This window comes from Somniosus microcephalus, unplaced genomic scaffold (assembly GCF_052327205.1).
Source record: "Somniosus microcephalus isolate GS21.2 unplaced genomic scaffold, FLI_Smic_1.0 unresolved_chr1, whole genome shotgun sequence".
Lineage (NCBI taxonomy): Eukaryota > Metazoa > Chordata > Chondrichthyes > Squaliformes > Somniosidae > Somniosus > Somniosus microcephalus.
Genome location: NW_028225179.1, coordinates 136,813,456 through 136,928,884, shown reverse-complemented (window position 1 = coordinate 136,928,884; position 115,429 = coordinate 136,813,456). Strand labels below are relative to the sequence as shown.

The 115,429-nt window shown below is 51.0% G+C and overlaps 1 protein-coding gene across 2 annotated transcripts; it reads right to left on the bottom strand.

Annotated features, from left to right (window-relative positions):
* Positions 1-20,682: 20,682 nt before the first annotated feature.
* Positions 20,683-93,945, bottom strand: LOC147095978 (flotillin-1-like). Of its 2 annotated transcripts, none has more exons than XM_085974937.1 (13): positions 93,782-93,945; positions 79,042-79,111; positions 68,505-68,580; positions 66,352-66,442; positions 50,505-50,648; positions 50,103-50,222; positions 33,983-34,078; positions 32,317-32,469; positions 29,863-30,044; positions 27,780-27,825; positions 25,289-25,426; positions 23,454-23,618; positions 20,683-22,389 (listed from the first exon to the last, which is right to left on the bottom strand). In XM_085974937.1, exons 2-13 carry the CDS (start codon positions 79,085-79,087, stop codon positions 22,360-22,362), a joined length of 1,287 nt encoding a protein of 428 aa, XP_085831063.1. In that variant the 5' UTR covers positions 79,088-79,111; positions 93,782-93,945; the 3' UTR covers positions 20,683-22,359. The 2 variants fall into 2 exon arrangements, with proteins under 2 accessions (XP_085831063.1, XP_085831064.1); XM_085974938.1 differs by lacking the exon at positions 93,782-93,945 and adding an exon at positions 93,581-93,757.
* Positions 93,946-115,429: the final 21,484 nt, after the last annotated feature.

The following is a 115,429-nucleotide window of genomic DNA, read 5'->3' as shown; positions in this document are numbered from 1 at the left end:
CTGGGCAACGTGACATGGTGGGGGGGTGGGTGAGGAGCTTAGCAGAAGCGCAATCACCTAGCTCGGGCCTGGCTGGGCAAGAAAGGCGCAGGCTTTGAGGCCTAAGAAAAAAACGGGGAAAGGTAGGAAAAAGAATGTTCAGGTTAGGTTTACAAATGAGTGATTTTTTTAAAACAATTTAATAAATTCAATTTTATTTTGGTGGAAATGTATATTTGAAAAGAAAAGACGCAGAAAAGCAGGAAAAAGAATGGAAGCAAGATGGCGGCGACTCACCTCGGTTCAGATGTTAAGGCCCGCCCACACATGCACCGATTGGCCCAGCGGCACACGCCAGCAACCCCGGCGTACGATTGGTCGAGCTCGAGGTCACTCTGTCGCTAATGAGCGGATAATGAGATGCTAATGAGCGGAATGTTGAAGATTTTTGGGAAACCGCAGGCGCGATTTTAGCCCGGCTGAAACGTAGATACGCTTAAAAACCGTCTCGGATGCGTAAGCTTTCTTTGGAGGTAACGCGCGCGTAGGTACGCCCTGTAACTTTCGAGCGCATAACCCGACAGACCGCACACGCGATGACAGACAGAATGACAGACAGAATGACAGAAGAATGACAGAATGACAGACAGATGTACCGATTTATATATATAGATAGATAACTAGCAGAAGTGCCCGGCGGTGGCGAGGGTCTTTTGAGGGCATGTTGTTTTTGGAAGAGAGAGAGAGAGCGACTGGGGGGAAGAAGAGAGAGCAACTGGGGGGAAGAGAGAGAGCGACTGGGGGGGAGGGAGAGGGGGAAAGAGGGGGGAGAGGGAGGAGAAGGGGGGAGGGAGGGGAAGGGGGGGAGAGGGGGTGGGGAGAGTGGGGGGGAGGGGGGAAGGGAGGGGGTGAGGGAGGGGAAGGGGGGAGGGAAGGGGAGGGGGGGAGGAATGGGAGAGGGGGGAGGGGGAGAGGGGGAGTCCCCGAGCCCCACCCCCGATCTCCCGATGTCCCGCCCCCCCCGATCTCCCGCCCCCCCGATGCCCCGTCCCCCAATCTCCCGATGTCCCGCCCCGCGATCTCCCGATGTCCCGCCACCCGATCTCCCGATGTCCCGCCACCCGATGTCACGAGCCCCGCCCCCCCGATGTCACGAGGTCCCGCCCCCGATGTCCCGAGCCCCGCCCCCCGCCCTCCCAAGCACCGGCCTCCCACTCTCCGGAGCCCCGCCCCTCCCGCTCTCCGGAGCCCCGCCCTCCCGCTGTCCGGAGCCCCGCCCTCCCGCTCTCCGGAGCCCCGCCCTCCCAAGCTGGCTTCAAGACCACCGATTGCGGCTGTGAGAGGACGGCCGGCGGGCCCGGTTGCTGGGGTAACCCTTCCCGCTCTCCAAGCCCCGCCCGAGATCCGTACTCCGAGAGCCCCCACCCCCCCGCCCGCGCCTAGCGGGGAACAGAGAGAGACGCCGCGTCTCAGCTGCTCCTACTGCGCGCGCACCCCTGTGTATGTCCCATCACCCTCGTGGCTGATGCCATTGCCCCGGGTAACGTGATACCGGCGGGGGCGGGAGCTTAGCAGAAGCCGTGGGACAATTACCTAGCTCGGGCGTGGCTGGGCAGGAGAGGCCCAGGCTTTGAGGCCTAGGTTCTGAGGCCTTACAAAAACGGGGAAAGGTAGGAAAAAGAATCTTCAGGTTAAGAGAAAATATTTACAAATGAATGAAGTTTTTCTAAAACAATTTAATAAAAGCAATTTTTTTTTGCTGGAAATGTATATTTGAAAAGAAAGACACAGAAAGCGGGAAAAAGGATGGAAGCAAGATGGCGGCTAATCACCTCAGTTCAGAACAATAAGGCCCACCCACACACGCACCGATTGGTCGCCATCAGGTCACCAAAGCGTAGGAATTGGTCAATCGTCCCGTCACTCGACTGTAGGAGGGGCCCGCCCGCACGCGCCAGGAACCCGGCGTACGATTGGTCGACCTCGAGGTCACTCTATCGCTAATGAGCGGATAATGAGATGCTAATGAGCGGAATGTTGAACGTTTTTTAGGATACCGCGGGCGCAATTTTTGCCCGGCCGAAACGTAAATACGCTTACGACTGTTTTGGAATGGTAAGCTTTCTTTTGACGTAACGCACGCGTAGGTACGCTCTATAACTTTCGAGTGCATAGCCGGACAGACGCACACCGAAGGACAGACAGACAGACAGATAGACAGAACGTATCCGTTTATATAGATAGATAGATAGATAGATAGATAGATAGATAGATAGATAGATAGCTGGAGTGCCCGGCGGTGCTGAGGCTTTTTCGAGGGCATGTTGTTGTTGGAAGAGAGAGAGAGAGCAACTGGAGGGGAAGAAGAGAGAGCGAGCGACTGGGGGGGAAGAGAGAGAGAGAGCGACTGGGGGGGAAGAGAGAGAGAGAGCGACTGGGGGGGAAGAGAGAGAGAGAGCGACTGGGGGGGAAGAGAGAGAGAGAGCGACTGGGGGGGAAGAGAGAGAGAGCGACTGGGGGGAAGAGAGAGAGAGAGCGACTGGGGGGGAAGAGAGAGAGAGCGACTGGGGGGGAAGAGAGAGAGAGAGCGAACTGGGGGGGAAGAGAGAGAGAGCGACTGGGCGGAAGAGAGAGAGCGGACTGGGGGGAAGAGAGAGAGTGACTGGGGGGGAAGAGGGAGAGCAACGGGGGGGGGAAGAGGGAGCGCGACTGGGGGGGAAGAGAGAGCGGGACTGGGGGGGAAGAGAGAGAGCGACTGGGGGGGAAGAGAGAGAGCGACTGGGGGGAAGAGAGAGAGCGACTGGGGGGGAGAGAGAGAGCGCGACTGGGGGGAAGAGAGAGAGCGACTGGGGGGAAGAGAGAGAGCGACTGGGGGGGAGGAAAGAGAGCGACTGGGGGGAAGAGAGTGAGTGACGGGGGAAGAGAGAGAGCGACTGGCGGGAAGAGAGAGAGAGCGACTGGGGGGAAGAGAGAGAGCGACTGGGGGGAAGAGAGAGAGCGACTGGGGGGAAGAGAGAGAGCGACTGGGGGGAAGAGAGAGCGACGGGGGAAGAGAGAGAGCGACGGGGAAGAGAGAGTGCGACTGGGGGGAAGGGGGAGAAAGGGGAGGGGGGAAAGAGGGGGGAATGGGGGAAGGGGAGGGGGGAAGGGAGGGAAGGGGTGAGGGGGGAATGGGGGGAGAAGGGAGGGGGGAGGAGGGGGGGTGGAGGGGGGAGGAAGGAAGGGGAGGAGGGGGGGAGGGGATGGGGATAGGGGGGAGGTCCCCGAGCCCCGCCCCCCCGATCTCCCAATGTACCACCCCCCAATCTCCCGATGTCCCCACCCCCCGATCTCCCGTCCCCGATCTTCCCGCCCCCGATCTCCTGATGTCCCCGCCCCCCAATCTCCCGATGTCCAGCCCCCCGATCTCCCGTCCCCCGATCTCCCGATGTCGCGAGCCCCGCCCCCCGATGTCCTGAGCCCCGCCCCCCGCCCTCCCGAGCACCAACCTCCCGCTCTCTGGAGCCCTGCCCTCCCGCTCTCCGGAGCCCCGCCCTTCTGAGCTGGCTTCAAGACCGCCGATTGCAGCTGTGAGAGACGGCTGGCGGGCCCGGTTGCCGGGGTAAACCCTTCCCGCTTCTCCAATCCCCGCCCGAGATCCGCACTCCCGAGAGCCCCGCACCCCTGCCCGAGCTGAGCGGGGAACAGAGAGAGACGCCGCGTCTCAGCTGCTCCTGCTGCGCGCAGTTTGGAATCAAGATGGCAGCGACTCACCTCGGTTCAGAACGATAAGGCCCCGCCACACACGCACCGATTGGTCGACCGTCAGGTCACCGAAGCATAGGATTGGTCAATTGTCCCGTCACCTCGACTGTAGGAGGGCCTGCCCGCACGCGCCAGGAACCCGGCGTACGATTGGTCGACCTCGACGTCACTCTATTGCTGATGAGCGGATAATGAGATGCTAATGAGCGGAATTTTGAACGTTTTTTTGGATACCACGGGCGCAATTTTTGTCCGGCCGAAACGTAAATATGCTTACGACCGTTTTGGAATTGTAAGCTTTCTTTTGATGTAACGCACGTGTAGGTACGCTCTATAACTTTCGAGTGCATAGCGGACAGACACACACCGAAGGACAGACAGACAGACAGATAGACAGACAGACAGATAGACAGACAGATAGACAGACAGACAGACAGATCCATCCCTTTTTTATATATATAGATATAGATGTTAATCTAGTGAGTCGGTCATATCTCAAAGTGTTACATGTGTCACAGTCGAAAGGGTCAAATCTCAAAATGTCCATCATACTCCTACCTGATTGGCTGAAATAACTGCTCTCTGTTTTTAACCATGTTGATTTTTGCACAGGTATTGACAGGTAGGAGATTCGCCCAATCAGGAACTACCAATCCACCTAGAACCAAACCAATGAGGTTGATCTGTTTTTTTCTCAATCCTATCAATCAGGACCCAGAAATTGCAACACAATGAACCAATAAAAGTTACTCAAATCTTTCTTTACTGATGTATTTTCACTGCCAGGTTGTTTCCTCAGCTACCCCAATTGGTACAGGTTAAAATACGTGTTACTAGTAAATTCCCCGTAGCATTGCCGAGAGCTGGTTGATGATATCGGTGTTTTCCATTCGGAAGCTGGTGATGGAATTGGGAGAAAGAATTCAGAAACTCACCCCACAGAGCCTCCTAGTGTGCAGAGTCTGCAACTACATCACAGCAATGCTGACAGGGCACTTTACAATGGGAAATGTTGACACAAAAATATAACCAAAAATGGTGATAATAGGAAGTAGGTTTGAGGACAGCCACTATGTGCCCTCCACACGATTTTTAGTAATATATGGATACCTTGCATTGACTGGTGAAGGGGACCTATCCAAAACATTATAACCTGCCTTTGCTCTTTACAGATATTGACTGACTTGCTATTTATTTCTAGCATTTTCTGTTTTTATTATCAGTTCCATCATTCTATGTTGAAGTATTTTCTGTTGTTGATGGAGAGGGGGAGGTGCAGTTACTCTGTACAAGCCAAATGCGTGATGTGGCGCACATGGAATTCACGAAAATATCGTTAGCAAACAATAGTTAAATTTACCCACAAATTGGCCCAACTCCTGTTGGGTGTCGATCCAGTAAGTTTTCTCCACGTAACCTCTCTCAGGGGCCTGGGTTTGAGTTTTGCTTTACTCATCTCTACTCTTGGTGCAGTTGTAGCTCAGTTTCCCCTCTGGTGTGGCTTCTGCTAGTATTGGTGCTCCTTTTGCAGCCATGACTATGTGCCCTGATGTGCCGTTCTCTGGTTATCTGGTGTGACCACATCTACAATTGATGCCCCTGTTGTGGCCGTGGCAGTTTCTGCCCTTTGTCCTCACCTGTTGCACCAACATTGTTTTCAGCTGCTGGACTCCTGGGCCTATACTGTATTCCCCATGAATGGCTCTCTAAACCCAGCACTGTCAAACCGCAAATCCTTCGCCCAGCATTGCCACGTCTTGTGATCCCACTCTCTCAGCGTACAATATATCCTGTTACTCCCTGTGAACAACCTACACCAGGATCTTTACAGCACTACAGAGTGTGCCGTGCATTGAAAGGGCCGATCAACTTGTACTGATCTGTAAACTGGTTTTTAGAATAACGTGAAACTCTCACTTTCTTCTGCAACAGCACTACAATCGCAAGCCTGTGTTAAGGGAAAAGCATTTCAAAAATCCAAGCACTTTATCTAAATTACCCAGACTGTTGAACAATCCAAATCTACTGATGTAAAATGTTTATGGTCACTTTGTCTCTCGATTTGAAGAGCAACAAAGCACAAATTACAAGATAATTACAATAAGGGGATGATTCCACTAGGGAGAGCTCAAGGCTGGAGCTGATATATGTAAGATGGTCACTAGTAAATCCAATGGGGAGGGTTCAGGAGCGACTTCTTTACCCAGAGAGGGGTTGGGGTGTGGACCTCGCTACCACAGAGAGTGGTTGCGGCGACAGGGTGAGAGGAGGCCCGTGTGGAGCATAAACCGGCATGAACCAGTTTTTTTATTATTTGTTTTGTGGGATGTGGGCGTTGCTGGCAAGGCCAGCATTTATTGCCCATCCCTAGTTGCCCTTGAGAAGGAGGTGGTGAGCCGCCTTCTTGAACTGCTGCAGTCCGTGTGGTGAAGGTACTCCCACAGTGCTGTTAGGGAGGGAGTTCCAGGATTTTGACCCAGGGTCGATGAAGGATCAGCGATATACTTCTAAGTCAGGATGGTGTGTGACTTGGAGGGGAACTTGGAGGTCGTGGTGTTCCCAGGTGCCTGCTGCCCCTTGTCCTTCTAGGTGGAAGAGTTCGCGGGTTTGGGAGGTGCTGCCGAAGAAGCCTTGGCGAGTTGATGCCATGCATCTTGTAGATGGTACACACAGCAGCCACGGTACGCCGGTGGTGGAGGAAGTGAATGTTTAAGGTGGTGGATAGGGTGCCAATCAAGCGGGCTGCTTTGTCCTGGATGGTGTCGAGCTTCTTGAGTGTTGTTGGAGCTGCACTCATCCAGGCAAGTGGAGAGTATTCCATCACATTCCTGACTTGTGCCTTGTAGATGGTGGAAAGGTTTTGGGGAGTCAGGAGGTGAGACACTCGCCGCAGAATACCCAGCCTCTGACCTGCTCTTGTTGCCACAGTATTTATGTGGCTGGTCCAGTTAAGTTTCTGGTCAATGGTGACCCCCAGGATGTTGATGGTGGGGGATTCGGCGGTGGTAGTGCCGTTGAATGTCAAGGGGCGGTAGTTAGACTCTCGTTTGTTGAGCCCGATGGCCTGTTTCTGTGCTGTAAATTCTATGTAATTCTATGCACTGCTCTCGTTCCAGGTTGGCAGCTCACCATCCTGCAGGTATTGTCCTGAAGACATGAATGGCCAGCCACCTTCTTAGTGAACAATCACCTACGACTACAATCTCACTGTGACCTGGAAACTGCATCTTTGTTTGGTTGTCTCTGGTTTTCTATCTGCCTTTCCTTCTACGATCTTATGACCTTCTACCTACAGTGGCCTAGTGGTTATGTTACTGGACTAATACTCCAGGGAAATTGAGCTCATATCTCACTATGGCAGTTTGAGAATTTGAATTCAGTTTAAAAAGCTGGTACCAGTAAAAGTGGCCATGAAGTTGTCGGATTGTGGTAAAAATCTAATTGCTGTCCTTACTCAGTCTGGCCTGTATGTGGCTCCAATCCCACACCAATGTGGTTCACTCTTAACTGTCCTTTGAAGAGGCCGAGCCACTCAGTTGTATAAAAACTGCGACAAAGAATAAGACTACAGAAGCTCACAAGGTCCACCACCACCTTCTCATGTCAATTAATGCTACCTTGCCAGCAATGCACACATCCTGAGGATTATTTTAAAACTGGGCAGTGCCTGGTATCTGCTCACTAATTATAATCTTGAGTAGCTTCACAGGGTTTCTGACCTTTCTTGCTTCTTTCAATAACTTCAATCCATCCAGCATTCCCCTATTACGATAGCAAAATACTGCAGATGTTGGAAATCCGAAATAACAACAGAAAATGCTGGAAAAACTCAGCAGGTCAGGCAACATCTGTGGAGAGAAATTTGAGTTGACGTTTCGGGTTGGACCCTTCTTCAAAACTGGAAAGAAAAGAAACTAAATCGAAGGCAGGGCTGCGATCGGACAAAAGAATAAAAGAAACAAAAGAAGTAAAAGAGATTAGAAGCTAGACGAGATGGTAATAGGCTGGGATTAGGTGTAAAGTGTACTGGCAGGGCAAAAGATAGCTGCCAGGTGTGAGAGAGAAACAAAAGGAAAGGGGGGGGGGAGGAAAGGAGTGGAACAATTACAAGAGAAAATGAAATGGGGGCCGAGCTTATGATCTGAAATTGTTGAACTCGATATTGAGTCCGGAAGGCTGCAGAGTGCCTAATCGGAAGATGAGGTGCTGTTCCTCGAGTTTACGTTGAGCTTCCGTGGAACAATACAAGAGGCCAAGGACGGTGAGGTCCGAGTGGGAATGGAGCGGTGAATTAAAATGACAGGCGACCGGAAGCTCGGGGTCACCCTTACGGACTGAACGGAGGCGTTCCGCAAAGTGGTCACCCAATCTGCGTTTGGTCTCCCCAATGTAGAGGAGACCGCATCGTGAGCAGCGAATACAGTATACTAGATTGCGAGAAGTACAAGTAAATCGCTGTTTCACCTGGAAGGGGTGTTTGGGGCCCTGGACAGTGGGAAGTGGGGAGGTATAGGGGCAGGTGTTACATCTCCTCCGCTTGCACGGGAAGGTGCCAGGCGAAGAGGAAGGGCTGTTTGGGGTGATAGAGGAGTGGACTAGGGTGTCTCGGAGGGAGCGGTCCCTGCGGAATGCTGAAAGGGGAGGGGAGGGGAAGATACGTTTGGTGGTGGGATCACTTTGGAGGTAGCGGAAATGCCGGAGGATGATCCGTTGAATGTGGAGGCTGGTGGGGTGAAAGGTGAGGACAAGGGGAACCCTATCGTGGTTCCGGGAGGGAGGGGCAGGGGTGAGGGCAGAAGTGCGGGAGATAGAACTGACATGGTCGAGGGCAGTGTCAACCACAGTAGAGGGGAATCCTCGGTTGCGGAAAAAGGAAGACATGTCTGAAGCACTGGTGTGGAAGGTGGCGTCGTCGGAGCAGATACGGCGGAGGCGGAGAAACTGGGAGAATGGAATAGAGTCCTTACAGGAAGCGGGGTGGGAGGAAGTGTAGTCCAGGTAGCTGTGGGAGTCAGTGGGCTTGTAGTGAATACTGGTCGATAACCTATCCCCAGAGATGGAGACGGAGAATTCGAGGAAGGGAAGGGAAGAGTCCGAGATGGACCATGTGAAGGTGAGGGAAGGGTGGAAATTGGAGGCAAAGTGAATGAAATTGTCAAGTTCGGGGCGAGAGCAGGAAACGGCACCGATACAGTCATCAATGTATCGGAAAAAGAGGTGAGGGAGGGGACCTGAGTAGGACTGGAACAAAGATTGTTCCACATAGCCCACAAAAAGGCAGGCATAGCTAGGGCCCATGCGGGTACCCATGGCAACACCTTTGATTTGGAGGAAATGAGTGGAGTTAAAGGAGAAGTTGTTCAATGTGAGAACAAGTTCAGCCAGGCGGAGGAGGGTCGTGGTGGATGGGGACTGGTCGGGCCTCTGTTCAAGGAAGAAGCGGAGTGCCCTCAGGCCATCCTGGTGGGGGATGGAGGTGTAGAGGGATTGTACGTCCATGGTGAAAAGGAAGCGGTTGGGGCCAGGAAACTGGAAACTGTTAAAGTGGCGGAGGGCATCCGAAGAGTCGCGGATGTAGGTGGGAAGAGACTGGACAAGGGGAGAAAAGATAGAGTCAAGATAGGAAGAGATAAGTTCCGTAGGGCAAGAACAGGCTGAAATGATGGGTCTACCTGGGCAGTCCTGTTTGTGGATCTTGGGAAGGAGGTAGAAGCGGGCTGTGCGGGGTTGGGGAACTATGAGGTTGGTGGCAGCAGGGGGAAGATCTCCAGAGGAGATGAGGTCAGTGACAGTCTTGGAAACGGTGGTTTGATGTTCGGTAGTGGGGTCATGGTCCAGGTGGAGGTAGGAGGAGGTGTCGGAGAGTTGGCGTTCAGCTTCCGCTAGGTAGAGGTCAGTGCGCCAAACAACAACGGCACCACCCTTGTCAGCGGGTTTAATGACAATGTCAGGGTTGGATCTAAGAGAATGGAGTGCTGCAAGTTCAGAGGGAGGTAGGTTGGAGTGAGTGAGGGGAGCAGAGAAATGGAGACGGCCGATGTCACGGCGGCAGTTAGCGATGAAAAGATCTAGAGAGGGTAAGAGGCCAGGGGGAGGGGTCCAGGTAGAACGGGAATTCTACAAGCGGGAGAAAGGGTCAGTCGTGCGGGGGGAAGACACCTGGCCAGTGAAGTGGGCACGGAGACGAAGGCGGCGGAAAAAGAGCTCAACATCGTGCCGAGCTCGAAATTCATTGAGGTGGGGGCGTAAGGGGGTGAAGCTCAGGCCTTTGCTGAGGACTGATCGTTCGGCGTCAGAGAGGGGAAGGTCAGAGGGGATAGTGAAAACACGGCAGGGGGTGGGATTGGGAGAAGGGGGGTCAGAGGAAAGTGAAGGGGAAGAAGGTTCCGGAGGGGCGTTGGTGTCCAAGAGTTGATGAAGCTTGCGATCCTTGACATCGGAAAGGAAGAAGAAAAGTTTTTTGTTGAAGCGTCGGATGAGTCGAAGGATGAAATGGAACTGTGGACCCGGACAGCTTTGAGATAGAGTGCGCCGGTGTTGCTGAAGAGAGAAGTCGAGTGTGTTCATGTGGCGCCGCATGGCGTTGAGCGTGGATCTCAGGATGCGGCGAGAGCAGTAGTTCGAGGAACGATGAATATCTTGGAGATATTTGTAATCCTGGGTGGATCCGAAGCACGAAGGGTGGAAGTTTAGTTGGAATCCACGTGGAGTAAGTCGGAACCGGAGACAGTTGCTGAGGAAAATGATGTGGCTGTGAAACCGAGTCTTGGCAGATACCTTTTGTCCGATCGCAGCCCTGCCTTCGATCTAGTTTCTTTTCTTTCCAGTTTTGAAGAAGGGTCCAACCCGAAACATCAACTCAAATTTCTCTCCACGGATGTTGCCTGACCTGCTGAGTTTTTCCAGCATTTTCTGTTGTTATTTCAGCATTCCCCTATCATTGGCTCCCTTCAGCACGTGTCCCTCTATGATGAGAATCTGCTGCTGACTCTACTGGTCTCCAGCTACAGTCCCTGAAGGTTCCCTCTCCAGGTCTGATCCTATCCTGGCCTTATCACTTACTGAATCGAATTCTATCCACTCAGCCTCAGAAAATCTCTTGCCTTCTCTCCCTGTAAGTTCCTGCACCTCGAAGGTCAGAAATCCTTTTTAAGCTGCTGATTAACAGACACTTTTCATATTTCTTCACCTTTGTATTTATCCCTCTTTCTCCTTTATGAATATTGCACAATAACCACACCTCATGGACTCCACCTTAGTTATAATTTTCTCAGCTATTTCCCTTTCTTGTTCTATTTCTCCTGTTGTCCCTTTAGGTTTTACTTTTTTTAAATTCCAAACACTCCCTTTTCATTTTCCTTCTGTCCGCTATCCCTATTTTTACCTTTTACTTCTCTGGGGTTTTCTTTCCTGTTTCTGGTCCCTGGTGGTGTGCTGTGTCACCTAATTCACACAGGGGTTTTATTTCATCTTACTTCTCCTCCACTCTGTCCCTTTCCCCTTAACTTCTCAAGTGCTTTCCCGTTAAATCTGCCTCTGTTCTTTAAGAAAATACCGAGAGTAATTGGTCTGCTTCTGTTTCCTGGTCCCTGTTGTTTTACCCAATTGCTGAAACTTTGCGCTGTTCGAGAGGCTTTGGAGGAAGTTTAACAAGTTCATGTCGACATTAAACGCTTCACATCTGGAATATAAATAGGAGACACGTTCCACAGATCATCACTTGTCACGGAGACAGGATCGGTATCGATCTGATAACATACTGTACAAGAGACTTCACTCTGCATTCCAAGGGCTGATCAATTTACACTGATCTATTAAAATGGTGTTTAGAATAAAGTAAACTCTCACTTCCTGTCCCTGGTTCCTTCAGCAGCGATACTAATGGCAGTCCGTGTAAGGACTGAGAAATTAAATAAATACAAATCCATTATCTAAAGAGCTTTAAGTATTGAGAGACGATCAAACCCGAATCTGTGAACGCTCCCTGTTCAGGATTCTGTTACCTGTGTCTGTATTTTATTTTACACGGTGTCTCACCTTAAACTCTTCAGTAGCTTTCTTCCAGTGGCAGCACCTCGTGCTTTTGATGACTTTTTGAAACCTGACAAACGACACAGATGGGCTGTTTGTCAGTTTTACAAAATAATTTCACCTTCTCCTTGTGGCGGCTGCATTCCTGCTGACTTTTTGCACTTTGATCACTTTTTACAAATGTCTCCACGATGTTGGCGAGGGTGCGGTTGGGTCTCAGGTTCCTGGAGGAAGTCTCCGTTCTACAGACGGGACAGGCGGCGATGACAGCGCTCTCCCAGTACCGGGTTATACAGGATCGGCAGAAGCTGTGATCACAGTCGATTAAGACAGGGTCTTTATACAGATCATGGCACACAGTACAGGAGAGATCACCTTCCATCTCGAAGGACTGGTCACCTTGCACTGTGCTCCAAGTAAAATGGTGATCAGTGTAAAGTGAAACACTTTCAGTTTCAGTTCTTGATTCCAGCTCAAAGGTTACATATCACAGTCCAGAAAAGGGCAGGGAAAAGTGATAAACACAAACAGATTAGTGAGCAGGGCAGACGCTCTGTCTCTCTCTCTCTGTCTCTCTCGCTCTTTCTGTTTCTCTCTGTCACTCTCTCTGTGTGTCTCTCTCTCTGTCTGTCTCTCTCTGTGTCTCTCTCTGTCTCTCTCTCTCTGTCTCTCTCTCTCTCTGTCTCACTCTCTCTCTGTCTCTCTCTGTCTCACTCTCTCTGTCTCTCTCTGTCACTCTCTCTGTCTCTCTCTCTCTCCGTCTCCCTCTCTCCATCTCTCTCTTTGACTCTCTGTCTGTCTCTCTCTCTGTCAGTCTCTCTGTCACTCTCTCTCTGTCACGGTCTGTCACTCTCTGTGTGTGTCTCTCTCTCTCTCTGTGTCTCTCTCTCTCTCCGTGTCTCTCTCTGTCTCTTTCTCTCTCTCTCTGTGTCTCTCTCTGTCTCTTTCTCTCTGTCTCACTCTCTCTCTGTCTCTCTCTGTGTCTCTCTGTCTGTCTCTCTCTCTGTCTCTCTCCCTCTCTGTCCCTCTCCCGTTGATGCCCCCCGTCCCTCGTTGATTCCCATTGACTTCAGTTTTAACAGGGCTCCTTGATGCCACACTTGGTCAAATGCTGCTTTGATGTCAAGGGCAATCACTTTCACCTCACCTCTGGAATTCAGCTCCTTTGTCCATGTTTGGACCAAGGCTGTAATGAGGTCAGGAGCCGAGTGGTCTTGGCATCAGTGAGCAGGTTATTGGTGAGCAAGTGGCGCTTGATAGCAATGTCGATGACACCTTCCATCACTTTGCTGATGATTGAGAGTAGACTGATGGGGCGGTAATTGGCCAGATTGGATTTGTCCTGCTTTATGTGAACAGGACATACCTGGGCAATTTTCCATATTGTCGGATAGATGCCAGTGTTGTAACTGTACTGGAACAGCTTGGCTAGAGGCGCGGCTAGTTCTGGAGCACAAGTCTTCAGCACGATAGTCAAATGTTGTCAGGGCCCCTAACCTTTGCTGTATCGAGTGCGCTCAGCCATTTCTTAATATCACGTGGAGTGAATCAAATTGGCTGAAGACTGGCTTCTGTGATGGTGGGGACCTCAGGAGTAGGCCGATATGGATCATCCACTCGGCCCTTCTGGCTCAAGCTGGTCGCAAACGCTTCAGCCTTGTCTTTTCCACTCACGTGCTGGGCTCCACCATCATTGAGGATGGGGATATTCATGAAGCCTCCTCCTCCCGTTAGTTGTTTAATGGTCCACCACCATTCACGACTGGATCTCTTGAAAAAAGGCTGAGGGGTGAACTAATAGAGGTGTTTAAAAATATGAAAGGTTTTGATAGAGTGGATACAGAGAGAATGTTTCCACTTGTGGGGAAGAGCAAAACTAGAGGCCATCAATATAAGATAGTCACCAAGAAATCCAATGGGGAATTCAGAAGAAACTTCTTTACCCAGAGAGTGGTGAGAATGTGGAACTCGCTACCACAGGGAGTGGTTGAAGCATTTAAGGGGAGGCTGGACAAGCAGTTGAGGGATAAGGGAATAGAGGGCTATGCTGATAGATTTAGATGAGGAAAGATGGGAGGAGGCTCGAGTGGAGCATGGACTGGTTGGGCCGAATGGCCTGTTTCTTTGTATATCCTATGTAATGTAATGAAACCTCACCCATTTCCCGTGGCTGATGTCACTTAACGGGGGGCGTAGAACAGGAATGGAACCTGAACTGTCCTGGGATGAATGGCTCCGCTGTTTACCGAATAAGATAACTCCCCCAATCCCAGTTTCCATTCACAAAAAAGAAATGTTCAATTACTTGGACCTGCTTTTTCCTACAAGTCATCTTGAAATGAGTTCGAAGTCAAGTGCCTGTTCAAACTCCAGTGCAAATGGTGGCGGTGCATCAATGTTGTTTTCTGCTGATTAAATTCAAAGCACAGGCACGAGACTTGCATTTATTGAGCGGCCCGTCACATCTCGAGCTGCTCTTCCAACACACTAGGGGTTGGATTTCCTCGGGCCTTCTCCCCCTTGACTGCCCTGACGTAAGACAGTCCCCTGTCCAGTGTTTCACCATATAATTAGACCATGACCTTGGGGTTGTGGGACTGGAGTCATTTCCCTGAAGAACATTTGTGAACCAGCTGGGCTTTTTTTTTACAACAATGCAGCAGATTTTATGGGTTTTTGTTTCTGATGCTCGCTCGCATATTACCAGGTTAATTAAATGCGGTTTCACAATTGGCCGTGGTGGGATTTGAACCTGTGGAGTTTCCACTTTGGGCACAATGGGGAAATAGGGCCCAAAATGCACTTGTTGGATCACAGTTCAAGTTTCTGCTAAAATTAATTTGCCTAAATCACAAGTTTAAACTCCATGAACCTGCGCAATTGGACAGCGTAATATTACATCTCCCTCTGCTGGTGTCTCTCTGTATCACAGCTCTCACTCTCACATTCAGCAATCTCCCTCTGCTGGTGTCTCTCTGTATACAGCTCTCTCTCTCACATTCAGCAATCTCCCTCTGCTGGTGTCTCTCTGTATACAGCTCTCTCTCTCACATTCAGCAATCTCCCTCTGCTGGTGTCTCTCTGTATACAGCACTCTCTCTCTATCTGTCTGTCTCTCTCTTTATGTCTCTCTCTGTATCTGTCTCGCAATTTGCACGTGGCTCGGGCAATCATCCAAAGATTATTACCCTCGAGGTCCTACTTTTGAATTTCACTCCTAACTCCTGATACTCCCTCAGCAGGACCTCCTCCCTGTTCCTACCTATGACGCTTGTTCCGACGTAGACCACGACAATTGGATTTACCCCCTCCCTTTCCAAATTCCTCTCCAGCCGCCTCGAAATATCCCTTACCCTGGCACCCCGTAGGCAACAGACCCTTCGGGATTCTCGTTCGTGACTGCAGAGGGCGTTATCTATAGGGTCTACGGGGCAGCAGTGATACCTGCCCTGCTGTATGCCTCAGAGACATGGACCATGTACAGCAGGCACCTGAAAGCACTGGAGAGGTACCACCAACGCTGCCTCCGCAAGATCCTGCAAATCCATTGGCAGGATAGGCGCACCAACGTCAGTGTTCTTGCTCAGGCCAACATCCCCAGCATCGAAGCTTTGACCACTCTCAATCAGCTCCGATGGACGGGTCACATTGTCCGCATGCCCAATACGAGACTCCCAAAACAAGCATTCTACTCGGAGCTCCGGCACGGCAAGAGAGCCCCAGGTGGGCAGAGAGAAACATTTCAAGGACACCCTCAAAGCCTCCTTGAAAAAGTGTAACATCCCCACCAACACCTGGGAATCCCTGAACCAAGACCGCACAAAGTGGAGGAGAAGCATCCGGGAAGGCGCCGAACACCTCAAGTCTCTTCGCCAGGAGCAAGCGGAAGCCAAGCGCAGGCAGCGCAAGGAGCGCATGTCAACCCAAGCACTCCACCCACCCGCCCCTTCAACCACTGTCTGCCCCACCTGTGACAGAGACTGTAGGTCCCGCATTGGACTCATCAGTCACCTGCGAACTCATTTTTAATGTGGAAACGAGTCATCCTCGGTTCTGAGGGATTGCCTAAGAAGAAGATCTATCCCCCTAATTCCTGGACTAGTTTTGATCACCAAAGGAAGTCGGAGAGGAATTTTCCAGAGTTGCCAGTTTTTTTGAGTCTGGTTGTTCACATATCCCAGGAGATCACATGGTCTCTGGTCGGGTGGGGAGTCTGTATATTGTGATGGACAAGGCATCGCAGTTATGTGGGACAGGCTGGATGGAGCAGAGGGAATGTTTCTGTCTGTCATTTTTCGTATGTTTTAAGAGTCACGTTATTTCAACAACTTAAATATGAGAATTATAACATCTGGAAGGAAATCTAACTAAATGTGTGTTTTCTGATTGGTGCATGGATCATAGTAAGGAAGAGAAAGGGGAAGAGATGAGTTCTCCGATGGAGGATCGCAGACTGGGGATTGCCTCTGGGCTCAGCTACTGACTGGGTGAACTCAGCCACACACCAGGCAAGACCCAGATCCAGAGACAATCTCCAGTTTGCACATATAAACACACAAAAAGGGCAAGGAAAGCCTATCAGGCCCATCAAGCTCGCCCCGTCCAGTAGACAGTATAACCTCGCACGTTGCCATGTCACCTTCCAGTAGCGCTGGCTCTTGGTCAATTCAGGAATTAGGGGGATGGATCGCGTCCTCTGCAGTTACGAATGAGAATCCCAAAGGGTGCGTGGCTTACTTGGTGCCAGGGTAAGGGATAGCTCGAGGCGGCTGGAGAGGAATTTGGAAAGGGAGGGGGTAAATCCAGTTGTCATGGTCTCTTCTTCTTAGGCAGTCCCTCGGAATCGAGGATGACTTACTTCCACACTAAAAAGGAGTTGTCAGGTGACTGATGAGTCCAATGTCGGAAAAAACGTCATAGGTCGCAACAGGAAGGAGGTCCTGCTGAGGGAGTATCAGGAGTTAGGAGTGAAATTCAAAAGCAGGACCTCGAGGGTAATAAGCCACGTGCAAATTGAGAGACAGATACAGAGGGACAGACAGATCGAGCAACATAGAGTTCGGTGATACAGAGAGACACCAGCAGAGGGAGATTGCTGAAAGTGAGACCGAGTGCTGTGATACAGAGAGACACCAGCAGAGGGAGATTGCTGAAAGTGAGACCGAGTGCTGTGATACAGAGAGACACCAGCAGAGGGAGATTGCTGAAAGTGAGACCGAGTGCTGTGATAGAGAGAGACTACCTGAACTTAATTTTAAGGTTATGTACTCTTGTTCTAAGACTACCCCACCAGCGGAAAAAAGGTTTTGCTCTATCTACCCCATCAATTCCTTTCAAAGTCCTTAAATCCTCAGTCAAATCGCCCGCTAACCTTCTATATTCCAGGGAGTACAAGCTTAGTTTACGTAATCTCTCAGGCCAGTGTGATTCAAGGGCTCTGGGAGAGGAAGGGGAGAAGTTGAGAACTGGAGGGAGAGCGACTTTTTCCCCTCCCCCCAAGTAAATATAGGTGAGTTTTAAATGAATATTTTGCATGTGTGTTCACTATGGAGAAGGACGATGTAGGCATAGAAATCAGGCAGGGGGATTGTGATATACTTGAACAAATTAGTATCGAGAGGGAGGAGGTACTAACGGTTTGGGGAACAAAGAAATGGCAGACCAATTAAATACATACTTTGGTTCTGTCTTCACAAAGGAGGACACAAATAACCTCCCAGAGATGTCGGGGAACATAGGGTCTAATGAAATGGAGCAACTGAAAGAAATCAGAATTTGTAAGGAAATGGTGTTAGGGAAATTGAAGGGATTGAAGTCTGATAAATCCCCAGGGCCTGATAATCTACATCCTAGGGTAGTTAAGGAAGTGGCCCTAGAAATAGTAGATGCATTGCTGGTCATCTGCCAAAATTCGATAGACTCTGGAACAGTTCCCATGGATTGGAGGGTAGCTAATGTTACCCCACTATTCAAAAAAGGTGGTAGAGAGAAAACGGGGAATTACAGACTGGTAAGCCTGACATCGGTAGTGGGGAAAATGCTAGAGTCCATTATAAAAGATGTAATAGCAGAGCACTTGGAAAACAGTGACAGGATCGGACAAAGTCAACATGGATTTACAAAAGGTAAATCGTGCTTGACTAATGTACTGGAATTTTTTGAGGATGTAACTGGTAGAATAGATAAGGGAGAACCAGTGGATGTGGTGTATTTGGACTTTCAGAAGGCTTTTGATAAGGTCCCGCATAAGAGATTGGCATGCAAAGTTAAAGCACATGGGATTGGGGGTAAGGTACTGACTTGGATAGAGAACTGGTTGGCAGATAGAAAGTAAAGAGTTGGAATAAACGGGTCTTTTTCCAAGTGGCAGGCAGTGACTAGTGGGGTACTGCAGAGATCTGTGCTAGGACCCCAGCTATTCACAATATATATTAATGATCTAGACGAGGGAGCCAGATGTAATATCTCCACGATTGCAGATGACACAAAGCTGGGTGGGCGTGTGTGCTGTGAGTTGGATGCTGAGAAACTCCAGGATGATTTGTACAGGTTGGGTGATTGGGCAGAAGCATGCCAGATGCAGTATAATGTGGATAAATGCAAGGTTATCCACTTTGGTGGCAAAAACAGGAAGACAGATTATTATCTGAACAGCAATAGATTGAAAAAAGGGGAAGTTCAACGAGACCTGGGTGTCCTTGTGCACCTGTCACTGAAGGTAAGCATGCAGGTGCAGCAAGCGGTTAAGGTGGCAAATGGTATGCTGGCCTTCATAGCGAGAGGATTCGAGTACAGGAGCAAGGATGTCTTGCTGCAGTTGTACAGGGCCTTGGTGAGACCACACCTTGAGTATTGTGTGCGGTTTTGGTCACCTTATCTGAGGATGTTCTTGCCATGGAGGGAGTGCAGCGAAGATTCACCAGACTGATACCTGGGATGGTAGGAATGATGTATGAAGAGAGATTGGGTCGATTAGGCTTATATTCACAAAAGTTTAGAAGAATGAGAGGGGATCTCATTGAAACTTATAAAATTCAAACAGGACTAGATGCAGGAAGGATGTTCCTGATGGCAGGGGAGTCCAGAACCAGGGGTCACAGTCTAAGGATAAGGGGTAAACCATTTAGGACAGAGATGAGGAGGAATTTCTTCACCCAGAGAGTGGTGAACCAGTGGAATTCTCTACCACAGAAGGCAGTTGAGGCCAGCTTATTAAATATATTTAAGGAGTTAGATATATTTCTTAAGGCTAAAGGGATCAAGGGATATGGGGAGAAGGCAGGGACAGGGCACTGAATTTGGATGATCAGCCATGATCTCACTGAATGGCGGAACAGGCTCGAGGGGCCGAATTGCCTACTCCTGCTCCTATCTTCTATGTTTCGTGGGCTTAAAAGTGGACAAATCTCCAGGCCCAGATGAGATGTATCCCAAGCTGCTGTGTGAGGCAAGGGAGGAGATTGCAGGGGCTCTTTTCAGAACCTCTCTGGCCACAGGGGAAGTGCCAGAGGCCTGGAGGACAGCTAACATAGGACCATTATTCAAGAAGGGTAGTAGGGATAAACCACTGAGCCTAACATCAGTGGTAGGGAAATTATTGGAAAAAATTCTGAGGGACAGAATTAGTCTCCACTTGGAGAGGCAAGGATTAATCAAGGATAGTCAGCATGGCTTTGTCAGGGGGCGATCATGTCTAACCAATTTGATTGAATTTTTTGAGGGGGTGACTAGGTGTGTGGATGAGGGTGCAGTTGATGTAGTCTACATGGACTTCAGTAAGGATTTTGACAAAGTCTCACATGGGAGACTGGTCAAGAAGGTAAGAGCCCATGGGATCCAGGGCAATTTGGCACATTGGATCCAAAATTGGCTTAGTGGCAGGAGGCAGAGGGTGATGGTCAAAGGTTGTTTTTGTGACTGGAAGCCTGTGTCCAGTGGTGTACCCGCAGGGATCGGTGCTGGGTTCCTTGCTGTTTGTGGTGTACATTAATGATTTAGATAGGAGTGTAGGAGGTATGATCAGTAAGTTCGCAGATGACATGAAAATTGGTGGAGTGGTAAATAGCGAAAAGGGAAGCCTCAGGCTACAGGACGATATAGACGGGTTGCTCAGATGGGCGGAACAGTGGCAAATGGAATTTAACCCTGAAAAGTGTGAGGTGATGCATTTTGGGAGGACTAACAAGGCAAGGGAATACACAATGAATGGTAGGACCCTAGGAAGGGCAGAGGATCCTTAGTGTGCATGTACATAGATCCCTGAAGGCAGCAGGACAGTTAGATAAGGTGGTTAAGAAGGCATATGGGATACTTGCCTTCATTAGCCGGGGCATAGAATATAAGAGCAGGGAGGTTATGATGGAGCTGTACAAAACGCTAGTTAGACCACAGCTGGAGTACTGTGTGCAGTTCTGGTCGCCACACTATAGGAGGGATGTGATTGCATTAGAGAGAGTGCAGAGGAGATTCACCTGGGCTGGAGCGCTTCAGCTATGAAGAGAGACTGGACAGGCTGGGGTTGTTTTTCTTAGAGCAGAGAAAGCTGAGGGGGGACCTGATTGAGGTGTACAAAATTATGAGGGGCATAGATAGGGTAGATAGAAGGGGTCAATAACCAGAGGGCATAGTTTCAAGGTAAGGGGCAGGAGGTTTAGAGGGGATTTGAGGAAGAACTTTTTCACCCAGAGGGTGGTTGGAATCTGGAACTTACTGCCTGAAAGGGTGGTAGAGGCAGGAACCCTCACAACATTCAAGACGCATTTAGATGAGCACTTGAAACGCCATAGCATACAAGGCTACGGACCAAGTGCTGGAAAATGGGATTAGAATAGATAGGGCTTGAAGGCCGGCGCAGACACGATGGGCCGAAGGGCCTTGTTTTGTGCTGTATGACTCTATGGCTCTATGAATACAGACTGGAAACAGACGCCAGGCAGCCAAGTTATTTTATTTCACTTTGTAAGAGCATCTGGACAGTTCTCAAATTTTGTCAGTAACCTCAAGTGTCTCGAGATGCTCCACCAGAAAGGATTAGGCAACAAGGTGATTCTATATAATATATACACATCTTTCAAAAGATACGCGGGCTGAATGTCCTCTATTAGTGTAGTGAGTGATGTGTTGACACAAAATCCTTTGGAGCTATTTTAACACAGTCATTAATCAGTCGTAAATATATATATTTTAAACGAGATTAATGACTGCGTTTAAAACAACTCACAAAAATGTTTTAATGAACAGTGTTAACATATCCTGACAAACGGATATTAAATCCCAAAATGAAGGACACACCTGTTCAAAGTTTTGGTCTTGACCGATTTAAAATGTCCATATTTCGGTTGTGGATTTAAACAGGGAGCAGCTCAGACGCTGCAGGGAAATATAAACTGGCTAGACAGAGAGACACTTGGAAACAAGTCTGGGATTGTTTCAATCTTCGAGAGAGGTTTGTAGTTAGTTCACACCAAGAGGTTTGGGTGTGCTGAAGAGAATGATGGAGGGATGGAGGAAGTGGAGGGAAAGGAGGGGGGAGGGGAGGAAGAGAGGGAGGGGAGGAAGGGGATGGAGGAAGGAAGGGAGGGGCGGGGAGGAAGGGGAGGGGATGGAGGAAGGGAAGGAGGGGGGAAGGGAAGGAGGGGGGAAGGGAAGGAGGGGGGGAAGGGAAGGAGGGGGGAAGGGAAGGAGGGGGGAAGGGAAGGAGGGGGGGAAGGGAGGGAGGAAAGGGAGGGAGGGAGGAAGGAAGGAATGGAGGGAGGAAAGGATGGGGATGGAGGGAGGGGAGTGAAGGAAGGCCAATTAATCTGCCGCTTTTACTTTGTGGTGAAGCGGTTTCACTAACACTCTGACAGAAAGGTAGTGCCAGACCTTGGGGGAGGGGCACCTGGGCGCTCCCACCTGCAGTGATGTCAGGTGATGCAGGATCACCTCCAGTTGGGAATCTCAGGCTACCTGAACAGCGGCAGCATCTCAGGTCTGGCAGATGTCTGGCGTTCTGTACAGGTATCTTACCCGAGCATGCTCATTGTGGTAATAACAACGCCATTTAAAAAAAAAGAACTGCTGAGAACAGAGTTTAACAAACGTGTTTTCAACAAGGCACTGCCCCTTTCAAAAAATCTTAAAACATAATTTGTTTTGCACCCCCTGCCCCGAGTATTCACTAGAATGTAACTACCCTGGCAGGTAGCTGTGAATGAAACCATGACTTACTGTCAGAATCGATATGGATAGGATCCAGTTCTAAAATGTAGGAACGCGTGATGTCATTGCAGCTCAAACAGCTTTACAAAACACAGTGCACAAGTTAGAAGAGATTTGACCTTTCAAAATAGGCTCAAGATTCAGGAAAATAAAACTGGATTACAATGACCTACCGGATTACTGCCCAAATGTGTATCTTTTCCATCTATTGAGACTAACCAACATGACAACAGTGATCAGGCGTATAAGGTTACATGAGAAAGACATGCAGACTAAAGAGTGGCACAACGCCAATACACATGCAAAGGTGGATCTCCCCCCACCCCCCCCAGCCTCCCAGGCCTCGCTCGCTTTGGACGCTGTCCAGTAGCGCACCTTCTATCCATCCTCGCGCTCTCCGACAATCTACGACATCCGGCCAGGTTTCATGGAACCCTGCACACAGAATGGGAGGTGGGGGAGAAGGAAGGAGAGAGAATTATGAGTTTAATCATCGTGACTCTCTTCCGCGAAATGGGCGATCAAAAGCCGTTGGCGTGAGAGAGTTGAACCGTGAGGCCAGACTCAGGCAGGTGAATGAACGCAGTTGGCGCGAGTGTTGAACACAGGTTTTCGAAGACGGTTTTCCTTCCCCGGCCTCAGTGGATTCTTTCATGCTTTTCAGATCAGGAGGACGCTTCATGGTGACATGAGCTGACCACCCAGTCCCAGAGGGAGAAAGGACAGTGTCTGACCCACTGCAACATCCAATCCCAGAGGGAGAAAGGACAGTGCCTGACCCACTGCAACATCCAATCCCAGAGGGAGAAAGGACAGTGTCTGACCCACTGCACCACCCAGTCCCAGAGGGGGAAAGGACAGTGTCTGACCCACCGCACGACCCAGTCCCAGAGGGGGAAAGGACCGTGTCTGACCCACTGCATCACCCAGTCCCAGAGGGGGAAAGGACAGTGTCTGACCCACCGCACGACCCAGTCCCAGAGGGGGAAAGGACAGTGTCTGACCCACTGCACCGCCCAGTCCCAGAGGGGGAAAGGACAGTGTCTGACCCACTGCACCACCCAGTCCCAGAGGGGGAAAGGACAGTGTCTGACCCACTGCACCGCCCAGTCCCTGATGGGGAAAGGACAGTGTCTGACCCACTGCACCACCCAGTCCCAGGGGGGGAAAGGACAGTGTCTGACCCACTGCACCACCCAGTCCCAGAGGGGGAAAGGACAGTGTCTGACCCACTGCACCGCCCAGTCCCTGATGGGGAAAGGACAGTGTCTGACCCACTGCACCACCCAGTCCCAGAGGGGGAAAGGACAGTGTCTGACCCACTGCACCACCCAGTCCCAGAGGGGGAAAGGACAGTGTCTGACCCACTGCACCACCCAGTCCCAGAGGGGGAAAGGACAGTATCTGATCCACTGCACCACCCAGTCCCAGAGGGTGAAAGTACAGTGTCTGACCCTGGGCATGTGTGATCAAGTTCCCGATCTTCCCACCCTGCTCACCTGGATGATGCTGACTCCGGTGAGTCTCTCCATAGTCTCGGGGAGCCTGGTCATGATTTCCAGCACCTCGCTGCTCAGCTTGGCTGCACCCACCTCCCCATTGCCGCTGCTGACCATGGTGATCTTCTTGACCTTGGTGAATGGCTGGCTGATCTCAGCCACTACCTGACAAAATAATAGCAGGTGAAGAGAGTGCGCTTCGGTAAAGGTGCGACATCATCCAAAGATAAAGGGCTCGCAACGCTCGCTGCGCAGATCACATTCGCGACACAAATAGGTTCTTCAGTCGCTGAGGGGTCAGCCGTGGCTCAGTGAATAGCATTCCCGCCTCGGAGTCAGACGGCCGTGGGTTCGAGACCCCACTTCAGAGATCTGAGCACGGGATCCAGGCCCACACTCCTAGCGCAGTACCGAGGGAGTGCTGCACTGTCGGAGGTGCCGTCTTTCAGATGAGACCTTAAACCCAGGCCCCACCTGCCTGCTCAGGCGGGGGAAAAAAGTCAACAGCAACATCGACCGTCCCGTTCACGGAGACTCAGAAAACCCGCCACCAAAGCGCTTCAAATGGCGCCGGCCGTTCTGGGAAACAGCGGCCAATATTCACGCAGCCGGTGTCGACCCAGTGTCCAGACGGACGGAATGGTGGGACGGCCTGCAACATAAAGAGCCGACACCTCGTCACTGAGCCGACAGCAGAGGTCCCCCCCCGGCTCCGACCTCCCTCGCACACAGCGGACGGCGCTCAACCCAATCCGCACAGGGCCTGGGCGAGGCGGCCACCTGCTCCCCCCAGTGGGCGGTGAGGGAACCAACCCCAAATGCGACTGTGGCCGTGAGTCCCAGACCGTGGAACACGTCACATCGACCTGCCCGCTGAGATCCGGCGCAGGAGGCACCTCGTTTCTCCAGTCGGCATCTCAGGAGACCATCGAACGGACGGCCAAACTAGACATCCCGTAACAACAGAAAACACTGGAAAAACTCAGCAGGCCAGGGCTGCATCCGTGGAGAGAGAAACAGAGTTAACGTTTCAGGTCGATGTCAGCTGTCCATCATTCTGCCAGCGCCATTCACACTTCATCTTGAGCCATCCTTTGTTCCCTAACCTGCCCCATCACCACCTCCTCTTGCCTTTAATGTCTCAATCTCTCTATCTCTCCTGCTTTCTATCCTATCACTGACCTTCCCTTTTGTTCTTTCATCCCCTCCCCCTTTTCCCAGCCCCCAACATGCTTTAAAATCTATTCCCTTTCCTGCTTTTTTCCAGTTCTGACGAAGGTTCATCGACCTGAAACATTAACTCTGTTTCGCTCTCCACGGATGTTGCCTGGCCTGCTGAGTTTTTCCAGCGTTTTCTGTTGTTATTTCGGATTTCCAGCATCCGCAGTATTTTGCTATCGTAGACATCCCGTAATAAGCCTTTCCCCTCATACTAAAGTAGTGGTGGTATATATACAGGAAACACTTTTTTTACCAGCACCTAAATAACCGGAAATCTCTCTTACCGGCAAAATTCAGGAGTAAGTTCAGGTAAGTTTTACTTCATATTAGTGGCCGTGTAACCGGGGTTCCTGGATCTGTGGCCGTGTAACCGGGGTTCCTGCACCTGTTGCCATGCAACAGGGACACCTGGATCTGTGGCCGTGTACGGGGCTCTCATACCTTAGTAAGTACACCTCTCTGTAATCCGGACTTTTTGATCAACCGGCACCATGCCGGTCCCGTCGGATAAAAAAGAGTTTCCTGTATGCCCAAGTTTCCCCGGACCAGGGTCTGGGGCTCGGCGCTGGCCCCACACCCACAGTCCGGGATAGCTTGGTGTCGGGAGCACTCACTTCAGGCAGCTTGGCCAGCAGCATGTCCACCATGGCGGCATCCTTGTACTCGTTGAAAGCCTCGGCTTTCTTGACCATTTGCTCGGCCTCGGCCTCGGCCTTGGCGTGAATGGCGAAGGCCTCTGCCTCTCCCTTCACCTACAGAGGAAACAAGAGTGCGGGACACGGATTCAGGAAGCACAAATATCCGCCGTTGCATCACTGACAGACACAGCAGCCGCTCCACCCGCGGGCTTCCCAGAGGGATCGCGGGACCAGCAGGCACGTCGCTCCCGACTTCCTGGCCTGTCGCTCCCGACTTCCTGGCCTGTCTCTGGCTGCGCTCACCATTGCTCGCTTCTCCCGTCTCAAGTTTCTCCCCAAACCCGAACAGTTTCCCGTTCCTCCACAGTTAGGGCCTCACCTCCTCCCAGTCTCCGTCACCTCCTCATAGAGTCAGAGTTATACAGCACAGAAAGAGGCCCTTCGGCCCATCCTGTCCGCGCTAGCCATCAAGCCCTGTCTAATCTAATCCCATTTTCCAGCACTTGGCCCGTAGCCTTGTATGCTATGACATTTCAAGTGCTCATCTAAATGCTTCTTGAATGTTGTGAGGGTTCCTGCCTCTACCACCCTTTCAGGCAGTGAGTTCCAGATTCCAACCATCCTCTCGGTGAAAAAGTTTTTCCTCAAATCCCCTCTAAACCTCCTGCCCCTTACCTTGAAACTATGCCCCCTGGTTATTGACCTCTCTACTAAGGGGAAAAGTTCCTTTCTATCTACCCTATCTATGCCCCTCATAATTTTGTACACCTCAATCAGGTCCCCCCTCAGCCTTCTCTGCTCGAAGGAAAACAACCCCAGCCTGTCCAGTCTCTCTTCATAGCTGAAGCGCTCCAGCCCAGGTAACATCCTGGTGAATCTCCTCTGCACCCTCTCCAATGCAATCACATCCCTCCTATAGTGTGGCGACCAGAACTGCACACAGTATTCCAGCTGTGGCCTAACTAGCGTTTTGTACAGCTCCATCATAACCTCCCTGCTCTTATATTCTATGCCTCGGCTAATGAAGGCAAGTGTCCCATATGCCTTTTTAACCACCTTATCTACCTGTTCTGCTGCCTTCAGGGATCTATGTACATGCACACCAAGGTCCCTCTGATCCTCTGTCCTTCCTAGGGTCCTACCATTCATTGTGTATTCCCTTGCCTTGTTTGTCCTCTCAAAATGCATCACCTCACACTTTTCAGGGTTAAATTCCATTTGCCACTGTTCTGCCCATCTGACCAACCCATCTATATCATCCTGTAGCCTGAGGCTTCCCTCCTCGCTGTTTACCACTCCACCAATTTTTGTGTTATCTGCGAACTTATTGATCATACCTCCTACATTCATATCTAAATCATTAATGTACACTACAAACAGCAAAGGACCCAGCACCGATCCCTGCGGTACACCACTGGACACAGGCTTCCAGTCACAAAAACAACCTTCGACCATCACCCTCTGCTTCCTGCCACTAAGTCAATTTTGGATCCAATGTGCCAAATTGCCCTGGATCCCATGGGCTCTTACCTTCTTGACCAGTCTCCCATGTGGGACTTTATCAAAAGCCTTACTGAAATCCATGTATACCACATCCACTGCACTACCCTCATCCACACATCTAGTCACCCCCTCGAAAAATTCAATCAAATTGGTCAGACATGATCTCCCCCTGACAAAGTCATGCTGACTATCCCAGATTAATCCTTGCCTCTCCAAGTGGAGACTAATTCTGTCCCTCAGAATTTTTTCCAATAATTTCCCTACCACTGATGTTAGGCTCACTGGCCTGTAATTCCCTGGTTTATCCCTACTACCCTTCTTGAACAATGGTACTACATTAGCCTTCCAGCCCTTCCGCTCTTCGCGATCGCTATGCTCCTCCAATTCTGGCCTCTTGCGCATCCCCGATTTCCTTCGACCCACCATTGGCGGCCGTGCCTTCAGCCGCCTGTTTTAGATTTCCACTACCCTGTGTGTGAAAAGGCACTTCCTGATTTCACCTCCAAATGGCCTGGCTTTAATTTTAAGGCTGTGTCCCCTTAATCCTTCTGGATTCTCGCAGCAGAGGACGGAGTTTTCTTTTATACCTACCCTATCAAATCAATATTATTTTAAACACCTCAATTAGAATCAATCATAACCAGCACTCAGGGAATCCATTCGGCCCATCGTGCCTGTGCTGGCTCCTTGAAAGACCGATCCAATTAGTCCCACTCCCCACTGCTCTTTCCCCACATCCTCCGATACTCAAGGGAATACAAGCCTAGTCTATGCAACCTGTCCTCAACAATTTAACCCTTTAAGCCCCGGTATCAGACTGGTGAATCTGTGCAGCACCCCCATCAAGGCCGATATATCCTGCCTGAGGTGCATTGCCCAGAACTGAACACAGTGCTTCAGACAGGGGTCTGACCGGGGGGGTCTGACCAAGGCTCTGCTCGACGCAAGGGCGGACAGTACTCACTCGTATGGACTCGGCCTCTGCCTCTGCCTCCATGATGAGCTTCAACCTAGGAAAAAAAAGAGACAAAACAGAAGGAAGATGAAAGAGGGCCCTTCGAGAGAGACAGACGCGGCAGGTAAAACAGGGCCGAGCACTCTCATTCCACACCCGCAAGTCCCCACTCCAAGGACTCGAGTACAAAAATCCAGGCCGACACGCCCAGTGCAGTACTGAGGGGGTGCTGCACTGTCGGAGGTGCCGTCTTTCGGATGAGACGTTAAACCCAGGCCCCGTCTGCTCTCAGGTGGATGTAAAAGATCCCACGGCCACCATTCTGAAGAGGAGCAGGGGGAGTTATCCCCTGGTGTCCTGGCCTATATTTATCCCACAATCAACATCACTAAAAAAAGAGATTATCTGGTCATTACCATGTTCCTGTTTGGCTGCCGTGTTGCCTACATTACCAGTGACTACACTTCAAAAAGTACTTCACTGGCTGTGAGGCGCTTTGGGAAGTCCTGAGGTGGTGAAAGGCGCTATAGAAAAGCAAGTCTTACTTTTCTTTGTGACTTTCCTCACCTGTGCGGACCAGAGACAGACGTATCATCTTTGACCCTGCGGGTGGGGGAGGAAGTCCCTGACTCACTCACTCATCCACGATCATTCCTGGGCGTCCCTGCATTATGCACCATCCGTGGTCACGGGATTGCTGGGGCTGGGAGGGAGTGGGGGGGAAATAAAAGGGCTCTCTTACTCCAAGTATTCCCTCCGCTTTGGAACTGGCTTCCCCGCCCCCTAGTGACACAGCCATGCACCGTCAGCAGCATCAGGTTAGTCAGGAGGTCCCAGCCACCCACTCCATGACTTCCGCCAGGTACCTGGCCACCCAAATCTTCCCGCTCCCACCATCGCTGCATCTCAAGACTCCCCAACCCCGTTACCGAGGGCAACCGGGCCTCCAGTCTGTGCCAGTCTCCGAGGCCCTTTGATCCCTGTCTGACCTTCCCCACCCACCCTGTGAAGGAATATACTATAGCCTTTTTAGAAAAATACACTCTCTTATGAAAGAATTCTGGCCTTGTTGAAACAGGACAAGTTGTTGACCCTGAATAAATAACCTTATTGAAACAGAAGAGTGGGATGGCTCCGAGGGGCTGACCTTTTGGGAACAAAAACAATAGTCAACCCTGGATAAGTGATATAAATTAAACTTCGTAAAAATGGCACATAAGATAAGGGACACCTGCCTTTCACACAGTGAACCCAGAACACGTGGAAATGCGGCAGATTCTGGAATATTACAAGCTGATGTGGCAGTAAAGAATTGCAGAGGTCAGCAGAAAGATGAATAGTGATAATTAACTTGCATCAGCAGAAACCTTAAAGGAAATACAACTGAAAAAGGGTATAAGTATTGAAGTCTCAAATGAGATAGCGGAGTCACTTTAATCGGGCAAGGCGATTCTCGACTACAGAGGCGGCTCTGTGTTCTTCCACTCTTTGTACTTCGGGGATCAAAGGTATTTTGATATTGATGGATATCCTGTATAGAAAACTTTAAGAACTGTAATACTGTAGCGAAGTTAAGGTTTAAAAGTAAGATCCTCTGTTAAAAATAAGATGGTATTTTTTCTCTTTTTAGAACTGTTAACGTTGCGATTGACTGATTCACCAACTGTAAATTGCATGTCGGTACTTTTAATAAATCTATATATATTTTTTTAATTGCCTCACATAAGTCTTCTGAATCAATAACTCACGAACTCAATCTCTGTACACTCTTTGGTGAAGAGTTACATTTCTGAAGGAGATCTCCGGACCCTCATAATATTCGGGACGTTCCAGTCTAGCTAAACTTATTAAAAGCGCTATCTGGAGGTCGGTAACATTCTTGGGTTGTTCCTTTCCTTTACGGAGAGATAGTCCGGACCTTTAGACCCAGTTAAGCATCTTTAGGATTCGGCTACCTCAAACCTTCGTTGAAAGTGAACATCTGAGAAATACGCCTGATCCGGGATAGCCCCAAAGGGGCTCGGACAAGTAAATATCCTTTCAACCCCTCTTCCCCCGTTCACCACCCCACTCCCCGGCCGCTCGCCTTTACCTGTCAGCTTCGGCCAGCTTCTCCAGCCGGTAGCGTTCGGCCTCGGCGGGCTTCTTGACCTTGGCCTCCAGCTCCTTCTCGCGACGGAGGATCTCCTGCTCCTGGAGCTGGATCTGCTGGGTGCGCTCCACCACCTGCACCTGCATCTTCTCCTCCTCGATCTTCTGCTTGGTCTTGGCAACCTGCGGCACACGGTGTGGGGGAGAAAGTGTTTGCCTCTACCTCCTGTGTCAGCGCTGCCGTCGTCCGTCTCCGCCCAGTGCCTCAGCTCATCTGCTGCTGAAACCCTCATCTGTGCCTTTGTTACCTCCGGACTCGACTATTCCAATGCTCTCCTGGCCGACCCCCCACCTTCTGTAAACTTGAGCTCATCCAAAACTCTGCTGTCCGTGTCCTAACTCGCACCAAGTCCCGTGCACCCAGCACCAACGCTCCCTCTAAACGGCACGGTCCCGCGCAGCCCGAGACCGGCTCTTCCTATGTTAAATTTCACACATGCACAAAACTGTGAATAGGCCACGCACCCAGAAGAGAATAACGGGGAACAGTGTCCATCACCCACCTCCCATGCTCACTGACCTAATTGGCTCCCAGTCCGGCAACGCCTCGATTTAAAAATTCTCATCCTCATGTTCAAATACCTCCGTGGCCTCGCCCCTCCCTATCTCTGTAACCACCTCCAGCCCTACAACCCTCCGAGACCGCTGCGCTCCTCCAATTCTGGCCTCTTGCCCATTCCCCACTTCCTTCACTCCACCATCGCGACCGTGCCTTCAACTGTCTGGGTCCCAAGCCCTGGAATTCCCTCCCAAAGGCTGTTGAACTGCGGAGGGCATCACATCCGAGTCCAAGTCTGTTCTCGCCTGACATTCACCCGCATGTATTTCAGCAGGGATCACTGGATAGTGAACAGGAGCTGGAACCCAAGCCAGTGTCCCACATTCCTCGGGCGCAGGGGTCGCCTTGTAGCCTCACTCAATTGTAGCACCCCCTGCCTGATGGCCTGGCTTAGACCAGCTGACCAAACAGAGACAGGGGATCAAAACTTGGGTCCTTGCTAGTCTGTGCTGTTCAGTGCTACACCTGGCGGTCCCTTTCACTCATCTGGCTGGAGAAGAGGGAGGAACCTGCGTTTCACACCACAGCCTGCAGAGTGCCTGCGTTTCATGCTGTGCAGGAGAATGGCCCTGTCCAGCCGCTCGATTTCAGACCTGCGTCAGGTCTTTCACTCGTCCCTGGACTCTCTGACCTGCAGCTGTTAGGCCAGGCCAGATCAGGTCCGCCCTGACCTCCGACCCCGAACCCCACAAACCTGCAGTTGGTAGGCCAGGTCCGCCCCCGACCCCTGACTCCACTAACCTGCAGCTGGTAGGCCAGTTCCCCCCACGACCCCTGACCCCACAAACCTGCAGTTGGTAGGCCAGGTCGAACCCGACCCCATAAACCTGCAGTTGGTAGGCCAAGTCGAACTCGACCCGACCCCACTAACCTGCAGTTGGTAGGCCAGGCCCACACCGACCCCTGACCCCACTAACCTGCAGTTGGTAGGCCAGTTCCCCCCCGGGACCCCTGGCCCCACTAACCTGCAGTTGGTAGGCCAGGTCCACACCGACCCCTGACCCCACTAACCTGAAGCTGGTAGGCCAGTTCCCCCCCGGGACCCCTGGCCCCACTAACCTGCAGTTGGTAGGCCAGGTCCACACCGACCCCTGACCCCACTAACCTGAAGCTGGTAGGCCAGTTCCCCCCGTGACCCCTGACCCCACTAACCTGCAGTTGGTAGGCCAGGTCCACACCGACCCGACCCCACTAACCTGCAGTTGGTAGGCCAGGTCCGCACCGACCCCTGACCCCACTAACCTGAAGCTGGTAGGCCAGTTCCCCCCGTGACCCCTGACCCCACTAACCTGCAGTTGGTAGGCCAGGTCCGCACCGACCCGACCCCACTAACCTGCAGTTGGTAGGCCAGGTCCGCACCGACCCCTGACCCCACTAACCTGCAGTTGGTAGGCCAGTTCCCCCCACGACCCTGGACCCCACTAACCTGCATTTGGTAGGCCAGGTCTGCACCGACCCCTGACCCCACTAACCTGCAGCTGGTAGGCCAGTTCCCCCCACGACCCCGGACCCCACTAACCTGCAGTTGGTAGGCCAGGTCCGCACCGACCCCTGACCCCACTAACCTGCAGTTGGTAGGCCAGTTCCCCCCGGGACCCCTGACCCCACTAACCTGCGGTTGGTAGGCCAGGTCCGCACCGACCCCTGACCCCACTAACCTGCAGCCGGTAGGCCAGTTCCCCCCACGACCGCTGACCCCATTAACCTGCAGCTGGTCGGGCAGGTCGAACCCGACCCGACTAACCTGCAGTTGGTAGGCCAGGTCCGCACCGACCCCTGACCCCACTAACCTGCAGTTGGTAGGCCAGTTCCCCCGCGACCCCTGAACCCACTAACCTGCAGTTGGTAGGCAAGGTCCGACTGAGCCTTCTTCGTGTTCACCTCCATGTCGTAGACGGCTTTCTTCAGCTCGTAATCGCGCTGCGCTTTGGCAACCTCGATCTCGTTCACGTATTGCGCCGAGACCTTCATCTGCTGGGCCCTGGCTTCCTGTCGGGGGGGGGGGGGGGGGGGGAGGGGGAAAGAGGTGAGTTCGACCCCCGAAAGTTCAAGCAGCGATGACACACAGGGCTCGATACTGGCAAAGTGCGTTACATCCCATGGGTGGCCTTGCAGGGTACTTGCCCAACGGGGCAGCTCCCTCTCCACTGCCTGTAATTCCCCAGCTGCCACCTCACGTCAGATTGGCCGCTTCAGAACAATTGTGGGATCTTGCTGTGTAGAAATTGGCTGCTGCGTTTCCTTGCATTTCAGCCGTGACCACACTTCAAAATGTGGTGTGCTTTGGAACTGCCTGAGGTGGTGAAAGACGTTATATAACATGTAAACCATTTCTTTATTGCAGTTCTAGGGAGGGTCACCGAGGAGCAGGGTTATCCCTCGTCTGTCCTGCTCACTGAAACTGTTACACAATTAGCACACGGCTGGGGTTGGAAATGGGAAATATCACGTGAGGGCAAAAAGGACACCCTAGAGTTTGGGATTAAAGTGCATGGCTAGAGAACAATGAATGAAGCTTTACTCTGCATCTAACCCGTACTGTGCCTGCTCTGGAGTGTTTGACAGGACAGGGTAGAAGTTGTTTTGCTTGGCTTGAGAAGCGTGATTGGAGAGTAGAGAGTGTTTAACTCCACATCTGGCCCATTCTGCATCTGCCTCCATTAGACAGTGTAGATGGTTCCCAGTTCCTTTTCTAACCCGTGCTGTACCTGCCCTGGGCGTGTTGTATGGGACAGTGTAGAGGGAGCTTTACTCTGTATCTGACCCGTGCTGTACCTGCCCTGGGCGTGTTGGATGGGACAGTGAAGAGGGAGCCTTACTTTGTATCTAACCCGTGCTGGACCTGCCCTGGGAGTGTTTGATGGGACAGTGTAGAGGGAGCTTTACTCTGTATCTAACCCGTGCTGTACCTGCCCTGTGAGCGTTTGATGGGACAGTGTAGAGGGAGCTTTACTCTGTATCTAACCCGTGCTGTACCTGCCCTGGGCGTGTTTGATGGGACAGTGTAGAGGGAGCTTTACTTTGTATCTAACCCGTGCTGTACCTGGCCTGGGAGTGTTTGATGGGACAGTGTAGAGGGAGCTTTACTCTGTATCTAATCCGTGCTGTACCTGCCCTGGGAGTGTTTGATGGGACAGTGTAGAGGGAGCTTTACTCTGTATCTAACCCGTGCTGTACCTGCCCTGGGAGTGTATGATGGGGCAGTGTAGAGGGAGCTTTACTCTGTATCTAACCCGTGTTGTACCTGCCCTGGGAGTGTTTGATGGGACAGTGTAGCTTTACTCTGTATTTCACCCGTGCTGTAGTTGTCGTGGGAGGGCTCAGCTCCGACACTAAATTCTCAGCTTCAAAGGGCACAAAACGTACCAAAATAGTTGAACAGAAATACTGCTGATAACGGGCATCGTTGAATCGCATCCGACCAACAACTGTACAGGGCAAACCCACAGTCAAGACCCCGCCCTCACCCCACTCCCCTTCCAAAGTCAGCCAAACCAGATACCTTGATGCCAGAGTCCCGTTTGGCCTCGGCCTCTCCGATCCGGGCATCCCGCTGCACCTGCGATGTGCGGGATTTCCCCAGCGAGTGCAGGTAACCCTGTGGAGACAAGGAACGTCATCAGAACTGCAAACCCGTCACCGTGGGAACAAAAAGACAATGGGGGCAGGGTGGGGGGTGCAGCGTGCTCGAGGTGTAATACACAACGTCAGGCGAAGGTCAGCGACACGGGGAGGGGGGTGCAATCCCAGCGCACAACTAAAACAAGCTGTCAGTGTTGCTACAGGGTGTCACAGTGAATATACACTGGAGTGTGTTAATGGCGAGGGGCGTCAGTGAATATACACTGGAGAGTGTGTTAATGGCGAGGGGTGTCACAGTGAATATACACTGGAGGGCGTGTTAATGGCGAGGGGTATCACAGTGAATATACACTGGAGATTGTGTTAATGGCGAAGGGTGTCACAGTGAATATACACTGGAGTGTAAATGGCAAGGGGTGTCACAGTGAATATACGCAGGAGAGTGTGTTAATGGCGAGGGGTGTCACACTGAATATACACTGGAGAATGTGTAAATGGCGAGGGGTGTCACAGTGAATATACACTGGAGAATGTGTTAATGGCAAGGGGTGTAACAGTGAATATAAACTGGAGAGTGTGTTTATGGCGAGGGGTGTCACAGTGAATATACCCTGGAGTGTGTTAATGGCGAGGGGTGTCACAATGAATATACACTGGAGAGTGTGTTAATGGCGAGGGGTGTCACAGTGAATATACGCTGGAGAGTGTGTTAATGGCGAGGGGTGTCACCTTGAATATACACTGGAGGGTGTGTTAGTGGCGAGGGGTGTCACAGTGAATATACACTGGAGAGTGTGTAAATGGCGAGGGGTGTCACAATGAATATACCGTACACTGGATGGTGTGTTAATGGCGAGTGGTGTCACAGTGAATACACACTGGAGTGTGTTAATGGCGAGGGGTGTCACACTGAATATACACTGGAGAGTGTGTTAATGGCGAGGGGTGTCACAGTGAATATACACTGCAGAGTGTGTTAATGGCGAGGGGTTTCAGTGAATATACACTGGAGGGTGTGTTACTGGCGAGGCGTGTGACAGTGAATATACATTGGAGAGGGTGTTAATGGCGAGGGGTGCCACACTGAATATACACTGGAGAGCGTGTTAATGGCGAGGGGTGTCAGTGAATATACACTGGAGGCTGTGTTGATGGCAAGGGGTGTCACAGTGAATATACCCTGGAGTGTGTTAATGGCGAGGGGTGTCACAGTGAATATACACTGGCGAGTGTGTTAATGGCGAGGGGTGTCACAGTGAATATACACTGGAGAGTGTGTTAATGGCGAGGGGTGTCAGTGAATATACACTGGAGAGTGTGTTAATGGCGAGGGGTGTCACAGTGAATATACACTGGAGTGTAAATGGGAAGGGATGTCACCGTGAATATACGTTGGAGAGTGTGTTAATGGCGAGGGGTGTCACAGTGAATATACACTGGAGGGTGCGTTAATGGCGAGGGGTGTCACAGTGAAGAATGTGTTAATGGCAAGGGGTGTCAGTGAATATACACTGGAGAGTGTGTTAATGGCGAGGGGTGTCACACTGAATATACACTGGAGAATGTGTTAATGGCGAGGGGTGTCACAGTGAATATACACTGGAGAATGTGTTAATGGCAAGAGGTGTAACAGTGAATATAAACTGGAGAGTGTGTTTATGGCGAGGGGTGTCACAGTGAATATACATTGGAGAGTGTTAATGGCGAGGGGTGTCACAGTGAATATACACTGGAGGGTGCGTTAATGGCGAGGGGTGTCACAGTGAATATACATTGGAGAGTGTGGTAATGGCGAGGGGTGTCACAGTGAATATACACTGGAGATTGTGTTAATGGCGAGGGGCGTCAGTGAATATACACTGGAGAGTGTGTTAATGGCTAGGGGTGTCACAGTGAATATACACTGGAGAGTGTGTTAATGGCAAGGGGCGTCAGTGAATATACACTGGAGAGTGTGTTAATGGCGAGGGGCGTCAGTGAATATACACTGGAGAGTGTGTTAATGGCGAGGGGTGTCACAGTGAATATACACTGGAGGGCGTGTTAATGGCGAGGGGTATCACAGTGAATATACACTGGAGATTGTGTTAATGGCGAAGGGTGTCACAGTGAATATACGCTGGAGTGTAAATGGCAAGGGGTGTCACAGTGAATATACGCGAGTGTAAATGGCAAGGGGTGTCACAGTGAATATACGCTGGAGAGTGTGTTAATGGCGAGTGGTGTCACAGTGAATATACACTGGAGTGTAAATGGCGAGGAGTGTCACAGTGAAGAATGTGTTAATGGCAAGGGGTGTCAGTGAATATACACTGGAGAGTGTGTTAATGGCGAGGGGTGTCACAATGAATATACACTGGAGAGTGTGTTAATGGCGAGGGGTGTCACAGTGAATATACGCTGGAGAGTGTGTTAATGGCGAGGGGTGTCACCTTGAATATACACTGGAGGGTGTGTTAGTGGCGAGGGGTGTCACAGTGAATATACACTGGAGAGTGTGTAAATGGCGAGGGGTGTCACAATGAATATACCGTACACTGGATGGTGTGTTAATGGCGAGTGGTGTCACAGTGAATACACACTGGAGTGTGTTAATGGCGAGGGGTGTCACACTGAATATACACTGGAGAGTGTGTTAATGGCGAGGGGTGTCACCGTGAATATACACTGGAGAGTGTGTTAATGGCGAGGGGTGTCACAGTGAATATACACTGGAGAGTGTGTTAATGGAGAGGGGTGTCACAGTGAATATACACTGGAGAGTGTGTTAATGGCGAGTGGTGTCACAATGAATATACCGTACACTGGAGGGTGCGTTAATGGCGAGGGGTGCCACGGTGAATATACACTGGAGTGTTAATGGCAAGGGGTGTCACACTGAATATACACTGGAGAGTGTGTTAATGGCGAGGGGTGTCACAGTGACGAAACCCTGGAGGGTGTGTTAATGGGGAGGGGTGTCACAGTGAATATACACTGGAGAGTGTGTTAATGGTGAGGGGTGCCACAGTGAATATACACTGGAGAGTGTGTTAATAGCGAGGGGTGTGTAACAGTGAATATACATTGGAGAGGGTGTTAATGGCGAGGGGTGCCACACTGAATATACACTGGCGAGTGTGTTAATGGCGAGGGGTGTCACAGTGAATATACACTGGAGTGTTAATGGCGAGGGGTGTCACAGTGAATATACACTGGAGAGCGTGTTAATGGCGAGGGGTGTCAGTGAATATACACTGGAGAGTGTGTTAATGGCGAGGGGTGTCACAGTGAATATACACTGGAGTGTTAATGGCGAGGGGTGTCACAGTGAATATACACTGGAGGGTGCGTTAATGGCGAGGGGTGTCACAGTGAAGAATGTGTTAATGGCAAGGGGTGTCAGTGAATATACACTGGAGAGTGTGTTAATGGCGAGGGGTGTCACACTGAATATACACTGGAGAATGTGTTAATGGCGAGGGGTGTCACAGTGAATATACACTGGAGAATGTGTTAATGGCAAGGGGTGTAACAGTGAATATAAACTGGAGAGTGTGTTTATGGCGAGGGGTGTCACAGTGAATATACCCTGGAGTGTGTTAATGGCGAGGGGTGTCACAATGAATATACACTGGAGAGTGTGTTAATGGCGAGGGGTGTCACAGTGAATATACGCTGGAGAGTGTGTTAATGGCGAGGGGTGTCACCTTGAATATACACTGGAGGGTGTGTTAGTGGCGAGGGGTGTCACAGTGAATATACACTGGAGAGTGTGTAAATGGCGAGGGGTGTCACAATGAATATACCGTACACTGGATGGTGTGTTAATGGCGAGTGGTGTCACAGTGAATACACACTGGAGTGTGTTAATGGCGAGGGGTGTCACACTGAATATACACTGGAGAGTGTGTTAATGGCGAGGGGTGTCACCGTGAATATACACTGGAGAGTGTGTTAATGGCGAGGGGTGTCACAGTGAATATACACTGGAGAGTGTGTTAATGGCGAGGGGTGTCACAGTGAATATACACTGGAGAGTGTGTTAATGGCGAGTGGTGTCACAATGAATATACCGTACACTGGAGGGTGCGTTAATGGCGAGGGGTGTCACAGTAAATATACGCTGGAGAGTGTGTTAATGGCGAGGGGTGTCACAGTGAATATACACTGGAGAGTGTGTTAATGGCGAGGGGTGTCACCTTGAATATACACTGGAGGGTGTGTTAATGGCGAGGGGTGTCACAGTGAATATACACTGGAGAGTGTGTAAATGGCGAGGGGTGTCACAATGAATATACCGTACACTGGAGGGTGTGTTAATGGCGAGTGGTGTCACAGTGAATACACACTGGAGTGTGTTAATGGCGAGGGGTGTCACAGTGAACATACACTGCAGAGTGTGTAAATGGCGAGGGGTGTCACAGTGAATATACACTGGAGAGTGTGTTAAAGGCGAGTGGTGTCACAATGAATATACCGTACACTGGAGGGTGCGTTAATGGCGAGGGGTGTCACACTGAATATACACTGGAGGGTGTGTTAATGGCGAGGCGTGTGACAGTGAATATACATTGGAGAGTGTGTTAATGGTGAGGGGTGTCACAGTGAATATACCCTGGAGTGTGTTAATGGCGAGGGGTGTCACACTGAATATACACTGGAGAGTGTGTTAATGGCGAGGGGTGTCACACTGAATATACACTGGAGAGTGTGTTAATGGCGAGGGGTGTCACACTGAATATGCACTGGAGAGTGTGTTAATGGCGAGGGGTGTCACCGTGAATATACACTGGAGAGTGTGTTAATGGCGAGGGGTGTCACAGTGAATATACACTGGAGAGTGTGTTAATGGCGAGGGGTGTCACAGTGAATATACACTGGAGAGTGTGTTAATGGCGAGGGGTGTCACAGTGAATATACACTGGAGAGTGTGTTAATGGCGAGGGGTGTCACAGTGAATATACACCGGAGGGTGTGTTAATGGCGAGGGGTGTCACAGTGACGAAACCCTGGAGGGTGTGTTAATGGGGAGGGGTGTCACAGTGAATATACACTGGAGAGTGTGTTAATGGTGAGGGGTGTCACAGTGAATATACACTGGAGAGTGTGTTAATAGCGAGGGGTGTGTAACAGTGAATATACACTGGAGAGTGTGTTAATGGCGAGGGGTGCCACGGTGAATATACACTGGAGACTGGAGAGTGTGTTCATGACGAGGGGTGTCACAGTGAATATACACTGGAGAGTGTGTTAATGGCGAGGGGTGCCACGGTGAATATACACTGGAGACTGGAGAGTGTGTTCATGACGAGGGGTGTCACAGTGAATATACACTGGAGAGTGTGGTAATGGCGATGGAAGTCACAGTGAATATACACTGGAGAATGTGTTAATGGCGAGGGGTGTCACAGTGAATATACACTGGAGGGTGTGTTAATGGCGAGGGGTGTCACAGTGAATATACACTGGAGGGTGTGTTAATGGCGAGGGGTTTCAGTGAAGATACACTGGAGGGTGTGTTAATGGCGAGTGGTGCCACAATGAATATACCGTACACTGGAGGGTACGTTAATGCGAGGGGTGTCACACTGAATATACACTGGAGAGTGTGGTAATGGTGAGGGGTTTCAGTGAATATACACTGGAGGGTGTGTTAATGGCGAGGCGTGTGACAGTGAATATACATTGGAGAGTGTGTTAATGGTGAGGGGCGTCACAGTGAATATACCCTGGAGTGTGTTAATGGCGAGGGGTGTCACACTGAATATACACTGGAGAGTGTGTTAATGGCGAGGGGTGTCACACTGAATATACACTGGAGAGTGTGTTAATGGCGAGGGGTGTCACACTGAATATACACTGGAGAGTGTGTTAATGGCGAGGGGTGTCACCGTGAATATACACTGGAGAGTGTGTTAATGGCGAGGGGTGTCACAGTGAATATACACTGGAGAGTGTGTTAATGGCGAGGGGTGTCACAGTGAATATACACTGGAAAGTGAGTTAATGGCAAGGGGTGTCAGAGTGAATATACACCGGAGGGTGTGTTAATGGCGAGTGGTGTCACAGTGACGAAACCCTGGAGGGTGTGTTAATGGGGAGGGGTGTCACAGTGAATATACACTGGAGAGTGTGTTAATGGTGAGGGGTGTCACAGTGAATATACACTGGAGAGTGTGTTAATAGCGAGGGGTGTGTAACAGTGAATATACACTGGAGAGTGTGTTAATGGCGAGGGGTGCCACGGTGAATATACACTGGAGACTGGAGAGTGTGTTCATGACGAGGGGTGTCACAGTGAATATACACTGGAGAGTGTGGTAATGGCGATGGGAGTCACAGTGAATATACACTGGAGAATGTGTTAATGGCGAGGGGTGTCACAGTGAATATACACTGGAGGGTGTGTTAATGGCGAGGGGTGTCACAGTGAATATACACTGGAGGGTGTGTTAATGGCGAGGGGTTTCAGTGAAGATACACTGGAGGGTGTGTTAATGGCGAGGCGTGTGACAGTGAATATACATTAGAGAGTGTGTTAATGGCGAGGGGTGTCACAGTGAATTTACCCTGGAGTGTGTTAATGGCGAGGGGTGTCACACTGAATCTGCACTGGAGGGTGTGTTAATGGCGAGGGGTGTCACCGTGAATATACACTGGAGAGTGTGTTAATGGCGAGGGTTGTCACAGTGAATATACACTGGAGAGTGTGTGTTAATGGCGAGGGGTGTCAGTGAATATACACTGGAGAGTGTGTTAATGGCGAGGGGTGTCACAGTGAATATACACTGGAGAGTGTGTTAATGGCGAGGGGTGTCACAGTGAATATACACTGGAGAGTGTGTTAATGGCGAGGGCTGTCACAGTGAATATACACTGGAGAGTGTGTTAATGGCGAGGGGTGGCACAGTGAATATAGTCTGGAGGGTGTGTTAATGGCGAGTGGTGTCACAGTGAATATACACTGGAGGGTGTGTTAATGGCGAGGGGTGTCACAGTGAATATAGACTGGAGGGTATGTTAATGGCGAGTGGTGTCACAGTGAATATACACTGGAGAGTGTGTTAATGGCGAGGGGTGTCAGTGAATATACACTGGAGAGTGTGTTAATGGCGAGGAGTGTCTCAGTGAATATAGACTGGAGGGTGTGTTAATGGCGAGTGGTGTCAGTGAATATACACTGGAGGGTGTATTAATGGCGAGGGGCGTCAGTGAATATACACTGGAAGGTGTGTTAATGGCGAGGGGTGTCACAGTGAATATACACTGGAGTGAGTGTTAATGGCGAGGGGTGTCACAGTGAATATACACTGGAGAGTGTGTTAATGTCGAGGGGTGTCACAGTGAATATACACTGGAGAGTGTGTTAATGGCGAGGGGTGTCACAGTGAATATACACTGGAGTGTGTGTTAATGGCGAGGGGTGTCACAGTGAATATACACTGGAGAGTGTGTTAATGTCGAGGGGTGTCACAGTGAATATACACTGGAGAGTGTGTTAATGGCGAGGGGTGTCACAGTGAATATACACTGGAGTGTGTGTTAATGGCGAGGGGTGTCACAGTGAATATACACTGGAGAGTGTGTTAATGGCGAGGGGTGTCACAGTGAATATACACTGGAGGGTGTGTTAATGTCGAGGGGTGTCACAGTGAATATACACTGGAGTGTGTGTTAATGGCGAGGGGTGTCACAGTGAATATACACTGGAGAGTGTGTTAATGGGGAGGGGTGTCAATGAATATACACTGGAGAGTGTGTTAATGGCGAGGGCTGTCACAGTGAAAATACACTGGAGAGTGTGTTAATGGTGACAGGCGTCACAGTGAATATACACTGGAGTGTGTGTTAATAGCGAGGGGTGTGTAACAGTGAATATACACTGGAGAGCGTGTGTTAATGGCGATGGGAGTCACAGTGAATATACACTGGAGAGTGTGTTAATGGCGAGGGGTGTCACACTGAATATACACTGGAGAATGTGTTAATGGCGAGGGGTGTCACACTGAATATACACTGGAGAATGTGTTAATGGCGAGGGGTGTCACACTGAATATACACTGGAGAGTGTGTTAATGGCGAGGGGTGTCAGTGAATATACACTGGAGAGTGTGTTAATGGCGAGGGGTGTCACAGTGAATATGCAATGGAGAGTGTGTTGATGGCGAGGGGTGTCACAGTGAATATACACTGGAGAGTGTGTTAATGGCGAGGGGCGTCAGTGAATATACACTGGAGAGTGTGTTAATGGCGAGGGGTGTCACAGTGAATATACACTGGAGGGCGTGTTAATGGCGAGGGGTATCACAGTGAATATACACTGGAGATTGTGTTAATGGCGAAGGGTGTCACAGTGAATATACGCTGGAGTGTAAATGGCAAGGGGTGTCACAGTGAATATACGCGAGTGTAAATGGCAAGGGGTGTCACAGTGAATATACACTGGAGAGTGTGTTAATGGCGAGGAGTGTCACAGTGAAGAATGTGTTAATGGCAAGGGGTGTCAGTGAATATACACTGGAGAGTGTGTTAATGGCGAGGGGTGTCACACTGAATATACACTGGAGAATGTGTTAATGGCGAGGGGTGTCACAGTGAATATACACTGGAGAATGTGTTAATGGCAAGGGGTGTAACAGTGAATATAAACTGGAGAGTGTGTTTATGGCGAGGGGTGTCACAGTGAATATACCCTGGAGTGTGTTAATGGCGAGGGGTGTCACAATGAATATACACTGGAGAGTGTGTTAATGGCGAGGGGTGTCACAGTGAATATACGCTGGAGAGTGTGTTAATGGCGAGGGGTGTCACCTTGAATATACACTGGAGGGTGTGTTAGTGGCGAGGGGTGTCACAGTGAATATACACTGGAGAGTGTGTAAATGGCGAGGGGTGTCACAATGAATATACCGTACACTGGATGGTGTGTTAATGGCGAGTGGTGTCACAGTGAATACACACTGGAGTGTGTTAATGGCGAGGGGTGTCACACTGAATATACACTGGAGAGTGTGTTAATGGCGAGGGGTGTCACCGTGAATATACACTGGAGAGTGTGTTAATGGCGAGGGGTGTCACAGTGAATATACACTGGAGAGTGTGTTAATGGCGAGGGGTGTCACAGTGAATATACACTGGAGAGTGTGTTAATGGCGAGTGGTGTCACAATGAATATACCGTACACTGGAGGGTGCGTTAATGGCGAGGGGTGTCACAGTAAATATACGCTGGAGAGTGTGTTAATGGCGAGGGGTGTCACAGTGAATATACACTGGAGAGTGTGTTAATGGCGAGGGGTGTCACCTTGAATATACACTGGAGGGTGTGTTAATGGCGAGGGGTGTCACAGTGAATATACACTGGAGAGTGTGTAAATGGCGAGGGGTGTCACAATGAATATACCGTACACTGGAGGGTGTGTTAATGGCGAGTGGTGTCACAGTGAATACACACTGGAGTGTGTTAATGGCGAGGGGTGTCACAGTGAACATACACTGCAGAGTGTGTAAATGGCGAGGGGTGTCACAGTGAATATACACTGGAGAGTGTGTTAAAGGCGAGTGGTGTCACAATGAATATACCGTACACTGGAGGGTGCGTTAATGGCGAGGGGTGTCACACTGAATATACACTGGAGGGTGTGTTAATGGCGAGGCGTGTGACAGTGAATATACACTGGAGAGTGTGTTAATGGCGAGGGGTGTCACACTGAATATACACTGGAGAGTGTGTTAATGGCGAGGGGTGTCACACTGAATATGCACTGGAGAGTGTTAATGGCGAGGGGTGTCACACTGAATATACACTGGAGAGTGTGTTAATGGCGAGGGGTGTCACACTGAATATACACTGGAGAGTGTGTTAATGGCGAGGGGTGTCACACTGAATATGCACTGGAGAGTGTGTTAATGGCGAGGGGTGTCACCGTGAATATACACTGGAGAGTGTGTTAATGGCGAGGGGTGTCACAGTGAATATACACTGGAGAGTGTGTTAATGGCGAGGGGTGTCACAGTGAATATACACTGGAGAGTGTGTTAATGGCGAGGGGTGTCACAGTGAATATACACTGGAGAGTGTGTTAATGGCGAGGGGTGTCACAGTGAATATACACCGGAGGGTGTGTTAATGGCGAGGGGTGTCACAGTGACGAAACCCTGGAGGGTGTGTTAATGGGGAGGGGTGTCACAGTGAATATACACTGGAGAGTGTGTTAATGGTGAGGGGTGTCACAGTGAATATACACTGGAGAGTGTGTTAATAGCGAGGGGTGTGTAACAGTGAATATACACTGGAGAGTGTGTTAATGGCGAGGGGTGCCACGGTGAATATACACTGGAGACTGGAGAGTGTGTTCATGACGAGGGGTGTCACAGTGAATATACACTGGAGAGTGTGTTAATGGCGAGGGGTGCCACGGTGAATATACACTGGAGACTGGAGAGTGTGTTCATGACGAGGGGTGTCACAGTGAATATACACTGGAGAGTGTGGTAATGGCGATGGAAGTCACAGTGAATATACACTGGAGAATGTGTTAATGGCGAGGGGTGTCACAGTGAATATACACTGGAGGGTGTGTTAATGGCGAGGGGTGTCACAGTGAATATACACTGGAGGGTGTGTTAATGGCGAGGGGTTTCAGTGAAGATACACTGGAGGGTGTGTTAATGGCGAGTGGTGCCACAATGAATATACCGTACACTGGAGGGTACGTTAATGCGAGGGGTGTCACACTGAATATACACTGGAGAGTGTGGTAATGGTGAGGGGTTTCAGTGAATATACACTGGAGGGTGTGTTAATAGCGAGGCGTGTGACAGTGAATATACATTGGAGAGTGTGTTAATGGTGAGGGGCGTCACAGTGAATATACCCTGGAGTGTGTTAATGGCGAGGGGTGTCACACTGAATATACACTGGAGAGTGTGTTAATGGCGAGGGGTGTCACACTGAATATACACTGGAGAGTGTGTTAATGGCGAGGGGTGTCACACTGAATATACACTGGAGAGTGTGTTAATGGCGAGGGGTGTCACCGTGAATATACACTGGAGAGTGTGTTAATGGCGAGGGGTGTCACAGTGAATATACACTGGAGAGTGTGTTAATGGCGAGGGGTGTCACAGTGAATATACACTGGAAAGTGAGTTAATGGCAAGGGGTGTCAGAGTGAATATACACCGGAGGGTGTGTTAATGGCGAGTGGTGTCACAGTGACGAAACCCTGGAGGGTGTGTTAATGGGGAGGGGTGTCACAGTGAATATACACTGGAGAGTGTGTTAATGGTGAGGGGTGTCACAGTGAATATACACTGGAGAGTGTGTTAATAGCGAGGGGTGTGTAACAGTGAATATACACTGGAGAGTGTGTTAATGGCGAGGGGTGCCACGGTGAATATACACTGGAGACTGGAGAGTGTGTTCATGACGAGGGGTGTCACAGTGAATATACACTGGAGAGTGTGGTAATGGCGATGGGAGTCACAGTGAATATACACTGGAGAATGTGTTAATGGCGAGGGGTGTCACAGTGAATATACACTGGAGGGTGTGTTAATGGCGAGGGGTGTCACAGTGAATATACACTGGAGGGTGTGTTAATGGCGAGGGGTTTCAGTGAAGATACACTGGAGGGTGTGTTAATGGCGAGGCGTGTGACAGTGAATATACATTAGAGAGTGTGTTAATGGCGAGGGGTGTCACAGTGAATTTACCCTGGAGTGTGTTAATGGCGAGGGGTGTCACACTGAATCTGCACTGGAGGGTGTGTTAATGGCGAGGGGTGTCACCGTGAATATACACTGGAGAGTGTGTTAATGGCGAGGGTTGTCACAGTGAATATACACTGGAGAGTGTGTGTTAATGGCGAGGGGTGTCAGTGAATATACACTGGAGAGTGTGTTAATGGCGAGGGGTGTCACAGTGAATATACACTGGAGAGTGTGTTAATGGCGAGGGGTGTCACAGTGAATATACACTGGAGAGTGTGTTAATGGCGAGGGCTGTCACAGTGAATATACACTGGAGAGTGTGTTAATGGCGAGGGGTGGCACAGTGAATATAGTCTGGAGAGTGTGTTAATGGCGAGGGGTGTCAGTGAATATACACTGGAGAGTGTGTTAATGGCGAGGAGTGTCTCAGTGAATATAGACTGGAGGGTGTGTTAATGGCGAGTGGTGTCAGTGAATATACACTGGAGGGTGTATTAATGGCGAGGGGCGTCAGTGAATATACACTGGAAGGTGTGTTAATGGCGAGGGGTGTCACAGTGAATATACACTGGAGTGTGTGTTAATGGCGAGGGGTGTCACAGTGAATATACACTGGAGAGTGTGTTAATGTCGAGGGGTGTCACAGTGAATATACACTGGAGAGTGTGTTAATGGCGAGGGGTGTCACAGTGAATATACACTGGAGTGTGTGTTAATGGCGAGGGGTGTCACAGTGAATATACACTGGAGAGTGTGTTAATGTCGAGGGGTGTCACAGTGAATATACACTGGAGAGTGTGTTAATGGCGAGGGGTGTCACAGTGAATATACACTGGAGTGTGTGTTAATGGCGAGGGGTGTCACAGTGAATATACACTGGAGAGTGTGTTAATGGCGAGGGGTGTCACAGTGAATATACACTGGAGGATGTGTTAATGTCGAGGGGTGTCACAGTGAATATACACTGGAGTGTGTGTTAATGGCGAGGGGTGTCACAGTGAATATACACTGGAGAGTGTGTTAATGGGGAGGGGTGTCAATGAATATACACTGGAGAGTGTGTTAATGGCGAGGGCTGTCACAGTGAAAATACACTGGAGAGTGTGTTAATGGTGACGGGCGTCACAGTGAATATACACTGGAGTGTGTGTTAATAGCGAGGGGTGTGTAACAGTGAATATACACTGGAGAGCGTGTGTTAATGGCGATGGGAGTCACAGTGAATATACACTGGAGAGTGTGTTAATGGCGAGGGGTGTCACACTGAATATACACTGGAGAATGTGTTAATGGCGAGGGGTGTCACACTGAATATACACTGGAGAATGTGTTAATGGCGAGGGGTGTCACACTGAATATACACTGGAGAGTGTGTTAATGGCGAGGGGTGTCAGTGAATATACACTGGAGAGTGTGTTAATGGCGAGGGGTGTCACAGTGAATATGCAATGGAGAGTGTGTTGATGGCGAGGGGTGTCACAGTGAATATACACCGGAGAGTGTGATAATGGCGAGGGGTGTTACACTGAATATACACTGGAGAGTGTGTAAATGGCGAGGGGTTTCACAGTGAATATACACTGGAGGGTGTGTTAATGGCGAGGGGTGTCACAGTGAATTATCACTGGAGTGTTAATGGCGAGGGGTGTCAGTGAATATACACTGGAGAGTGTGTTAATGGCGAGGGGTGTCAGTGAATATACACTGGAGAGTGTGTTAATGGCGAGGGGTGACAGTGAATATACACTGGATTGTGTGTTAATGGTGAGGGTTGTCACAGTGAATATACAGTGGAGAGTGTGTTAATAGCGAGGGGTGTGTAACAGTGAATATACACTGGAGAGTGTGTGTTAATGGCGAGGGGTGTCACAGTGAATATACACTGGAGAGTGTGTTAATGGCGAGGGGTGTCACAGTGAATATACACTGGAGAGTGTGTTAATGGCGAGGGGTGTCACAGTGAATATACACTGGAGGGTGTGTTAATGGGGAGGGGTGTCACAGTGAATATACACTGGAGAGTGTGTTAATGGTGAGGGGTGTCACAGTGAATATACACTGGAGAGTGTGTTAATGGCGAGTGGTGTCACAGTGAATATACACTGACCGGTGTGTTAATGGCGAGGGGCGTCACAGTGAATATACACTGGAGAGTGTTAATGGCGAGGGGTGTGCAACAGTGAATATACACTGGAGAGTGTGTGTTAATGGCGAGGGGTGTCACAGTGAATATACACTGGAGTGTGTGTTAATGGCGAGGGGTGTCACAATGAATATACACTGGAGAGTGTGTTAATGGCGAGGGGTGTCACAGTGAATATACACTGGAGGGTGTGTTAATGGCGAGGGGTGTCAGTGAATATACACTGGAGGGTGTGTTAATGGCGAGGGCTGTCAGTGAAAATACACTGGAGAGTGTGTTAATGGTGAGGGGCGTCACAGTGAATATACACTGGAGTGTGTGTTAATAGCGAGGGGTGTGTAACACTGAATATACACTGGAGAGCGTGTGTTAATGGCGAGGGGTGTCGCACTGAATATACACTGGAGAGTGTGTAAATGGCGAGGGCTGTCACAGTGAATATAGACTGGAGAGTGTGTTAATGGCGAGGGGTGTCAGTGAATATTCACTGGAGAGTGTGTTAATGGCGAGGGGTGTCACAGTGAACATGCACTGGAGTGTGTGTTAATGGCGAGGGGTGTCACAGTGAATATACACTGGAGGGTGTGTTAATGGCGAGGGGTGTCACACTGAATATACACTGGAGTGTGTGTTAATGGCGAGGGGTGTCACACTGAATATACACTGGAGAGTGTGTTAATGGCGAGGGGTGTCACAGTGAATATACACTGGAGGGTGTGTTAATGGCGAGGGGTGTCACAGTGATTATACACTGGAGAGTGTGTTAATGGCGAGGGGTGTCACAGTGAATATACACTGGAGAGTGTGTTAATGGCGAGGGGTGTCACAGTGAATATACACTGGAGGTTGTGTTAATGGCGAGGGGTGTCACAGTGAATATACGCTGGAGGGTGTGTTAATGACGAGGGGTGTCACAGTGACTATACACCGGAGGGTGTGTTAATGGCGAGGGGTGTCACAGTGAATATACACTGGAGAGTGTTTTAATGGTGAGGGGTTTTCCAGTGAATATACACCGGAGAGTGTGTTAATGGTGAGGGTGTCAACAGTGAATATACACTGGAGAGTGTGTTAATGGCGAGGGCTGTCACAGTGAATATACACTGGAGAGCGTGGTAATGGTGAGGGGTGTCAGTGAATATACACTGGAGAGTGTGTTAATGGTGAGGGTGTGTCACAGTGAATATACACTGGAGAGTGTGTTAATGGCGAGGGCTGTCACAGTGAATATACACTGGAGGTTGTGTTAATGGCGAGGGGTGTCACAGTGAATATACACTGGAGGGTGTGTTAATGGCGAGGGGTGTCACAGTGAATATACACTGGAGTGTGTGTTAATGGCGAGGGGTGTGTTACAGTGAATATACACTGGAGAGAGTGTGTTAATGGCGAGGGGTGTCACAGTGAATATATAATCGAGAGTGTGTTAATGGCGAGGGGTGTCACAGTGAATATACACTGGAGAGTGTGTTAATGGCAAGGGGTGTCACACTGAATATACACTGAAGAGTGTGTTAATGGCGAGGGGCGTCAGTGAATATACACTGGTGTGTTAATGGCGAGGGGTGTGTAACAGTGAATATACACTGGTGTCACAGTGAATATACACTGGAGAGTGTGTTAATGGTGAGGGGTGTCACAGTGAATATACGCTGGAGAGTGTGTTAATGGCGAGGGGTGTCACAGTGAATATGCACTGGAGAGTGTGTTAATGGCGAGCTGTGTCACAGTGAATATACACTGGAGGGTGTGTTAATGGTGAGGGTTGTCACAGTGAATATGCACTGGAGAGTGTGTTAATAGCGAGCGGTGTGTAACAGTGAATATACACTGGAGAGAGTGTGTTAATGGCGAGGGGTGTCACAGTGAATATATAAATCGAGAGTGTGTTAATGGCGAGGGGTGTCACAGTGAATATACACTGGAGTGTGTGTTAATGGCGAGCTGTGTCACAGTGAACATACACTGGAGGGTGTGTTAATGGTGAGGGTTGTCATAGTGAATATGCACTGGAGAGTGTGTTAATAGCGAGCGGTGTGTAACAGTGAATATACACTGGAGAGAGTGTGTTAATGGCGAGGGGTGTCACAGTGAATATATAAATCGAGAGGGTGTTAATGGCGAGGAGTGTCACAATGAATATACACTGCCCTGTGTTGAAGGCAAAGGGCGCTCGTACAGGATCCTCCACTCCAGCCTACCTGGTCATCGTGGATGTCCTTCAGGGTGTAACTGACCACCCCGATGCCCATGTTGACCAGGTCAGAGGACGCCACTTTAAACACCTGCTCCGAGAACTTCTTCCGGTCTTTGTAGATCTCCTGGGAAGAGAATGGAAACGAGTGGAAACCGGCGAGAGCAACAAACAAGGCCCCCTCGCCCCCCCGAGTCTATCAGCTATTGAAAGAGGTCCCCATTCCTCAAGTCCCACGAGCGTGGTTAGATTGAGGCTTGGGCACAGGCCGGTTTGCCCAATTCGTTGGCACTTGACGTTCCCGCTTGACCCAAGAACTTTTTAAGTAATTGAGAATCCCAGGCGAAAGGCCAAGGGGCACGAGGTCAAGGTTGCTGAAAGTAGGCGAGAGGTCAGGGTTCAATCCTACCTCCACTGTCATGTGAGCCATGATGGCCCTCTGGTGACCCTCCAGCGTCTCCAGGGCGATCTGCGCGATTTCGATCTCCGATTTCCCCAGGAACATCTGGCAGGCAGCAGCCAGCATCTCCTTATTCTGCCCCTGAATCTTCACCTGGAAAAAGGAAGAGGTCACTCGGGAGGAGGCGCTCAACCAGACTGAACAGGGATGCGTTCCATAAAAAGGCAAAAAAGAAAGACCTAAAGGAAATATATCCCACAGTGAAGCACTTAGGTGCAAATGGGAAAAAGGGTTAATCCCGATGGAGCAGGCCCACTCTACAACATCCCAGTGCATCCACCATACAGTACCTCAAGATACTCTTATCCTTGTACAGAATTTCACTCAATGAAACCTTTTTCCATTCACTTCCCGGGAACAGATTCCAATGGATCAAAACCCTTCCCCTTCATTCCCACTGTGCAGAGCCCAGCAGATAGCACCAGCTCCCAATCGTTCCCAGTGTACAGATCCCAATGGATGAAATTCCTTCCCAATTGCTTCCACTATACAGATCCCCAGTGCATCAAACCCTTCCCATTCATTCCCTCTATACAGATTCCAACAGATTGTACGAACTCCCAATCGCTCCTCCTGTACAGATTGCAATGGATCAAATGCCTTCTCCATTGAGAGCTGTACAGTTGGAATGATTGGGAAGGAATTTGATCCACTGGGACTTGTACAATGGGATCAAATGAAAGCATCTGGCATTTCCTTGCTCCACCTGAAAAGGGCTTATTGAGAACAGGATGTGGGGCGCCTTGAACCCCCCGCTGACTCATGCAGGTGCAGTTTAAAATGGAAATGGTGAATGGGCAGTGCGTGAAATACAGTAACAGCCCCAGGCTGACTTCAGATTTAACTGGAGCCGAACAGGCTTCCTGCGTGCGGTTTCATTCAATCTTCGAAGCAGACAGGGGAAGCCATTAGCAGAGGACGAAGCCCATTAATGCCGAGAGTATCCTCAGGAGCCTGTGGAAAATCAAATCTCTTCATTACCAACAGGCTTGGGCTGCAGGGCTCAGTGGGCAGCCACTCGCGCCTCAGAAAACATAGAAGATTCGGCCCCTCGAGCCTGCTCCGCCATTCAATGCGACCATGGCTGATCATCCAAGTTCAGTACCCGGTCCCTGCTTTCTCCCCATACCCCTTGATCCCTTTAGCCTTAAGCCCAACCCCTTCTTGAATATATTCAATGAATTGGCCTCTACTGCCTTCTGTGGTAGAGAATTCCGCAGGTTCGCCACTCTCTGGGTGAAGAAATTCCTCCTCATCTCTGTCGTAAATGGCTTACCCCTTATCCTTAGACTGTGACCCCTCACACCCGCTCTCTCCCCCCCACTCTCTCTCCGACCATCGGGAACATCCTCCCTGCATCTAGTCTGTCTAGTCCTGCCAGAATTTTATAAGTTTCAATGAGATCCCCTCTCATTCTTCTAAACTCCAGTGAGTACAAGCCCAATCGACCCAATCTCTCCTCATACGTCATTCCTGCCATCCCAGGTATTAGCCTGGTGAATCTTCGCTGAACTCCTTCCATGGCAAGAATATCCTTCCTCAGATAAGGCGACCAAAACTGCACACAATACTCAAGATGTGGTCTCACCAAGGCCCTGTATAACTGCAGCAAGACATCCTTGTTCCTGTACTCAAACCCTCTCGCTATGAAGGCCAACATACCATTTGCCTTCTTAACCGCCTGCTGCACCTGCATGCTTACCTTCAGCGACTGGTGCACAAGGACACCCAGGTCTCGTTGCACTTCCTTCTCCCAATCTATTGCCATTCAGATAATAATGTGCCTTCCTGTTTTTGACACCAAAGTGGATAACCTCACATTTATCCACGTTATATTGCATCTGCCATGCTTCTGCCCAATCACCCAATCTGTCCAAATCATCCTGTAGTTTCTCAGCATCCTCCTCACAGCACACATGCCCACCCAGCTTTGTGTCGTCTGCAAATTTGGAGATATTACATCTAGTTCCCTTGTCTAGATCATTAGTATATATTGTGAATAGCTGGGGTCCAAGGACCGATCCCTGCGGTGCCCCACTAGTCACTGCCTGCCACTCGGAAAAAGACCCGTTTATTCCAACTCTTTGCTTTCTATCTGCCAACCAGTTCTCTATTCAAATCAATGCCTTGCCCCCAATCCCATGTGCCTTAACTTTACACGCTAATCTCTTATATGGGACCTTACCGAAAGCCTTCTGAAAGTCCAAATACACCACATCCACTGGTTCTCCCTTATCTATTCTACCAGTTACATCCTCAAAAAATTCCAGTAGATTAGTCAAGCACGATTTACCTTTTGTAAATCCAGGTTGACTTTGTCCGATCCTGTCACTGTTTTCCAAGTGCTCTGCTATTACATCTTTTATAATGGACTCTAGCATTTTCCCCACTACCGATGTCAGGCTTACCGGTCTGTAACTCCCCGTTTTCTCTCTACCACCTTTTTTGAATAGTGCGGTAACATTAGCTACCCTCCAATCCATGGGTACTGTTCCAGATTCCATCGAATGTTGGAAGATGATCAGCAATGCATCTACTATTTCTAGGGCCACTTCCTTAAGTACCCTTGGATGTAGATTATCAGGCCCTGGGGATTTATCGGCCTTCAATCCCATCAATATCCCTAACACCATTTCCTTACAAATACTGATTTCTATCAGTTCCTCGCTTTCATTGGACCCTATGTTCCCCGACATCTCTGGAAGGTTATTTGTGTCTTCCTTTGTGAAGACAGAACCAAAATATGTATTTAATTGGTCTGCCATTTCTTTGTTCCCCATTATAAATTCCCCTGATTCTGACTGCAAGGGACCTACGCTTGACTCCGCCAATCGTTTTCTCTTCACATATCTATAAAAGCTTTTACAGTCAGTTTTTATGTTCCCTGCAAGCTTACTCTCATATTCTATTCTCCCTTTCTTAATTAATCCCTTTGTCCTCCTTTGTTGAATCCTAAACTGCTCCCAATCCTTTGGATTACTGCTTTTTCTGGCCAATTTGTATGTCCTCTCCTTGGATCTTATGCTATCCCTAATTTCTCTCGTTAGCTACGGTTGAGTCACCTTTTTTGTTTTATTGTTATGCCAAACTGGGATGAACAAATTCTGTCGTTCATCCATGTGGTCTTTGAATGTTTGCCATTGCCTATCCACCGTTAACCCTTTGAGTGACATTCCCCAATCAATCCTACCCAACTCGCGCCTCAGACCATCGTAGTTTCCTTTATTTAAATTCAGGACCCTAGTCTCTGAGTCAACTACTTCATTCTCCATCTTAATGAAGAATTCGATCATATTATGATCGCTCTGACCCAAGGTGCCTCGTACAACAAGATTGCTAGTTAATCCTTTCTCGTTACATAATACCCAGTCTAAGATGGCCTGATCTCTGGTTGGTTCTCGACATATTGGTCCAGGAAACCATCCCGTAAACACTCCAGGAATTCCTCCTCCACAGTATTGTTACTAATTTGGTTAGCCCAATCTATATGTAGATTAAAGTCACCCATGATGACTGCGGAGTCTGAAGGCCGTGGGTTCAAGTCCCACTCCAGAGGCTTGAGCACAAAATCTCGGCCGACACTCCCAGTGCAGTGCCGAGGGAGCGCTGCACTGTCGGAGGTGCCGTCTTTCGGATGAGATGTTTAACAGAGGTCTCCCGTCTGCTCTCTCAGGTCGACGTAAAGGATCCCACGGCACTATTTCGAAGAGCAGGGGAGTTCTCCCTGGCGCCCTGGCCATTCATTATCCCTCAACTAACAACAGTAAAAAAAGAGACAAATTATCTGGTCGTTGACAGCTGCCCAACTGAGGCACAGCTGACACACTGAGACACGGCTGACACACTGAGACACGGCTGACACACTGAGACACGGCTGACACACTGAGACACGGCCGCCCACTGAGGCACGGCTGACACGCTGAGACACGGCTGACACGCTGAGACACGGCTGACACGCTGAGACACGGCTGACACGCTGAGACACGGCTGACACACTGAGACACGGCTGACACACTGAGACACGGCTGACACACTGAGACACGGCTGACACACTGAGACACGGCTGACACACTGAGACACGGCTGCACACTGAGACACGGCTGCACACTGAGACACGGCTGCCCACTGAGACACGGCTGCCCACTGAGACACGGCTGACACACTGAGACACGGCTGACACACTGAGACACAGCTGACACACTGAGACACAGCTGACACAGAGACACAGCTGCCCACTGAGACACAGCTGACACACTGAGACACAGCTGACACACTGAGACACAGCTGACACAGAGACACAGCTGACACACTGAGACACTGAGACACAGCTGACACACTGAGACACAGCTGACACACTGAGACACAGCTGACACACTGAGACACAGCTGACACACTGAGACACAGCTGACACACTGAGACACAGCTGACACACTGAGACACAGCTGCCCACTGAGACACAGCTGCCCACTGAGACACAGCTGACACACTGAGACACAGCTGACACACTGAGACACAGCTGACACAGAGACACAGCTGACACACTGAGACACAGCTGACACACTGAGACACAGCTGACACACTGAGGCACAGCTGACACACTGAGACACAGCTGACACACTGAGACACAGCTGCCCACTGAGACACAGCTGACACACTGAGACACAGCTGACACAGAGACACAGCTGACACACTGAGACACAGCTGACACACTGAGACACAGCTGCCCACTGAGGCACAGCTGACACACTGAGACACAGCTGACACACTGAGACACAGCTGACACACCGAGACACAGCTGCCCACTGAGACACAGCTGACACACTGAGACACAGCTGCCCACTGAGACACAGCTGACACACTGAGACACAGCTGACACACTGAGACACAGCTGACACACTGAGACACAGCTGCCCACTGAGACACAGCTGACCCACTGAGACACAGCTGACACACTGAGACACAGCTGACCCACTGAGACACAGCTGCCCACTGAGGCACAGCTGCCCACTGAGACACAGCTGACACACTGAGACACAGCTGCCCACTGAGGCACAGCTGACACACTGAGACACAGCTGCCCACCGAGGCACAGCTGCCCACCGAGACACAGCTGCCCACCGAGACACAGCTGACACACTGAGACACAGCTGCCCACTGAGACACAGCTGACACACTGAGACACAGCTGACACACTGAGACACAGCTGACACACTGAGACACAGCTGCCCACTGAGACACAGCTGCCCACTGAGACACAGCTGACACACTGAGGCACAGCTGACACACTGAGACACAGCTGACACACTGAGACACAGCTGACACACTGAGACACAGCTGACACACTGAGACACAGCTGACACACTGAGACACAGCTGACACACTGAGACACAGCTGACACACTGAGACACAGCTGCCCACTGAGACACAGCTGCCCACTGAGACACAGCTGCCCACTGAGGCACAGCTGACACACTGAGACACAGCTGCCCACTGAGACACAGCTGACACACTGAGACACAGCTGACCCACTGAGACACAGCTGACACACTGAGACACAGCTGCCCACTGAGACACAGCTGACACACTGAGACACAGCTGACCCACTGAGACACAGCTGACACACTGAGACACAGCTGCCCACTGAGACACAGCTGCCCACTGAGACACAGCTGCCCACTGAGACACAGCTGACACACTGAGACACAGCTGCCCACTGAGACACAGCTGACACACTGAGACACAGCTGACCCACTGAGACACAGCTGACACACTGAGACACAGCTGACACACTGAGACACAGCTGACCCACAGAGACACAGCTGACACACTGAGACACAGCTGACCCACTGAGACACAGCTGACACACTGAGACACAGCTGACACACTGAGACACAGCTGCCCACTGAGACACAGCTGACACACTGAGACACAGCTGACCCACTGAGACACAGCTGACACACTGAGACACAGCTGACACACTGAGACACAGCTGACCCACTGAGACACAGCTGACACACTGAGACACAGCTGACACACTGAGACACAGCTGACACACTGAGACACAGCTGACACACTGAGACACAGCTGACACACTGAGGCACAGCTGCCCACTGAGACACAGCTGCCCACTGAGACACAGCAGACACACTGAGACACAGCTGACACACTGAGACACAGCTGACCCACTGAGACACAGCTGACACACTGAGACACAGCTGACACACTGAGACACAGCTGACACACTGAGACACAGCTGACACACTGAGGCACAGCTGCCCACTGAGGCACAGCTGCCCACTGAGACACAGCTGACACACTGAGGCACAGCTGCCCACTGAGACACAGCTGCCCACTGAGACACAGCTGCCCACTGAGACACAGCTGACACACTGAGACACAGCTGCCCACTGAGACACAGCTGACACACTGAGGCACAGCTGCCCACTGAGACACAGCTGACACACTGAGACACAGCTGCCCACTGAGACACAGCTGACACACTGAGACACAGCTGCCCCCTGAGACACAGCTGCCCACTGAGACACAGCTGACACACTGAGACACAGCTGACCCACTGAGACACAGCTGACCCACTGAGACACAGCTGACCCACTGAGACACAGCTGCCCACTGAGACACAGCTGACACAGAGACACAGCTGACACACTGAGACACAGTTGACACACTGAGACACAGCTGCCCACTGAGACACAGCTGACACACTGAGACACAGCTGCCCACTGAGACACACCTGCCCACTGAGACACAGCTGACACACTGAGACACAGCTGACACACTGAGACACAGCTGCCCACTGAGACACAGCTGACACACTGAGACACAGCTGACCCACTGAGACACAGCTGCCCACTGAGACACAGCTGCCCACTGAGGCACAGCTGCCCACTGAGACACGGCTGACACACTGACACACAGCTGCCCACTGAGACACAGCTGCCCACTGAGACACAGCTGCCCACTGAGGCACAGCTGACACACTGAGGCACAGCTGCCCACTGAGACACAGCTGCCCACTGAGACACAGCTGCCCACTGAGACACAGCTGCCCACTGAGACACAGCTGCCCACTGAGACACAGCTGCCCACTGAGACACAGCTGACACACTGAGACACAGCTGACACACTGAGGCACAGCTGCCCACTGAGACACAGCTGCCCACTGAGACACAGCTGCCCACTGAGACACAGCTGCCCACTGAGACACAGCTGACACACTGAGGCACAGCTGCCCACTGAGACACAGCTGCCCACTGAGACACAGCTGACACACTGAGGCACAGCTGACACACTGAGACACAGCTGACACACTGAGACACAGCTGCCCACTGAGACACAGCTGACACACTGAGACACAGCTGACACACTGAGACACAGCTGCCCACTGAGACACAGCTGCCCACTGAGACACAGCTGCCCACTGAGGCACAGCTGACACACTGAGACACAGCTGACACACTGAGACACAGCTGCCCACTGAGACACAGCTGCCCACTGAGACACAGCTGACACACTGAGGCACAGCTGACACACTGAGACACAGCTGACACACTGAGACACAGCTGACCCACTGAGACACAGCTGACCCACTGAGACACAGCTGCCCACTGAGACACAGCTGACACACTGAGACACAGCTGACACACTGAGACACAGCTGCCCACTGAGACACAGCTGACACACTGAGGCACAGCTGCCCACTGAGACACAGCTGCCCACTGAGACACAGCTGACACACTGAGACACAGCTGCCCACTGAGACACAGCTGCCCACTGAGACACAGCTGCCCACTGAGACACAGCTGCCCTGAGACACAGCTGCCCTGAGACACAGCTGCCCTGAGACACAGCTGCCCTGAGACACAGCTGACACACTGAGACACGGCTGCCCACTGAGACACAGCTGACACACTGAGACACAGCTGACCCACTGAGACACAGTTGCCCACTGAGACACAGCTTGCACACTGAGACACAGCTGACCCACTGAGACACAGCTGCCCACTGAGACACAGCTGACACACTGAGACACAGCTGACCCACTGAGACACAGCTGCCCACTGAGACACAGCTGCCCACTGAGACACAGCTGCCCACTGAGACACAGCTGACCCACTGAGACACAGCTGCCCACTGAGACACAGCTGACACACTGAGACACACCTGCCCACTGAGACACAGCTGCCCACTGAGACACAGCTGACACACTGAGACACAGCTGCCCACTGAGGCACAGCTGACACACTGAGACACAGCTGCCCACTGAGACACAGCTGACACACTGAGACACAGCTGACACACTGAGACACAGCTGACACACTGAGACACAGCTGACACACTGAGACACAGCTGACACACTGAGACACAGCTGCCCACTGAGTCACAGCTGACAGAGACACAGCTGACACACTGAGACACAGCTGACACACTGAGACACAGCTGCCCACTGAGACACAGCTGACACACTGAGACACAGCTGACACACTGAGACACAGCTGCCCACTGAGACACAGCTGACACACTGAGACACAGCTGACACACTGAGACACAGCTGCCCACTGAGACACAGCTGACACACTGAGACACAGCCGCCCACTGAGACACAGCTGCCCACTGAGACACGGCTGACACACTGAGACACAGCTGCCCACTGAGACACAGCTGACACACTGAGACACAGCTGACACACTGAGACACAGCTGCCCACTGAGACACAGCTGCCCACCGAGACACAGCTGCCCACTGAGACACAGCTGACACACTGAGACACAGCTGACACACTGAGACACAGCTGCCCACTGAGACACAGCTGACACACTGAGACACAGCTGACACACTGAGACACAGCTGCCCACTGAGACACAGCTGCCCACTGAGACACAGCTGACACACTGAGACACAGCTGCCCACTGAGACACAGCTGACACACTGAGACACAGCTGCCCACTGAGACACAGCTGCCCACTGAGACACAGCTGACACACTGAGACACAGCTGACACACTGAGGCACAGCTGACACACTGAGGCACAGCTGAAACACTGAGGCACAGCTGACACACTGAGACACAGCTGACACACTGAGACACAGCTGCCCACTGAGACACAGCTGCCCACTGAGACACAGCTGCCCACTGAGACACAGCTGCCCACTGAGACACAGCTGCCCACTGAGGCACAGCTGACACACTGAGACACAGCTGCCCACTGAGACACAGCTGACACACTGAGACACAGCTGCCCACTGAGACACAGCTGACACACTGAGACACAGCTGCCCACTGAGACACAGCTGACACACTGAGACACAGCTGACACACTGAGACACAGCTGACACACTGAGACACAGCTGCCCACTGAGGCACAGCTGCCCACTGAGACACAGCTGCCCACTGAGACACAGCTGACACACTGAGGCACAGCTGACACACTGAGACACAGCTGACACACTGAGACACAGCTGACACACTGAGACACAGCTGACACACTGAGACACAGCTGACACACTGAGACACAGCTGCCCACTGAGACACAGCTGACACACTGAGACACAGCTGACACACTGAGACACAGCTGACACACTGAGACACAGCTGCCCACTGAGACACAGCTGACACACTGAGACACAGCTGACACACTGAGGCACAGCTGCCCACTGAGACACAGCTGCCCACTGAGACACAGCTGCCCACTGAGACACAGCTGACACACTGAGGCACAGCTGCCCACTGAGACACAGCTGACACACTGAGACACAGCTGACCCACTGAGACACAGCTGACACACTGAGACACAGCTGACACACTGAGACACAGCTGCCCACTGAGACACAGCTGACACACTGAGGCACAGCTGACACACTGAGACACAGCTGCCCACTGAGACACAGCTGACACACTGAGGCACAGCTGACACACTGAGACACAGCTGCCCACTGAGACACAGCTGGCACACTGAGACACAGCTGACACACTGAGACACAGCTGACACACTGAGACACAGCTGCCCACTGAGACACAGCTGACACACTGAGACACAGCTGACACACTGAGACACAGCTGACACACTGAGACACAGCTGACACACTGAGACACAGCTGACACACTGAGACACAGCTGACACACTGAGACACAGCTGCCCACTGAGACACAGCTGCCCACTGAGACACAGCTGCCCACTGAGACACAGCTGCCCACTGAGACACAGCTGCCCACTGAGGCACAGCTGACACACTGAGACACAGCTGCCCACTGAGACACAGCTGACACACTGAGACACAGCTGACCCACTGAGACACAGCTGACACACTGAGACACAGCTGCCCACTGAGACACAGCTGACACACTGAGACACAGCTGACCCACTGAGACACAGCTGACACACTGAGACACAGCTGCCCACTGAGACACAGCTGCCCACTGAGACACAGCTGCCCACTGAGACACAGCTGACACACTGAGACACAGCTGCCCACTGAGACACAGCTGACACACTGAGACACAGCTGACCCACTGAGACACAGCTGACACACTGAGACACAGCTGACACACTGAGACACAGCTGACCCACAGAGACACAGCTGACACACTGAGACACAGCTGACCCACTGAGACACAGCTGACACACTGAGACACAGCTGACACACTGAGACACAGCTGCCCACTGAGACACAGCTGACACACTGAGACACAGCTGACCCACTGAGACACAGCTGACACACTGAGACACAGCTGACACACTGAGACACAGCTGACCCACTGAGACACAGCTGACACACTGAGACACAGCTGACACACTGAGACACAGCTGACACACTGAGACACAGCTGACACACTGAGGCACAGCTGCCCACTGAGGCACAGCTGCCCACTGAGACACAGCTGACACACTGAGGCACAGCTGCCCACTGAGACACAGCTGCCCACTGAGGCACAGCTGACACACTGAGACACAGCTGACACACTGAGACACAGCTGACCCACTGAGACACAGCTGACACACTGAGACACAGCTGACACACTGAGGCACAGCTGCCCACTGAGACACAGCTGCCCACTGAGACACAGCTGACCCACTGAGGCACAGCTGACACACTGAGACACAGCTGACACACTGAGACACAGCTGACCCACTGAGACACAGCTGACCCACTGAGACACAGCTGACACACTGAGACACAGCTGACACACTGAGACACAGCTGACACACTGAGACACAGCTGACACACTGAGACACAGCTGACACACTGAGGCACAGCTGCCCACTGAGGCACAGCTGCCCACTGAGACACAGCTGACACACTAAGGCACAGCTGCCCACTGAGACACAGCTGCCCACTGAGACACAGCTGCCCACTGAGACACAGCTGACACACTGAGACACAGCTGCCCACTGAGACACAGCTGACACACTGAGGCACAGCTGCCCACTGAGACACAGCTGACACACTGAGACACAGCTGCCCCGAGACACAGCTGCCCACTGAGACACAGCTGACACAGTGAGACACAGCTGACCCACTGAGACACAGCTGACACACTGAGACACAGCTGACCCACTGAGACACAGCTGACCCACTGAGACACAGCTGCCCACTGAGACACAGCTGACACAGAGACACAGCTGACACACTGAGACACAGTTGACACACTGAGACACAGCTGCCCACTGAGACACAGCTGACACACTGAGACACAGCTGCCCACTGAGACACACCTGCCCACTGAGACACAGCTGACACACTGAGACACAGCTGACACACTGAGACACAGCTGCCCACTGAGACACAGCTGACACACTGAGACACAGCTGACCCACTGAGACACAGCTGCCCACTGAGACACAGCTGCCCACTGAGACACAGCTGCCCACTGAGGCACAGCTGCCCACTGAGACACGGCTGACACACTGACACACAGCTGCCCACTGAGACACAGCTGCCCACTGAGACACAGCTGCCCACTGAGGCACAGCTGACACACTGAGGCACAGCTGCCCACTGAGACACAGCTGCCCACTGAGACACAGCTGCCCACTGAGACACAGCTGCCCACTGAGACACAGCTGCCCACTGAGACACAGCTGCCCACTGAGACACAGCTGCCCACTGAGACACAGCTGACACACTGAGACACAGCTGACACACTGAGGCACAGCTGCCCACTGAGACACAGCTGCCCACTGAGACACAGCTGCCCACTGAGACACAGCTGACACACTGAGGCACAGCTGCCCACTGAGACACAGCTGCCCACTGAGACACAGCTGACACACTGAGGCACAGCTGACACACTGAGACACAGCTGACACACTGAGACACAGCTGCCCACTGAGACACAGCTGACACACTGAGACACAGCTGACACACTGAGACACAGCTGCCCACTGAGACACAGCTGCCCACTGAGACACAGCTGCCCACTGAGACACAGCTGCCCACTGAGACACAGCTGACCCACTGAGACACAGCTGACCCACTGAGACACAGCTGCCCACTGAGACACAGCTGCCCACTGAGACACAGCTGCCCACTGAGACACAGCTGACACACTGAGGCACAGCTGACACACTGAGACACAGCTGACACACTGAGACACAGCTGACCCACTGAGACACAGCTGACCCACTGAGACACAGCTGCCCACTGAGACACAGCTGACACACTGAGACACAGCTGACACACTGAGACACAGCTGCCCACTGAGACACAGCTGACACACTGAGACACAGCTGCCCACTCAGACACAGCTGCCCACTGAGACACAGCTGCCCACTGAGACACAGCTGCCCTGAGACACAGCTGCCCTGAGACACAGCTGCCCTGAGACACAGCTGCCCTGAGACACAGCTGACACACTGAGACACGGCTGCCCACTGAGACACAGCTGACACACTGAGACACAGCTGACCCACTGAGACACAGCTGACACACTGAGACACAGCTGCCCACTGAGACACAGCTGCCCACTGAGACACAGCTGGCACACTGAGACACAGCTGACCCACTGAGACACAGCTGCCCACTGAGACACAGCTGACACACTGAGACACAGCTGACCCACTGAGACACAGCTGCCCACTGAGACACAGCTGCCCACTGAGACACAGCTGCCCACTGAGACACAGCTGACCCACTGAGACACAGCTGCCCACTGAGACACAGCTGACACACTGAGACACACCTGCCCACTGAGACACAGCTGCCCACTGAGACACAGCTGACACACTGAGACACAGCTGACACACTGAGACACAGCTGCCCACTGAGGCACAGCTGACACACTGAGACACAGCTGCCCACTGAGACACAGCTGACACACTGAGACACAGCTGACACACTGAGACACAGCTGACACACTGAGACACAGCTGACACACTGAGACACAGCTGACAGAGACACAGCTGACACACTGAGACACAGCTGACACACTGAGACACAGCTGCCCACTGAGACACAGCTGACACACTGAGACACAGCTGACACACTGAGACACAGCTGCCCACTGAGACACAGCTGACACACTGAGACACAGCTGACACACTGAGACACAGCTGCCCACTGAGACACAGCTGACACACTGAGACACAGCCGCCCACTGAGACACAGCTGCCCACTGAGACACGGCTGACACACTGAGACACAGCTGACACACTGAGACACAGCTGCCCACTGAGACACAGCTGACACACTGAGACACAGCTGCCCACTGAGACACAGCTGACACACTGAGACACAGCTGACACACTGAGACACAGCTGCCCACTGAGACACAGCTGCCCACCGAGACACAGCTGCCCACTGAGACACAGCTGACACACTGAGACACAGCTGACACACTGAGACACAGCTGCCCACTGAGACACAGCTGACACACTGAGACACAGCTGACACACTGAGACACAGCTGCCCACTGAGACACAGCTGCCCACTGAGACACAGCTGACACACTGAGACACAGCTGACACACTGAGACACAGCTGCCCACTGAGACACAGCTGACACACTGAGACACAGCTGCCCACTGAGACACAGCTGCCCACTGAGACACAGCTGACACACTGAGACACAGCTGACACACTGAGGCACAGCTGACACACTGAGACACAGCTGAAACACTGAGGCACAGCTGCCCACTGAGGCACAGCTGCCCACTGAGACACAGCTGACACACTGAGACACAGCTGCCCACTGAGACACAGCTGCCCACTGAGACACAGCTGACACACTGAGACACAGCTGACACACTGAGACACAGCTGCCCACTGAGACACAGCTGACAGAGACACAGCTGACACACTGAGACACAGCTGACACACTGAGACACAGCTGCCCACTGAGACACAGCTGCCCACTGAGACACAGCTGACACACTGAGACACAGCTGACACACTGAGACACAGCTGCCCACTGAGACACAGCTGACAGAGACACAGCTGCCCACTGAGACACAGCTGACACACTGAGACACAGCTGACACACTGAGACACAGCTGACACACTGAGACACAGCTGCCCACTGAGACACAGCTGACACACTGAGACACAGCTGCCCACTGAGACACAGCTGACACACTGAGACACAGCTGACACACTGAGACACAGCTGCCCACTGAGACACAGCTGCCCACTGAGACACAGCTGACACACTGAGACACAGCTGACACACTGAGACACAGCTGCCCACTGAGACACAGCTGCCCACTGAGACACAGCTGACACACTGAGACACAGCTGACACACTGAGACACAGCTGCCCACTGAGACACAGCTGACACACTGAGACACAGCTGACACACTGAGACACAGCTGACACACTGAGACACAGCTGACACACTGAGACACAGCTGACACACTGAGACACAGCTGCCCACTGAGACACAGCTGACACACTGAGACACAGCTGACACACTGAGACACAGCTGACACACTGAGACACAGCTGCCCACTGAGACACAGCTGACACACTGAGACACAGCTGACACACTGAGACACAGCTGCCCACTGAGGCACAGCTGACACACTGAGACACAGCTGACACACTGAGACACAGCTGACACACTGAGACACAGCTGACACACTGAGACACAGCTGACACACTGAGACACAGCTGACACACTGAGACACAGCTGCCCACTGAGGCACAGCTGACACACTGAGACACAGCTGACACACTGAGATACAGCTGACACACTGAGACACAGCTGCCCACTGAGGCACAGCTGACACACTGAGGAAGAGCTCTTATCTTCAGACCCCAACATTGAGGCAAACTGAACCAGCTTGTTAACATGCACATGCTGGCTAAAGATTAGCTGCTGGGTCAAAGTACCAGAAGGAAACTGGTGACTGCGAGTGCAAAGTGCTAGTGATAATTAGCACCCTCGAGAGAGAATTTTTTGGAAAAATATAACATTTTTTATAAATAGGAAGAAACTATTAAATGCTGGTGTTCAGAGATTTAGGTGTTCTCATACAGGAAACACAGAAGGGTAGCATGCAGGTACAGCAAGCAATTAGGGAGGCAAATGGCATGTTCGCCTTTATTGCAAGGGGGTTGGAGTACAAGGTCTTGCTACAATTATATAGGGCTGTGGTGAGACCACGTCTAGCGTGTACACACAGAAGCAGGTGCGCGCACACACAAACCTAATCGACCAGCCGCTGAGGCTAACCTATTTTAGTGGGTTGAGACGGGGTTGGGTGGAACAGTTAAGAGACAGCTCTACTAACTCGCCCGCTAATCCCAGTCTGAAAGGCGGCCCACCCAGTACCGTACCGTACCTGCGCGATTCCGGTGACGGAGATCGGGACACCATGGCGCGTGTACACCTTCTCGCTTTTCACATTCAGCGTCAGAGTGCTCAAGGAAATCCTACAAAGGAGCAGAGAGACAGCGAGAGAGAACGGGTTAGGAGCCAGAACAGTCCCAGGGAGAGAACAGATCACCACAGGTGTCATTTCATGGGGTCAACTTAAACATCGATAAGATGAAAACTTGGCTTCTCCCCCTCCCCATACACTGCCATTTAAAAATAAATGCTGTGAATTTTGTGCTTGCTGTGATGAGGGTTTTAGTGGAATGGAACGCTTTCTATCGCAGGAACGCCCAGGTTAAATGTAGAGTAAAGCTTCCGTTACACTTCTCAAAGTGCTACACCTTCAAAACTGGAATTCCCCTACCCCACCCAAAGTGAGATAGTTTTCCATTTCAGACACACGCCTTGGAGCTTCTGAGTGAGATTAATAAATTAGACCCAATTGGTGTAACTTTGATGCTGTGGACCAAACCCCGCGGGGGCTGGGTTGAAACTATCCATTGAGCATAATGGTCCCTTCCCTTCCTGTGTAATACGTTCCTACCTCAACTGCACTTCAAATACGAACTTATACCACGAAAAAACACTTTCATCCCATCAGCCTCAGCTCAATTTAAATACAGGCCCAGAGGGTGAAAGGACAGCGTCCGACCCACTGCACCGCCCAGGCCCAGAGGGGGAAAGGACAGTGTCTGACCTACTGCACCACCCAGTCCCAGAGGGGGAAAGGACAGTGTCTGGCCCACTGCACCATCCAGTCCCACAGGGGGAAAGGACAGTGTCTGACCCACTGCACCACCCAGTCCCAGAGGGAGATAGGACAGTGTCTAACCTACTGCACCACCCAGTCCCAGAGGGGGAAAGGACAGTGTCTGACCCACCTCACCACCAAGTCCCAGAGGGGGAAAGGACAGTGTCTGACCCACTGCAACACCCAGTCCCAGAGGGGGAAAGGACAGTGTGTGACCCACTGCACCACTCAGTCCCAGGGGATGAAAGGACAGTGTCTGACCCACTGCATCGCCCAGTCCCAGAGGGGGAAAGGACAGTGTCTGACCCACTGCACCGCCCAGTCCCAGAGGGTGAAAGGACAGTGTCTGACCCACTGCACCGCCCAGTCCCACAGGGGGAAAGGACAGTGTCTGACCCACTGCACCACCCAGTCCCAGAGGGTGAAAGGACAGTGTCTGACCCACTGCAACACCCAGTCCCACAGGGGGAAAGGACAGTGTCTGACCCACTGCACCACCCAGTCCCAGAGGGGGAAAGGACAGTGTCTGACACACTGCACCACCCAGTCCCAGAGTGGGAAAGGACAGTGTCTGACCCACTGCACCACCCAGTCCCAGAGGAGGAAAGGACAGTGTCTGACCCACTGCACCACCCAGTCCCAGAGGGGGAAAGGACAGTGTCTGACACACTGCACCACCCAGTCCCACAGGGGGAAAGGACAGTGTCTGATCCACTGCACCACCCAGTCCCAGAGAGGAAAAGGACAGTGTCTGACCCACTGCACCGCCCAGTCCCAGAAGGTGAAAGGACAGTGTCTGACCCACTGCACCACCCAGTCCCAGAGGAGGAAAGGACAGTGTCTGACCCACTGCACCACCCAGTCCCACAGGGGGAAAGGACAGTGTCTGGCCCACTGCACCATCCAGTCCCACAGGGGGAAAGGACAGTGTCTGACCCACTGCACCACCCAGTCCCAGAGGGAGATAGGACAGGGTGGTGCAGTAGGTCAGACATTCCCCCAATCTCTCACTGAAAACTGTCAGTGTTGGGAACTAAGGCTGGGCGAATAGCCTTCTGATACTGACACAAGAATGGTCACTCGGGAGGCAGAGGGGCAGGAACTTGATCATTCCTGCAGTGAACCTCTGCTGGAAGGTGTCCGTGTGGGTGTTGGGCGAGGAGGATGTGATGCCCTCCATTGTCGAATAACCAGGCACCATTCCCACGCTGCCTGGGCTGACACACGGGGTCACTTGGGGCATCGGGGAAAAAAAAAATAACAGCACACCAAAGTCTCATTAGGAGAGAGAGAGAACTCAAAGGCAAATCCCCTCCTCCCCACACAAAAGGTGAGTGGAGATCTGCTCTAGTTCCACCTGTCATTACCTCTCGATCTGTTGCACACACGGCAAAACGAACACTCGACCTCCAGCAATCATCACCGGCGGGGATCGGCAGAACCCTGAAATAGATGGAAGAGATCAGAGCACGAAAGAGGGCAGCAGTGAGCGGCTCTCCAAATTCTGGGCCAGTCAGTCAGAAGAGGAGCTCTGCACAGACAGGCTGAACAGAAAACTGAAGCGATATATGCAGCACAAACATTTGCAGGGCTTTGGGGCAAAAAGCAGGGGGGAGGGCGGACTAATTGGGCAGCTCTTCCAGAGAGCCGGCAGAGCCACGATGGGCTGAATGGTCTCCTTCGGTGCTGTACGATTCTATGTCCTACAAGGGGGTGCACAAACAGAGAGACCTGGGGGCATATGTGCACAAATGGCTAGAGGAATGGTGCCAGGGGGAGGGATTCAAATTCCTGGGACATTGGAACCGGTTCTGGGGGAGGTGGGACCAGTACAAAACGGACGGTTTGCACCTGGGCAGGGCTGGGACCGATGTCCTAGGGGGAGTGTTTGCTAATGCTCTGGGGGAGGGTTTAAACTAAAATGGCAGGGGGTTGGGAACCTGAGTGGGGAGACCGAGGAAAGGGAAACAAGGATAAAAGCAAAAGACAGGAAGGAGAAAAACAAAAGTGGCAGTCAGAGAAATCAAGGGTTTAAATCAAACATGGCCACTGTAAATAATAATTCTAAAAGATCTAAGAGCGTTAAAAAAACAAGCCTGAAGGCTTTGTGTCTTAATGCAAGGAGCATTCATAAGGTGGATGAATTAGCTGCGCAAATAGAGATAAACGAATATATGATTGGGATTACGGAAACATGGCTCCAGGGTGGCCAAGGCTGGGAACTCAACATCCAGGGGTATTCAATATTCAGGAAAGATAGGCAAAAGGGAAAAGGAGGTGGGGTAGCATTGCTGGTTAAAGAGGGGATTAACACAATTGAAAGGAAGGATATTAGCTCTGATGATGTGGAATCTGTATGGGTAGAACTGAGAAATGCCAAGGGGCAGAAAACGTTACTGGGAGTGGTATATAGACCTCCAAACAGTCATGCAGAGGTCGGGGATGGCATTAAACGGGAAATTAGAGAAGCGTGCAATAAGGGCACAGCAGTTATCATGGGTGACTTTAATCTACATATAGATTGGGCTAACCAAATTAGTAACAATACTGTGGAGGAGGAATTCCTGGAGTGTATACGGGATGGTCTCCTAGACCAATATGTCGAGGAACCAACTAGAGATCAGGCCATCTTAGACTGGGTATTATGTAATGAGAAAGGATTAATTAGCAATCTTGTTGTGCGAGGGCCCTTGGGTCAGAGCGATCATAATATGATCGAATTCTTCATTAAGATGGAGAATGAAATAGTTGACTCAGAGACGAGGGTCCTGAATTTAAATAAAGGAGTACGATGGTATGAGGTGCGAGTTGGGTAGGATTGATTGGGGAATGTCACTCAAAGGGTTGACGGTGGATGGGCAACGGCAAACATTCAAAGATCGCATGGATGAACTACAGAATTTGTTCATCCCAGTTTGGCATAAAAATAAAACAAAAAAGGTGACTCAACCGTGGCTAACAAGGGAAATTAGGGATAGCATAAGATCCAAGGAGAGGACATATAAATTGGCCAGAAGAAGCAGTAAACCTGAGGATTGGGAGCAGTTTAGGATTCAACAAAGGAGGACAAAGGGATTAATTAAGAGGGGGAAAATAGAGTATGAGAGTAAGCTTGCAGGGAACATAAAAACTGGCTGTAAAAGCTTTTATAGATATGTGAAGAGAAAAAGATTGGTAAAGTCAAGCATAGGTCCCTTGCAGTCAGAATCAGGGGAATTTATAATGGGGAACAAAGAAACGGCAGACCAATTGAACACATACTTTGGTTCTGTCTTCACAAAGGAGGACACAAATAACCTCCCAAAGATGTCGGGGAACATAGGGTCTAATGAAACTGAGGAACTGATAGAAATCAGTATTTGTAGGGAAATGGTGTTAGGGAAATTGATGGGATTGAGGGCCAATAAATCCCCAGGGCCTGATAATCTACATCCTAGGGTACTTAAGGAAGTGGCCCTAGAAATAATAGATGCATGCTGGTCATCTTCCAAAATTCAATAGACTTTGGAACAGTACCCATGGATTGGTGGGTAGCTAATGTTACCCCACTGTTCAAAAAGGGTGGTAGAGAGAAAACAGGGAATTACAGACCGGTAAGCCTGACATCGGTAGTGGGGAAAATGCTAGAGTCCATTATAAAGGATGTAATAGCAGAGCACTTGGAAAAAAGTGACCGGATCAGACAAAGTCAACATGGATTTACAAAAGGTAAATCGTGCTTGACTAATCAACTGGAATTTTTTTTGAGGATGTAACTGGTAAAATAGTTAAGGGAGAACCAGTGGATGTGGTGTATTTGGATTTTCAAAAGGCTTTCGATAAGGTCCCGCATAAGAGATTAGCGTGTAAAATTAAGGCACATGGGATTGGGGGCAAGGTATTGACTTGGATAGAGAACTGGTTGGCAGACAGAAAGCAAAGAGTTGGAAGAAACAGCTCTTTTTCCGAGTGGCAGGCAGTGACTAGTGGGGTACCGCAGGGATCGGTCCTTGGACCCCAGCTATTCACAATATATATTAATGATCTGGACGAGGGAACTAGATGTAATAGCTCCAAGTTTGCAGACGACATAAAGCTGGGTGGGCGCGTGTGCTGTGAGGAGGATGCCGAGAAACTCCAGTATGATTTGGACAGGTTGGGTGATTGGACAGAAGCATGGCAGATGCAATATAACATGGATAAATGCGAGGTTATCCACTTTGGTGTCAAAAACAGGAAGGCAGATTATCTAAATGGCAATAGATTGGGAGAAGGGGAAGTGCAACGAGACCTGAGCGTCCTTGTGCACCAGTCGCTGAAAGTAAGCATGCAGGTGCAGAAGGCGGTTAAGAAGGCAAATGGTATGTCGGCCTTCGTAGCGAGAGGGTTTGAGTACAGGAACAAGGATGTCTTGCTGCAGTTGTACAGGGCCTTGGTGAGACCACACCTTGAGTATTGTGTGCAGTTTTGGTTGCCTTATCTGAGGAAGGATATTCTTGCCATGGAAGGAGTGCAGCGAAGATTCACCAGGCTGATACCTGGGATGGCAGGAATAACGTATGAGGAGAGATTGGATCGATTGGGCTTGTACTCGCTGGAGTTTAGAAGAATGAGAGGGAATCTCATCGAAACTTATAAAATTCTAACAGGACTAGACAGACTAGATGCTGGAAGGATGTTCCCGATGGTCGGGGAGTCCAGAACCAGGGGTCACAGTCTAAGGATAAGGGGTAAGCCATTTAGGACAGAGATGAGGAGGAATTTCTTCACCCAGAGAGTGGTGAACCAGTGGAATTCTCTACCAAAGAAGGCAGTAGAGGCCAATTCATTAAATATATTCAAGAAGGAGTTGGATATATTTCTTAAGGCTAAAGGGATCAAGGGATATGGAGAGAAGGCAGGAACAGGGTACTGAATTTGGATGATCAGCCATGACCTCACTGAATGGTGGAGCAGGCTCGAGGGGCTGAATGGCCTACTCCTGCTCCTATCTTCTATGTTTCTATGTTAAATCATTAAAAGGTGGCAGGGTCAGGTTGAGAGAGCGGTTAAAAAAAGCATACGGGATCTTGGGTTTTATAAATAGAGGCATAGAGTACAAAAGCGTGGAAGTTATGATGAATCTTTATAAAACACTGGTTCGGCCTCAACTGGAGTATTGTGTCCAATTCTGGGCATCGCACTTTAGGAAGGATGTACAGGCCTTCGAGAGGCTGCAGAAAAGATTTACGAGAATGATTCCAGGGATGAGGGACTTCAGTTACGTGGATAGACTGGAGAAGCTGGGGTTGTTCTCCTTAGAGCAGAGAAGGGTGAGAGGAGATTTGATAGAGGTATTCAAAATCATGAGGGGTCTAGACAGAGTAGATAGAGAGAAACTGTTCCCATTGGCAGAAAGGTCGAGAACAAGAGGACACAGATTTAAGGTGATTGGCAGAAGAACTAAAGGCGACATGAGGAAAGACCTTTTTACGCAGCGAGGGGTTAGGATCTGGAATTCACTGCCTGAAAGGGTGGTGGAGGCAGACTCAATCATGGCTTTCAAAAGGGAATTGGATAAGTACCTGAAGGAAATTTTTTTTTGCAGGGTTACAGGGAAAGGGCGGGGGAGTGGGACTAGCTGAAGTGCTCTTGCAGAGAGCTGGCACGGGCTCGACGGGCCGTATGGCCTCCTCCTGCGCTGTAACGGTTCTATGATTCTATGCTTCTACGAAGCTCTCAATTGGCAAAAGAGGCAAGCGGGTCACTAAAACTGGCATCTTCAAACTTTTCTGTATTGTCTTAACTGCAAATACCGACACCATTCCAGGAACCTCTGCAAACACTGACACACTCCTGGCAAGCCCTGTCCTAAATTCCAAAAGCTCGTGTTACCGACCCAAACGACCATCGTCGCTGAAAAAGTTTTTTTTATTAACACGGCAACAGCAAGGACACGCTGGCACATCAGAAACTAGAAAAACCTGATGTTCTGGAGGACCCAGCTTGGAAAGTTATGCAGTAGAGGAAAAAACAGAGAGGGAGCTCGCGTCACAGGGCCTGCTGAAACGTTGAATCGTGTTTCACAACAATGCTCACTAGTGGTGTATGAAGAGAAACAGCAGAGGTGGGGAGATCAGTTTCCAAGAGTAATGACACCGTGGGCTGATAAGACACCAGCTGCTGACACTGGACCCAGCAGTGGGACATCCGAGTACGGATCCACTTAAATATCTGCGAGAGCTCGCTGGGCTCGATTGTAACTCCTGAGGGCTCGCAACCAAGGTCTAATTGTCGGACCGTAAATGTCTCACTGATCGTGGGAAGATGTCTTATATCAATGCAGAGGGAGGTTTGTTAGTGATCACGGTGAGGGACATCATGGGTCAAAATCCAGGGGGCACAGATTTAAAGTAATTGGGGGAAGGTTTAGAGGGGATTTGAGGGGAAATTTCTTCACCCAGAGGGTTGTGGGGGTCTGGAACTCACTGCCTGAAAGGGTGGTAGAGGCAGGAACTCTAACCACATTTAAAAAGTACTTGGGATGCTGTAACCTGCAGGGCTACGGACCGAGAGCTGGGATTAGGCTGGATAGTTCTTTGTTGGCGGCGTGGACACGATGGGCCGAAATGGCCTCCTTCCCTGCTGTAACTTTCTGTGATTCAGTAGGGCTGTGGGAAGATTGCAGCAAAACCTGCAGGCCGCTTCCCCTCATTTCTTGCAGGGATGGCAGGCAGGCCACTGTGGATATGTATGGGTTCTCTCCGTGGCTAAATCCCGTCAGTAAATTGTTTTACATCGCTGGTTGGTCTGCTCGCCCCTCCAGTTCAACAGGTGGGGGGAGGTAGTGCTTCATAGAATAGTACAGCATAGAAGGAGGCCGTTCAGCCCATCGAGTCTGCTCCAGCTCTTTGGAAGAGCAATCCCATTAGTCCCACTCCCCCGCTCTTGCCCCATATCCCTGCAATTTTTTTCTCCTTCAAGTATTTATCCAACTCCCTTTTGAAGTCTATTATTGAATCTGTATCCACCACATTGCAAATCCTAACCACTCGCTGCGTGAAAAGGTTTTTCCTCACGTCGCCTCTGGTTCTTTTATTAATAATAATAATTCAACTTTATTGTCATTGTACAATGCACAAGTACATGAACAACGAAATGTGATCTTGCAAGCTCCCATGAATCAGGTACAAATAACATTAACATTAAACGTAAATAGCACCGTCCTGGGAGAAGCAAAGCCGCTGCGTCTGTGCGCGCCGCCATTCCATTTCCACCATTCCTCCTGTCCGACAATCTTCAGCCCAACGCCTGGGCCTGCTCGCCAGCCGCCCCTCCCGGGGCTCCTTCCGTGACCTTCTGCACCTGGTCTTCCCTGATGGTCACCCCTCCAGGTACTAACCAGGCCTGGCTCTGCTTAGCTTCCAAGCCTTGCCAGTGACCCTGTCCCTAGTCCCAGGAACAGGGCCATCACCTTAAATCTGTGCCCTTTGGTTATCGACCCTACAGCCTTTGGAAAGAGTTTCTCTGTATTTACCCGCTCTAAACCCTTCACTATTTTGAACACCTCTATCAAATCTCCTCTTAGCCATCTTCGCTCGAAGGAGAACAACCCCAGCTTCTCCAGCCTCTCCTTGTAACTGTAATCCCTCACCCCTGGAACCATTCTAGCAAATCTCCTCTGCAACCCCACCAAGCCCTTCCTAAAGGGCGGTGCCCAAAACTGGACTGCTTCCCCACCCACCCGGGACTTTTGCAGGGGTTGGGATGATTGCCGGGCACATTCCCCGAGTTCAGCAGTGCCCAGGATTTCCCATACCGAGCTCTGATAGACACAGTGAGCCGGAAACCAAATACTCCGCACGCTCAAGGCAAACTCTTGCTGACACGCTCAGAACTTTCCCCTCTGATCGACTGTCTGAATTTCAAACGCTTCACTCTTGAATTATGGTTATATATTTTAAAAAACTTATAACTGGCGTCAATCTGGGTCAAAACTCGTGTGGCACCGAGCCACAGTGTCTGGGAAAGCCGCACATTCAAACCCGGCCTGTGCTGGGTTACCTGACCTTATTGCAACACAGCAGTCCTTGCACTTCAAAGGAAATCTTTGTAGGTGAAGCATTTTTGATGCGACTCAGAGGCACAACAAGGAAGTGTATAAATGCAAGGCTCGCTTCTGCCCCATTCGAACTCTGAAACCCACTTCATCAAGGCATGCCGTCTTCAACCTCTGAACTCCAGGGTCCGTCGCCCCCCCCCACCCCACTCTACGATGGTCAGCACTGTTAATCCAGTGGCCAGCCTGGCCTTGCATTCCCGGAAGGTTCCAGAATTAGTCGCTCAGCTGGAGCAGCAGTAGGGGGTGTTGCAATTGATCTTCGCACCTAACCCCGCCCAGGTGAAGAGAGGGGCGAGAAACAGGCCGCTGCTCCTGAAGTCTAACCTCTGACCCCCCTGGTGTGTGTGGGCATCGAGTGAGGACGGGACTATGACTTCAAATTCAATAACTTGCACAACCGAGCTGATTAACCACGGTCATCTAACTTGGCAACACCCTTTTCCTGCCAACTTTCCCCCCTCCGGTCCTGTCCTGACTCCTTGTTGGGATAGGAGGTCCCATCAGTACCAGTGACCTTTCTGTTGGGATAGGGGGTCCCATCAGTCCCAGTGACCTTTCTGTTGGGATAGGGGGTCCCATCGGTACCAGTGACCTTTCTGTTGGATGGGTGTCCCATCAATACCAGTGACCGCTCTGTTGGGATAGGAGGTCCCATCAGTACTGTGACATTTCTGTTGGGATAGGAGGTCCCATCAGTGCCAGTGACCTTTCTGTTGGGATAGGAGGTCCCATCAGTGCCAGTGACCTTTCTGTTGGGATAGGAGGTCCCATCAGTGCCAGTGACCTTTCTGTTGGGATAGGAGGTCCCATCAGTCCCAGTGACCTTTCTGTTGGGATAGGAGGTCCCATCAGTACTGTGACTTTTCTGTTGGGATAGGAGGTCCCATCAGTACTGTGACCTTTCTGCTGGATGGGGGGTTCCATCAGTACCAGTGACCTTTCTGCTGGGATAGGAGGTCCCATCAGTGCCAGTGACCTTTCTGTTGGGATAGGAGGTCCCATCAGTACCAGTGACCTTTCTGTTGGGATAGGAGGTCCCATCAGTACTGTGGCCTTTCTGTTGGGATAGGAGGTCCCATCAGTACCAGTGACCTTTCTGTTGGGATAGGAGGTCCCATCAGTACCAGTGACCTCTCTGTTGGGATGGGGGTCCCATCAGTACCAGTGACCTTTCTGTTTGATGGGGGGGGGGGGGGCAGTCCCATGGGTACGATGACCTGTCTGTTGGATGAAGGGAGGGTCCCATCAGTACTGTGACCTTTATGTTGGGATAGGAGGTCCCATCAGTACTGTGACCTTTCTGTTGGGATAGGAGGTCCCATCAGTACTGTGACCTTTCTGTTGGGATAGGAGGTCCCATCAGTACTGTGACCTTTCTGTTGGGATAGGGGGTCCCATCAGTACCAGTGACCTTTCTGTTTGGTTGGGGGGGGGGGGGGGGGGCGGTCCCATGGGTACGGTGACCTTTCTGTTGGATGGGGGGGGGGGGGGGGGGTCCCATCAGTACTGTGACCTTTCTGTTGGGATAGGAGGTCCCATCAGTACTGTGAGCTTTATGTTGGGATAGGGGGTCCCATCAGTACTGTGTCCTTTCTGTTGGGATAGGGGGTCCCATCAGTACCAGTGACCTTTCTGTTTGATTTTGGGGGGGTGTGGCGGTCCCATGGGTACGGTGACCTTTCTGTTGGATGGGTTGGGGGGGGGGGGGGGGGGGGGGTCCAATGGGTTCTCAATCAAGTGCCCATTCTTTACGTGTGAACCAGACAGGTGTCAGCAGGATCCTTGGAAACAGGGAGTACTACGCGAGAGCCCAATACTGCCCTCAACTGTTGTCGATCCACACTTGCGTTACCCAGCTGGTGTCGCTAGATTAGGGACAATTGTATCGTCCAGCAATTCTAACTCAGCACAGTCTTGGCCTTGAACCGGGGAACTTGCTGATCTGCAAGGCTCAACTAACTGCTCACTGGATGAGCATCAGGGATCATGGGAACTTGGTATTACTGACTTATCAAATTGTTCTCAGCCATGGTTTATGAAATGGGGGAGGGCTTACGCACAAGAGATGATACTTCTGGTCTACGCTGCATCATCCCATCCCTCTGCATTATCACATTGCTGTTTGCAAATTGGCTGCCACATTTCCTACTTTATAACAGTGACTACATTTCAAAAGCACTTGGCGGTAAAGCGCTTTGGGACGTCCGGAGGTCGTGAAAGGCATAAATGCCAAGATCTTTCATTCTTTCTCACATTAAAAGGCCCTATAAAACCACAAGACATTTAAAAAAGTCTTTGCAAAAAGTCAGCACTGTCACAACCATCCCATTGGTGGGGACGCTATTGTGGTTAACGAGGGTTTTCATAGTACGCTATTCTAGGAAACTCCTGGACCAAGTGATCCAGATGTCGGGCTTCAATCAAAGGTTCTTGCTGTTCCAACTGCCCACGCACACACATATATATGAAACAACTTGCAATTATATAGCACCTTTAATGTAGTAAAACATCCCAAGCTGCTTCACAGGAGCGCTATCAAACAAAATTTGACACCGAGCCACATAAGGAGATATTAGAACATCTAAGAGGTAGGTTTTAAGGAACATCATAAAGGAGGGGGGAGAGGTGGAGAGGTTTAGGGAGGGAATTCCAGAGTTCAGGGCCTTGGCAGCTGAAAGCACGGCCACCAATGGTGGAGCAATTAAAATCAGGGATGCTCAAGAGGCAAGTGGAGGAGTGCAGAGATCTCGGAGGGTTGTAGGGCTGGAGGAGGTTACAGAGATAGGGAGAGGGGGACGAGGCCTTGGAGGCATTTGAAAACAAGGATGACATTTTTTAAATTGAGGAGTTGCCGGAACCAGGAGCCAGTGTAGGCCAGCGAGCACAGGGGTGATGGGCGAACGGGACTTGGTGTGAGTTAGGACACGGGCAGCAGAGGTGAGTGAGCGGGAAGCATGGGAAACACAAGATGCACGACATCAAGTAGAGAGTCAAACTGCGACTGTAACTCTGCCTCCGTATACAGGAAGTGGGGGTGGTCACTGGTACAGTGCCTCCTACCAATACAGTACAGCCATGGCTCAGTGGGTAGCACTCTCGCCTCGGAGTCAGAAGGTGGTGGGTTCAAGTCCCACTCCAGGGACTTGAGCACAAAAATCTAGGCTGACACTCCAGTGCAGTACTGAGCGAGTGCTGCACTGTCGGAGGTGCCGTCTTTCGGATGAGACGTTAAACCGAGGCCCCCCGTCTGCTCTCTCAGGTGGACGTAAAAGATCCCACGGCACTATTTCGAAGAGGAGATGGGGAGTTATTCCCGGTGTCCTGGCCAATATTTGTCCCTCAATCAACATCACTAAAACAGATTATCTGGCCATTATCACATTGCTGTTTGTGGGAGCTTGCTGTGTGCAAATTGGCTGCCACGTTTCCTACATTACAACAGTGACTCCACTTCAAAAAAGTACTTCATTGGCTGTAAGGCGCTTTGGGACGTCCTGAGGTCGAGGAAAGGGCTGTGTAAATGTAAGATCTTTCTTTTCCATTCACTCTGGCTCCTTCGACGGCTGAGTCCCCGATTACTGCTTCATTAGTTGATCTCTGTCGTTAGGGGTATTACAATGGGCCTCAGGATTGGGGAGGTGGGGTGGGGTGGGGGGGGGGTGAGAGACTTCAACAGGAATTAGCCCGGGCTCTTGCTCTTGATCGCAGACCAGTGATAGCTGCACCTGTGTGGATTGCTGGGTGAGAACAGACTGGGCTGGGTTGTGATGCCCTATGCAGCCGAAGAGTCCGAACGCGACTGAACAGAAGCGGCATTACCGTACCTGAAACCACCATGGCCTCGTTGGGACCACATGTTTGGAACGACATGTTGAAGCGTCAGTTAAGAGGATCCTGAAAAAAAAACGAGGAAACACATTAATTAGGTCCGTCAACTCACAGCAAGCCCAGATACACCAGTACGACACAAGAGCAAATTACTGCGGATGCTGGAAATCTGAAATAAAAACAGAAAACACTGGAAATGCTCAGCAGGTCAGGCAGCATCTGTGGAGAGAGAAACAGAGTTAACGTTTCAGGTCGATGACCCTTCGTCAGAACTGGAAAAAGCTGCAGATGGAACAGGTTTTTAAGTGAGTGTAGGAGTGGGGGAGGGGAGGAGAGGAGAGGAAAGAACAAAAGGGATGATGGTGCAAGGCAAAAGGAGGTGGTAATGGGGCAAGTTATGAAACAAAAGATGGCTCTAGATGAAGTGCAATACACCAGTTACAACACAACAACATTCACCATTCACAGAATTACAGCACAGAAACAGGCCAATCGGCCCAACAGGTCCGTGCCGGTGTTTATGCTCCTCACGAGCCAGATACTGACTCACTTCCAATCCTGCAGAATGTATTGCTATTTGGAACCCAGCCCAGCTATTCCCCTGGCTGGCTCCAACACTTAAAAGTAAACACTGAGCCCTTTGGCTGCAGATGCAGGAATCAAAACCCTTCCGGTAGACTGTCAAAGACCCACTCTAATCTGCAGGTGGAGACCTCTGACTGGCCACCAAAACCCGGGATTCACCATCCACAGGTCAAACCACCATCGCCCCTTATCCTCCCAGCCCCATCCCGAATGGTTTCGCGGTTGAGGACATCAGCCATATAGGCCAGGCGAATCGCTGGTTGCATGCTCGATCTGTGCCGAGGGACGGGGGAATGATAGAGGTGGGCTGCCACTACTGGTCTCAAGTGCCCGTTGGCTGGGCGCTGCGGTGGGGACAGGATGATCAGCGTTCCCGCTCCCAATCACTATCCTGATGGATTGGAGGACAGGATTAGGCCGTGGCGCTTCTCATGGTCGATTAGCTTGCTGGCGTTCAAGGGCCCATCGGAGTTGGCGAACTCATCCGTGCCCAGAGTGGAACGCCTCGCCTCCCTACAACCTACAGGCTTTTACAGTCCAGGCTTGGCACCAGCTAACCACTGCATGATAGAATACAATCAGGGAGAAGGCAAGGAGCTGGACAGATGCCAGGCTCTGCTCGACATCAGCAGTTAACTCGCTGCACCACTGGACTCGTGCCAGTTGGGACTGTGCGGAGTCTGGGCCCTGGTCAAAGGCTCAGGGTGACGGACAAAAAGCAAGGGACTAAGCACGGCAGCTCTTTCAAAGAGCCGGCACAGGCACGACGGGCCGAATGGCCTCCTTCTGTGCTGCAAGTTTCCATGATTCTATGAAGCCGGGGTCTCTCCACTTGACAGTTAAGGCTGGTCTCTCAACAGTGCCAATCTGCTTCTTCCCTTTCTCTAGGTTCTCTCGAGGACGCCCAGCACCCTTTCTGTTGAGGCCCATGATCCAAGACTGGCACTCGCGTCTCGTAGACTCTCTATAAAGCAACATCCAGGTACTACATTTCCCCTGTTCCCTTTCCACCACCACCTCCCCTCCCCCCCTTTGCCTGAAGGTACACACTTCTTGCTGTGTTACAATTCCACAGGTGCTGGGTCCTTCGAATACCTCAAGAGGTCATACTTCAAGATTAAACATTCATTCATGGGCTGCAGCGCAGCCATACCTGCTCCTGCCCCCCACTTGAAGTAGAGCCGTGGAATTTTACAGCACAGAGGGAGGCCATTCGGCCCAACGTGCCTGTGCTGGCTCGGAGTATTCCTGCAGCACAAATCACTGGGTGGTGACGAAGAGGGGAAATCCCAGCTGATTTTTCTTCCCTCTGAGCCGAAGATCCTTCCCCCCCACCCAAATAATAATCTGTTCTTTAACAACCGACAAATTAGCATCGAGAGGGAGGAGGTACTAGCAGTTTTAGCGGGCTTAAAAGTGGACAAATCCCCAGGCCCAGACGAGATGTATCCCAGGCTGCTGTGTGAGGCAAGGGAGGAGATTGCAGGGGCTCGGACACAAATTTTCAGAACCTCTCTGGTCACAGGGGAGGAGCCAGAGGACTAGAGGACAGCTAACATAGTACCATTATTCAAGAAGGGTAGTAGGGATAAACCAGGGAATTACGGGCCAGTGAGCCTAACATCAGTGGTAGGGAAATTATTGGAAAAAATTCTGAGGGACAGAATTAGTCTCCACTTGGAGAGGCTTGGATTAATCAAGGATAGTCAGCATGGCTTTGTCAGGGGGAGATCATGTCTAACCAATTTGATTAAATTTTTCGAGGGGGTGACTAGGTGTGTGGATGAGGGTAGTGCCGTTGATGTAGTCTACATGGACTTCAGTAAGGCTTTTGACAAAGTCCCACATGGGAGACTGGTCAAGAAGGTAAGAGCCCATGGGATCCAGGGCAATTTGGCACATTGGATCCAAAATTGGCTTAGTGGCAGAAGGCAGAGGGTGATGGTCGAAGGTTGTTTTTGTGACTGGAAGCCTGTGTCCAGTGGTGTACCGCAAGGATTGGTGCTGGGTCCCTTTCTGTTTGTAGTGTACATTAATGATTTAGATATGAATGTAGGAGGCATGATCAGTAAGTTCGCATATGACACAAAAATTGGTGGAGTGGTAAATAGCGAGGAGGGAAACCTCAGGCTACAGGACGACATAGATGGGTTGGTCAGATGGGCAGAACAGTGGCAAATGGAATTTAACCCTGAAAAGTGTGAGATGATGCATTTTGGGAGGACTAACAAGGCAAGGGAATACACAATGAATGGTAGGACCCTAGGAAGGACAGAGGATCAGAGGGACCTTGGTGCACATGTACATAGATCCCTGAAGGCAGCAGGACAGGTAGATAAGGTGGTTAAAAAGGCATATGGGATACTTGCCTTCATTAGCCGAGGCATAGAATATAAGAGCAGGGAGGTTATGATGGAGCTGTACAAAACGCTAGTTAGGCCACAGCTGGAATAGTGTGTGCAGTTCTGGTCGCCACACCATAGGAAGGATGTGATTGCATTGGAGAGGGTGCAGAGGAGATTCACCAGGATGTTACCTGGGCTGGAGCGCTTCAGCTATGAAGAGAGACTGGACAGGCTGGGGTTGTTTTCCTTCGAGCAGAGAAGGCCAAGGGGGGACCTGATTGAGGTGTACAAAATTATGAGGGGCGTAGATAGAAAGGAACTTTTCCCCTTAGTAGAGGGGTCAATAACCAGGGGGCATCGTTTCAAGGTAAGGGGCAGGAGGTTTAGAGAGGATTTGAGGAAAAACTTTTTCATCAGAGGGTGGTTGGAATCTAGAACTCACTGCCTGAAAGGGTGGTAGAGGCAGGAACCCTCACAACATTCAAGAAGCATTTAGATGAGCACTTGAAACGCCATAGCATACAAGGCTATGGACCAAGTGCTGGAAAATGGGATTAGAATAGACAGGGCTTGATGGCCGGCGCGGATACGATGGGCCGAAGGGCCTCTTTCTGTGCTGTATAACTCTATGACTCTATACATGTATTCCCACATTTCCACCAATCTGTTGGGCTGTAAATGGAGGCCCGGAGTCGCAGGGATCAAGATATCTGTCGTGGGCTGAGAGCCAAGAGGCAGCAGGCCGCCCCAGCGCCCTCCCTGGCCATACTATCAGGGCCTCTGACCACCTCTACTGCTTTCCTCCTCTCTTCCTCGCGTGCGCTCGCTCTCTCTTCCCCCGCACCCTGCTCTCTCTCCCCCTTCCTTTTCACATGCATCTAAACACCCCCCCCCGGTCATTCATTCTCACAACTTTGGATTCCTTCCCTGGGGTTCTGCAGGGTTCAGTGCTGGGTCCTTTGCTTTTTGTGGCATATCTCAATGATTTCGACTTGAATGTAGGAAGTATGATTAAGAAGTTTGTAGACGATACTAAAATCGGCTGTGTGGTTGATACCGAAGAAGAAAGCTGTAGATTGCAGGGAGATATCAATGGACTGGTCAGGTGGGCAGAACAGTGGCAAATGGAATTCAATCCAGAGAAGTGTGAGGTAATGCATTTGGGGAGGGCTAACAAGGCAAGGGAATACACTATAAATGGTAGGACACTGAGAAATGTAGCGGAACAGAGGGGCCTTGGCGTGCATGTCCACAGATCCCTGAAGGTAGCAGGCCAGGTAGATAAGGTGGTTAAGAAGGCACAGGGGATACTTCAGACTATAACCCCTGCCCCTATGTTTTCCACATGGCAGCTGTTGATGATTCTGCCACCCCGTTTGCAACATTTAATCTCTCCTGCCTTCCACCCTCGCACAGACCGTCCCTTTTATTCTTTCCTCCCCTCCCCATCCCCTTTCCCTACCTTAGCACCTGCTTAAAACCTGTTACGTCTCTAACTTTTACCAGTTCTGACGAAGGGTCCCAGACCTGAAACGTTAACACTGTTTCCCTCTGCAAGGATGCTGCCTGGCCTGCTGAGTGTTTCCAGCATTTTCTGTTGTTATATACGGGATACTTGCCTTTATTAGCCAAGGCATAAAATGTAAGAGCAGGGAGGTTATGCTTGAACTGCATAAAACGCGAGTTAGGCCGCAGCTAGACTACAGCGTGCAGTTCTGGTCACCACATTACAGGAAGGATGTGATTGCACTAGAGAAGGTGCAGAGGAGGTTTGCGAGGATGTTGCCTGGGCTGGAGAATTTTAGCTGTGAGGAAAGATTGGATAGGCTGGGGTTGTTTTCTTTGGAACAGCGGAGGCTGAGGGGAGACTTGATTGAGGTGTATAAAATTATGAGGGGCCCAGATAGAGTGGATAGGAAGGGCCTATTTCCCTTAGCAAAGGGGTCGATAACCAGGGGGCACAGATTTAAAGTAACTGGTCGGAGGTTTAGAGGGGATTTGAGGGGAAATGTTTCACCCAGAGGGTGGTGGGGGTCTGGAGATCACTGCCTGAAAGGGTGGGAGAGGCAGAGACCCTCATCACATTTAAAAAGTACTTGGATATGTACTTGAAGTGCCGAAACGTACAGGGCTACGGACCAAGTGCTGGAAAGTGGGATTAGGGTGGATAGCTCTTTGTCGGCCAGCACGGACACGATGGGCTGAATAATGTCTATGATTCTATGATTCCACCCCCCCTCTCCAGTACTGCCCCCCCACTCCAGTCCTGCACCCACCCCCACCCCCCCCCCCCCACACAGACGAGTGACCACCATGTCTACGGCTGCTCCCACTGCGATGGTATTCCTTTCACACACAGATTTCAAATGTTGAAACATTTGCTCATCGGGTCACAAAGTGCGGCCACGGTGCGTTACTTCTGCGGGGAAGTGACCGTTACACAGGCAGCAGCCACTTCCATCAGCGACATCCCACAAGATAAACGACCAGTGACTCGGGGGTGGGGGTGGGGAGTGTTTCGCTGCACATTGAGGGAGGAATGTGGAAGATCTGCCTGCTTTTTCACGTCCATCAGAACAGACACACGGAAGCTCGGTTTAATGTCTTATCGACACCTCCGGCAAGGCAGCTCTCCCTCAGTGCTGCAAATGATTCACGTCCAATCCCCGCTCCCAGTGTCATCACAGAAGAGGACAGAGGAGTTTGTACAGTGTGTGGTGTTACTGGAGACTGGGGGGTGGGGCAGCGTGGTGATTATTCTTGTTTTATAAGAAGCATTGTAATTGGTTGCCTGTTTTCCTGCCTTGAGATATATGCTGTAAACTCATTGGTAGTTGATGTCATGTGATCTGTGGTGGCCATCTTAAATTCAGTTCTCCACTGTTTTGGTTGAGACTGGATGCTTAAGATGTGCTGCTGGTTTTTAAGGTTAATAAAGCCTAGCTTTAGAAAGGCAATCTACTCTTCATTTCAGGCAGTCTCTATGAAATATCTAATCCCAGGCCAGCTTTGAACAACAGATTTTACAGCACAGAAAGCGGATAGAACGGAGAGACACCAGCAAACTGCCCCGGGAACATCCCATCTAATACCTCCACCTCTGGCGTGGTGTCCATTATTGTCTAATTACGCTGTGAAGCGCCTTGCGATGCTTTTTTGACACTGAAGGCGCCATATAAATGCAAATTGTTGCCGTGTAGACAGGGAGAAACAAGTCGGCTCGCACAAATCCATTCAGAAATCGAGCCGAAACTCTCAACTGGGACTTCCAGCATCTGCCGCTCCATCGCAATCATTCCCGTCGCTATTTTACCCGACTTAACTATCCCTGCACTCCAAAGTAACTCAATATATGTGAAGAGCTTCAAGATATTTCAGACAGACGCAGTAATGTGCTACATAAATGCAATTCTCCTTCTCCCATGTTCTAACTCGCACCAAATCCTGTTCATCCGTCACCCCCCCACTGTGCTCGCTGACCTACATTGGCTCCCGGTTAAGCAACGCCTCGATTTTAAAATTCTCATCCTTGTTTTCAAATCCCTCTGTGGCCTCGCCCATCCCTATCTCTGTAATCTCCTTCAGCCCCACAATCACCCCCCCCCCCCTCCCAACCACCCCGAGATATCTGCGCTCCTCCAATTTTGCTCTCGAGCGTCCCCGATTTTCATCACTCCACCATTGGAGATCGTGCCTTCAGCTGTCTAGATCCTAAGCTCTGGAATTCCCTCCCCAAACCTCTCCGCCTCTCTCCTCCTATAAGACGCACCTTAAAACATATCTCTTTGACCAAGCTTTTGGTCATCTGCCCCTAACTTCTCCTTATGTGGCTCGGTGTCAAATTTAATTTTATTACGCCCTTGTGAAGCGCTTTGGGACGTTTTACTACATTAAAGGCGCCATATAAATACAAGTTTCTGTTGTTTTAAAACTCAATGACACAATGGTCATTGCAACTCTGAACTTGGCTTATTCCCCAAAACTCCAATACACTGCCCGAGACAATCTCCTCCTCCCTGCACCCTCACTCACTGTCCCACGCACTCTTCTTGGGTATCAGCCGTGGTTCAGTGGGTAGCACCCTCTGCCTCAGAGTCAGAAGGTCGTGGGTTCAAGCCCCACTCCTGAGACTTGAACGCAAAAAGCTAGGCTGACACTCCAGTGAGGGAGCGCTGCACTGTCGGAGGCGCCATCTTTCGGATGTCTTAAACCGAAGCCTCATCTGCTCTCTCAGGTGGATGTAAAAGATCCCATGGCACTATTTCGAAGAAGAGCAGGGGAGTTCTCCCCGGTGTCCTGGCCCAATATTTATCCCTCAACCAACATTACTAAAACAGATGATCTGGACATTATCACACTGCTGTTTGTGGGAGCTTGCTGTGCAAAAATTGGCTGCCACGTTTCCCACATTACAACAGTGATTACACTCCAAAAGTACTTCACTGGCTGTAAAGCGCTTTGGGACGTCTGGTGGTCGTGAAAGGTGCTGTATAAATGCAAGTCTTTTTCTTTCTTTTCCTCCTCTCTGCATTCTCAATCTCACTACAATCTACAGGCTTTTAAAGCCCAACCGCTGGACACAAAAGGCATCAAGGGGTATGGGGAGAGAGCGGGAATATGGTATGGAGATAGAGGAACAGCCATGATCAGATTGAATGGCGGAGCAGGCTCGAAGGGCTGAATGGCCTACTCCTGCACCTATTTTTCTATTTGTCATCACCTCATCTCTACTTCTTCATTTACCTCACCATCTTTGTTACTTTTCTTTCTTTTTCAGCTGACACACTGTATTCCAGCACATATCATTGGCCTTCACCTGGGTTTCTCAATATAACTTTTTTTTTTTTTATATAGGGAGTGATGAGAGCTTAAAAAAATGTAAAATATTGAGTAAGTACATCAGGTAATGCTGTCTGTCATTACACTTATTTATAATGTCCAACACGGGGCTCCTGATTAAAGGGGAGGAGACCAAAATAGGGTACTTGAGGGGCCCCATGCTGTAGCTAATAGAAGTATGACTCTAAGACAGACTTGCATTTCTATAGCGCCTTTCACAACCTCAGGACATCCCAAAGCGCTTTACAGCCAGTGAATTACTTTTGAAGTCTAGTCCCTGTTGTAATGTGGGAAACACTGCAGCCAATTTTGCGCACAGCAAGCTTCAACAAACAGCAATGAGAAAATGATCAGATGTTCTGGGTTTTTTTTTAAGGTACTGGTTGAGGGAAGAATATTGGCCAGGGCTCCTCGGTTTTTGTTCGAAATAGCGCCATGGGACCTTTTATGTCCACCCGAGCGCAGACGGCACACCTCTGGCAGTGCAGCGCTCCCTCAGCACTGCACTGGCAGTGTCGGCCTGGATTTTGTGCTCAAGTCCCTGGAGTGGGGACTTGAACCCACAACCTTCTGACTCAGAGGCGAGGGTGGCTGCCCGCTGAGCCACGGCCGACACCAAAGGCAGGCCACCACCCTCTCGTGTCCATCTGAACAGAAACTGACTGAAACCGACAGCTTTAGACGATCTGACACACTCTTGGCTAATGGAATGGAGGCCATTTTACTTCTCTCCACCTCTCCTGGAGGTGCCGACTGTTTACCGTGACACTGTCCCACAGGCAGCAGTCATCCCTCACTATCCCCCCCCAACCCCTCACCGAGTGGCCCTTCTCCCATCGCCAAGCCTTGAAGGCGGGCCTCACCAGGCAAGCTCATCTTCCGACTAGGCACTTTACTGCCTCGTCTTCCGACTGGGCACTTTACTGCCTCGTCTTCCGACTGGGCACTTTACTGCCTCGTCTTCCGACTGGGCACTTTACTGCCTCGTCTTCCGACTGGGCACTTTACTGCCTCGTCTTCCGACTGGGCACTTTACTGCCTCGTCTTCCGACTGGGCACTTTACTGCCTCGTCTTCCGACTGGGCACTTTACTGCCTCGTCTTCCGACTGGGCACTTTACTGCCTCGTCTTCCGACTGGGCACTTTACTGCCTCGTCTTCCGACTGGGCACTTTACTGCCTCGTCTTCCGACTGGGCACTTTACTGCCTCGTCTTCCGACTGGGCACTTTACTGCCTCGTCTTCCGACTGGGCACTTTACTGCCTCGTCTTCCGACTGGGCACTTTACTGCCTCGTCTTCCGACTGGGCACTTTACTGCCTCGTCTTCCGACTGGGCACTTTACTGCCTCGTCTTCCGACTGGGCACTTTACTGCCTCGTCTTCCGACTGGGCACTTTACTGCCTCGTCTTCCGACTGGGCACTTTACTGCCTCGTCTTCCGACTGGGCACTTTACTGCCTCGTCTTCCGACTGGGCACTTTACTGCCTCGTCTTCCGACTGGGCACTTTACTGCCTCGTCTTCCGACTGGGCACTTTACTGCCTCGTCTTCCGACTGGGCACTTTACTGCCTCGTCTTCCGACTGGGCACTTTACTGCCTCGTCTTCCGACTGGGCACTTTACTGCCTCGTCTTCCGACTGGGCACTTTACTGCCTCGTCTTCCGACTAGGCATTTTACTGCCTCGTCTTCCGATTAGGCATTTTACTGCCTTCCGGACTCAATATCGAGATCAACAACTTCAGATCATAACCTCGGCCCCTATTATATTTTTATATTTTTTATCCACACTTTTGGTTTGTTCCTTTTCTTCTCTCTCCCACATGGCAGCTGTCCTTCACTCTGCCAACACATTTCACACTTCATCGACAGCCATCCTTTGTTTCTTTACCTGCCCTATTCCTTGAATATCTCTTTATGTCTCTTCTTTCATCCCCTCCCCCATTTCCCAGCCCCCAAACTGCCTTTTAATCTGTTTCATTTCCTGCCTTTTATGCTCAGTCCTGACGAAGGGTTTCGACCTGAAACGTTGATTCTGTTTCTCTCTCCACGGATGTTGCCTGGCCTGCTGAGCTTTTCCAGTGTCTTCTGTTATTAAGCTCGATCTATCCTCGCCCAACAGCCACACCCGCTCACTTTCCAGCAGGAGATCAGGAGCGGGATCCCAGGTTGATTCTCCCGATCACGAGGAAGCACCGAGCCCAATTAAATCGTACTTTACATCAAACTCAGCGCAGTCCAGGGATCCAACCTGGGATCTCCTTGTTCGCCGCTAACCAGGGCACTTTCATCACCCAGTTATCAAGGGCATGTGGAAATTTATTATAAGCGAGCAAAATCTCCCCTTTATCTCAAGCAGAAAGCAAGGCTGGTAGGCAGGAAACAGCAAAGAGATATTTGCTATTTGAGGATTCAAATACCAGGGGATCCCATTAAATTAGGAAGTGGGACTAAGAAGGTGATTTTTTTTAATCCAAAAGTGGGAGCACCGTGTTCAGTTCTGGGCGCCACACCTTAGGAAGGATATATTGGCCTTGGAGGGAGTGCAGCGTAGGTTTACCAGAATGATACCCGGACTCCAAGGGTTAGATTACGAGGAGAGATTCCCTCCATCATAAGGTCAGAAATGGGGATGTTCGCTGATGACTGCACAGTGTTCAGTTCCATTCGCAACTCCTCAGATAATGAAGCAGTCCATGCCCACATGCACAAGACCTTGACAACATTCAGGCTTGGGCTGATAAGTGGTAAGTAACATTCGCGCCACACAATTGCCAGGCAATGACTATCTCCAAAAAGCAAAAGTCTAACCACCTCCCCTTGACGTTCAACGGCATTACCATCGCCGAATCCCCCACCATCAACATCCTGGGGGTCACCATTGACCAGAAACTTAACTGGACCAGCCACATAAATACTGTGGCAACAAGAGCAGGTCAGAGGCTGGGTATTCTGCGGCGAGTGTCTCACCTCCTGACTCCCCAAAGCCTTTCCACCATCTACAAGGCAGAAGTCAGGAGTGTGACGGAATACTCTCCACTTGCCTGGATGAGTGCAGCTCCAACAACACAAGAAGCTCAACACCATTCAGGATAAAGCAGCCGCTTGATTGGCCCCCCCATCCACCACCTTAAACATTCACTCCCTCCACCACCGGCGTACCGTGGCTGCAGTGTGTAACATCTACAAGATGCACTGCAGCAACTCGCCAAGGCTTCTTCAGCAGCACCTCCCAAACCCGCGACCTCTACCACCTAGAAGGACAAGGGCAGCAGGCGCATGGGAACACCACCACCTCCAAGTTCCCCTCCAAGTCACACACCATCCGGACTTAGAAGTATATTGTCGATCCTTCATCGTTGCTGGGTCAGAAACCTGGAACTCCCTAACAGCACTGTGGGAGTACCTTCACCACACGGACTGCAGCGGCTCAAGAAGGCGGCTCACCACCACCTTCTCAAGGGCAATTACGGATGGGCAATAAACGCTGGCCTTGCCAGCGACGCCCACATCCCAGGAACGAATAAAATAAAAGATATTACACAAACCACGTTTGCATTCCTTGGAATTTAGAAGGTTAAGGGGTGATTTGATCGAAGTTCTCAAGACATTAAGGGGAACAGATAGGGTAGATAGAGAGAAACTATTTCCGCTGGTTTGGGGACTCTAGGACTAGGGGGCATAGTCTAAAAATTAGAGCCAGACCTTTCAGGAGTGAAGTGAGGAAACATTTCTACGCACTGCATTTGACGCAAGGTCAATTGTTAATTTTAAATCTGAAATTGATAGATTTTTGTTAACTAAAGGTATTAAGGGATATGGCCAAAGGCGGTTATATGGAGTTAGGTCACAGATCAGTCACTGAATGGTGGAACAGGCTCGAGGGGCTGAATGGCCGCCTCCTGTTCCTAAAAACATAATTAAAGTTGTGGAATAATTTAACCGGGGCAAGGCCAGTGAAGTGAAGAACATAAATGGGATCAAGAGACAATGGGGTGTTATTACTGGTGAGAGAAGGGATAGAGTTCTGGAGGAAGGGTGGGGTGGGGTGGAGAACAGTTCGGACAAAAAGTTAAACCTAAAACATTGACATTTTCCCTTTCTTTTCAGATGCTGCCTGACCCGCTGAGTGTTTCCAGCATTTACTGTTTGTATCTCAACTGGATAGAACACTCAACAATAACTTTTATTTTTTTTAAAAAGGAAACATTACAATGTTTACTTTCGCTGAACCACAAGGTCATTGTTCAGGTCAATGAGGGGAGTGGAGCATTACAAACAGGTTGGAATATTGAGAAACAAAAAAACGATTAAATTTTCTAGTACAGTCACTTTCACAACCCATTCCCACTTCCTCAATGAATTATTCATTGATGTTAATTAAAAAAAAGCACCGCCTGCACTCCTGGGGAAGGAGAAATTGCCCAACCGTATTTTCGACACAGTAACCACACAGAAAGGAGGAAACGCCATTTCAACAACGCAACAACTTGTATTTATGCAACAACTTGTACTTATGCAGCACCTTCAACCTAGCAAAATGTCCCCAAGGCATTTTACAGGGGCGTTAGCAAGCAAAATCTGACACCGAGCCACATAAGATGGCCAAAAGCCTGGTCAGAGAGATAGGTTTTAACGAGCGTCTTGAAGGAGGAGGTAGGGAGGCGGAGAGGTTTAGGGAGGGAATTCCAGAGCTTAGGGCCCAGGCAGCTGAAGGCACGGAGAGGATATTGGGGTCAGAAGCTCAGCTCAGGGTCAAATTGGGCACCTAGGCACCAATACAGTGGTACAGTTTGCACCAAAGTGTATCTCATGTGGTCAAAAAAAAACTCTTCGCCCTATATGTTTTGGATGAAGATCGGCACTCCTTTCGAAACTCACTGACAAGACTGCGCCTTCTTTACCCCGAGTTTCATCATCCAGCTTTGGAATTTACACCCTCAACCCATTCCAATTTATGTACTGTCAGTTCAACAGAACAACTCCTGGACTCTACCTTTGCTGCTTTGACTACCCGGGTACAGAATGACATAGAAACATAGAAGATAGGTGCAGGAGTAGGCCATTCAGCCCCTCGAGCCCGCTCTGCCATTCAATGAGATCATGGCTGATCATCCAAACTCAGTACCCTGTCCCTGCTTTCTCCCCATATCCCTTGATCCCTTTAGCCTTAAGAAAGATATCTAACGCCTTCTTAAATATATTTAATGAATTGGCCTCAACTGCCTTCTGTGGTAGAGAATTCCACAGGTTCACCACTCGCTGGGTGAAGAAATTTCTCCTCATCTCAGTCCTAAATGGCTTACCCCTTATCCTTAGACTGTGACCCCTGGTTCTGGACTCCCCCGCCATCGGGAGCATCCTTCCTGCATCTAGTCTGTCTAATCATGTTAGAATTTTATAAGTTTCAATGAGATCCCCTCTCATTCTTCTAAACTCTAGCGAATATAAGCCTAATCGACCCAATCTCTCCTCATACGTCATTCCTGCCATCCCAGGTATCAGTCTGGTGAATCTTCGCTGCACTCCCTCCATGGCAAGAACATCCTTCCTCAGATAAGGTGACCAAAACTGCACACAATACTCAAGGTGTGGTCTCACCAAGGCCCTGTACAACTGCAGCAAGACATGGTGCAATGCACCGTCTGATCCCTTTTTAGATCCTCTTAAATCCAAGCACGCAATAATCTTTTTCTGTAACTCAAGTTGCTTTCTCCCTTTTAGCCCATGTCCTGATCCACAATCTCTCACATTTGCAAATGGTGGATGAAAGTGCAAAGACTAAAATGGTTCACTCCTAACTGACCCGCAAGTGCTTGATGCTGCCACTGCATGTCCGAAATGGGAAAGCTTTGTATTCTCCGGCACTAACTTTTTATCTGAGCAACCTTCTGGAGCCACATCTCCCCATCCACACTCACCGTTCGTTCGACTCAGAATTAGTGCTCACCCTCTACCCCTTTTCACTCCACCATCCCTGGTCAATCTTTCAGCCAGTCAGTCCAGCCCTGCTTTTTGACGCTCTCCGAAAGCCTCTCTATCTCTTCACCAGCCCCCAATGACCACAGCACCAGTTCCCCCATAATCTTTCCCCATCTCCTGCTTGATGTACTCTCTCTCTCTCTCTATAAAGTGGAGCAGGGTCGAGGCCTACTCCTGCTCCTAATTCTCATGTTCACTCAAGCATCATTCTCTGAGGATGACAGCATTGAGGCAACTTGTTGAAGTAACATCACTCGTAGTTTCAGCTGCGGCTCAGTGGGTCGCACCCTCGCCCGAGGCCGAAGGTTGTGGGTTCAACTCCCACTCCAGAGACTTCACAGAAATGTAGGCTGACACACCCAGTGCCAGTGCTGAGGGAGCGCTGCACTGTCGGAGGTGCCGTCTTTCGGATGAGGCGTTAAACCGAGGCCCCGTCTGCTCTCTCAGGTGGATGTAAAAGATCCCGCGGCACTATTTCGAAGAGGAGTAGGGGAGTTATCCCCGGTGTCCTGGGTCAATATTTATCCCTCAACCAATATAACAAAAACATTATCCAGTCATTCTCACATTGCTGTTTGTGGGAGCTTGCTGTGCGCAAATTGGCTGCACGTTTCCCACATTACAACAGTGACAACACTTCAAAAAAGTACTTCACTGACTGTAAAACGCTTTGGGACACCCCGAGGTCGTGAAAGGCGCTGTATAAATGCAAGTCTTTCTTCCATAAGAATTCACAATAAAAAGTGAGCAGAAAGGCTTTAAAGACTGAATATATAACACTCACAATCCAAATTTTCCAAGGGAGAAACTGCCTGAACGGTGTTTGGTTCTCTTTTCCCCCCTCTATCGCACAGGCCCTAATCGCTTGCTGACAGCACTTGTTGTGCAATGTGTGAGCCCAGCTCCAGCTGTCCCAGGAACAGGCTGCTGTGGTGTGAAAGGCCCAGGCTCCAGGCCCCCGTTCATCACAGTCCTACCCACTCACCTGGAACGGCTGCGGCTGCTGACCCTGCGGCACTCCTACTGCTTCTCAAGCCCTTGGACTCCGCCTCGCTCCCTGTTTTCTTCCAGCCAGAGACTGACACACCCAGCTTCAGACCGCAGCAACAGGCAGGCCCGGCTGATCCTCCACACACAGCGCCGCCAGTGGCCGGGAGGAGCGCTGACACTCCAGGTACAGCGCCGCCTGTGGCCGGGGGGGGGGCGCTGACACTCCAGCTATAGCGCCGCCTGTGACCGGGAGGAACGCTGACACTCCAGGTACAGCGCCGCCTGTGACCGGGAGGAACGCTGACACTCCAGTTACAGCGCCACCTGTGGCCGGGAGGAGCGCTGACACTGCAGTTACAGCGCCACCTGTGGCCAGGAGGGGCGCTGACACTCCACGTATAGCGCCGCCTGTGGCCGGGAGGAGCGCTGACACTCCAGGCACAGCGCCGGCTATGGCCGGGAGGAGAGCTGAGTGAAAACATGGAAGTTTTTGTCAGTGAATGGCATTTAAAAAGAAAGAATAAAGGGGTGGGGGAGGAAAAACACACAGACATGCACACACACAATTTGCAACTAGATAGCACAGAGGAATGGAAATATAATGACCCTGTGAAGTCCTTACCTGGGAAACAGGAGATGGGTAAAAAGCAGAATTGATCTTATGTCATGCATTTTCTGTTTTTGTTTCAAATTTCAGGCATTTGGAGCATTTTTCTTTTTGCTGGTCTGCAGGAGGGTGGAGCTCTGGCACTCCTCCCACACCGCCACCTGCAGTCAGTGAGGAGCACTGAGACTCATGTTGCAGTGTTAAGCTGCAGTAATAGAGTGTTAACCTGCAACATAAGACCCAGTGAAATGCCAGGTACAGATACCATTAGCAGGAGGGCACCTGCGGGGTGGACTACACATGAAGAATCACTCGCAACCTTGGCATCATATTCCTGGGTATTAAATATTCCTGGTTATAAGGTGTTCAGGAACGATAGTGAAGGAAAGATAGGAGGTGGTGCGGCAGTATTAAAAAAAAAATCATTTATGGGATGTGGACATCGCTGGCAAGACCGGCATTTATTGCCCATCCCTAATTGCCCTCGAGAAGGTGGTGGCGGGCCTTCTTCAGCCGCTGCAGTCCGTGTGGTGAAGGTACTCCCACAGTGCTGTTAGGGAGGGAGTTCCAGGATTTTGACCCAGCGACGATGAAGGATCAGCGATATACTTCTAAGTCAGGATGGTGTGTGACTTGGAGGGGAATTTGGAGGTGGTGGTGTTCCCATGCGCCTGCTGCCCTTGTCCTTCTAGGTGGAAGTGGTCGCGGGTTTGGGAGGTGCTGCCGAAGAAGCTTTGGCGAGTTGCTGTAGTGTATCTTGTAGATGGTACACACTGCAGCCACGGTACGCCGGTGGTGGAGGGAGTGAATGTTTAAGGTGGTGGACGGGGTGTCAATCAAGCGGGCTGCTTTGTCTTGGATGGTGTCGAGCTTCTTGAGTGTTGTTGGAGCTGCACTCATCCAGGCAAGTGGAGAGTATTCCATCACACTCCTTACTTGTGCCTTGTAGATGGTGGAAAGGCTTTGGGGAGTCAGGAGGTGAGACACTCACCGCAGAATACCCAGAGTCTGACCTGCTTTTGTTGCCACAGTATTTATGTGGCTGGTCCAGTTAAGTTTCTGGTCAATCGTGACCCCCCCAGGATGTTGATGGTGGGGGATTCGGCGATGGTAATGCCGTTGAATGTCAAGGGGTGGTGGTTAGGCTCTTGCTTGTTGGAGATAGTCATTGCCTGGCACTTCTGTGGTCAAGGAGAATGTTACAGTGCTGGAGATGGATGATGTCCTGGAGGGGTCAAGGACAGAATCTATATGGCTAGAGTTAAGAAATAATAGAGGTGCCATTACACTACCAGGTGTATTCTATAGACCACCAACTAGTGGGAAAGATATGGAGGAGCAAATGTGCAGAGGAATTATAGAGAGGTGCAAGAACTATAGAGTAATAATAATGCGGGACTTCAAGTATCCTAATACAGACTCAGATAGTAATAGTGTAAAGGGCAGAGAAGGGGAAGAATCTCTCAAGTGTGTTCAGGAGAACTTTCTCGATCAGTATGTTTCCGGCCTGATGAGGGAGGAGGCATTGTTGGATCTGATTCTGGGGAATGAGGTAGGTCAAGTGGGGCAAGTGTCAGTAGGTGAACATTTAGGGAACAGTGATCATAGTATCATAAGGTTTAGATTAGCTATGAAAAGGACAGGGAGAAATCTTGAGTAAAAATATTTAACTGGGGGAAGGCCAATTTCAGTGGGATGAGAACGGATCTGGCCCGGGTAAACTGGATTCAAAGATTGGCAGGCAACACTGTAATGGAACAATGGGCTGCCTTTAAAGAGGAAATAGTTCAGGTACAGTCAAGGTACATTCCCACTAGGGAGAAAGGCAGGGCAACTAAAGTCAGGGCTCCCTGGATGATGAAACAGATAGAGAATATGAGGAAGCAGAAAAAGAGCGTGTATGACAGATGTCAGGTTGCAAATACATCTGAGAATCAGGCTATATATAGAAAGGTCAGAGGAGAAGTGAAAATGAAAATAAGAGGGGCAAAGAAAGGGTATGAGAATAAAATGGCAGCCAACATAAAAGGGAATCCAAAAGTCTTCTATAGGCATATAAATAGTAAACGGGTAGTAAGAGGAGGGGGTGGGGCCGATTAGGGACCAAAAAGGAGATCTACGCATGGAGGCAGAGGGTGTGGCTGAGGTACTAAATGAGTACTTTACATCTGTCTTCACCAAGTAAGAGGATGCTGCCATAGACATAGTGAAGGAGGAGGTAGTGGAGACACTTGATAGGATAAAAATTGATAAAGAAGAGGTATTAGAAAGGCTGGCTGTACTTAAAGTAGATAAATCACCAGGAGCGGATGGGATGTATCCTAGGATGCTGAGGGAATTGAGGGTACTTGTAGTGTATGTAACCTGTACCACCTTAAGAGACTACCGTGGACAAAGCTTTCAGCATTGCAGCATCGCACGAGGCAGCAGCACGAGGCACTGCAGAAATGCAGCAAAGGCCATCGGAATTCAGCACCAAAGAAATGGCATTGGGTGCAGCAAAGTGTCGAGATATTTCACTCGACCATCATCGAATGCTTACCAGTCACCAATGCGAGTATTGAGAGAGAGACCAGAAACGACCCGACACTGTCTCGGGTCTACGATTTGACAGTGAAGGGATGGCCAACACATGGCGAACCACTGTTACCGGCATTCTCAGCCAGACGAGAGCAGCTGTCCATCTGTCAAGGAACATTGATGTATAGAACAAGGGTGATTATTCCTCCTAAATTAAGGGAGAGAGTTCTGAAGGAACTGCATGAAGGTCATCTGGGGGGAGTCAAGATGAAAGGCCTTGCTAGGGCTTATGTGTGGTGGCCAGGTATCGACAAACAAATAGAGGATCTGACTAAAAGCTGCTCAGGGTGCCAAAAAGTTCAAAATGCACCTCCAATTGCACCGCTGCATCCGTGGGAATGGCCTTCAACCCCATGGCAACGTGTGCATATCGACTTTGCAGGTCCATTCATGGATTCCATGTTTTTGATAGCGGTAGACGTACATTCTAAATGGCCAGAAGTGATTAAGATGTCGACCACTACCTCTGAAAAGACGATCGCAGTTCTAAGAACCATATTTGCAAGGAATGGGCTGCCGGAACAAATATGTTCAGACAACGGACCACAGTTCGTGTCAGAAGAATTCCAGAAATTCATGAAGAAGAATGGGGTGAAACACTATACATCTGCCCCATATCATCCGGCTACAAATGGGTTGGCCGAGAGATTTGTACAAACGTTCAAAAACACGATAAAGGCCATGAGCGAAGACCATATTCCACTACAACACAAGGTGGACAATTTCCTGATGGCATATCGAAACGCCACGCATGCAGTGACAAATCAAAGCCCTGCCATAATGTTCTATAACAGGAGGTTGCAGTCCCGATTGGATTTGTTAAAACCCAATGTGCATAGGGAAGTCGAAAACAAACAATTGCAGCACGTAAATAACAAGGGCACTCGGAGTTTCGAAATAGGACAACCAGTGTTGGCCAGGGACTATAGGAATGATAAATGGCAATCCGGAACAATTCGTGCCCGACAAGGACCCTTGATGTACACGGTAGACGTTGGTGAGAACGTAATACGACGTCATGCTGACCAACTTGTGGAATCGAGAACAAGGGTCGACCCCATGTCTACGGCAGAGACACCAGTTGAAGAAGTTATTGAGCCTGTAGCATCTACCTCAGACTCGAACGTACATGATGATGTTCAATCCACAAGAGATCAAATGGATGAGTCACCCCAGCAACAAGAACCAGAGACCCCTGAAAGGCGTTATCCGGCCCGGATCAGGAGGCCTCCTCAGAGACTGAATCTTTGAACAGTTTTGTATGAAAGTTGTATATATGTTATCCATGTTATGTTTAAATTGGGGTGTACACTGTTAAGCTAAAAGGGGAGGAATTGTAGTGTATGTAACCTGTACCACCTTAAGAGACTACCTTAAGGTGATGAACTACTTTCTGATGGCTCCTGTATATTGTAGTACCGGTGGCGACCACACCGGTATATAAACTCTGTGGAGCAGTTTGTATTTCAGTTCAGCCCTGACCCTCAATTACTAAAGACCTGTTTAAGTATTCTGTTGTCTGTGTCCAGTTATTCAGCATAACTACATTTGGAAAACACAGACTCAACAGTACTGGCCATAATATTCCAATCCTCCATAGATACGGGGGTGGTACCAGAGGACTGGAGAATTGCAACAGCTACACCATTGTTCAAAAACAGTATAACGATAAACCCAGCAACTACAGGCCAGTCAGTTTAACCTTGGTAGTGGGGAAGCTTTTAGAAACAGTAATCAGAGACAAAATTAACAGTGGATTAGTTAAGGAAAGCCAGCACGGATTTGTTAAAGGCAAATCGTGTGCACGAATTGTTGAAGGTGGCAGGGCAGGTTGAGAAAGCAGTTAAAAAGGCTACGGGATCCTGGGCTTCATAAATAGAGGTATAGAGTGCAAAAGTGAGGAAATTATGATGAACCTGTATAAAACACTGGTTCAGCCTCAACTGGCATACTGTGTCCAATTCTGGGCACCACATTTTAGGAAGGATGTGAAGGCCTTAGAGAGGGTGCAGAAGGATTTACATGAATGATTCCAGGAATGAGGGACTTCAGTTACGTGGATAGACTAGAGAAGCTGGGATTGTTCTCCTTAGAGCAGAGAAGGTTGAGAGGAGATTTGATAGAAGTGTTCAAAATCATGAGGGGTCCAGACAGAGTAGATAGAAAGAAACTGTTCCCATTGGCAGAAGGGTCGAGAACCAGAGGGCATAGATTTAAGGTGATTGGCAAAAGAAGCAAAGGCAACATAAGAAAAATCTTTTTTACGCAGCGAATGGTTGTGATCTGGAATGCACTGCCTGAAAGGGTGGTGGAGGCAGACTCAATCTTATCTTTCAAAAGGGAGTTAGATAAGTATCTGATGGAAAAAAAATTGCAGGGCTACGGGGTAAGGGCGGGGGAGTGGGACCAGTTGAAGTGCTCTTGCAGAGAGCCAGCATGGGCTCGACGAGCCGAGTGGCCTTCTTCCGTGCTGTAACCATTCTATGATTCTATGACCCTGAGATGCGCTTCCGACCACATATCCGTGGCATAACTAAGACCGCCTATTTCCACTTCGGAAACATCGCCCGATTCTGCCCCGCATTAGCTGTAGGGGGTTGTGATGAAAATGCAGCAGACAACTGGCTTTGGTGCAAGAACTTTGATCTTTATTTGAGAAAAGAAAATACAACACAGTAATCTTAACACTCTAATAAAATGGGGAACTCTTCGGTACATACGAGGGAAAATTACAGTAGACAAATATCTCACCCCTCCCAATCCCACTTTACCAGCTAAGTTGGGCTCCAAAGGACCAGGGATAATGCTCACCAAATGAATCCTTGACAGTTGAGCTGGTTCGTGGTTTTGAGGTTCGCTGGATATGTTGGTTGGTGCCTGCTGTACCCCGGACGCGGTAGAGGACTTCGACTGCGTGTCTGGTGATGTTCTGGATCGCTGACACTGTTGAGAACTTCTGTAGAGAACTGGTGCTTCCAAAGAGAGAGAACTCCTGTGTCGAACTAGAGAGCTAACTGAAATAACAACAGAAAATGCTGGAAAAGCTCAGCAGGTCAGGCAACATCCATGGACAGAAATTTGAGTTGACGTTTCGGGTCGACCCCTTCTTCAAAACTGGAAGGAAAAGATAGATCGGAGGCAGGGCTGCGATCGGACAAAAGAATAAAAGAAACAAAAGAAGTAAAAAAGAGCGAACTGTGTAGAGAGAGAGAACTACCTTTCTGAACTGACTGCTGAACTCTGTAGAGAGAGAGAGAACTGACTTCGAGATGCTTGCTCCTTGATCTTGCTGGATGGACCTCTCTTGAAACTCCTCCTTGTCGAATTCTATCAAACTGCTTGAACTGCCTCTTGAACTGCGAGAACAGGCCTTTAGTTATACTAAACGAAGCCTGCTAATCTACGCGCCAAATCAGTCCTGGCTTGTTGTTAGATTTTGGCGGGCTCGTTAACATTGAGTTGTTTAATTTGTTTAAGTGGTTTCGGGATAGTTTCCTGAGCTGTTAGAGTTGTTTTAAGAAATGTGTGAAGTGGTTTCAGGATGGTCCCATCGACTGTTAAACTCTTATTTAATTGTGTGGGATGTCTTCAGTCTTCGAGTATTTCCTGTGGGGGCCTGGGATTTCTTTGTTGGTTGATGGCATGTTTTGTATTATGCATGTTTTTGGATGGTTCTGTTATTTGGGGTGGGGGCTTGCTCTTCCGTGGGTCTATTGTTGGAATGTAAATTGCTTGTTGGGGCTGAGGCCATTTAGACAGTTTCCCCAGACAGCTTGATTAATCCCAATACCCAAACAGTCCGTTTACAGAGGTCGATCCCAATCCATTGTTGCAGCCTTTCCTTCCACAAGCTCAAATATGCTTTTAAAATACCGAATCTTGGGCTTTTGACTTTGAATCTCCCTCCTTTAGGCCCAATATTCTTTTATCATCCTGATATGGTTTAAAACAGTCCAAAATCCCTTCTTTAGGGTTTTTCTCTGAGTTTTGGGAGATCTACGAAATTTTGAGAATCTTACACAGCTCATCCGCTGCTGAAACCCTCATCCATGCCTTTGTTACCTCTAGACTTGACTATTCCAACGCACTCCTGGTTGGCCTCTCACATTCTACCCTACGTAAACCTGAGGTCATCCAAAACTCGGCTGCCCGTGTCCTAACTCGCACCCAAGTCCCGTTCACCCATCACCCCTGTGCTCGCTGACCTACATTGGCTCCCAGTTGAGCAACGCCTCAATTTTAAAATTCTCAAATGTTAAGATTTTCAATTCTCACCATGGCCTCGCCCCTCCCTATCTCTGCAATCTCCTCCAACCCCGCAAACCCCCGAGATATCTGCGTTCCTCTAATGCTGGCCGTTTGAGCAGCTCCGGTTTTAATCTCTTCACCACTGGTGGCCGTGCCTTCTGTTGCCTCGGCCCTAAGTTCTGGAATTCCCTCCCTAAATCTCTCCGCCTTGCTACCTCTCTCTCCTCCTTTAAAACGCTCCTTAAAACCTACCTCTTTGACCAAGCTTTTGGTCACTTGCCCTAATTTCTCTTTATGTGGCTCGGTGTCAAATTCTGTTTGATAATCGCTCCTGTGCAGCGCCCTGGGACGTTTTACTATGTTAAAGGCGTTATATAAATTCAAGTTGTTGTTGTTGTAGAGATGAGCACTGAGTTTGCTTGTCTGATGTTACACTTCCCCAATATCTTTTCAACAGGAACTTAAATTTATTTTGCATTTTTTTAATGTACTAAAACTTCCCCAGGTGCTTTTTAGGGGGAGCAGTAGGCACTGAGCAAACAGGAAGCAACAAATTGTTTTATGGGTGAAAGCCCGGTCGAAGAGATTTAAAATAGATTAACAGTTCATTCAACCTATTGACTTCCTCTCCATGACTGGAACATCTGTTATTTCTATTTAATCTTCCCTGTTTATCCGGTATCTGTGCATTCTTTTGCCCTTTTTATATCTCTCCATCACCTTCACCCTCATCTTTTACATCACACAGCATTTTCTATTATGCAGCTTGCAAGTAATTCGAGCCGTAGAGTCCTAGAATTATAAGGCACCATTGGGCCCATCATGCCTGATCGGCTCTCTGAAAGACATATCCAATTAGTCCCAGTGACTGCACGTCACAAAAGTACTTCATTGGCTGTAAAGCGCTTTTGGATAACCAGAGGTTGTGAAAGGCGTTATTCGGATGAGACGTTTAACCAAGGCCCCGTCTGCTCGCTCAGGTGGACGTAAAAGATCACACGGCCATTATTTTGAAGAAGAGTAGGGGAGTTCTCCCCAGTGTCCTGTCCAATATTTATCCCTCAACCAACATAATAAAAACAGATTACCTGGTCATTATCACATTGCTGTTTGTGGGAGCTTGCTATGTGCAAATTGGCTGCCACATTTCCCACATTACAACAGTGACTTCACTTCAAAAGTACTTCTTTGGCTGTAAAGCGCTTTGAGACGTCCGGTGGTCGTGAAAGGCGTTATATAAATGCAAGTCTTTCTTTCTTTTCGTTTCCCACCTGGGATTTGCACTCTGTCCAATTAACATAGGAACTGCTAGACTGAAAAAGACTACAGTCCATCTAGTTTGTCTTCTACCGTCCTGGTAGTCGCACGATACAATGATAACGGAGTTGTTGACTAATCATAGCCATCAATCACTATCAATTAGTCTTCTTCCTTCAACCACCCCAACCAATTAGTCTACAACAGATCCAGACAGGAGGCGAGGGAAACCCCCAGTGGTGGAGAGCTTCAGGAACCATAGGTCCAAAGTCACCTGTTCCTGGAGGTGGTGCCAGAGGACTGGAAAATTGCAAATGTTACACCCTTGTTCAAAAAAGGGTGTAAGGATAAACCCAGCAACTACAGGCCAGTCAGCTTAACTTCAGTGGTGGGGAAGCTTTTAGAAACGTTAATCCGGGACAAAATTAACAGTCACTTGGACGAGTGTGGATTAATTAAGGGAAGCCAGCACGGATTTGTTAAAGGCAAATCGTGTTTAACTAACTTGATTGAGTTTTTTGATGAGGTAACAGAGTGTTGATGAGGGCAATGCGGTTGATGTGGTGTATGTGGGCTTCCAAAAGGCGTTTGATAAAGTGCCACATAATAGGCTTGCCAGCAAAGTTGAAGCCAATGGAATAAAAGGGACAGTGGCAGCATGGTTGCGGAATTGGCTAAGTGACAGGAAACAGAGAGAAGTGGTGAACAGTTGTTTTTCGGACAGGAGGAAGGTGTTCCTGGTGTTCCCCAGGGGTCGGTACTAGGACCACTGCTTTTCTTGATATATATTAATGATTTGGAATTGGGTGTACAGGGCACTAATTCAAAATTTGCGAATGACATAAAATTTGGAAGTGTAGTGAACAGTGAGGAGGATAGGGATAGACTTCAAGAGGACATAGACAGGCTGATGGAATGGGTTGACACGGGGCAGATGAAGTTTAACGCAGAAAAGTGTGAAGTGATACATTTTGGTAGGAAGAATGAGGAGAAGCAAAATAAACTAAAGGGTACAAATCTAAAGGGGGTGCACGAACAGAGAGACCTGGGGGTATGCGTGCACAAATCATTGAAGGTGGCAGGGCAGGTTGAGAAAGCAGTTAAAAAGGCTACAGGATCCTGGGCTTCATAAATAGAGGCATAAGAGTACAAAAGCAAGGAAGTTATGATGAACCTTTATAAAACACTGGTTCGGCCTCAACTGGAGTATTGGGGGAAAAAGTTGGTTGCGTTGCACCTCCCATTAGCGCCCTAAGAGGTTAGCGGCGGCGGTAACCATTAGCGCCTCGCTCGCACCCTGGCCGCGATCTTCGGTAGCGCCTCCTGATTACTGCCGGACACTATGTCCAACGGGGTCGGGGGGCCTACCTACGGCCGGGGTGGCGCTATTTAAAGGCGAGGTGCCGGGTGGCCATTTTTGTTGCTGGCCGCCTGCCAGCACCTGCCTCCGCTGCCGTCCCCGGCCTCCTGACCCGCCCCCCGCGGAGTGCCGACTGCGTTCCATGAGCCCGGCACTTCTCTTGAGTGCCGGGCTCTCTTGCCGGCACTCCGATCCCCGGTGGCCCAGCTGGGCCCCAGGTCGCGCTGCGCAAGGCCCCTCCCCTTTAAGAAGGGGGGGAACGCCTGCAGTACCGCGGCACGTAGCGCCGCGATATTTCCTCGCAACGCCCCAAGAGGGAGGCGAGGCATTTCCAGTAGCGCCCTGCTTCCCTCTTGGGGCGCTACCACTCAATTTCAGCTGCAGGGGCGCTCATTTTTCCGGGGCGCTAAAAGTGGCGCCCTGGCGAAGTTAGCGTCCCAAAGGGGGCACGATTCAATTTCTCCCCCATTGTGTCCAATTCTGGGCACCACACTTTAGGAAGGATGTGAAAGCCTTAGAGAGGGTAAAGAAAAGATTGACAAGAATGGTTCCAGGGATGAGGGACTTCAGTTACGTGGATAGACTGGAGAAGCTAGCGTTGTTCTCCTTGGAGCAGAGGAGATTGAGGGGAGATTTAATGGAGGTGTTCAAAATCATGAGGGGTCTGGACAGAGCAGATAGAGAGAAACTGTTCCCATTAGCAGAAGGGACGAGAACCAGAGGGCACAGATTTAAGGTGATTGGCAGAATATCCAAAGGCGACATGAGGTCAAACCTTTTTACGCAGCGAGTGGTTAGGATCTGGAATTCACTGCCTGAAAGGGTGGTGGAGGCAGATTCAATCATGGCTTTCAAAAGGGAATTGGATAAGTACCTGAAGGAAATTTTTTTGCTGGGCTACGGGGAAAGGGCGGGGGAGTGGGACTAGCTGAAGTGCTCTTGGAGAGAGAGCTGGCACGGGCTTAACGAGCCGAATGACCTCCTTCTCTGCTGTAACCATTCTATGATTCTATGATTCCTCTCAAGCATGCTACCCTCACCACAGGTCGTGGCTCAAGTTACTCATGTCGTCTTGCTTCCACTCTCGGTGGCTACCGAGAGTGTGACAGTTTCTGACTTCGGCAGAACATGACGGCTCACGTTTGTAGAATGAAAGTGATAAGTGCAACTGCAGGAGATGCACGTGAAAGGCTTGAGAAATTGGGGTTGTCTCCTTCCATTAGGCCAGAGGGAATTATGGGTGACTTGATAGAGGGGCTAAAATGACAAAGGGATGGGACACAGAGCAGATAGAAACAGAATGTCTCCAATGGCTGAGGACCCTCGAACAAGTGGACACAGATGTAAGATTGAATGTAAGAGATTTAGGACAAAGAGCAGGAGACACTTTATAAGATAGCGGGTTGTGAGGCTGTGAAATGCTCTGGGGTCTTTACTGATTAAAATAGAGACCAGCATTTAAGAATAAAAAGAAAGCAAGAACCTGCATTTGTATAGCGCCTTTCACAACCTCAGGACGTCCCAAAGTGCTGCACAGCCAATGAAGTATTTTTGAATGTTGTCACTGTTGTAGGAAAGGCGGCAGACAATTTGCGCACAGCAAGCTCCCACAAACAGCAATGTGATCATGACCAGATCATCTGTTTTTTTAGGTGTCGGTTGTTGGATAAATATTGGCCCAGGACAATAGATTAGATAGATGGTCAAATGAATTACATATAATTTACAGCACAGAGGCAAGCCATTCAGCCCAACTGGTCTGTACTCCACACAAGCCTCCTCCCGCCCTATGTAGTCTAACCTTTCTCCTTCATGTACTTATCTAGCTTTCCCTTAAATTATATTGGGCTTGTTGACGAATCATGGTCTTAAACTCCAATGCGGCCTGGTTGGGCTGAATGGTCTGTTTCCGTGTTGTCATCTCTATGTTATTCTGTGTACACACAGCAGGTCGGTTAAGCACCTGTAAGGAGAAAAGACAGTGTTGCTGAAAATTCAGAAGGGTTCTCCTCGTCTCCCACTGGTGGGAGACCAAGGGATTCTCCGGGGAAGTTCTATAAACCCTTATGGAATTTCTGGGCCAGGTCATTGACGTTTCAGAAGTGTACCCTTCATCAGAATTGTTCTGTTTTTAATGCGTGCAACACAGTCCGTGATAATGAACCCAAAGAAAGAGACCGTAGCTATTTACTTTTTGGACTTTAGTATCCACTAGCAGGTTACAGGGTTCCGCTTGTGGCTGTTGATGTTAGGGATGTCTAAAGTTAGCTTTTGATTCCGTCATTCCTTGTAGCAAAGACGTCACACAATCAGGGTGTCTGCTCTAGAAAATGTCATTAAATGTCAGGTATTAATCGAACTGTGACATTGTGTTACACCCTATCCCTGCGCCCTGCCCTGAGTTATTTTAATGCATACATACCATATGACTTGTCTTTGAAAACAATGGGAGAGTATTGAACTGCCTTTTGACTTACAGTCTGTCTGGAATTCTCCCCTTGTGTCTGCTGACATCACAGTTTTGCCTGGCCACTTTCCTATGAGACTAAAACATAAAAGGTACTGTGTCCCACAGAACCCTGTGTGAATCATAGTGCTGGGACACCACCAAGAACAGGAGATGAGGTGAATCAGGAAGTAGTGGTTAGATGATGCTAAGTTTAGGTTTCTCCTCTGAGTTCACTAGCCTCCTATCCTCCCTTAACCTCTCCCTCCACATAACCTCCCCAGCCCATATTCACGGCCAGCCCCTTGACCTTCCCCTAGCCCACCGGGCCAAACTTCCTCTAAGGTCACCCCCCTGCCCTAGCCTGAACTCACATTTTTCTCCAGTTTCTGTCCTATCTCCCATCATGACCTCTCCGAGCTCATCTTGTTCATGAGACTCACTTCCTGCTCCCTCGACCCTATTCCCATCAAACTGCTGACTACCCAACTTTCCTTCCTGGCTCCCATGTTAGCTGACATTGTTAACGGTTCTCTCTCCTCAGGTACTGTCCCCCTCTCCTTCAAATCTGCCATCGTCACCCTTCTCTCTTATGTTTATTAATAAATAGACATTCTTATTATGAACACAGCTAGCTTTTGCTAGTTACTTTATTGAGCACATGTGGACTAGGTACAGTATCTGTAGAGGCGTCCATCTTGACTGCTGCCTTGTGGGTAGCCTAGTGCCTCATGGGTAATGTAGTCTTAATATACATACAGCTGGGTAGTGTAGTCTTAATACAGCTCTACACAGCTCTACGGCTCCACCTAGTGTCCACTATAGAATGACATGTTATTGATCATTACACTCTCCTCAAAAAAAAACCTTGATCCCTCCATCCTTACAAACTACCGCCCCATCTATAACCTTCCTTCCTCTCTGAAGTCCTTGAACGCTAGATACCTGGGATGGAAGGAATGACGTATGAGGAGAGATTAGGTTGATTGGGCTTATACTCGCTGGAGTTTAGAAGAATGAGAGGGGATCTCATTGAAACTTATAACATTCTAACAGGACTAGACAGACTAGATGCAGGAAGGATGCTCCTGATGGCGGGGAGTCCAGAACCAGGGGTCACAGTCTAAGGATAAGGGGTAAGCCATTTAGGACAGAGATGAGGAGGAATTTCTTCACCCAGGGAGTGGTGAACCTGTGGAATTCTCTACCACAGAAGGCAGTTGAGGCCAATTCATTAAATATATTCAAGAAGGAGTTAGATATATTTCTTGAGGCTAAAGGGATTAAGGGATATGGGGAGAAGGCAGGAACAGGGTACTGAATTTGGATGATCAGCCATGACCTCATTGAATGGCAGAGCAGGCTCGAGGGGCCGAATGGCCTACTCCTGCTCCTATCTTCTATGTTTCTATGTTTCTATGTTTACTCCCATCGGGTCAATCACAGATAAGGCCATCTCTGACCACTTCCTTGTATTGCTCTCCACCCACAACGCCCTTCCACCCCCTCCCAACCCATCAGTGTCCGCCACTGGGAAACAAACTCCCTCCCAACTCTCTTACAACGGCACTTTCAAAATCCCAACTGTCCAGCCTTCGGCCCTCCATTCACCACGACATTTCTGCAGCTACTGACCTGCTCACCCACGCCCTCACCACCACCTTTGATGCTCGAGTCCCTATTAAAACAATTACTCTCTCTCACCCTGGCCATTCCCCCTGGTACAGCCCTCATCACTGTTCCCTTAAGTCCATGGGATGCAGGCTTGAACGAATATGGCAGACAACTGGTTTAGCCTTTCACCACCAGATCCGGCTGGACGACATCAAGCACTATTGGGTCCTGCTCTCATCTGCAAAAATTGCTCACTATTCCAGGATCACCCTGGAATGCAAAGATAACCCCCAGCTCCTATTCTCTACTGCTAACCATCTTCTTAAACCCCTCTCTCCTGCCTCCTCCAGCCTCACCTCCAAAAAGTGTGAGGTGCTCAGGAACTTCTTTGTCTCTAAGATCGAGACCATCCGATCAGCTGCTTCTGCCACTTCCCTCCCTTCCCCTAGCCCACCGGGCCAAACTTCCTCTAAGGTTACCCCCCTGCCCTAGCCTGAACTCACATTTTTCTCCAGTTTCTGTCCTATCTCCCATCATGACCTCTCCGAGCTCATCTTGTTCATGAGACTCACTTCCTGCTCCCTCGACCCTATTCCCATCAAACTGTTGACTACCTAACTTTCCTTCCTAGCTCCCATGTTAGCTGACATTGTTAACGGTTCTCTCTCCTCAGGTACTGTCCCCCTCTCCTTCAAATCTGCCATCGTCACCCCTCTCCTCAAAAAACAAACCTTGATCCCTCCGTCTTTTCAAACTACCGCCCCATCTATAACCTTCCTTCCTCTCTGAAGTCCTTGAACGTGCTGTCACCTCCCAAATCCGTGCCCATCTTTCCCAGAACTCCATGTTTGAATCCCTTCAATCAGGTTTCTGCCCCACCACAGTACCGAAACAGCTCTTATCAAAGTCACTAATGACATCCTATGTGACAGGTCTTGATGGCCGGCGCGGACACAATGGGCCGAAGGGCCTCTTTCTGTGCTGTATGACTCCATGACTGTATGACTCCATGACTATGGCAAAGGGGAACGATCTCTTCTCATCCTTCTCGACCTGTCTGCAGCCTTTGACACGGTTGACCACTCCATCCTCCTCCAATGCCTCTCCACCATTGTCCAGCTGGGTGGGACTGCCTTCGCCTGGTTCCATTCTTATCTACCTAGTCATAGCCAGAGAATCACCTGCAATGGTTTCTCTTCCCGCTCCCGCACCGTTACCTCTGGTGTCCCCCAAGGATCTATCTTTGGCCCCCTCCTATTTCTCATCAGCATGTTGCCCCTTGGCGACATCATCCGAAAACACAGCATCAGTTTCTACATGTACGCTGATGACACCCACCTCTACCTCACCAACACCTCTCTCGACCCCTCCACGGTCTCTAAATTGTCAGACTGCTTGTCCGGCATCCAGTACTGGATGAGCAGAAATTTCCTCCAATTAAACATTGGGAAGACCAAAGCCATTGTTTTCGGCCCCCGCCACGAACTCCATCCCTTTCCGTGGCAACTGTCTGAGGCTGAACTAGCATGCCTTTGTTACCTCTAGACTTGACTATTCCAACACACTCCTGGCTGGCCTCCCACATTCCACCCTCTGTAAACTTGAGGTCATCCAAAACTCTGCTGCCCGTGCCCTAACTCGCACCAAGTCCCGTTCACCCATCACCACCTGTGATCGCTGACCGACGTTGGCTACCGGTCTGGCAATGCCTCGATTTTAAAATTCTCATCCTTGTTTACAAATCCCTCCATGGCCTCGCCCCTCCCTATCTCTGTAACCTCCTCCAGCCCTACAACCCTCTGAGATTTCTGCGCTCCTCCAATTCTAGCCTCTTGCGCATCCCTGATTTGAATCACTCCCTCATTGGCGGCCGTGCCTTCAGCTGCCAAGGCCCTGAGCACTGGAATTCCCTCCCTAAACCTCTCCGCCTCTCTTCCCTCCTTTGAGCTGCTCCTTAAAACCATCACACTTTAACCATCACGCTTCCTGACTCTTCAGGGGCAGCATCAACATCTGCTGTCTGCAAAATCCTCAAGCGCAGCACGTGCAACAAATTACTTTGCAGCACCGCCACTGTTTTATAAGCAAAAACAAAGCTAGTTGATTTGTGTAGAACTGGATCCAAGAAGAAGCAATCAGGAAGAACCATTGAGGTTTGCGACACATAAGGAGGCCATTTGACCCATTGCGGGCGATTTTAAACTCACCCCGCCCATCGAGAAAGTGCCGGGATCGGGTGCGAAGCAGGTTTTATACCCCGCCCAGCGGAGTCAAGCAACGGAGGGCAATGCTGGGCTGGGTGTAAAACTGGCATTCCACCCGATATGGTGGGATTACTGCTCGGTGAGTTAGCTTAGAATTAACTCAATTCAATTTAATTCTGTATTTCAATATCAGGTATCTTTTGTTCTATATATAAAACATCTGAACCCCTCGATTAGATTCCAGCCTGTAATTCACTCCCAGGTATCCGTTATTCTAAATATAAACCATCTGAACCCATCGATTAGATTCCAATCTGTAGCTTACTCCCAGGTATCCATTTTATCTATCTATCTATCTATATATATAAAGCGGCTCTTCTGTCTGTCTGTCTGTCTGTCTGTCCGCCTGGTCTCGATGCGTTTGGAAGTTACAGAGCGTAACCGACGCGTGCGTCGCCTCAAAAGAAAGCTTGCGATTCCGGACCGGTCATCGGCCTATTTACGTTTCGGCCGGACAAAAATCCCGCCCGCGGTATCCCCAAAAACGTTCAGCGTTCCGCTCATTAGCATCTCATTAGCGACCGTGTGACGTCGAGGTCTTCCTACAGTTGAGTGTCGAGTGACTCGACGATTGACCAATCCTACGCTTCGGTGACCTGACCGGTCGACCAATCGGTGCGTGTGTGGGCGGGCCTTTATCCTTCTGAACCGAGGTGAGTGGCCGCCATCTTGATTTTCCACAATTTTTTCCCCCACACTTTCTGTGTGTTAGGGAACTAAGGTAAATATTTTGAATTATGTGTTAGGGAATTAATTAACAATTTATTTCAGTTTTATATTGTGTTTAGCAACCCCCCCCTCCCTCCTCCTCACCCTCGCGCAGGGGGGACTCGGTGCTGGTCTCCAGGCCCGCTGCAGGCAGGCCTGAAGCTCCAAAAATTTCTCTATCTCTCTCTCTTCCCTCTCTATCTCTCCTTCTCCCTCTCTCTCCTTCTTCTCTTCCCTCTCTCTCCTTCTCCTCTTCCCTCTCTACTTCCCCCTCTCAGGTTTGGACGGTGTCGGGGCCCGAAGTGAGCCGCTCTAACGGCCGCCAGCCCGCGGGGTTTCCCTGCCTACTCCCCGCTCTAACGGCCGCCAGCCCGCGGGGTTTCCCTGCCTACTCCCCGCGGGCCGCCTCGCGCCGCTGGCACTGACCGCGCATGCGCCGCCCGCCCGCGAGAGCCCGCTCTGGCTTTTTATTAAACGGCAACCACGCATGCGCACGGCCGTTGCGCAGCCGCCTTGACGCCGGCACGCATGCGCACGGCCCCCGTGACGCCAGCACACAGCCTCGTGAGATCGCGGGGGGGGGGGGGAGAGAGCCTCGTGAGATCGCGGGGGGGGGGGGGGCGAGAGAGGCCTCGTGAGATCGCGGGGGGCGGGGGGGGGAGAGAGCCTCGTGAGATCGCGGGGGGGGGGGAGAGAGCCTCGTGAGATCGGCGGGGGGGGGAGAGCCTCGTGAGATGGGGGGGGGAGAGAGCCTCGTGAGATCGCGGGGGGGGGGAGAGAGCCTCGTGAGATCGCGGGGGGGGGGGAGAGAGCCTCGTGAGATCGCGGGGGGGGGGGGAGAGAGCCTCGTGAGATCGCGGGGGGGGGGAGAGAGCCTCGTGAGATCGCGGGGGGGGGGGAGAGAGCCTCGTGAGATCGCGGGGGGGGGGGGGAGAGAGCCTCGTGAGATCGCGGGGGGGGGGGAGAGAGCCTCGTGAGATCGCGGGGGGGGGAGAGAGCCTCGTGAGATCGCGGGGGGGGGGAGAGAGCCTCGTGAGATCGCGGGGGGGGGGGAGAGAGCCTCGTGAGATCGCGGGAGGGCGGGAGGGCGGGGGGGGGGAGAGAGCCTCGTGAGATCGCGGGGGGGGGGGAGAGAGCCTCGTGAGATCGCGGGGGGGGGGGAGAGAGCCTCGTGAGATCGCGGGGGGGGGGGGGGAGAGAGAGCCTCGTGAGATCGCGGGGCGGGGGGGGGGAGAGAGCCTCGTGAGATCGCGCGGGGGGGGGGAGAGAGCCCTCGTGAGATCGCGGGGGGGGAGGAGAGCCTCGTGAGATCGGGAGGGGGGGAGAGGAGAGGCGGCGGGGAGAGCGGGGGGGGGGAGAGAGCCTCGTGAGATCGCGGGTGGGGGGGTGAGGGAGAGCCTCGTGAGATCGCGGTGGGGGGGACGAGAGCCTCGTGAGATCGCGGTGGGGGGGGGGGGAGAGAGCTCGTGAGATGCGCGCGGGGGGGGGGGGGGAGAGCCTCGTGAGATCGCGGGGGGGGGGGGAGAGCCTCGTGAGATCGCGGGGGGGGGGGAGAGCCTCGTGAGATCGCGGGGGGGGGGGGGAGAGAGCCTCGGGAAATCGCGGGGGGGGGAGGGGAGAGGGCCTCGGGAAATCGCGGGGGGGGGGAGGGAGAGGGCCTCGGGAAATCGCGGGGGGCGGTGCGGGGGGAGAGCCTCGGGAAGATCGCGGGGTGGGGGAGGGGGGAGGGCCTCGGGAAATCGCGGGGGGGAGAGCCTCGGGAAATCGCGGGGGGCGGGGGGGGGGGGGGGAGAGCCTCGGGAAATCGCGGGGGGGGAGAGCCTCGGGAAATCGCGGGGGGGGGAGAGCCTCGGGAAATCGCGGTGGGGGGGAGAGCTTCGGGAAATCGCGGGGGGCGGGGGGGAGAGAGCCTCGGGAAATCGCGGGGGGGGAGAGCCTCGGGAAATCGCGGGGGGGAGAGCCTCGGGAAATCGCGGTGGGGGGAGAGCTTCGGGAAATCGCGGGGGGCGGGGGGGAGAGAGCCTCGGGAAATCGCGGGGGGGAGAGCCTCGGGAAATCGCGGGGGGAGAGCCTCGGGAAATCGCGGGGGGGGAGAGCCTCGGGAAATCGCGGGGGGGGGAGAGCCTCGGGAAATCGCGGGGGGGAGAGCCTCGGGAAATCGCGGGGGGGGGTGGGGAGAGAGCCTCGGGAAATCGTGGGGGAGAGAGAGAGGGTGGGGGAGAAGAGAGAGGGGGTGGGGGAGAAGAGAGAGAGGGGGGGGAGAAGAGAGAGGGGGGGAGAAGAGAGAGAGGGGGGGGAGCGGAGAGAGAGGGTGGGGGAGCGAGGGTGGGGGGAGGGGGAGAGAGGGTGGGGGGAGCGAGGAGGGTGGGGGAGCGAGGAAGGGTGGGGGGAGGGGAGAGGAGGGTGGGGGGAGCGAGAGGGTGGGGGGAGCGAGGGAGGGTGGGGGGAGGGGGAAGTGAGAGGGGAGGGCAGGGAGAGGGGGGGAGGGTGGGTGAGAGTAAAGCAGGGAGAGACGGGGAGGGATGAGAGAGGGTGAGGGAGGGAGAGCGTGAGGAGAGGGGGAGGGAGAGTAAAGCAGGGAGAGACGGGGGAGGGGAGAGAGAGGGGTGAGGGAGGGAAAGAGTGAAGGGGCGGGACAGGGAGGGAAAGAGTGAAGGGGTGGGAGAGCTTACCCTTCTTCCCTCGCAGGGGTCCATCGGGCCACCTTCCCCCCCCCCCCCGTCGCGCTCTCTCTCTTCCCCCCGTCGCGCTGTCTCTCTTCCCCCCCCCGTCGCGCTGTCTCTCTTCCCCCCGTCGCGCTGTCTCTCTTCCCCCCGTCGCGCTCTCTCTCTTCCCCCCCGTCGCGCTCTCTCTCTTTCCCCCCCCGTCGCGCGCTCTCTCTCTTTCCCCCCGTCGCGCTGTCTCTCTTCCCCCCGTCGCGCTGTCTCTCTTCCCCCCGTCGCGCTCTCTCTCTTCCCCCCGTCGCGCTCTCTCTCTTCCCCCCCGTCGCGCTCTCTCTCCCCCCCCGTCGCGCGCTCTCTCTCTTTCCCCCCGTCGCGCCTCTCTCTCTCTTTCCCCCCGTCGCGCGCTCTCTCTTTCCCCCCGTCGCTCTCTCTCTCTTCCCCCCGTCGCGCTCTCTCTCTTCCCCCCGTCGCGCTCTCTCTCTTCCCCCCCGTCGCGCTCTCTCTCTTCCCCCCGTCGCGCTCTCTCTCTTCCCCCCCGTCGCGCTCTCTCTCTTCCCCGGACACGCTCTCTCTTCCCCCCCGTTGCGCTCTCTCTCTTCCCCCCGTCGCGCTCTCTTCCCCCCCCGTCGCGCTCTCTCTCTTCCCCCCGTCGCGCTCTCTCTCTTCCCCCCGTCGCGCTCTCTCTCTTCCCCCCGTCGCGCTCTCTCTCTTCCCCCCGTCGCGCTCTCTCTCTTCCCCCCGTCGCGCTCTCTCTCTTCCCCCCGTCGCGCTCTCTTCCCCCCGTCGCGCTCTCTCTCTTCCCCCCGTCGCGCTCTCTCTCTTCCCCCCGTCGCGCTCTCTCTCTTCCCCCCGTCGCGCTCTCTCTCTTGCCCCCGTCGCGCTCTCTCTTCCCCCCGTCGCGCTCTCTCTCCCCCCCGTCGCGCTCTCTCTTCCCCCCGTCGCGCTCTCTCTTCCCCCCCGTCGCGCTCTCTCTCTTCCCCCCCGTCGCGCTCTCTCTCTTCCCCCCCCGTCGCGCTCTCTCTCTTCCCCCCCCGTCGCGCTCTCTCTTCCCCCTGTCGCGCTCTCCCCCCCGTCGCGCTCTCTCTTCCCTCCCCGTCGCTCTCTCTCTCTTCCCCCCCCGTCGCTCTCTCTCTTCCCCCCGTCGCTCTCTCTCTTCCCCCCGTCGCTCTCTCTCTTCCCCCCCCGTCGCTCTCTCTCTTCCCCCCCGTCGCTCTCTCTCTTCCCCCCCCGCCGCTCTCTCTCTCTTCCCCCCCCGTCGCTCTCTCTTCCCCCCCCGTCGCGCTCTCTCTTCCCCCCCGTCGCTCTCTCTCTTCCCCCCCCCCCCCGGCCGCTCTCTCTCTTTCCCCCCCGTCGCTCTCTCTCTTCCCCCCCCATCGCTCTCTCTTCCCCCCCAGTCGCTCTCTCTCTTCCCCCCCAGTCGCTCTCTCTCTTCCCCCCAGTCGCTCTCTCTCTTCCCCCCAGTCGCTCTCCTCTCTCCCCCAGTCGCTCTCTCGCTTCCCCCCCAGTCGTTCTTTCGCTTCCCCCCCCCCAGTCGTTCTCTCTCTTCCCCCCCAGTCGCTCCCTCTCTCTCTTCCAACAACAACATGCCCTCAAAAAAGCCTCTGCACCGCCCCCCCCACTCGCTCTCTCTCTCTCTCTCTTCCCCCCCCCACTCGCTCTCTCTCTTCAACAACATGCCCTCGAAAAAGTCTCTCTCCCCCGTCTCTCTCTCTTTCTCTCCCCCATCTCTCTCTCTCCCCCAGTCTCCCTCTCTCTCACCCATCAGTCGCTCTCTCTCTCCCCCTCAGTCGCTCTCTCTCTCTATCTCCCCATTCTCTCTCTCCCAGTCTCTCTCACACTCCCAATCTCTCTCTCTCACACTCCCAGTCTCTCTCACACTCCAATCTCTCTCTCACA

Coding starts and splice junctions, on each gene's coding strand:
- LOC147095978 (XM_085974937.1), bottom strand. CDS start 79,087: ATGTCGTTCCAAACATGTGGTCCCAACGAGGCCATGGTGGTTTCAG. Junction 66,443..68,504: donor TGTGTGCAACAGATCGAGAG/GTAATGACAGGT, acceptor GCTCCTTTGTAG/GATTTCCTTGAGCACTCTGA. Junction 30,045..32,316: donor ACCTTGCCTACCAACTGCAG/GTTAGTGGGTTC, acceptor CGTGTGCCGCAG/GTTGCCAAGACCAAGCAGAA.